At 45.3% G+C, this 113,135-nt stretch overlaps 5 protein-coding genes across 17 annotated transcripts; 2 read left to right on the plus strand and 3 right to left on the minus strand.

Moving 5' to 3' along the window:
- Window positions 1-3,264: 3,264 nt before the first annotated feature.
- NDUFAB1 (NADH:ubiquinone oxidoreductase subunit AB1) lies at window positions 3,265-10,497 on the minus strand. The gene is made up of 5 exons (XM_079945139.1): window positions 10,281-10,497; window positions 8,178-8,300; window positions 7,099-7,186; window positions 6,055-6,154; window positions 3,265-5,270 (listed from the first exon to the last, which is right to left on the minus strand). Exons 1-4 carry the CDS (start codon window positions 10,446-10,448, stop codon window positions 6,063-6,065), a joined length of 471 nt encoding a protein of 156 aa, XP_079801265.1. The 5' UTR covers window positions 10,449-10,497; the 3' UTR covers window positions 3,265-5,270; window positions 6,055-6,062.
- A 3,898-nt stretch (window positions 10,498-14,395) lies between these two features.
- PALB2 (partner and localizer of BRCA2) lies at window positions 14,396-39,109 on the minus strand. 7 transcript variants are annotated; one of them, XM_079946259.1, is made up of 13 exons: window positions 38,970-39,109; window positions 36,876-36,935; window positions 36,636-36,738; window positions 32,778-34,247; window positions 30,051-30,727; window positions 29,620-29,691; window positions 27,737-27,898; window positions 26,517-26,602; window positions 25,880-26,041; window positions 24,341-24,457; window positions 20,259-20,346; window positions 17,692-17,840; window positions 14,396-15,323 (listed from the first exon to the last, which is right to left on the minus strand). In XM_079946259.1, exons 1-13 carry the CDS (start codon window positions 39,042-39,044, stop codon window positions 15,113-15,115), a joined length of 3,432 nt encoding a protein of 1,143 aa, XP_079802385.1. In that variant the 5' UTR covers window positions 39,045-39,109; the 3' UTR covers window positions 14,396-15,112. The 7 variants fall into 7 exon arrangements, with proteins under 7 accessions (XP_079802385.1, XP_079802386.1, XP_079802387.1 ...); XM_079946260.1 differs by lacking the exon at window positions 38,970-39,109 and having other exon boundaries at window positions 32,778-33,557; window positions 34,047-34,247; window positions 36,876-37,421; XM_079946261.1 differs by lacking the exon at window positions 38,970-39,109 and having other exon boundaries at window positions 34,047-34,247; window positions 36,876-37,421.
- Window positions 39,110-39,313: 204 nt separating this feature from the next.
- Window positions 39,314-72,403, plus strand: DCTN5 (dynactin subunit 5). The gene is made up of 6 exons (XM_079946269.1): window positions 39,314-39,448; window positions 40,214-40,282; window positions 48,684-48,802; window positions 52,251-52,362; window positions 56,136-56,238; window positions 59,561-72,403. Exons 1-6 carry the CDS (start codon window positions 39,401-39,403, stop codon window positions 59,656-59,658), a joined length of 549 nt encoding a protein of 182 aa, XP_079802395.1. The 5' UTR covers window positions 39,314-39,400; the 3' UTR covers window positions 59,659-72,403.
- A 108-nt stretch (window positions 72,404-72,511) lies between these two features.
- PLK1 (polo like kinase 1) lies at window positions 72,512-83,606 on the plus strand. Its single transcript, XM_079945188.1, has 10 exons — window positions 72,512-73,668; window positions 74,345-74,513; window positions 75,279-75,423; window positions 76,420-76,513; window positions 77,864-78,083; window positions 81,048-81,203; window positions 82,168-82,245; window positions 82,447-82,601; window positions 82,705-82,887; window positions 83,137-83,606. The coding sequence occupies exons 1-10, from the start codon at window positions 73,261-73,263 to the stop codon at window positions 83,341-83,343; spliced, it is 1,815 nt and encodes a 604-aa protein (XP_079801314.1). The 5' UTR covers window positions 72,512-73,260; the 3' UTR covers window positions 83,344-83,606.
- Window positions 83,607-83,752: 146 nt separating this feature from the next.
- On the minus strand, window positions 83,753-105,470 carry ERN2 (endoplasmic reticulum to nucleus signaling 2; the record flags this gene model as incomplete). Of its 7 annotated transcripts, none has more annotated exons than XM_079945827.1 (22): window positions 83,753-83,965; window positions 84,050-84,117; window positions 84,199-84,322; window positions 84,855-84,982; window positions 85,071-85,218; window positions 86,484-86,683; window positions 86,761-86,860; window positions 86,940-87,129; window positions 87,268-87,352; window positions 93,046-93,187; window positions 93,484-93,639; window positions 94,353-94,474; window positions 94,586-94,733; window positions 94,825-94,903; window positions 96,765-97,029; window positions 98,288-98,389; window positions 98,716-98,823; window positions 98,963-99,035; window positions 102,938-103,010; window positions 103,229-103,262; window positions 103,613-103,718; window positions 105,351-105,470. In XM_079945827.1, 22 exons carry the CDS (start codon window positions 105,441-105,443, stop codon window positions 83,753-83,755), a joined length of 2,757 nt encoding a protein of 918 aa, XP_079801953.1. The 7 variants fall into 7 exon arrangements, with proteins under 7 accessions (XP_079801953.1, XP_079801951.1, XP_079801950.1 ...); XM_079945825.1 differs by having other exon boundaries at window positions 93,046-93,211; window positions 105,351-105,434; XM_079945824.1 differs by having other exon boundaries at window positions 93,046-93,214; window positions 105,351-105,434.
- Window positions 105,471-113,135: the final 7,665 nt, after the last annotated feature.

Raw genomic sequence — 113,135 nt, forward strand, 5'->3', positions numbered from 1 at the left:
ATATCTTCTAGAACTGTTCTTTCCAATCAATAATCCTTATGTTTTTGAGTCCTTCTCCCAAGTCTTGTATTTTTTTTTAAATGGCTTTTTTCTCTCACTTTAAAGTAATCTCCTCCCATACGTTTTTAATCTTAATTTCACAGTGACCCCTACTCTCTTTCGCTTCCCATCATGAGTCTTGTACTGTATGTTACTGCAGCTTCTGGAGCTGGGGTTCAGGAGGAGGTTGTCAGGGAACTCGCGCCCCCGCTGGGTAGAGTCCCCTTGTCTTCTGATCACTCTGGCTTCCCTCCCACATCTAAGTCTGAGATTTAAGGACCCCAGGGGTCCGTGACTGAGGACTCTTGGTTATTGGTGACAAACCCAATTCACATGAATTACGCAAGAGGGTTTGGCTCATGTAGCCAGAAAATCCGCAGTGTCAGACCTAGGCCTGTGCAGGCGCTTCAGTCTCATCAGGCGCCTGACCCTCCACCTCCTGGCTCTGCTTCGTTCTCTCCTGACTTAGCTTCTACCAGACTTGCAGCCCCAGGGGAAAGAGAATTGTTTTCTTCCGCAAGAATTCCAGAGTAGAAATACCACACAGGGCTCTTATTGGCTTGTTACTCTGCCCTCCACAAACACACAAACATAATAACCTTAGTGTCCGAGACGTGTTAGTTGACTTCCATTCATTGTGAGTCTGGGGCTTTCGGGTGAATACTGCGGACTGTAGAAAACGGCAGCTGTGGCAGACCACCCAGCAGGGATTGGACCTCTTGCTGTGTGCCAGGTAAATCACTTGGAAAGGACCTTCTTTAGGGCTCCAGCCTTGGTGAAGAGTGGGTTCCTCTTCTGGACCCTCTCTCCACGGGGGACTTGCTCTTAAATACTCTGCCTGCAAGTCCCGTAACGTCACCTCCTTCACTGAGTCTGTCCATTGGCAGGCAGTGGGTCAGATTACGCACACGCGTTACGTTGTCACCACTCCACCATGTCCCTCTTGTCAGCCCCACTTTACCCATCGGAGGAAACTTAGGCTTAGAGAAGTGACTTAGCCAAGGTCATATGCTTGTCAGTGACCAGGGCTGTGATTCAGAACCCAGATTTGCCTGATGCCAGAGTCTGCAGATGCTCGTGGTATTGAGAACTTAGGAAAGAAGTTGGCTACTTCTTGTTTTGCTTTCATACTTTTTCTTCTTTTCTCTCCCCAGTTTAACGTCTTAAGGGCACTAACTTGTGTTTATGACTTGAGTTTTAAACTTCAACCCTTAACATTTATTGCTTGGCTACCATTTAAAAAACTAAGACAGTAAGTAATATATGCACTTGATAGAGAGATTTCAAGGGGTAAGTCTCACACAGTTCTCCTAGTTTCTCCACCCCGGCTCTTCTGAAGGAAGTAGAATTCACTTTAGGCTTAAGCACTAAGAGGCCATCTCACGAGTGGAGGGTCAGTCATTCCCACGTAAATCCCTTATCAGAGGGAGAGGGCATCCGCAGTGGGAACTTCGCAGTAGCGGGCAACAGGCCCAGGCAAAGCATCTCACAAACACTCTGACTCCAGCCCGGAGTTTTTCTTGAGATCTGGCTCATTATCTGTCATCTGCTTGGGTATCCCACAAAAATCCATCGTCCCAAACTGAAATTATATCCCTCTTCTTTTTTTTTTTTTTTTTTTTTGCGGTACGCAGGACCCTCACTGCCGTGGCCTCTCCCCTTGCGGAGCACAGGCTCCGGACGCACAGGCCCAGCAGCCATGGCTCACAGGCCCAGCCGCTCCGCGGCATGCAGGATCCTCCCGGACCGGGGCACAAACCCGTGTCCCCTGCATCGGCAGGTGGACTCCCAACCACTGCACCACCAGGGAAGCCCCCCTCTTTTTTTTTTTTTTCAACTTTTTGGCTGTGCCACGTGGCATGCAGGATCTTAGTTCCCCGACCAGGGAATCGAACCCACTCCCCTGCAGTGAAAGCATGGAGTCTTAACCGCTGGACCGCCAGGGAAGTCCCTGTCTCCCTCTTCAATCCGACCCTCCTCTATTCCCTGTTTCAGACAGCAACTCCCCCAGCACCAGTAGCCGAAGCCATAAGCTTGAGAGATACCCTAGACTTAACTTCCTCCATCATCTGACCAAGTACTGCTATTTTTATCCCCAGAATATTTTTGCAGTCCATCTCTCTTTATCCCATCCTCCAAATCTGTGTCTTTCTCTTGGGTTCTTCTAGTAACCAGCAGACTCATCCCCTTCAGTCCACCCTCTGCCGCCAACCGCTGAGCTCTAGCTGTGTCTTCCCTGCAGAAAATCCTGCACCCACTGCCAACAAGTTCCTTACCAGACAGTAGGGCCCTACTTCGTGACCTGATCCCGGCCACAGCTTGAACCACAGGTCACCCCACCCATGAGTTCACGCTCCAGCCATATCCCTGCCTGAACAAATGACATCTGTGCACACGGGGCGCTTCCATGTCTCCTGCCCTTGCCATGGGGCTGACCCTGGCAGAGCCTTAGAAACTCTGCTCAGGCTTCACTGCCCAGGAACGCCTTTCCCAAGCCTCACTCCTCAGCTTCTGCTGAACTACTCTCAGTTTTCACAGATTTTTAATACTTCTGTTTTTCGTTTATTACACAAAACATGGTATTTATAATTTAGAAAATACTGATTAGTGAAAATAAGCCAATGTTATTTCTACCACGTGGTGGTAATCTTTAACATTTTGGTATGTGTTTTATGGAAATGGAATCATGCTGTTTATAGTCTCTTTTCACTTAAAACACCAATCTTTCATTGTGTAAAATTATTTCTATTTAACCAATCCCATATCATTGGATATTCAGTTGTATGCCATCAATATACTTTTTGTTACATGTATGTATCATGTTGAATTTTCTCTTTATTTTGACAAATTTCAAACAGGATAGTTGACAGTGGTACAGTGAACGCCCATATACATGCATATACCTGTCAGCTAGTCACCATTTGTTAACAGTTTTGCTACTGTTCTTTTTCCTGAACCATTTGAAAGTCAGCTGCAGACATCTTGATGCTTCAAGATGTAGTAAGTATGCATCTCCTGAGAATAAGGCTAGTTTACTACATAATACTGATTATATCTAAGAAATTTAACACTTGTTTTATCACCTATGTAGAGTTCAATTGTCCTCAAAATGTCTTTTTAAGTTTTTTTTCCCCAAACCTTTCAAGCTTCACATTTCCCATGAAGTTGATGTCTTTGGTCTCCTTTAATTTAGTTACCCTGTCCTTTTTGTCCCATATCATTGGGTTTTTTTTTGAAGTCCCACCTTCTGGATTTGTTTCCTCATCAGTTTTATCAGCACCAGAGGTGACATGTCCTCAGTTTATCACGTCAGGTATTGGTGATGCTGAATGTGAAACATCATGTGGATTTTAACTGTCTCCCTTATTAGATGGCGAGCTACCTGAGAGCAGAGACAATCTTATCCTTGTGTACCGAGGCCCTGCCTCGGGGAGTGTGCCGCACATGGTGAGCACATCGTTGTTTCACTGGGTACATGAGTGCACGGGCTGTTTGGGAGACACAGAAGAGCGACGGGGCCACACACAGGTCATGACAGGCCTCCCAGCCACCCTCTCTCAAAGGGCCCTGCCTACAGCAGACACACTGATCCTCGACGATTGAAAACTATGCACACAATCCCATTTATTCTAATTCACGCACTTTGGAATGCTACGTTTGGCCAGTTTGCTGCCTATGTATAGTGGCACACAGGTCTCTCAAAGAACTTTGCAGCAAGTTTTTAGACGAGAAAGGCCTCTGCTGTTGTCTGAACACCCAGATCTTTAATAGCATCATCAATGAGTGATGTGTGTGATTCAGTGAGCTTTTTTTCCTCATTCTGGCTCCCTCGGGACTTAGAACAGCTATAGAATGATGTGAATGGGCTGTTTCACTGCAGGTGTATGGTTAAGAGGTTAGCAAGCAGTCATTTCGGTGGCAGTACTGCTAGACTGCATGATCTTAGGCAGCAGTAAACACAGATGCAATTTTTGGTAAAATGTGCAGCTGCCATGGAGGTTAAAAAAATAGCGAGAAGGACATTTACCCCAGATGTTAAATTATGGTACATTCCCAGCAAGGGAGTCTTGTGCAGCCTGTTTTGTTGCCTGTTGGACCTCTAGTGCCTAATAAGCACTCAAACTATTTGCTGAATAAATGCAGTTGTGAAAAAGAACAAGGCAGTGCCTTACGCTCCAATTTGGCAGTTTTCCAAGAATACCTTGTTAAGTATCAATATTAAAAAAAATGCAGTATAACAATGAATGCTTCCTATTACTGAAAAAGGCCAGAAATACAGCTGCCTGACCTTGTCTGTAGTAATTCTAGAGTGACACAGAAGGAACTGGCAACATTGGGTACCTCCAGGAAGGAGAAGCAGGTGGGAGTGTGGCCTGAACCCCAGACCAGACTGCAGAATCTTGCCATGTCATCCCTCAGCCATGAAGCTTCTCTGCTGGCTGAGGGTCACTCAGCCAGTCCCTCTACCTCTGTAACGCTACTTCCCACTTAACTACAAGACCTCGGTCTCCTCCCTCCTACAAACTAGAAGTTTCGGGAAAAGTAGAGAAGTATTTTATGATAGGTCTCTCAAGTTAAATCTCATCAAGAGCTAGGCAACTGCCTACATTAATTCCAAAGACCTAACGCAGTGCTAGGAATAAAAGGAGCACAAGTTAATACTGATATATGACAAACAGACACAATGTCAAAGTAATCTTCTAGGAGGAAAGAGAACCTTTTATCCTCCAAAATTACTAAATTCCATTAATTCAGAAATGGATCCTTAGGTCAGGGATGAAAAATTAGTCCCACACGCTGGTGTCAGCTGATATATGGAATAATCAGTAAACTAATGGAGGCATAAATATATTTGAGGCAAAATGTTTTTTATCACTAATTCATTCCTCATGCTGAAGGTGATGTCTCCGGAGAGCAACTTGTTTCAAGTACCCTGCTGGAAAGTCATATTTTTGATATGCACGAATACCAATGACAAATCAGACAAATATCTAAAAATGCCAAGCAACGTCAATATAAAGCAAGCACTTTAGAGACGTAATTAAAAAACTGAAGACAGAAGAACGTTGGTTTTATAGATTTATTTTCAACAGGCAAAAACACTTAAGACAATTTAAGTACAAGTCTAAACAGAATTACTCTGTCAAAGTCAGCAATGATGCAGAGATGCGTTCTCACTTCCAGACAGTCGCCAGCATCTTCTGAGTCTTCTCTCCGTGAAGAAAAGGGGTCTGGCAAAAGATAAGTTCAGTGTTTCTCTCTGGTGCTACTGACTTTAAGTGATAATCTCTGAGGTGCTAAATCCAGGATGACTAAGGTTATAGACTCTAATAAAATGTTTTATTTTAAAAGTCTGATCAGTTGATTATTCTACAGCCTAAAGAACAATAGCCAATATTTATCATGAGGCTTCTTTACATCAAGCGTTGTATTAAGTGATTTACACACACTATTCAATTTTACCTTCACAGAAGCCCCAGGTAGGTCCTATCATCATCCCCATTTTACATATGAGGAAACTGAGGCCTACAGAGGCTACGCAGCCTGCCCAAGAACACAGGCTTACAGAATGTTGCAGAGCTGAGAATAAACTCGGGTGTCTAACGCTAGAGTCCATCCTCTTACTCACAAGGCCTCTCCTGCCTAATTAAGAGCCAGGCCATCTCAGCTTCCTGGACAGTTACCCTTGGGTGGGTAACTGAGGGAGGCAGAGGTCTCTGCTTCTGGGTCACCTTGCTCAGTTTTTTGTACGAGGCTGCTTTTACGAGGAGGGCTGACAGCAAGAGAGTCCTGTCCAGGAGTGAACTGCTGTCAACACCTCTGGAGGAGAAAGATGATCACTAGGGCTGGCCTCCTTGGAGTGGCAGATAACCAGAAGGTGCCAGCATTTTATAACCAGTGAAAATCTGTCAAGCACTTCCATTTTTCCATTTCTTCCCAAGTCTGTCTGTATTGAAGAACCACAGAGGGGTTAATTCTATGGGAGAACATAATTCCATAAATCAAATTATTTACCTGATATTTTATTCATATACGTCCTTCTTATCTGCAATGTAATCTACAATTTCTTGTGGGCACATTAACTTCTCCGCATCTATATCAGGAATTTCAAACCCTGAAAGTAAAATGTGCAACAATGCGTTAGTGTAGGAAATGCCAGTCCTTTAGAACTGAAAGTATCTAGCACTTCAGCAATACCCAGAAGTACATCAAAAATTTCCAGCAACCCTGAATCCCATTTAAGTTGTGAGCCTGTTATGTTTCCAGGCAACATTTTAGATATAATTCACATATTAGAAAATTCCCCCATTTAAAGTGCAAAATTCAATGTTTTTTAGTATATACACAAGGTTGTGCACCATCACCATCATCTAATTCTAGAACATTTTCATTACCCCAAAAGAAACCCTGTAGCCCTAACCAATGCCATCCCTCTAGTTAGCATACTCTCTGAGGAACGGTAAGTTCTGCTCTGTAGGAAGGCACAGAAGTCCCTTGGCTTCCACTCAGGCAACTCACCCCCAAAATGGGCTGTGGAACCTTGTAAAGGTCTCATTTGCACAACTAACCGTCCCAGACAAGGGTAAGTTGGAGTGTGCATGGGAGGCACTGCAGGAAACCAAAGCGTGTGTGAGTCTGTGCACGCACACGCCCTATCCTTGGCACACCCAGCACTTCTCTAGACATTTAGGCCTAGCTCATCGGGGAGGTGGGGAGGAGGGAGATGGTGCACCGAGGTGTCATCAGCTTCTCCACAGGTGAGGCTATGCCCTCATCTTGGAGACCCACCTCAAGAATCTCCGTGCCACACTCCCCCAGGCCTCTTCCGGTCGCTTAGCCCTTGGTATTACACCGGGCACTCTGCGGACCTGCAGTAAGTGCTCTCCAAGTAAGTGCACTGTCCCTAATAATCACTTCCCCCGACAGTAAGCAGGGGTGGGGGAGGGGTGGGCACGACTGTTGCAAACCCCAATCAGGCTCCCAGCACTCCTCTGCATTTAATCCACCGAAATCAAGAGCCACGACAGGCAGGTCCAAGACTCAGCCCGTGTGTGTTACCAAATTCGTCTTCCATGGCCATGATAATCTCCACTTGGTCCAAACTGTCTAAGCCCAGGTCTTTCATAAAATGGGAATTTACTGAGAGCTGCAAGAAAAGAAACACCAAACGCAAAATTCAGTCTGTGAGAGCGTTTGTTTCTCAAGATAACTGAATGGTGAAATATCAGTCATTATACAGAAGATTTTTTAATATAAAAAGGCCATATTTTAAACATAAAGAGCCACAACTAACATTATACATTGAACGTGTGCCAACCCACACTTGGCGTGCTTTATATGTTAACTTACTCTACCTTATTTTGAAATGGTTAGCAATATACATAAAGCTAATGATGAATTCACTTTATATATTTTATGATGATCTCTGATCACTGTTCTGAATGACATCTGAGAGTCTGGTTTTTCTTGCTGCCTTACCACTAAGACACCACACCTTAGAAGTGAATTCTGCTCCCTCAAGAACAGCACACAGTGTCTATTATCACCCTGTCTTTAATTTAGACCTCAAGATCACCAGGAGGAATTCTGCTCCCTCAAGAATAGCACACAGTGTCTATTATCACCCTGTCTTTAATTTAGACCTCAAGATCACCAGGAAGAATTCTTCAAAAACCACATCAAAAACAAACTACCCTACCCACACCACAGATTCTGTTATTAAAGAAGGAATGTTTTAAGGTAGGACTGTGAGAAAAACTCCAAGAAGAGTTAAGTTAAAAAAGCAAGGTGCACAACAGTATTTACAGTGTACTACCGTTTGTGTTTTTTTAAAAGGTTGGGAGATATAGATCACATAGTACATATAATATACATACATGTACTTGTGTGTGTGTGTGTGTGTGTATATATATATATATATATATATATATATATATATATATATATATATATGCCCTTCCATATGCACTGAGAATCTCTGGAAAAATACTCAAGAAGTCAGGTCAACTGGCACCTCCCAGAAGGAGAACTGGGTGCCTGGGGTGACTTTTTACTTAATGTCCTTTAAACCCTTTGGATTTTGTACCATGTGACTAAATACTCATTTAAAGAAAAAACATTTAAACCACATCAATTACCTTTTCTGGGTCAATCTTGTCATAGAGTTTCAAGACGTAAAGAACACGGTCCTTGATGCCCTCTAATGTCAAAGGGGGTGCATCACTATACTGGCGGCACAGCGGTGTAACTCCACCTGGAACCTAGACCAAGGGAGGGAAGCACTGCTGTTGAGCCTGAAATGCTTCTGAGTAAAGGCATTGGCCTACAGATGTCTTTCACAAAGCTTTCATGGGGTTAGCAAACCCATCTCATCTGATTCTGTGGCCATTGGGACACACCGAGGCCTCATGCTGGGTAGTGTCAGAAGCCCTAGCAGTTCAAGAGCATAAAAATGGATCTCCTTTCCCCTCAGAGCCAGGACCGGCCCCCTTCTTTCCTCTGTTCAGCCATCAGGCTTTGGACATTGGTTCCACTCAGTAACACTGCCACTAAAACCATCTAGGGCCTGCAGAAGAGCCTAAGGCTTCCCATGGCATCTTAAGCAGTGCACTGCCTCTGTAAGGCACTGCCACCTTTAATACCCAAGTCAAAATAACTCATGCCAAGAGCTGTCAGGGTGAACTGAAAGGCAGCTCACACTGAAAACCATACACTGGAAGGATCTAATTTGGCCCCAGCAGTAATTACACTAACTTTGGCCAAGACAAGTGAAGCCAGTACCAACCCAAAGAAGAGGATGATGGAGCCTGACAGGCATACACTCCAATCTATTTTCCTTCCAAGTGGGCTTGCCTTGTTGCCACCAACTAAATAATGAGCCATTCTGATCTTTGCCATGATGGAGTAGTATCTCAAATCTCTCTCCCGCTGCGGAGCACAGGCTCCGGACGCGCAGGCTCAGCAGCCATGGCTCACGGGCCCAGCCGCTCCGCGGCACGTGGGATCCTCCCGGACCGGGGCACGAACCCGTGTCTCCTGCATCGGCAGGCGGACTCTCAACCACTGCGCCACCAGGGAAGCCCCACACTGCTCCTTTAACTCAACTTCAAGGTGACACTTTTAACCTTTTGATTCATCGATAAGACAATGCCCCCTGAATGAATCCACTACACTGTCAGTAAATCTTGACACTGGCTGCATAAAAGAATCACTGGCAACTTTCGAAAACCGATGACCAAGCCCCACCTCTAGAGATTCTAACTGATTTGGCCAGGGCATCCTTAGTTTTTATTCTCATATCTTAGTCAAGATTGAAACCACAATTACATGAAGTCCTGGAGTTTGAAAAGGGAATTCTCAACTAAACCTTGGGAGTCTATCCTACTTTAAGACGATAGTTCTTAACCTTGAGGCGCTTCAGAATCACCTGGGGAACTTAAACAAAAAACATGTCAGTGCCTCATCCAAGAGGAGTAAATCAGATGGGGAGGGGGAGAGCCCACGAGGGATTTATTTTTCTTTCTCTTTCATGCTACCCAGGTGACTTGAATGTGCAGCCAGGGTTGAGAATCACTGACCTAAGGAGAGTTTCAGTCTCAAAAAGGTTTCATCAGATTAAAAAAAAAAAAAAACAAAACTAGATACTACTTGTTTCCTATCCTTCCAAGAGACCCAGAAACAGGCAAAAGGAGCCACAGGGAGAAATCCAGGGAGAGAACTGCTGTGAAGAAGGCTGTAGGCCAGGGTGTCTTCCTCTCTGCACCCCGTCATTATTTTTTCCTAGAAAGCTATCACGGTATTTATCATTATCACTACAATTAACGGCAACCAGTATTGTGAGAGCTTACCAAGCACCGCCCTCGGTACTTTACCTGTATGATCTCCTCTAAACCTCGCTGAAACTCCACAAGGTAGAAACTAGTATCCCATTTTTACGGTTCAGACTGAGGCTTAGCGAGGTTACAAGGCTTTTCCAAAGTTCCGGGGTCAGCTTTCGAACCCAAGGGTGTTTGACTGGAAGATCTGTGCTGTTGCCCGTAATCGCTAGGTCACCCGGGTCCCGGCAGGGATCAACCAAGCACCTTTAGGCAGTGGGACGGAGAGCGAGCAGGCGTCCCCGGGTCACCCCCACCAACAGCAGCCACAGTAGCTGCGGCCCAGCTGCCTGGCCCGTCCCCACCACCCCGAGCGGGCCCGACGCCTGACCCCAGCCAAGCCCCCCCAAAGTCACCGCGAATCACCTGCGTGAGCACCGAGGCCGGATGCGGAGCCCAAGACCTCGCTCTGGCCCCCGCAGGGAACAGGGTAGTGCAGAGTGACCGGGCCGCCGCCAGCGTGGGGAGCCGGGGCAGCGGCGCGAAGGCGGCGGGCAGTCGGCGGACACAGACGCAAAGGACACGAGCCGCCATGGCTACGCCGACCCAGGAGGCACTGCGCCGCGCCCTCCGGTCCGCCCTCCTGAGCTCCGCACAGGTGACGCATAGAGAGGCACTGTCGCGAGCCGCCCGCGGTAGCGGCCCCTGGCGGCTCCTGGCTGCACTGCGCCCTCAGGGCGCGCACTGTCCTGCCCTCCAGGTCCGGAGGCGAATGGCTGGCTGCTAGAGCCAGAGCTAAAAGGGCGAAGATGTTCTTTCCCTAAACACTATAATCACTGACGCAAGAAAGGAACTTATTTTTGTTTATTCTCTGAAAGTTCTGAAATACATTTATTTAAAAGTTTTGATGGCGGGAATTCCCTGGCGGTCCAGTGCTTAGGACTCCGCGCTCTCACTGCCGAGGGCCCGGGTTCGATCCCTGGTCGGTAAATTAAATCCCATAAGCCGCGGGACACGGCCAAAAGAAAGAAAAGTTTTGATGCCGCGATTCTTCCATAGAAGAAATAAAATTAATTTAAATTAGAATTATTAAATAATTAAATTTATTTAATAGGTCAAAACTATTAAAATTATTTTTTAAATTATTTAATAGGTCAAAACTCAGTATAAAATAAGAATGTGAAAATATGAGTTGATGTAAATATATAACTAAGACTAATAAATGTGGGAATTACAATAAAAGCAATATACATATTTTAAAACTTGACAATATAAAGAATATAGCTCACAAAAATGGGTAAGTGGGAGAAAGTTTAAGCGTGCTAATTCATTCATATTTCTCGGCAGTGAAATCCAAACATATAGAACAATGGCTCCAAACTCTGAATATTGCCTGGATGAACAATTCAACAATGCCTTCAGTTTCTTTTTACTTTTGTTAAATTCAAGTAAAATAAAAGGTAGTGCCTTTAATTTAAAATAGAATGCATACTATGATCCTACTGTTGTAATTTCTATTTATGTATTCATTAAAATATCCAGAATCTGTTATGTGCTAGTTGTTGAGGCTACAGCAGTGAGGAAGCCAGACTGGCCAGTCTATTTTCAGATTTTACATGCTAGTGGGAAAATGTACAATAAACAAACAAAAAAAATACAACCCCCTACCCCCCCACGGAAAAAAAACCCTCCAGGAAGTAATGATAAGTACAATAATGGACAATAAAACAGGGAAGGGGAAAATGAGAGCTATGGGAGGTGTGTCATTATAGCCAGGGTGGTCTCTGAAGGCCTCTCTTTGGAGGTGATACTTGAGCCAAGACTTTCATCAATCAGGGGGATGGAAAAGAAACCCCCGAGAATCACCCTGCTGTTGGTGATGCCAACCAGAGTCTCTATGGCTGTGCTAGCAGTCCACCCCAGGCTTCTGCTGCAGGCTGATTTAATCACCACCACTTCACTGCTTATTAAGCAATTGGAAGAGCAATTGTATCACCTCTTTGGAATGGTCAGTGAATAAACGGCCAAGCTCCACCTCAAGTAGCAGCCTTCCATTTCTGCAGAAAACTGGTGCCAAAAATCTGACTGGAGTCCAAGGATTAGGGCCGATAAGATCTGCTTAAGTCACCAGTGACACAAAAGCCTCTGATTACACCTTCCTGGCCATGCTCTGTGGCAGACCCATGGGCCAGATCTATGATGGTCTCAGAAGGAGCACTCAGGAAGAGCTTGATAGCCTACCAAGTTCATGTTTGGAACCCTCTCTTCCCATAACCTCTCTGTATTTCTGGATAACATTTAATTCTTTTGGTCAAACATAATAAATCACCTCTTTTGAAATGACATATTTTGGGAGAGCTACTTTTCCCTTCAGCAAACACATAAAGAGAAAATGTCAACCTAGATGGGCTGTAGGGGAAAAGGTTCATTATTAAGGTAGAGATCAAGTCCTTAGCAGCTGGGGAAGATTTACGGGAGAGCGCTGGTGCTTTTCAGTAGCACTGCCATCAAAGGATGTGTAAGCATAAACTATGTCAGCTTCTTGCACACATCACCCCAGCAGCCCACCAGTCATCCCTCCCTCCTCCCAGCGCATTTGCACTACTGTCATATCCCTTCCTGTTCCCCCTGGGACCTTGTACCACCAGTCCTCTCTTCTACCCTACATCTTCAACCTCTCCTTTGCTTCTGGCTCTTTCCCTTTAGCCCATAAACATGCCAAAGTTTCTCCTAGCCTAAAAACAAGGCCAGAAACCTCCTCCAGTAGCCTTTGATGTATCTTTAATATCACCATTCCTCCTTCCTTTCATAGTCAACCTTCTTGAAGGAATAATCTGCTCTTTCAGTCTTCAATTCCCCACTTCCTATTCACTTTTTTTAAATTAATTTTTACTGGAGTATAGTTGGTTTACAATGTTGTATTAGTTTTTGCTGTACAGCAAAGTGAATCAGTTTAGATTCTTTTCCCAAATAGGTCATTACTAGGTATTGAGTAGAGTTCCCTGTGCTATACAGTAGGTCCCCATTAATTATCTATTTAGTATATAGCAGTGTATATAGGTCAATCCTAATCTCCCAATTTATCCCTCCCCACCTCCTTTCCCCCTTGGTAACCGTAAGTTTGTTTTCTACATCTATGACTCTATTTCTGTTTTGTAAGTAATCTGTCCTATTCACCCTTTAATCCACTGAAATCTAGATTTACTTGACCTCTCACCCTCAGCACTAAAACTTTTCATAAACCTCACCAATGTATCTTAATTTAAGTCCAATAGACACAACTTCTCTGGCCATTCCTTTCCTGCCTTCTTCATGGCTTTATTTCCTCCGTTCATCATTTAAACATTGATTCTGGGGGTCTGTCCTTGACCCATTCTTGACTTTAAACATACAAGTTTTCAGAATTGATTCACTCCAGAGGTTTTAATTGCTACCTGCATCCAACCTGGCCTCTTCTCTGAGCTTCATAGTCCTAGATCCAATTGCCTATTGCCAGATGATCTGTAAGCACTCAGATCAGTTCATTCCCCCTTGTGTGTTCCTTATTTCAATTGCTGACACCATCACCCCAGTAAGACAGAAACTGAAGACTCCTTCACCTGCTGCCTAATCATGCATTCACTTAGTCCTCCTGCTTCTTTTCCCCCCTAAATCTCTCTCTGATTCAGCTATTTCATTCCCACTGCCCCTGCCACAGGTCAGGCCCTTCTGGGCGTCTCCCTGCCTCTACTCTTGGCCTCCATAAATCCATTATTCACTGTGGCTACTGTGGGACCTTATCGCCTCACTCCTCAAACCCTTCAACAGCCCCTTCACCTGCAGCATAAAGTCCAGGTTTGTTAACATGCCTCACAAGCTCCCTGGCTACCTTTCTAGCTTCCTGAGTCCATTCCCCATGGCATAATCATCTGGTAATCTGAGTTGTTTGTAGTTCACACCATACTGTCCTTGCTGCCTGGAATATCCTTTGCTTCTGCTCTGACCTCCTCACCTTGCAAGACTCAGCTAAGTTGTCATTCTTCATGAAGCTTTTCTTGAACCCCGTGTTGTGCTTGCCCATTTGAGCTTCCACAGCCGAACTCTGAACACACCCTTTCAATTTAAAACACAGTATTTAAATTAAGTCACTAACCTGTGCACTTCTGAGGGGTGGGGGCCTCACGGCAATCATTTTCACACCTACTATGTCAAGTACGTACTCAGTGTTTGTTCTACTGTTACTAACTTAGATCTACTCAGTTTTCGTACCTCTTAAAATCAAGATAACATGTTTCCCAGGGTTCCTGAGTAAATTAAATCTTTGTGAAAGTCCATCTATTATCTATGATGTGCTTGCAAAGTATTAACTCATTTGAGGTTAGAGACAGTGAGAAAAGAATTAGTATAGGAGAGAAAATTAAATCTTTTATTCAAATGTATTAAAGGGTAGTAATGAAGTTAGCGAAACCCACTACAGTAATAGCATAAAAAGGTATCTTTAAAAGAGAAGTAATGGTGCAAATAGTTACCTTATATAGATCATGAATACATACTCTTAATATACTCAAGAAAGTTAAGCAAATAAATACTTGTAGATTGGGATGAAGTTTCCAATGATACCACAAGATTAGGACTTTAAAAACTGCCGTCTCTCAAACCACTTAGGCAAAGGTGAAGATGATGTACTCAGTAAAGCTGTGTTGTTGACTCCAAGTGACTTGTGAAAATGCAGGCACTGGTATCAAGGGTGCACGTGAGAATGAAAAAGCACAACAGCATTTCTAAATTAGCATTTCAATAGGCAAATATGTGAAAATAAAGTATTGTAAGTAGCATAAAAAGTACTTGCGTATTAGTATACTGAGTTAACTGAAATTTACTTTTACTATGCAAGCATCATTGACTAAATATTCTAGTTGTAAAATAATTAGTTCTTGTTTCTGAAAATGATCTTTATAGGATAGGAAAAAATATGCCAAACAGGATGTATCAAAATAAATATTTATTAACATTTGAAGCTTTATGTAGATACACCTTTAAAAGCAAATGTGCAAATGTGAGGAATTACAAAAATCAACCTAAAATCCGTTTCTCCCAAATAAGCATAAATGAACATTCAAGATTAGTAGGGCCCCTGCCAACGGAGTAAAAAGTCTGTCTGAATGAATACAGGTAATTACTTTAAATGACTTCCAAATAGTCTCCTTTATAGTAACAACTCCAAAAAGTACTAAGAGGCCGAAAATATCCAGAACACGGTGTTTCAACCTTACCCTAACTCAGTAGTAGCGGTATACAAATATATTTCCATCTTTTTGTCCAGCCAGCAAATGAGAATCTGCACCTGACCATTTAACAAAAGACCAGTTCTGGTCAGAGACAGGTGGAAGGAGAGCAGTGCAATGACCTAGGAGTAAGTCCCAAATGGCAATGGTTCCAGAAGTTAATACTGCTGCTGCAAAATGATCTTTCACGTCACCTTCCAGGAACCTAACAGCAAGCAGAGAAAAGACAATTCAGACCACATATCAAAAAAACAGACAAACAGAAAAAAACATGAAAAAAAACAGGCCCAAACCATGCTCTCAGGAAGAACAAAATTACCTGGAAATAGGAATGCCTGTGTTTGCAATCCAGGACTGCTGGCTATAATCACTAGAGACCCTGACTGTCTCTCTGATGCACCTCTGTATCCCCTGCACACCAGCTCACAGGGGCCTGCCTCCCACTCCTCAAACCAGCTGAGCTCCGTCTCACCTAATTGTCTTCGCTTTTGCTCTTCCCTCTCCTTGGCAGCTCTAACCCGAGAGCTTAGCCTGGCTGGGCTTTGGTCATCATTCAGGCCTGTCACCTCCGTAGAAAGGTCATACCTACTCAGAGATCTGAGAGCGCACACACACATACACTCTGCTCCCTCTCTATCGCAGCACCTCTGTTTATCTTCACAGCACTCCTCACTATGGGAGATTCTCCTATTTCCGTGTTTGGTCCCACAAAAATGTAAACATCATAAAACAAATCTGGTTGTCTTTTTAAGACAGGGCTCTGCAGTCAGCTACCGGGGTTTGAATTCTAACAAAGTAAGAGATGTGCAACCCTGGCAAGTCATTCCACTTCATCAGTAAAACAGGGATATGATGATATGAGTACCTACTTCATAGGATTGTTGTGAAGTTTAATGGAACAGTTGATATAAAAAGCTTAGCACAGTACCTAACACACAGGAAGTGCTTAATAAAAATTAATGATTATTCCTTACTGCCATATCACCAGCACCTTGCACAGAGCCTGGTACACAGTCAGCCCTCAGTGAATATTGTGAGTGAACTGAATGATATATTTTATCTCTGGCTCGCACCCAACTTTGTATAGCTGATTCCTAGCCCTTCTTTTGAAAATCCATCAAGTTTTCCTTGACAGTCTCTCCCCAACCCTCCACTGCCAATTAAGGTGCCTTTCCATCCTTTGTGCTCCCCAAAAGTGCAAGCCTCATGGCATTGTGTGCCCTGAAGAGCAGTCACTAGTTGTTTCAGAAAAAGGTTTATTGCAAAGGCCAAGCAAGGAGAACAAGTGGCTTGTGGTCAAAAACTCGAGCTCACTAGGTTTCTCTTCTAACTTCCATGAGATTAGAAATAGTAGTGCTTCCTACAGGATTGGCACCAAATAGGCTTTCAAGATTTACTAAACAAATGGGTTTGAAAAGTGACAAAGGAAATGTTTGACCAGGTAGTTATCTGTATCCTCAATTTCTAGGCCAATGACTATGGTTCTCTCTTCATATCCAAGAAAGCAAGTATTATGCAAGCATATATTGCAGATGAGAGTTCTGAGGTTCTTGTTGACCTAAGAGCATTTGCAGAAATGCCACAGCTGGCTAAGTACATAGGGAGAGAGACTTTTAGAACATGCCATGATCTTGCAAGCTTTGCACAAGATCCAAAGAAACATAGAAATATACATTGTAACTATCAAGGTTCCTTACCCTTGTGAGTTACTAAAGCTAAACTTTGTGATCCTGATTTACCAGGTCTATTTTCAAACATTAATAAAGGCAGTCTTTATAAATGACACCTTCAGATGTTGCTCGGTTCGCCTAATATCAGCACTACTTCAGAGCTTTACATAGCTCAGAAAACTGTTGGGATGACAGTAACTGTGGCATTGGGAAATAGATCTTCTCATCAGTCAACAGACAAATATTTATCAAAAGATAAACATCAACTGCCTCCATGACAGAGATTCAGTCAAGATTTCAAAGTAAAGGTGTCTTTGTACATTTAAAACTTCCTTAATTTAGGTTTCATGAAAAGAACATAAATTATAGTAAGTTTTTTGTAGAGAATATTAATTACTTTGTATTTGAAATGTTTTTGGTATGGGAAAAAACAGGGCTTGAAAACACATAAAATACCTATCCAGTGCCATACAAGTGGGGATCATAGGATGTAGGGAATCTGAGGTTTGACTCAGATCTACTAAACTTCATACTTCATCCCACTTCTTTTTTTTTTTTTTTTTTGGTGGTACGTGGGCCTCTCACTGTTGTGGCCTCTCCCGTTGTGGAGCACAGGCTCCGGATGCACAGGCTCAGCGGCCATGGCTCACAGGCCCAACCGCTCCACGGCATGTGGGATCTTCCCGGACTGGGGCACGAACCCGTGTCCCCTGCATCGGCAGGCGGACTCTCAACCACCGCGCCACCAGGGAAGCCCCCCATCCCACTTGTTAACGTTCTTTACTATGATCTGTAGTATGTCATGTTTCCATTCATGTTAGTGACACAAAAATATCTGGTTTCTGTATTTGCACAAATGCTTCTTAAAATGTCATACTCATTAAACGGCAATAACACACTTGCCTTCCAGCCTGCCCTTGAGGAAGGCAGTAGAGCATCACGCCCACACTCAGGGTCGTCTTTGGGTTAATCACAATCAGCTGAAACACAGGGCTTCCCAACAACTTGCTCTCTTTGGCACAAGGGTGACTCAGAACAACAAACAGGAGCCCCTGATTTAGGAGAAAAATTAATAACCAAGTAAATCATCAAGAGTATGTGGGGAAAAAAGCACTGGCAGAGACAAAACTAAAGAATTACAGGTCAACAGGCTCTTAAATTTCCAGAATTTAATCCCTGGCTCACTCTTTCCCAGGCAGAACTGTGAGGGTATCCCTGAGCTGGACTTCTGGCTTCTCCAGCAGAGGGCTCCCCATGACTTTACAGCCAGTCTTTGCAGGCATGACTAGCTGACTTATCAGCTTCCTCCACTTTACAGCCTACTAACATCTCATGCCATCTCTTTGGGAAAATGCTGGCATAAGAAAAAAGGGCATATAAACACATGGAGGGAGTCCTCAGACTAGAAATGTTCATCTGTAAGTTGGTTTTTGAAACTTCAGAAGACATTTTCTCATAAAAACAACCTTTTAAGTGGTGGCTGCATTTTCAGGCCAGTCTGCAATAGCCTGTTTATTTATAGAGTAAAAACGACCAAGAAAAGACACCATCACCTATAGTTGTTTCTGTGGGAGAATGTGGTACAGACCTCTCCTGGCTTTAAAATTACATGTTCTAATAATAACATTATTGTGTGTGAAAATATATGTCACACATACATGTATATACACATATATATGTACGTTGTACGTTGAAAGTAGTTATTTTGGGGGGTAAAATAGGGAAAATTAATTATAGGGCCATCTTAAGATTAATAACATTCATTTCTAATTCATCCATTTCTATCAATAGAATGACTGAATTCTTATAATGAGAATGAATTACCTTTATAATTAAAAAACAACCAAGAGTCAAAAAATGTTACATGCTATACACTTAACTAGGGGTTGGCAAACCGTGGCCTACAGGTCAAATCTGGCTCAATGCCTATCTTTGCATGGCTCATGAGCTAAGAATGATTTCTGCATTTTGAAATGGTTGGAAAAAAGAGGAAGAACGTTTTGTGCCACATGAAAATTATATGAAATCCAAGTCTCAAAGTTTTATTGTCCAAAACGTTTTATTGGAACAAAGCCACATGATTTGTTTATGTATTACCTCTGCTGACTTGGGGCTGTAGTGGCAGAGCAGAGTAGCTGCAACAGAGACCACATGGCCTGCAAAGCTGAAAATAGTTACCACCTGGGCACTTTACAGAAAACGTTTGCTGATTTCTGTACTGAACTATTAACTATTATTTCTGGAGGTTGGCTTCATGGAGAAATTTTACTTCCTATCTTATACATTTCTGTGTTAAATGTTTTAATATCAAATAGGTATTAATGTTGTAATAACAAAAATGTAAAATTATTTAAATACCTAGTAGGTATATTTAAGCATTCCAGAAATAAATTCAACCCTCTTATTTTAAGATGAAAAAAGTTAGCCCCTGGGCTTCCCTGGTGGCGCAGTGGTTGAGAGTCCACCTGCCGATGCAGGGGACACAGGTTCGTGCCCCGGTCCGGTAAGATCCCACATGCCGCGGAGCGGCTGGGCCCGTGAGCCATGGCCGCTGAGCCTGCGTGTCCAGAGCCTGTGCTCCGCAACGGGAGAGGCCACAGCAGTGAGAGGCCCGCGTACCCCCAAAAAAAAAAAAAGTTAGCCCCAAGATAATGTGATAGATTATCTAAGATCACACAACATTTTCTTTGTGGCATACGGGATCTTAGTTCCCTGACCAGGGATTGAACTCATGCCCCCTGCAGTGGAAGCGTGGAGTTTCAACCAATGGGCCTCTAGGGAAGTCCCTAAGATCACACAACTTTTGAGTTCATTTCCACAGATGCTGCTAGACTAGGGAAAGATGCATCCTTTGTGTTCAGAGCTTCTGGGTGCTGATGCTCACAGAGCTGCCACTGCGGCTGGGCCGGTCAGTCTCCACACAGCTCTGAGCTGGCTGCTTCTGCCTCTGCTCATGGATCAACAGTGGATACTCAGGCAGTTATCCCTGACTCCTGGACAAATACCTTCACCCTGTTCAGATGTTAACACTGGACTGTAAGCCAAGTCTATTAATGCAATGGCTAAGAAGCTGTGTTGAGTTCTATATGAGAATCCTAAAGCCTCAGAGAAAAACATGTCTAGGACCACTTAATCATCCTTCCTAAAGGCATTCATTCACATCATAAATCATTTATGGTAATGTGGTTGGGAGCCAGGTCTGATAATAGGCCTACTATCTCCAGGTACAAATTCACAGCTGGAAATCAAGGTTTGCCCTTAAGTCATACAGCCAGAAATTTTACCCAGTCATATTGTGCCATCACTTATTCTCACTGATAAATTTTAAGAAAGAACAAACACTGCTATCCAATTTTGAAAAAAAAATAGGCACCAGGAAGGGCCAGGTAATTACTACTTACTAAGTTATTGCTCTCACTCAGTGAGGCCAACAGTAACACACAAAGTGGTCCCAGCAGATCATTACTTACCATTTCAGAATAAGCTTTGTGACAGACTGAAGCTTGGTAGGAATCACCAATGTGCATCTTTTTCAGGAGTTGACCAGTTTTTAAATTCCTTGGACACAAAAAAATAAATAAGTTGTAATATTCTTCCAGCAAATTGGTTTTGACATAATGTTCTCTTATTTATCACAGAATCCTTTAGGAGGTGACCAAGGGAAAAACTAAGAGACACGGCACCTTAGTTTTGTTTAGCCACCAATTTAGCTAAAAATAAAACTACAGTTTAACTTTGCCAACAGTGTAATTTAATAGTTTAGCTTTAGATCGAATCTGCTATGCCACGAGGGATAAATCTTTTCACATTCCATGAGAAAAGTTTTCCATTATCTCATTTTACTTGTACTGAAATTAGGCACATGGCATAGCTCTATTATTAGGATTTTATCACTCTTCTTGTTATGCCTATATTTTCCATGGAAGACAATGGTCAGGAAACCAAATTTGGTTGGGGGAGAGACTACACCTAAAATAGACTTAGAATTATGTCTCTATAATATATGTTTATACTAGAGCTACACCAAGATAATGGAGAGAAAAGATAATGTGGCTAGTCCAAGACAATGGAGAGAAAATGGACTGAGATGGGATAAAAAATGGAAAAAGGAAGACAGGAGAGGGTGAATACAAAGAAGAAAAAAATAAAGTTTGTTGGAACCACTCCTTAGCTTTATTGAGGATTTGTGACACTGATTAACTGTTCTACCATGTGACTCTACTGGTGAGAAACTTTCAATTGGCTCCCCATTAGCAACAAGATAAAGTCCGAATTCTTTTTCATGGTATTTATAACCCTCGTGAATCCAGCGCTGCAACACTATATTACTCACTGCTCCCTTACTTGAAAGCTTCTCATTGTCTGGACAAAATATTGTGCATATTCCTGGCTCTATATCCTTGTTCAAGCTATCCCTCCCAACGCGCTCCCCATTACTGACTAATTCTCATCCCTGTTATTGACAATGCCCATCTATTCCTTAAGGCCTAGATTATGTCCCATCCCCTCCCAGCTGTATGAGCTCAATTTAGATTCCATCACTCCTCCCAGTCTGCACCAGTCCACAGAAATCTCCTCTCCTCCAATTCCCTATAGTACTATCCATAGGCCTCATTTTTTATTTAATATATACTGTAATAGGGTATAATATATTCATTCAACAAATACTTCTGAAGTTTCTATGCACCAGGTACTATGTATAAAAACTGAAGAAAGAAAACTAAATTCTCATGTACTTATGCAAGGTTTTCCTCATATAAAGAACACCAGAATGGTTTATTCCTTACAAAGGTTAGTACAAGTTCCGTATTTAGTAACTGCGTTTTCCCCAAATCCCAAAGCACTTTGTTTAAATCTCTATCACTTTGACCTTATGTAAATTGTAAAGGAATTATATACTTTGAATTGCAAAGCAATCTTATTTCCCTACTAGATTTTAGGGGGCTTGGGACCAAAATTCATATCTGATTCATATCTGCATCTCTCACAGAGAATGGTACATAAGTAGAGATTCAAATACCTAGTAAATAATTGAAAGATGGGTGCTCTGTTAATATAGCTTGATCAAGATTAAATATTTAGACCTTCAGCAATAGTTTCAAAAAGGACCACTGAACCTTGATTATAACATGAATCACTTTAGACATCTAACATATCAGGTCAATAGGGAAGGTGAACAACTACTATATGTAAATGTAAAGTTATACAGAGCCCAAAAGGTAAATGATAGATTTTGATAGACATCTATGAGTAACTACTCTAAGCAAGGAGCTAAGACAGACACTGAGAATAGATATAAGATACAGTACCTATCTTCAAGGACTTTCATAATACAAGGTAGTATATGCTAAGTTAAAAATAAGGGCAATATGAACTCAGAGAGGAAAACATCAATGAGGGTTGAGGTGCTACAACAGAACTTAAGGCAACTTAAGGCAACCTTAAACTTAGAATTTAAACTGATACTTACAGGTTAAGTAGAGAGGTCCCTTCCTAGCCTCAAATTCCACTGTCATCCCTTATCTATGAAATGCCAAAGGCTATTATTATTAGAAGGGGGGAACTGAAGGATGGAATGAAAAAAGGGAGTGAAGGAATAGGGAACAGGTGGAGAGGAATTTTTGTGAAGCATAAGGGAAATGAAAGCTGCAAAAAGCAAAATGGGCCCCCATTGAAGGTTTTATTTTTGGCGGCGGGAGGTAGGAGGACTGCGAGGATGAGTATTTATAAAGTAATAGTATAAAAGATGATCTGAGGGCTTCCCTGGTGGCACAGTGGTTGAGAGTCTGCCTGCCGATGCAGGGGACGCGGGTTTGTGCCCCGGTCCGGGAAGATCCCACATGCTGCGGAGCGGCTGGGCCCGTGAGCCATGGCCGCTGAGCCTGCGCGTCCGGAGCCTGTGCTCCGCAACGGGAGAGGCCACACAGTGAGAGGCCCACGTACCGCAAAAAAACAACAACAACAAGAAAAATGATGTGGAGGTTGAATATTGATTGATGGCAAGGAGACCAATTACTAGATTATATAAATAGTATAGGAGCCAAACAATGAAAGTCCAGACTACAGAAAGAGCAAAAAGAATAGAAAAAACAAGTTTTATTAAGAACACTGTTCTCAAACAAGACCTATGTGTGGAAACCCTGAGGAAAGTGCCTAAAGTGGAAACCTGCTCCTTGAAGACAGCAGGACATCTGAAAACAAAGTCTTCTGGCAGATTAGGTCATGGTCAAATTCCAGAGGCTCCCTGGTGGGGAGGGGACAAAGTTTCTCTCAGGGGTCATGCTTTCCTCGTTTATTCCTAGAGGGTTAGGACTGGAAAATGCAGAACAGGCAGGTAGCAGTGACACTAATATCTTAACTTTCTTTCACCAAGACCCATTCTGGCCCCAAGGGAATAGTTAATGGAGAAGCCTTCTGAGAAAAAAAAAAAAATCAACTTCTTCTCCTACTACAAATTAACCTTACAAATGCCTGTGGCCGGGTGTGGTTCTCTTCCACGGTCAGGAAAGAGAGGTGGCTGGGGACTCTTCGACTTCAGTTACCCTACCACAAATGTGTTAATTTGAATCTTGAAATCATGTTTTATACATCTAGTAATTCTGGATAGTATTCTAGACATTATGAATGACACATCACATAAACTCTACATTCTGTTAGGTTCCTCTGAAAAATATTGATTTTTTTCCCCCTAGTAAACAGTGAAATTGGCTAAACTCAAATTCCAAATGCCGAAAACCCGGTTCAGTTCTTTTTGCTTTACCTGGGCTGCTTCAAGTCTGTCCTGCATACATGCAGTTTAAAGGTCAGCCAGATATTTAGGTAGAGAATATAGCCAGAGTTTAGGGCTCCTTCTCTGGTTCTCTACTTTTTGGGATTTTTCTTTCTCGCTTTCTAGCTGCTGTAGTTACCTTGATCTCTATCCTTCAGTCCTTTAAGCCAGCAGGACAGAACATTTTCTATCAGGCTCTTAATAACTGAGTGTGCAGACTGGGGCCTGCCCGCTGAACAGGAGATTCGCCCAGTGACATTTCCTTCTTCTAAGTATTGAACTTCCTCCAGCATATTTCTTTTTTTCTTGCTCTCTAGTGCTTTCAGATAGTTGATTTTTATATTTTGTGCAGAGTTCATAGGTATTTTAAGTAGGAGAATTAGTCTGAGAAAGCTACTCAGCCATTAACTGGAAGCAATTTTTTTTTTTTTTTTTTTTTTTTTTGTATTTTGGCCGTGCGGCGAGGCACGTGGGATAGTTCCCTGACCAGGGATCAAACCCGGGTCTCTGCAGTGAAAGCGCCAAATCCTAATCACTAGGCCACCAGGGAACTCCCAGCAGTAGATTTTTGTCAACAAAAAAAAATTTCATTTATTTTAAAATTGTCTGCTTGGACTGTCTGAATTAATCTTGTTAAGACAAGTATATAGCATTTGATAGTAAACAAACAAAAACACAATCATATTTACAGAGTCTCTTATTTAATCTTAATAACCCTGTGAAATTAGAGGTAAATCCTTATATTACAGATGAGGAAACTGAGGCCCTCGAGGGAAAGCTTACCAAATAACAATGTTGTTCATTACAGTGGTACCAAGCAGAGCTTCCTGCATCCCTTGAACCTCAGCAAAAGTTAGTATAGTCTCTTCAGGGTGCATCAAAAACTGTTTTTCTTTGTTTCTGCATTAAAAACAGTATTAAAAATCAGCACTTTCTACCAAAGCAGTTTCTAAGCAGCCCTTCTACATTATTATTGAACTATGCATAATAAACACTAACCTAATGCCAGAAAAAAAATTTCAGCCAAAAAACACATGTATTCTAAACTTTCTACAATGAACATTTATTACTTTCATATTACCTACCTGGATATATTGCAAGCACCTCAAATTCATCATATCCAAAATTAAACTCACCAGCTCTCTCTTTAAACCTTGTGTTTCTTTCTGCATTGCTATCTCAACTAACCGTTCCACCACCCACCCAAGTGAGCAACCCAGAAACATGGACTTTATCCTTGTGTCCTTCCTCTCTATTTACTCAATCACCAAGTCCTAATGACTTTATCATCTCATCTCTCTCAAATCCATCTGTTTCTCCCCATCTCCACTAATGCTTTCCTAATTTAAGCAAACAATTATTTATCTCTTGCTTATTTTACTGCAACAGGTCATGGATTAAATAAGACAAACAAGGTCCATGCCCTCCGTTATTAGGAAAGACAAATAAATAATTACAATAGGGCTTCCCTGGTGGCGCAGTGGTTAAGAATCTGCCTGCCAATGAAGGGGACACGGGTTTGAGCCCTGGTCCGGAAGATCCCACATGCCTCGGAGCAACTAAACCCGTGTGCCACAACTACTGAGCCTGCGCTCTAGAGCCCGCGAGCCACAACTACTGAGCCTGTGAGCCACAACTACTGAAGCCCGTGTGCCTAGAACCCATGCTCTGCAACAAGAGAAGCCACCGCAATGAGAAGCCCGTGCACCGCAACAAAGGGTAGCCCCCACTCGCCGCCACTAGAGAAAGCCCACGCACAGCAACAAAGACCCAACACAGCTAAAAATAAATAAATAAAATAAATTTTTAAAAAATCACAATAAAGTGTAACGAGTGTATAACAGACATAGAGGATGCTATGAGTTCCATTTTTAGCATGTTGAATTTGAGGTAACCACGAGATGTCTAATAAATAGGCATGCAGGTCTAGAGGTTGAGAAAGAGCTCAGAGTTAGAAATATATGTTTGCAAGTAGCCAGCATCCAGATGGTACCTGAAGCAATGGAAACTGAGTTTGTGAAACCAGAAAAGTGTATAGGATCTTGAGGTATTTGTAATACTTAAAGGATACACAGAGATGTCAAGGGAGACTGAAGAACAAACTACACTTGCTGAGCCTCTCTGCTCCACTGCCTTCTTCCCTGCCATGTCTGGCTCCATTCCTCTGAACTGCTTCTATGTTATAGCCCAGTATTGAGGCAGAACCTGCTATACTACACATATAGCAGAGAAAACAAGATGCTACTGATTCAACTTTCTCTGAAACCCTGTGATAAAATCATTCTTGATCTAATAGTTAAAATCAACCAATGCTTTTCTTACCCTCCATCTTCTGCAAACGTCATGATTTCTACTTGTTGATCACAAAGGGTCCCACTGCTACTGACTAGCCTCCTCTTTGTCAGGCCAAGCACAGCTTTTATATTTCCAGAACTCAGGAGCACTTGCTTTTCACTTTTACCATCAGGAGAACAAAGCAGTGCCCTAAACCAAATATAAGGAAAAATGCAGAGAAGTCAGGAGTAAGTCTTTAATATTAAAGAACTAGGTTCAAACCTCAAAAGGAAACTTCAGTTAGGGATGTCATTGATAGTTTTGTTTGTTTGTTTTTTAACAAATCTCTCTTTAGACTAAATTTAGATTCTTTCAAGACTCAAGACTAGGTTATAACTTGTGCTCAAAACAAGCTGAGGGGCTTCCCTGGTGGCGCAGTGGTTGAGAGTCCGCCTGCCGATGCAGGGGACACGGGTTCGTGCCCCGGTCTGGGAAGATCCCACATGCCACGGAGTGGCTGAGCCCGTGAGCCATGGCCGCTGGGCCTGCGCGTCTGGAGCCTGTGCTCCGCAACAGGAGAGGCCACAACAGTGAGAGGCCCGCGTACCGCAAAAAAAAAAAAAAAAAAAAAACAAGCTGAGAAAGATCAAGGGAAAGAAAAGAATACTCCTTGAGAATTACATACCTGATTTCTCTGATTTCCAAGTTTCCCAAAGCCACACACACAAGATTACAAACATCAGGCACTAGAACTATCTGTAATACTGGGACCTAAATAAAACAAAACAGCCAAAAATTATATTTGGTTGTTTCATCTTTAATTAATCTGAATTTTCCAAAATTTGTCACATTCCTTTCTAGTGTCATTATACCAGGATAGTTTCCAACATCTGAACAAATGGGAAAACGTTCAGCAAACACCCTCTTTTTATAAGCTTAAATCCAGATAAGCTGTGTGCATAATGGTGTTTACTGTGGCATTCAGTTAACACAATCTATGCTCTAGCAATGGGAGAATAATTAAATAAATTCTGGCATGTGGATGAATGGAACAATCTGTAGCCATTTAAAGTACGTTTATTCACTGAATGAATATTTATTGAGCAACACTCTGCAAAGCACAGTGCTAGAAGCCGGGGTATACTGGAGAACAAGAATGAAATCTGCCAAGACAGTAGTAAATCTTAAGCATTCTCGCCAAGAAAAAAAAAAGGAAACTGTGAGGTGATAGATGTGTCGATTAACTTGATTATAGGAATCCTTTCACAGTGTGTATGTATATCAAATCATCACATGTGTACATCACAAATGTACACTTTAAATATATTACAATTTTATTTGTCAACTATACCTCAATAAAGCTGGAAAAATAAAATTCAAAATAAATAAATAATTAAGTATGAAGAATATGTAGAAACCAGGAAACATGTTTATATGGTAAGAAAAGGCAGGCTTAAAAATTTTAGGCACACTAAGATTGCAACCATGTAAGATACGTACAAAGGTAGACAAGGACAGAAGAAAGTATATACAGAAAAAAAAGCAGAAATAACATTTTGGTGAGAGGTAAGGAACAGAGGTATCAGCAAGTTTAGAAGTCAGAATAGATATGAAATTCCAAGCTCCTCCAGCAGATCTAGCATAAAAATGCATCTCTGGATAAATATATGATAAAGCAAATAAAGCACAGTGTTAATTGTTAAGACTAGATGCTGGGTATATGGGTGCCCCCTGCACCACTTTTCTGTATGCTTGAATATTTTCATAATAAAATGTTGGGGAAAAACCGCATCTCTCTGCTCTGTCTTGCATAGTCATAGATCCCATATTTTTGGTAAGCTGCACATCTATATTACCATGCAAATGATTGGAAAGATCTCTTTCAGCTATAATATTCTGACTTACCTCTGTGAAGTGCCAGGAATAAATTTTTTCCCACTGCCAAGTATCCAGAGGTTTCCAAAGAGAAACTACGTATTCACAAGCAGTTATGATACACCGTTCTTTGAAACCAGCTATTTCCCACCACATGGCACTCACATCCACAGAACAGGAACCTGAAGGATTCTAACACAGAATGGCAACAACAGTTATGTTAAAGGGATCCTTGGGGGCTGCTTAATAAAAAGAATAAGTATGAAAAGTAATGGATTACAAGGATTAGATGAAATACCAACTAAATGTAATTAAAATTTTATGCAGGTCAAAAGAAAGAGCTTTGTGGGTCTTACGGAACTACAACAGTTGTCCATACACACTTACAATGATAGATTTAAAAACATGTAGCTCCAGACTGGAAAAGATTCAGATTTAACCACAAAAAAACAGACCATAAGAACTAACTGGAACATTAATTAGCTCCATAAGAACCTTTGGAAATGAAAACATTCTGATGAAGCACCCATGGGTTGAAGAGGGAACAAAACTGAAAGAACATATTATTTCTAAACGAACATGCAGAATCTGGTGGCCAAAGCAGTATGCCCCAACCCCCCGAAACAGAAAAAAACACAAAAACCTATAATTATAAAGGTATTTACAAAGTAAGCAAGCAACTCAAGAAGTTAGTAAAAGAACAATGAAATAAGCACAATGATAAACAGAAGGAAGGACTTACTAAGGATAAAAACAGAAAAAAAAATGAAATAGGAAATCAAAAAACTCAATTAACAATCAACACAACCAAAACCCAGTTTTTTTTGGAAGACCTATAGGATGGACAAACCTCTTAAGTCTGATATAGGAAAAAAATACTTTTATATAGAAATGGGGAGTGAGAAGAGAGAGGCTTAACTGCATATACACAGACCAAAAAGCTATAAGAATAATAAATAACTTTTTACCTACAAATTTGAAAATACGAATGAAATGGTTGATTCCTTTAAGAAACTAAGTTATTAAAACTGATTCATGAATAGCTTTGAAACAACATGGGTATCATTATGTGTTTTTTATAGAAAAGGAATCTGGGGCTCAGAGGCTAAATGATTTGTCCCACGTCACACAGCCAGTGATCCGGAGAAATAGTTTATGTGGATTTAAAGCTCTTTCTTCTACACCAGTTGTTCTCAACTAGAGGCAATTTTGCAACCCTCCCCTGGGGGACAGTTAGCAATATCTGGAGACACTGTTGGTCATCAGTACTGGGAAGGGGGTGTTACTGGTAGATACCAGGGCTGTTGCTAAATACCATACAATGCACAGGCCAGTCCCCTGCAAGAAAGAATTATCCAGCCCCAAATGTCAACAGTACTGAGATTGAAAAACATTGCTCTACACCATCCTACTTCAAGTATAAAAAGTTAACCAGGACAGGGGTCTAATCCACTTCTCTGGATTTACCAAAATATCATTAACAGAATACTATAATTCATATTTCTCAGAACCATATATAACACATAGCATATGAAAATTAACCATTCATTATGTCATAACCTAGAACTGCTACCCATTTTCTTACAAATCACCACAAGTGATTCTTCTAGAAATACTATATCATTTGCGTAGGAGAGTCATGAATGACCCCCCGCCCCCGTCAAAATACCTGATTTAAAATTTAGATACAGAGAGTTAAGTTGTTCTTGGCAATAGCTTGACATATAAACTTCTTCAGAAGATCTCAAAATATATTCACAGGTAAATATTGTGGAAAACAAAGAATTTAAATCTGTTTTTCTGAATCTATCAAGTTTTTCTAATGATCAAATTCTTCCGCCTTTTCCTATCAATTCATCACATTTTTCACATGTTAAGACACAAGACATATTATAAGTTAACAGTCTTCCGACCTTTAACTTTGAAACCAATTGTAGGGTGCCTGGGTTTAAGCTATCACAAGCAGGAACGTCTGCTATTTCAGTCTGTGGAAACAAAAGTCACATAATTAATTTATACTTTATGTATGATATCAGCCTGCATCACTCACTCATCAAACTATTTCCTATGTTTTATTTTCTATGGTAACAGCGGCAAAGTTCCAAATGCAACACTTCGTTGATAACAAAGAGAACAGGATCCCTTATATTTAAAAATATATATTTTTTAATTAATCCTAATTTCCCCAGAATGAACTTAATGTTTATAGTGAAGCCATATCACAGAAACATGTTAAAACATTCTCAAACACTGAGGAACTGATGTGTAAGGTGGTCACGCTGTCCATATTCACTAAGATACTTCATTTCTTCGGAGAAAGTTTCACAAAGGAAGCAGTCTGTACCTGTTCAATGGAATGTTTCCGTAATTCCTGGCACGTGTTTCCACGGAGCTGATTTTCTTTGTAGGTTGATGACTCGATGGGTAGAGCTGTTGCTTGCGGACCAGAGTCACAGTCACGGGAAGGCTGTCCTTCCCTTCCTGCCACATGCAGGCTGCTATCCAATTTTGGTGGGCTGCTCCAAAATTGTTTATGGTCACTAGCAAGGCTGACTGCGGCTTTTAAGTGAGAAAGCTGGGGTGTAGAGCAAGCTTGTCCAACAACCTCTGCAGACACCTTTTCTCCATGGGCTTGGGAGCCAAAAGCTGGAGTAGAGCCTAAGACGGGGAAAGCAGGTGAGCATAGCTCTGCTGTCGGTCTGTCATTATCATCAGATGCAACAGTATTTACAGGAGTGAAAAGTAAAATGGATGAAGAAAGCCCCTTCTCCTGCGGCTGGCTTTTTTGGTTTGGCATTTTAGGATGTGCCTTTCCTGGCAGGATGATCCGTTCCTCTTTCCCATCCTCCTTCTCTATAGTGATTCGTTTAGGGGTCAGTTGCTCCACAGCAACACAATTTCCCCCTTTAAGATGCCCCTCTCCATATATTTTTGATCCAAAAGGCTCCATCAGCTTTTCTGAGCAAGACTTCAGTTTTTCAAGCTTAAGAGGCCCAAAGTCTTCATCAGGTAACTGGAAGTCTGTGATTTTGAGAAAAGGCGACAGATGCTTTAAATTTAGCGTTTCACTCTTATGAACTGGAGAACTGAAAGCATCATCATCCAAAGATAAATACACGTAATTACTGTAAGAAAGGGAGTCCTCTTTTTGACAATGACCTTCCTTCTCTAAAACAGAAAGCAACAGAATACCCAACAAGAGACATTAATTCCCAACGAAGAGTGAGATTCTAAACTCCAATATAGTGCAGAGTTCATCACTTTTCCCACCCATGACTCTGAAATCTCAGCAAACAGTTCAAAAATCAGCCATAGGTTAGTGGTTAACTAGCAGCTCCTCCTGTAGGAGCAAAATCAATGTGGTGCTGACAGCACTAGCTAGAAGGGAGATGGGAGTGGAGTCCCAGCTCTGCCACTGATTCCCTGTGTTACCTTGGGCAAGTCAATTCACTTCATTTTCTTTGTCCCTCCTAGGGGAACTGGACTAAGAATCTCTAAAGTCCTTTCTGATCCAGAACTATGATTCCAACAGGCTACCAGAGTACAGTCTACAAAATGCTGGCCCTTCTCACTGAGGAAAACTTAGTCCCCTTTTCAAGCAAAGAGTAATTTACTAGACTTAAAGCGACAGGAATTCTGTATCACTCAAAGTGTAGCTGCATCCAACACCTAATAAACAGATAAGAAAGCTGTGGTTCATGTATACAATTGAATATTATCCAGCCATAAACTGATACAAGCTACAATGTGGGTATATCTCAAAAACCAGCTAAGTAAAAGCGGCCAGACACAAAACGTCACATATTGTATAATTTCATTAATATGAGATACCCCCAAATAAGTAAGTCCACAGAGATAGAATACAGATTGGTGGTTGCCAGGGACTGACGAGAGGAAATGGGAAGACACTGCTTAATGGGTATGGGGTTTCTCTTTGGGGTGATGAAAGTGTTTTGGAACTAGATAGCGGTCATGGTGACACAACACTGAGAATGTACTAAACATCACTTAACTGTTCACTTAATTTAAAAAGGTTATTAACTTTATGTTATGTGAAGGTCACCACAAGAAAAAAAAATTTTTTAATGTACCTGCAGGTTACTGAAATCACAGCAGATTATTTCAAAGTATACAAAAGAACATTTCAAATTTATTATTAGATTGCCCTATATTCCCATTCCTTTGTTTTCTTGTTGGCCTAAAATATGATGATAAGAAAGTCATGATTATTATTTTTAAATTAATTAATGAATCGTAGCTCATAGACCAAAGCCTGTGTCCAGTGGTATAGAGCAGCTGGCTGCCTGCTGTGTAAATAAAATTTTATTGAGATGACCACATTTACATATTGTCTATTGTTACTTGCACACTATACTCATGTAGCTGTGATGGAGCACAGACTATACTTCGTATCTGGCCCTTTACAGAAAGTTGCTGAGCTCTCACACAGAACTGGAGTGAATGATCTAGATTTTGTGCTCAGCTTATCAGATATAACTCCTGAGTAAATGAATAAAGAAGTTTAAATTATAACATGTCACTTGATATCCTTCAAAATCTGTGTCCTACAAACCTCAGAGAGACTGTATTAGATATTTTACCCCCAAAAGTGGCTCAGAACAACTTCATTTTGCTAGACAATCATCCCTAAGAGTTTGTCAGGGGACTCTTACTCTGACACAGATTTAATTTTATTTCAAAAACATTTCCTATATTAGTTACTTCTCCCCATGGATAAAAGATTGTATGGTACCTGAATAAACACTAATTTTAGGTAAATATCCAATATATTTTCCTCCTAAGTGTCAACTTTTTCACCCGTATTTGTGAACTCTGGCACCATCCAGCTAGGGTTGAATTCTGACTCTGTCATTTTAAAGACAGAGTACTTTGATCTCCTTGCCTTAGCTTCCTCATCTGTAAAGTGAAGATAAAAATAGATTCTACCTCATGTACAGTTGGTGTGATGATTCAGTGAGTGTATGTACAACATTTAGAAAGTGCCAGGTACATAGTGCTAGCTACCACCACCATCAACCACAACTCAATTTACCTTTACCTCTCTTCTTACCATGAATAATTGCTTTTTCATTCTGATCTCTGTGCAAGGCAACTTCTTCCTTGGACCTATTAACACCTGATGTGCCAGAAGTTGGCAAAAGTAGTTCATGGTGATCTAACAGAGGGGTGCAGACTGACTTTCTTCTTCCTTTGCGTTTTCTACCAGATGGCTGGGTAACCGCCTTCCCAGAAAAGTCATTTTTAGTGGGGCCAGCGGGAGAGTTGACCTCAGTTAACGAGAGAAGTTTCTGAGGACTTTTTGAACTTGGTTGTTCTGCGTATGTGTGCGACATCTTAATTTCACTTTGGTTAGTTTCTTCATTGGAAACGTTTAACTTTTTAGCAGATTCCTTATTTTTATTTTTAAAGCCCTTTTTTCTGACATCCAAATGACTTTGTATTACAGCCTCCAGGGCTACTTTCCTCTGGCAATCTGACATGCGTCGTGTTGTTCTAACATAATACTCTGCAGGAAATAGAAGGCCTTCAAGCACTGTGCAAGAATGTGTTTGATTTTCTGTAGAAACGGGAGAAATTACTTCTAGGCTAAGACTCTTAGACTGACTTGGAACTTCTTTTTCCAGACGACTTTCGTTTCTACCACCAAGAGCATTATTGGGAGATTTAAAAGACATCTCTGTGGGATTTTGTTCTTTTAAGTTTTGGTTTTCATTTGCCACTAAGTTATCATAGGTGAGTTCACTTATAGAACATGAATTACCTGCCTCCAAGTTAGGACTTCTAGGCGGCTGGTCACTTGCACTTATACTTTTGTTTACCTCTGGGTTATCTGTAAAGACAGTCATTTTTTTGTTTTGTGTCTCTAAGTTTACAGGCGAAGCAGGGCTAATGTTTTCTAAACTGTGAGTAGTGAGTTCACAGTTACTTTTAGGAGGCTCATGCTCGAGGTGCTGACCACTACTGCTGACTGATGGAACATGCAAAGGAAGAGTAGTCACCCTGGGGAAATTATTTCCTCTTAAGAGTGCATCAACATCTCTCTGCGGTTTGGCGTTTGGCAGAATTAATACACTCCCTACATTAGTTCCTGTAACTGGTGCTGGAGAATCGGGAATGTCAGACTTAGGACTTGACGGGTAAGTTCTTATCTCAGTTACAGGTGTCTTAGGATTTTCTCTATTGATTTCTTCCTGTTCCTTTAGTCTTTTTCCAGAGAGTATGAGCGAATCAATGTCAAAGAAAGACTCTCTCTCCTGTGAAATAAATGTTCTCTCCTGTTTCTTTCTTCTCCCTAGCAGCTTACTCTGCCTTTTCTTACCATCAGGGCCACTGACCCCGTACGGAAAATGTTCTTGGATATCGTCTGATCTTTGTATGCGTGATCCTTCTGCTGGGATTCGTCCAGGGCTAAAGGACTCAGGCTCAAGGTCAAGTGTGATAGGTGTCTTTTCTCCAGTTTCTTTATCGACGTGGGTGTTGATTTGCAACGTGTCACAAGGAGATACTTTATTTTTAGGTTCTGAGGACAAAAAATTACATAGTTAATATTTTCCTTGTAAAATGACATAAAAACTACCCCATATTTATTTTTAAATATTACATATAAATACTACAAAACATTTATTTAAAAGAGAGTCAATGCTATTTCATTCAGACAGATCAAAGTTCAAGGTTTTTTTTGTTTGTTTTTTGTTTTTCTTTCTGCGGTACGCGGGCCTCTCACTGTTGTGGCCTCTCCCATTGAGGAGCACAGGCTCCGGACGCGCAGGCTCAGCGGCCATGGCTCACGGGCCCAGCTGCTCCGCGGCATGTGGGATCTTCCCGGACCGGGGCACGAACCCATGTCCCCTGCATCGGCAGGCAGACTCTCAACCACCGCGCCACCAGGGAAGCCCGAAAAGATTTATTGCAATCATCTTTTCTCTTAGTTTTGTCTTCCAGCTTCATTGAAGTACAACTGACAAATAAATATTGTACATATTTAATGTGATGTTTTGGTATATGTATATATTGTGAAATGTTGCTACAATCAAGCTAACATATCCATCATTTCATATAGTTACAATTTTTTGTGTGTCATGAGAACACTTAAGGTCAGCTCTCTTAGCAAATTTCAAGTATACAATATAGTATTACTCCTTTTTTTTTTTTTTTGGGCCGTGCAGCACACAGGATCCTAGTTCCCTGACCAGTGATCAAACCTGTACCTGCTGCAGTGGAAGCGTGGTGTCTTAACCACTGGACCGTCAGGGGAGTCCCTACAAGGGACCACCAGGGAAGCCCCATGTCTTTTTTTGACTAAAGTAATTTTCACATCACTTTTCTGTTCTTTTTTTTTTGCCGCACTGCACGGCATCTGGTATCTCAGTTCCCTGACCGGGGATTGAACCCATGCTCCCTGCATTGGAAGCAAGGAGTCTTAACCACTAGACCACCAGAGAAGCCCCTCATACCACTTTTCTACTTCATTAGCTTCCAATTTTATGATTATAAATTACCTGACTTCTAACATAAGAAATGATTATTGTTTTTTATTAAAATGTTCCCAGTCAGACTTTTTTCTTTGTGCATATATAATTTAAAAAAATCATCTTTCCGGGCTTCCCTGGTGGTGCAGTGGTTGAGAGTCCACCTGCCGATGCAGGGGACATGGGTTCGTGCCGTGGAGCAGCTGGGCCCGTGGGCCATGGCCACTGAGCCTGCGTGTCCAGAACCTGTGCTCCACAACGGGAGAGGCCACAGCAGTGAGAGGCCCGCGTACCGCAAAAAAAAAAAAAAAAAAAGTCATCTTTCCAATATTTAAGCAATAAATATAATCGCTAAAAGTTAAGAGAGGAACAGAGCAACTAAATATGCAATCCAACTGAAATACAGTTTACTGCTCACAGAATGGGAGAAAATATTTACAAATCATGTATCTGATAAGGGTCTAATAACTAGAATATATGAAGAACCCTTACAACTCACCAATAAAAAGACAAATGCCTAACTAAAATATCGGCAAGGACTTGAAGAGATATTTCTCTGAAGAAGATATACAAATGGTCAACAAGCACACAAAAAGATGTTCAACATCATTAGTCACTAGGAAATGCAAATCAAAACCACAATTAGATACCACTTCATATCTACCAGAATGGTTATAATCTTAAAAATAGAAAATTACACGTATTAGCAAGGATGTGGAGAGACTGGAACCCTTGTGCATTGCAGTGGGAATGTAAAATGGTACAGCCACTGTAGAAAACAGTTTGGCAGCTCCTCAAAAAAGTTAAACATAGAATTATCGTATGACCTAGAAATTCCACGCCTAGGTACATACCTGAAGGAACTGAAAATATATGTCCACATAAACACTTGTACATGAATGTTCATAGCAGCATAATGGCCAAAATTCATAATAGCCAAAAAGTAGCAACAACCCAAATGTCTATTAACTGACAAATGGATATACAAATTATGGTACATCTATATAATGGAATATTATTCAGCTGCAAAAAGGAATGAAGTACTGATGCATGCTTAGATGAATGTATAGATGGATGGATGACAGTTGAAAACTTTATGCTAAGTCAAAGATAGTCACAAAAGGCCACATATTGTATGGTTCCATTTATATGCAATGTCCAGGATAGGAAAACCCACAGGGACAAAAAGTAGGTTAATAGTTGCCCAGGGGTTAACGGTAGGATGGGCACAGGGTTTCTTTTAGGGGTGGTGAAAATGTTCTGTAATTAGATAGTGACTAGATTATACAATTTTTTGAATATACAAAGAACCACTGAATTGTACACTTTAAAGACTCTACTGCTACTGCTTATCTTCTGACCGTGAGAAAAAGAACCACAGCCAAGTTTACCTGGGAAATAAATAATAAAGCAAGTATAAGTGAATGGACTCGCTTTACCTGTGTCAGTTAGCTGCGTTGAAACTTCCTGCTGGAGCGAGGAATCTTGTCCTTCTACTGTTCTCTTAATGGAATTCTTAAACTTCTCAGCTCTCTGGGCACGCTAGAGAAAACAAAAGCAGCTCACGAAACAATTTTACAAAAAAGAAATAAATTTTGGTTAAAAGCTTTATTAAACGAAGAGCTGTTTTTATATTCTTTGTACCACAATACCAATTTGAGAGAATAAGATTCACTTACCTGAAGGCGGGCCAGTGTCTTGCTGTATTCCCTTTTCAAGAATGCTAATTTTTCCTTCAACTGGAAGAAGAAAAACACCAAACAAAACTGAGCAGGTAGAAAGGAGGCATCAGAGAGAAGGGATGCAGTGCCTATCAGACACAAGCATGCGGCGCCCAGCTGGCCCCTCATCTAGAGGCAGTGGAGGAAGCGGCACTGACTCATTCTACTTTCAGTTCTCACAGAACATCAAGCTCTACAACATCTCAGCATCTCTGCATAAGTTGTTCCTATCACCTGGAGCATTTCCTCCCCAACTCACTTTGCTAATTCCTACTGATTTCTCAAGACTCAGCTTAGATTTTTATTTCCCTGGGGTAAACTTCTAGGTCCTTCTCCAAATCCAAGTTAGGCATTCCATCTCTCCTCTGTGCTTGCTTTATCACAGTACTTATTACACAGATTGTCTGTTTGCTTCTGTTTCCTCCCATCTCACTGTGAGATCCCTGAAGGTAGCAGGGGCTGTCATCCTCAGACAGTCATTCGACTAATGAATCAGTCATTGGTCCAGGTATCTCCAGCACCTAGAACCATAACTGCTACCTACCGTGTGTCAGTTCCAGTTCCAGGGGCTAGGTATACAGAGTGGTCAAGACCCCTGCTCCCAGGCAGCTTACACATAGTGAGGGGTACAGATAATAAACAAGGAAACAAATAAACAGGTGAGATGATTTCACACGGTCATCAATACCTAGACAAACAGGGTGATGTGAGAGTGTCTGGGCTACAGAAGAATGGACTACTTTAGAGACAGTGGTGAGGAAGGCATTTCTGAGGACTACCATTTGAGCCCAGACCTGAAGGAGGAAAGAGCTAGCTTTGGGAAGATCATAGGGAAAGCAATTCGTCCAAGATGACACAATTCATAAACGGCATGGTTCACACCTAGACTGCTTCTCACAGCTTCCTACTTATCACCGTTCTTATCAACGTCTGGGAATTAGCTTGTTGACTTGTAAATGACCTCTGTCACCCCCACCGCAAGGCAGAATGGGATAAGAGGACTGATGAGTTATTGTGAATGAAGAGTTTCAGCACGATGCTTGGAAGAGCCAGCCCAAGATGCATTCGAGTTAACATTCGCCGGCCCACGTACAAGGTGTCATGTATAAGGATATTCAGAGCAGCACTGTCGTACAAAGAAAAGCTGCAAACAACCTAAAAGGCTCTCGACAGAGTAATATGTAAAGAAAAGGCGGCACTTCCACGCTGCTGGATACTATAAAAAACTTTTAAAAATAAGGTAGGTGGGCTTCCCTGGTGGCGCAGTGGTTGAGAGTCCGCCTGCCGATGCAGGGGACACGGGTTCGTGCCCCGGTCCGGGAAGATCCCACATGCCGCGGAGCGGCTGGACCCGTGAGCCATGGCCGCTGGGCCTGCGTGTCCGGAGCCTGTGCTCCGCAACGGGAGAGGTCACGGCAGTGAGAGGCCCGCGTACCGCAAAAAAATAAATAAATAATAAGGTAGGTAAACATGGACTAATGTGGATGTTAAACACGAAGAAGGAAAACGGAAGTTGCAGAACCATCCGGATCATACCATTTACGAACATTCACCTTTCCAAAAAAACGTATTACTTTTTGGTGGTTAAAGAACACAACTGCACCCCTCCACACCCCCACCGCCCGTTCAACACGCGCACACGCGCGCGCGCGCGCGCACACACACACACACACACACACACACACACACACAGGTGCACAAAAAGGTCTGAAATCCAGATTCTTAAGAGATTTACTTAAGGGGGTGGGGTGGGAGAAGCCAAGATTGAGAGTGTGCAAGGTGGGCGGGGGAGGGTGTCAAAGCGAACTTTAGCTTTATCTACAGTTTTACATTTTGTACTTTTGCATTTCTGCTGTAAAGAAACTTCGTTCTTCAAACGCCACCACGGGAGCACAGGGCTCTCCCACACTTTCACTTCCTGTGCCCCCTCAGTCCAGGGAAGTGGGTGAGAGGTCACTGCCGCCCTCTGATAGTGGAGGAAACAAAGACAGGCCTCAAATCCTGGGAAAGGGGGTCAAAGTTCTGAGTCAACCCTTCCCGCATCCCCGGCACCTTTTCCTTCTCCTCACAGCTGAGGGGCTTCCCAGGAGGCTCTTCCATCTGGCCGGCGGCCAACAAAAAGAGCATCTGTCGCTGGCCCCGGGCCTGCGGATACGAGGAGCCCGGCTGGCCCTAGGCCCCGAGGCTCCCGGGGAAGGTACGGGGTGCCCGGGATCCAGTCAGACCACGGTCAGCCGGCCCACGCGGGCTGGGTGCACCAATCACCCCTTCCAATTACATCCGCCACTCGGCCTGCGCACGCGCAGCTAGAGACCGCAGAGCAATGGAGCGAGGCCAGCTAGCGGAGAGCCGAGCTATGGATGAGACCGCAGACCGCCCAGAGCGGAAGTGGAGGAGCAGCCGGAAGTGGCCGGAGTCTGAGGCGGAGAGACAGGCGGACAGACTTTGACAGGAGTCGGAGCTGCGCAGGGGGGTTGGTGGCCATGGAGTTGGGCGAGCTTCTCTACAACAAGTCCGAGTACATCGAGACGGTGCGCGTGTCCAGACATCTGCCCTCCCCTCTCCAAGCCTGCATCCCCTGAGGCCGCCGTCTCCATCCTGTCCCTGCCCCACCCCAGGTCCCTTTGGCGTTTAGTCCGAGATTACGCAGTGAGAGTTCATGTATGGTCTGGCTTCGTTATGCATTCCTTGCATGGCCAGTTTAGGCTTTTTAAAATTTATTCCTGATTTCCTCGTAGAGATAAAACGCCTTCCAGAAAGCAGGACAGGTCTCATCCATCCTGATAATTACAGCTCTGGGCTTCAGGCCTTTAAAAAAAATTTTTTTTGTAAACTAACGTGTCAGAATTTATTACTACGTGCTAAAGACTGTTAGGTTCTTTTTTGTTTGTTTGTTAGGTTCTTTATAGTCAATACAAACTATATGTAGATGTGTGTTAATTGCTCGAAACCGGGTTAGTGCTCAGTCAGCATTACCCTTTATTTTTTCATTTAATTCTCACAACTCTATGCTATTGGTAAAGTCATTATCCTGTTTTTAGGGCTGTAAAACCGAAGTGTAGAAATGAGAGTCGCTGCCGCTAGGCTATAGACGTACCACGTCCAATTTCTGGGTCTGTTCCTTGAATCCCTAAGTTCCTAATTCATCCTTGCTTTTTTGATATCCTGACTCATTCCACTGCAGACGACACCCCATTGCAAGTCCTTTTCTCTCCAGTATGAGCTTTCTTGATGGAAACCTGTAGCCCAGAACCCACTCAGTTTGCTCACCTCGTTTTTCTGCTCTTTCCTTTCAGGCATCTGGGAACAAAGTTAGTCGCCAGTCTGTACTGTGTGGAAGTCAGAACATCGTTCTCAATGGCAAGGTAAGGGACGGAGCCAGCTCCGGGATGCGTATTTCTGCTTTCTTTCCACTGATTATCACATTAGCAGGGCAGATGAAATGTTGTCCCCAATTTATTGCTATATATGCTAAAATTCTCTCTCTCTTTTTTAATGCTCCAAATTGGATTTATTGAATACAAAAAATATGCAGTAAAAGGAGGCAACAGAAAGCCTTTTTCCTGTTATTCCAGGCACAAAATACAATGACACCTAGCACTGAAATTATTGGACAGTATTGTAGTGTGTCCTGTATTACTGGACACAAAACATAAATAGACAGCACAGTATTTTAGTGTAGAAACTAAAGTGATACTGATATAATTATCTGTTTACTAATTAATGATTCATTATTAACTGAAACTTAAAATTAATTTGAGAATTGGGAAAGGTAACTAAAATCTGAAATGCATTTGAAAAATGGAATGTGAAAGGCTCAGAATCTTGTAGTCTGAATAAACTGAAATAGCACAGAGATGAGCATAAACCTGGGATAATATTAGAACACTTTAGAACCAGAGAAAGTATCAAGATATATTTGAGCTTGACAAACACTGAAGTCCATAGTTTCTTCCTGCCATTAGGAGCACTCAATTTTCCTTGAAATATTAAATCTGTAACTTCTAGAGGTAAAATAATCTCATTGTAATCAAAAGATCACAGATATTTTCAGTAGAGACACAATTACTGTGTCTGTTACCCCATCATACCATGAGATTTAATAGAAAAGAAATAGAGTTTGGTAGTTAGATATAATTAGTAATTACAGATACACTGTTTTAGTACAAAATTAGAAAATTCAGTTAACTCCACCTGACTCGTTAGCAAATATGTGGAGTTTTCTTTGAAATCCTTCAGCTAATTCCAAACCATTTTCTGTGATTTTGTAGGGAAGATGTGTGTGTGTGTGTGTGTGTGTGTGTGTGTGTGTGTGTGTGTGTATTTATGACAAAATTCGCCACTTTAAGCACTTTTAAGTATACAGTTCATTGACATTAATTATATTCACAGTGTTGTGCAATCATCACCACTATATCTATTTCTAAAACATTTTCACCACTCAGACGGAAGCTCTGAACCCATTAAGGAATAACTCTCATCCCCTTTCCTCCCAGACCCTGGTAACCTCAATCTACTTTCTGTCTCTATGAATGTGCCTATTCTAGATATATGTCATTTAAGCACAGTCATGCAAGATTTGTCCTTTGGGCTGGCTTATTGCACTTAGCATAATGTTTTCAAGGCTCATCCACACGTATCAGAATTTTATTCCTTTTCATGACGAATATTCCATTGTATATATGTATATTTTGTTTATTTATTCATCTGTTGATGGACACTTGGATTGTTTCTACCTCTCCACTATCGTGAGTATTGCTGCAATGAACATTGGCATACAAGGATGTATTTGAGCTCTGTTTTCAGTTATTTATTACATACCTAGGGGTGGGGGTGTCTGGGTCATGTGGCAGTTCTATTTTTCAGCTTTGCGAAGAACTGCCAAATTGCACCATTTTACGTTCCCACCGCAATGCAAGAGAGTACCAATTTCTCATGAACACTTGTAATTTTCTGGGTTCTTTTTTTTTTGGATGTGTATATGAAAGGTATTCAATATTTCATTGTGTGTTTTTTTCTTAATTAGTTACTTTATTTATTTTATTTTTGGCTGCGTTGGGTCTTTGTTGCTGTGCGCGGGCTTTCTCTGGTTGCGGCGAGCGGGGGCTACTCTTCATTGCGGTGCGCGGGCTTCTCGTTGTGGTGGCCTCTCATTGTGGAGCATGGGCTGTAGGTGTGTGGGCTTCAGTAGTTGTGGCACGTGGGCTCAGTAGTTGTGGCTCATGGGCTCTAGAGCTCACGTTCGGTAGTTGTGGCGCACTGGCTTAGTTGCTCCGCGGCATGTGGGATCTTCCCAGACCAGGGCTCAAACCTGTGTCCCCTGCATTGGCAGGCGGATTCTTAACCACTGCACCACCAAGGAAGCCCCTCATTGTGTTTTTTTTTAATTAATGTTTTATTGGAGTATCATTGATTTACAATGTTGTGTTAGTTTCTGCTGTACAGCAAAGTGAATCAGCCATCCATATACATATATCTACTCTCTGCTAGATTCCATTCCCATATAGGTCATTACAGAGCACTGAATAGAGTTTCCTGTGCTATACAATAGGTTCTTATTAGTTATCTTTTATATATATAGTAGTGTAATTTGCATTTCCCTAATGTCTAATGATGATGAACATCTTTTATCTTATTGGCCATTTGCATATCTTTGGAGAAATATCTATTCAGTCCTTTGACCATTTTAAAATCTTGTCTATTTGTTGTTGAATTGTAGGAGTTCTTTATATTCTGGGTGTTAAATCCTTATCAGATTTATGATCGCAAATATTTTCTACCATTCTGTAGGCTGTCTTTTTACTTTCTTGATAATGTTCTTTTTACTTTCTTGATAATGTTCTTTGATGCACAAGAGTTTTTAATTTTGATGAAGTCCAGTTTATCTATTTCTTCTTTTGTTGCTTAAGTTTTTGATGTTGTATATCTAAGAATCCTTGCCAAACCCAAGATCATGAAGATGTACTCCTGTGTTTTCTTCTAAGAGTTTTATGGTTTTAGCACTTGTATTTAAATGGTTGTTGATCCATTTTGAGTTAATTTTTGCATATGATGTGAGGTTGGGGTCCTAATTAATTAATTTTGGGGGGGTGGAATTCTACTTGTCCCAGCACCACTTGTTGAAGAGATTGTTCTTTCCCCATTGACTGGTCTTGTCATCCTTATAGAAAATCATCTGGCCACAGATGTATGGGTTACTTTCTGCACTCTCAATTCTATTCCATAGTTGATATATCTGTCCATATGCTAGTTCTACACTATTTTGGTTACTGTAGACTTCTAGTAAATTTTATAATCAGGAAATATGAGTCTTCCAACTTCTTCTTTTTCAAGATTGTTTTGGTTATTCGGGGCCCTCTTTCTTTTTTGAAAGGTGTTTTATTTGGCAATATTTGGTGCACACAGAAGACTGATATGTGATATATATGTTATGAAGCATAAAAATTAAATCAACACCATGAACCCACCACCCAACTGAAGAACTGGAACATAATCAATGCATAATAATACAGTACAGCCTGAAGTTCCTCTCCCATTTCTTTCTTCTACCTCCTTCCAAGAGGATACCACTATTCTGAACTTTTTCTTATAAATTCTTTATTTTTCAAAACAAAATTTTTACCACATATGTGTGTATTTCTAAATAATATATATTGTTTAGCTTTACTTGGTTTTCTGTGACTTACTATTTTTACTCTCAGTTATTGTAATAATGACAATAGAAAACATATATTACATTTAGTAAGTAACATCTTTCTCAGCTTAGTTTCTAAGATTCATTGTGGTTTATGCATTTTCACTGCTGTGTACAATTCGGTTTATCCCGTCTTTTATAGGTGGATAGTTATTTTGTTTCCAGCTTTTTGTTATTATGAACAATCCATTTTTGTTTCCAGCCCCTGCCCCTTTCAGAACTTTGGCATTTCTGTTTTCCATCGGGTGTCACAGTGCCTGCAGGAAGAGACAGGGATCAGATGAGCAAAGAGGACTGGGTGTAAACCAGAATGGTGGGGCCTAGTGAATTGGAGAATACAGGACCTAGCTAAGCTTGGGCTGATTGTTGCCATTGGGAGTGCAGACCTGTACTTGCAGAGCTTCTGATTTTCTCAAAAGAAACTGGAAATCTGGATTTTTTTTAAATGTAAAATGTCCTACTATTCACATAATAGCATCTAATTTAAATGATAAAAATGGCTGCAGAGGCCAGAGAAAACCATTTCTAGGTACAGCCCTCAGACCCCCAACTTGCCACCTCTGCCTTGTCCTTGTTGAGTTCGGTGAAGTCTGCTTTAATACTGTTTTTCTCCCTGAGAGGTCTTTTTAGGCACCTCCTTTCATTTTAACACCCTGTTGCCTCTTTTGTTTTGTTTTGTTTTAAATACAGTACACGGCCTCTCCCGTTGCGGAGCACAGGCTCTGGACACGCAGGCTCAGCGGCCATGGCTCACGGGCCCAGCCGCTCTGCAGCATGTGAGATCTTCCCGGACCGGGGCACGAACCCGTGTCCCCTGCATCAGCAGGCGGACTCTGAACCACTGCGCCACCAGGGAAGCCCATGTTGCCTCTATTTTTAATCTGACTTCTCTTCTTTAGCTCCATTCTTTATGAGATAGGAAACCAGGGTTTGAATACCACTTGCTAAATTTCTTTGACCATCTGTGATATCGTTTCTTTCTTATGTTTTTTGTGTGTTTGCTTCCTCAGTGGGAATGTAATTTAGGCTGACTGAGGGACTTATATGGATTTTCTTTATTTCTAGATTAAGATTGTTATCTTTACTTAAAACACAATAAAACAATAACAGCCATTATCAAATACTCAGAACTCTTGGTATTCTGTTTTCTTCCAAAAGAAAAATAAGTCATTTTCTCTGATTGTAGATGGAAACACAAGCTGAAAAACAATGATTGAAGTAAATTAAGGATCTCAGATGAAAGAATTATGTACTAGAAATAGACATCTCTCTAAGCTTGAAGAAGATAGCTTTTAAAAACCAAGAGAGGAATTCCCTGGCAGTCCAGTAGTTAGGACTCGGCACTTTCACTGCTGGGGCCTGGGTTCGATCTCTGGTCAGGGAGCTAAGATCCCGCAAGCTGCATGGCACAGCCAAAAAAACAAAAACAAAACAAAACAAAACAAAAAAACCAAGAGGACCTGTAATACTTTACAATCAGCAACAGATGTGAAAATTTCTTTTTACCCATAGAGGTTTTATAGACTGAACATATGTGGGTCAGATTGGTAAACTCTTCCAGGTGTGAGCCCATTTCTTTTTCAGTATCTTCTCAGAGCCTCATGTTCTGGCTAGTGATTTGTCTAAATTCACCTATATTTGAGGTGTTCCCATCTACTTCTCTAGCCTGACCTTCTATCTTGGGCCCCAGACCTTTATTTACAACTGCCTGTTGATCATCCCACAGATTCCACAAACTCAGAATTTCAAAATTGAATTTATCATCTAATCCCCAGAATTGCTTACCCTGTCCTAGATTCTTTTTCTCTTACCCAACATCTAAACAATGACCGAGTCATATAAAATCTCTTCTTTTTTTTCTTTTTAAATATTTTATAATGGAACATTAAAAAAAATCATTTTTAGGACTTCCCTGGTGGCGCAGTGTTAAGAATCTGCCTGCCAGTGCAGGGGACATGGGTTCAAGCCCTGGTCCGGGAAGATCCCACAGGCCGTGGAGCAACTAAGCCCGTGCGCCGCAACTACTGAGCCTGTGCTTCTAGAGCCCACGAGCCACAACTACTGAAGCCCACGTGCCTAGAGCCGAGCCCGTGCTCCGCAACGGGAGAAGCCACCGCAATGAGAAGCCCGCACACTGCAACGAAGAGTAGGCCCCGCTCACCGCAACTAGAGAAAAGCACACACACAGCAACAAAGACCCAACGCAGCCAAAAATAAAATAAATAAATTTATTTTTTAAAAAATCATTTTTATTTAGGTATATTACATACAATAAAGTGTACCCATTTTATTTTATTATTATTTTTTTTTTGTGGTACGCGGGCCTCTCACTGTTGTGGCCTCTCCCGTTGCGGAGCACAGGCTCCAGACATGCAGGCTCAGTGGCCGTGGCTCACGGGCCCAGCCACTCCGCGGCATGTGGGATCTTCCCAGACCGAGGCACGAACCCATGTCCCCTGCATCGGCAGGTGGACTCTCAACCACTGTGCCACCAGGGAAGCCCAAGTATACCCATTTTAAATATGCAGTTTGAAAAGGTTTGGCTGATGGGGACATCTATGCAACTAGTACCACAGTCAAGATATAAAATATTTACATCACCCTAGTTTCCTTGTGTCCCTCTGCAGTCAAGCCTTCTTCTAGCTTTGCCCAGGTAACCTATGTAAAATGAATAGAGGTTAGTTTTGCATTTTCTCAAGTTTCCTGTAATTGGAATCATGTACTTTTTGGGGTGGGGGGGGTCAGCTTTTTTCCCTCAGCATAATGTTTTTGAGATTTATCCATGTTGTTGGATATATTCATGGATTAGTAGTTCATTACTTTCTATAGATGAGCAGTATTGTTATGGAACTTTTAGGACACATTTAAGAGTAGAGAGAACAGGGCTTCCCTGGCGGCGCAGTGGTTGAGAGTCCGCCTGCCGATGCAGGGGACATAGGTTTGTGTCCCGGTCCGGGAAGATCCCACATGCCGCAGAGCGGCTGGGCCCGTGAGCCATGGCCGCTGAGCCTGCGAGTCCGGAGCCTGTGCTCCGCAATGGGAGAGGCCACAACAGTGAGAGGCCCGCGTACCGCAAAAAAAAATAGAGTAGAGAGAACATATGAGTCCCTATATACTCATTCACCAGCTTCTACAATTAGCAATATTCTGACATTCTTGCTTCATCTCTATACTCACCTGCCAAGTTCAAACCAATTTTGGAGTGGAATATTTTAAAGCAAATTGCAAGCATAATATTATTTTACCCATAAATATTTCAATGTATATCACTGATATTTAAAGGCTTTAAAAAATGTATAGAAGACCGTTATTATATTTTTTAAAAAGCCAGTCATTCCCTAATATCATCTAATCTAATCCTCAGTCCATGTTCAGTCTTTCCATTATCTTTTTCTTTTGGCTGCGTTGGGTGTTCGTTGCTGTGCCCGGAATTTCTCTAGTTGCGGCGAGTGGGGGCTACTCTTCATTGCGGGGTGCAGGCTTCTCTTTGCGGTGGCTTCTCTTGTTGCGGAGCACAGTCTCTAGGCATGTGGGCTTCAGTGGTTGCAGCACGCAGGCTCAGCAGTTGCAGCACACGAGCCCTAGAGCGCGCGGGCTTCAGTAGTTGCAGCGCGCAGGCTCTAGGGCTTGCGGGCTTCAGTAGTTGTGGCACATGGGCTCAGTAGTTGTGGCACACAGGCTCTAGAGCGCAGGCTCAATAGTTGGGATGCATGGGCTTAGTTGCTCCATGTGGAATGTTAGTTGCGGCATGTGGAATGTTCCCGCACCAGGGATTGAACCATGTTCTCTGCATTGGCAGGCGGATTCTTAACCACTGCGTCACAAGGGAAGTCCCTCCATTATCTTAAGATGTCTTTTTACAGTTGGCTTGTTCAAATCAGGATCCAGACAAGGTCAGGTACACATTACTGTTTGGTTGATGTGTTTCTTAAGTCTCTTTGAATCTGTAACAGTTCTCATTCCCTGCCTCGTTTTTCTCCGCATGCCATTTATATGTTGAGGAAACTGGCTCACTGTCCTGCAGTATTTTCAAATTTCTGAATTTGGCTGATTCTGTTTACACAGTGTTGCTTAATGTGATCTCTGTCCCCCTCTCCTTCCTCTAAATTGGTAGCTAGATCTAAAGGATTGCTCAGATTCCTCTACCTCTGATTTATTTCTCTTTCCCTGATGCACAGCTTTTGCCTTAGGTAAGGCCCACCATCTCGTTTCGCCTTGATCCATCTGAAGGGTCACATCCCCTCCAGTCTTGCCTGCCTCCATTCAGGCTCCAGACTGCTTCCAGAGTAATATTTCTAAAATGAAGCTTCGCTTGTGTTAATCCTGTGCTTAGAATCTTTCATTGATTCGTTATACCCGCTAGGGAAAAACATCTGAACTTCTGTACTCAGCACAGGTAATTCTTCATGATCTGGTCCCTTGCTTACTTTCCCAGCCGCAACCTCAGCCACGTGCACTTTTTTTTTTTAAACCTCATTTATTCAGCAGACATTTCAAGAATGCCTACTCTTTACCAAGTATGGGGCATTAGTTCCCCCCAGTTTCTGGGTTGTGTTATTCAGCCCCTCCTGGCAACCTCTGGGGAAGCCAGATATCACACCTTGCAGTGTAGCACATAATCTAGGTCCAGAAATTGGGAGAGGAAGCAGAACCTCAGTGGGTCCACCTCTGGAGCATGAAGTTGTAGATAGTACTGTTAGGAGATTAGACAAAGGTGGGAACAGCCAGGACTCTCACTGAGCAAGCAGCCAAGGCTTGGGGGCAGGTGGAACCAAGTGCATCTGAGGAGATACACAGACCAGGTCTGCCACAGGTATTCTCAATAAATGTTTGTCCATCCATTGAGTCCTATTCATGGGATAATAAGGGCAAAGCCTGTGATGTACTGGGAACATCTTGAACTGCAATCAGTATTATGAGGGCAATTCTCTTTACCTTAAAAGTTATCCCTTTTGACAGAACAGGTGATTCAGTAGAATATAGCATAACTCTCAAACTGTCTGGTTTCCTACTCTTTTTCATTATGTTTTAGGCTATGTTAGTAGCTTTTTAAAATATGCTTTGTTTTATAGACCATTGTGATGAATGACTGTATTATTCGAGGGGATCTGGCAAATGTAAGAGTTGGACGTCATTGTGTTGTGAAAAGTCGGAGTGTCATAAGGCCACCATTCAAGAAATTCAGCAAAGGGTATGTAATTTAATGACCTGATTCAGTCTTGGGCAAGATGCTGCTACTGGTGGTACTATCCATGCGTTGAGTTGTGGGGGAAGGAGCAGGTCTACGCTATTGTTTGGGACACTAAGTAAGAATTCACCATAATGAACACAACTCTGGTGTTGGTTGTCTTAGTCTAGTTGGTGGTTAGTTGCCAGAAACAATCCACTTAAGCTGGCAAAAGCAAAGGGGGTTCTGATTAAACAGCCACAGGCATATTTGATGGAATTTAAGGGTAGAAAAAGGGGTCAGGCTTCACAAGGGACTAGAACCTGGAACTGGACAGCTAGCCAGAGTCAAGACCACTATTCTGTCTGACTGCCGCTCTGTTACCAAGGTTATACTGTTTCTTAACTGTTCTTCTCTCTGCACTTCTGCTTCCCTCTTTTTTCTTTCAGCTATATCTTCCGGCTTTTCTAATGGAGCCAACCTTGCTGCCTCAGCCCGTTTTTTTACATCACTTCTCCATTTAGGCTTCCAACGGATACCAACCAGAGATTTTAGGTCCTATCAACAAAATGTTGGGAGAGAGAACACCCCCAGTCTAAAAACAGCCCACCCCCAGTCTAAAAACACCCAGTCTAAAAACAGCTTTGACCCAGAGAGCAGGGTCAAGTCAGGCCCCCTGATCTCTCAGTGGGCATAAGGATTGTCTAAGAAAGGGCATGGACAGGGCAGGAAAACCGACCGCTATGCTTGATATGATGGTATTCTCTTTGCCTCTCTCTCGCTTTGCCCTCCTCGTTCCTACCTATGGCACCATCTGCTTTTCATCCAAGAATTCAGCAAGCATTGATTGAGTGCTTTCCTTATGCCAGTCACTAGGTTATAAGCTGGGCATATACAGATGGATCAAATAGGGTCTCATAACCCAGTGTTAGAAGTAAAACAAACTAGTGAATGTAAAAAAAAGAGACAGACTCACAGATATACCGAACTAGTGGTTACCAGTGGGAAGGAGGAGGGGCAAGACAGGGGTAGGGGATTAAGAAGTACAAATTACTACATATAAAATAAATAAGCTACAAGGATATGTTTTACAGCACAGGGAATAATAGCTAATATTTTATAATAACTATAAGTGGAGTATAACCTTTAAAAATTGTGGATCACTGTGTTGTACACTGAAACTTATATATTGGAAATAAACTATACCTCAATTAAAAATACAACAACAGGGCTTCCCTGGTGGCGCAGTGGTTGGGAGTCCGCCTGCCGATGGAGGGGACACGGGTTCGTGCCCCGGTCTGGGAAGATCCCACATGCCGCAGAGCAGCTGGGCCCGTGAGCCATGGCCACTGAGCCTGCGCATCCGGAACCTGTGCTCTGCAATGGGAGAGGCCACAACAGTGAGAGGCCTGCGTACCGCAGAAAAATAAAATAAAAATAAAAAAACAACAACAATAACCTAGTGATAGAAAGAATTACGTAAACAGAAAGCTACTATAGAATGTGATGCTGTAACGTGATAGCCACTATAGAATGGGATACTCCTGTCAATGGGGCATGAACATGGTTAGGGAGGAACAGAGAAGAGGGCAGCTAACTCAGACTACCATACCTGGGTGTATATCATGCAGGAATCGTCCTGCATTTCCCATAGTGATGTTGGGCTCCAGGCTTTTATTATGTACAGGAATTGGAGCAGGGAGTCATTGTAAATCATATGAAATTTAGATGAAAGCATTTGCTCATTAGCTCAGAAGGCTATTTTTTTTTTTTTTTTGGCCGTGCTGTGTGGCATGTGGGATCTTAATTCCCTGACCAGAGATCGAACCCGGGCCCCCTTCAGTGGAAGCGCAGAGTCTTAACCACTGGACCACCAGGGAAGTCCCTCAGAAGACTGTTGAGGGGAGGGGACTTCCTTGGTGGTCCAGTGGGTTAAGATTCTGTGCTCCCAATGCAGGGGCCCCGGGTTCGATCCCTGGTCAGGGAACTAGATCCTGCATGCATGCTGCAACTAAGAAGTCCACATGCTGCAACTAAAGATCCCATGTGCCACAACTAAGACCCAGTGCAGCCAAAATATTAATAAATATTTTTTTAAATTAAAAAAAAGGACTATTGAGTGGAAATCAGAAAACCCTGTGACACCTTTTCATGGTTTCATACAGTGACTGATGCTCTGCTAGAGTTGTTGACTCCACCTCCTGATAAAGGCATTATTGGGCTGGATATGGTCCAGGAAGAGGACTGAGAATGAATAAGAAGCTTATTGGTGAATGGAGGGAAGTGTAAATTAGAATAGTCCACATGAGAAATATAGAAATATGAAAGTGTAAATAGCAACACGTGAATAGAAGGTGAATGTCGATTTCCTCCCCTGTATATCTCAATACCAGGACCAGCTGATAGTATAAAGTTTGGAGTTTTTAATTTAAAATTAAGGAGTTGATAGTACTGTTGTAGACTATGATAAGATCAAGGAATCCATTGCCACACAAGGGGTCCAGACCAAAAATGCAAATGAATTAAGGAAGATTTAAATAAAGTATAGGTCTGTGGAGGACAGGTATCATCTCTGACAAAATATTCCTGATAAAATAGAACACAGGACTGGAAAGAGCCAGTGAGCATCCAGCTGCTTTATATTAGTTCTAGTCCAAATATTTTACATCCCAAGGTACCGAAATTTCTTGTAAATATGATCACAGACCACAGTCAATGACATTTGAGGAGTCCTGGAGAATGGGAATGATGTCACAAGTCTGGAGAAAGCCGACTGACTCCTTAAGTCCTGGCTTAAATGTCACTTTCAATTACTTAACCTCCAGTCTGAGTAAAGTCTCTGTTATATGCGCTCATAATGTGTTATTTTTCCTCTGTAGCACTTATCACAGTTGTAACTAATTACTTATTTAATCATTTATTTAGTCTCTCTTTTCTTCTCTTGTTTGTAAGCTCCATGGGCATGATTGCATCCCTTTTGCTCACCATTGTATTCCCCAGTTCCTAGCACAGAGTCTGGCATATAGTAGACTCTCAATAAAACCAGTCAGTATATAAATTTTTAGCATGTTGAGAATTATATCCCATGAACCTCACATCAGTCCCCTGAAGGATTATAGAGCAGATTAATGAAAATGTGATCTGTGGGCATTTTCAAAGGAGGCAAGAATGAGCAAAACATTCATTTGTTTTTATTTGGTGCCAGATTTTTTAGCTTTGAAGGTTTTGCTCTCACTGTTCTGCTATTTCCTTTCAAATTTCCTTGGTCTAATATTTCTGATTTCGATTTAGTAGTCACATGCATCTTCTTCAACATTATAGAATTCGTTAAGCCTGAGGATTCTTTCCTTGCTAGGAACAGTCTTATTAAGAAAAGACGATGGAGTTGAGATTACGATCTTTAGTTCTATAAACCTTGACCAAAAGTATATCACCTTGACCTTTCTTTGTTCATCTTCTTTTTATTCTATAGCGTTGCATTTTTTCCTCTACATATTGGGGACCATGTCTTTATTGAGGAAGATTGTGTGGTCAACGCAGCTCAGATTGGCTCTTACGTTCACGTTGGCAAGAACTGTGTGATTGTGAGTATGGTGACTTGGCTGGCTGAGCAGCCTCACTCTCTCTCTAGCTCGTGTCCCTCACATCAGTGGGCTTCTGCTTCTGTCATCAAGCAGGGTAGAAGTCCTTTCTGGTCTACTGGTCTATCAGAATTATTACTGAATTTGGAGTTTTTCCTAGGCATTAATAATCATGGCTAACCTTTATGGAACCTCTTCCATATGACGTTAAACTCTTATCTTTGATTATTTCATTTAATTCTCACAACCATCCAAGGATACTAGGTACTGTTATTATCCCTGTTTTCAGGTGAGGAGACTGAAGACCTTCGATATTAGGGGATTTGACAAGGCTAGTAAATGGTAGTGCTGGGATTTGAACCCTAGTGGTATGAATAGCCATGCCACTATGTGACCTACCTGTTGCTTCACCTCAAGAATCTTACAGTCTGGTGGGGGTGAGGGGATCTTGAAGGGTGCATCAAAATTGGCTCCTAGACCAGAGGAGAATGAGTGTTTCAGGGAAGACATTGGCATGTGTAAGGGTCAAAGTCACCAATGGGCATGACGTTAAGGGAGCTGCACGTAGTTCAGGGTGCTGGGTTTGCCAGGTGCGAGGGGGCCCCTCCCTCAGCAGAACCTGTAGGACCCTGGTCCACAGGTGCCTCGATATCAATTTGTTTAACCCAACCAAGGCTTTCCAAGGCTGAATTTCTTGGTATTTCATAGATGAAGAGGTTGATTTCAGTTAGGATTTCTGAGACCATCCTGAGTAAGAATGTTAATGATCAGAGCCAAACTGCCTAAATTTTCAGGGAAAATGTCTCCTACATTTTATGTTTGTCCCTCAGATTCTGGGAAAAGCCAAGACCCCTTTCATACATTTAAATGGCCACTCCCCTTAATTTAGAGTCAGTTCTCTGCTCTGGATAAGACTAGGACCCTAAAGTATCAGAAAACCTGCAGAAGCCATGCAGTCACATTCCAGGAGCCATGAGGGCACAGCAAAGGTGGACAGTGCAATGGAGAACCCCACTGCTGAGAAAAACATTCCAGTCTGACTTGTTACTCAGAATTAAGGGGAGTAGTTGTTTTGCCAAATATTCTTCTCCAGGGGAGTCCCTTAGTATGTATTAGAGACAGAATGTCTGTGGTTCGGGCTGACATTGAGAAAAGGGAGAAGAAATCCATCCTCTCCCCTCACTCTGACTGTTTGACCAAAGCTGGCTTTCCAAGCCACAGCTGGGTTTTCCTGATATTTTCCTCAGCAATGTGAAGACATCACCATAGTAGCCTAGTCCTTTAGCCCCAGAGCCAAATGTCTGAACGGTTAAAATCCAAATGCTATTCCCACAGCTTAGGGAATTCTAGTCCTATTGTTAGGTGCTCTGCTTTTTGTATCACTTTTCAATACATCAATTCATGGTATTGTCATTGTTCAGTATTGACAGGGCTTATTTGCTGAGCCTTTAAAAATTCCCAAGTAATCTGAGGAGAATGATCCTTTGAGAATCTCAGAGCTAGCAGGAACTCATTTAGAGTCCAACTGTCTTCATGACACACGGATCCTTCCTGTAGCATCTCATGTGGTAGTCTAACTTATGCTTGGATATGTGAAGGTGTGGGTGTTAATCAGAATTGCCCAAATGTCTGCAGGAAAAGCCTAACAGGCAATATTAATAGGCACTGTTAACCATGCCATGAGTTTTACTTTTGTCTCTAGTCTTGACAGCATCCCTACGGGCTTGGTTTTATATCCTATTTCACAGGATTTAAGTAACTTGCTAAATAACTTGCATAAGGAGATATGGGTAGCTATAATACTAGCAACATGTAGTTCTTAACTCCTTCTTGGAAAGTTCTCCAGGAAAGAATAAAGAAGTAGTTTCAGCTTTTTATCTCCTCAGCTATTGCCAAGCCATTCATGCCTAAGAAGTACCTGCATTTTTTATTCTGCTGCCATGTAATTGATCAGTTTACCCAGAATTCTCTGAAACCCAATTGAGCACATTTCTCTGAGTGGGCAGAATGGCCAACTCTAGAAAGCAGGTGCCCTCAGGCTGTGTGGTGGCTGGTAGTATGCAGTGAGAAGGTTCATTTCCACTGTCCCTCTCTTCCAGGGCCCTGTGTCTGCAGGTCCCTGTCTGTGAATGTGCCCTGCCATATGCAGCACACTCCTCTTACTCAGTGCCCCATGTGCTTAGTCTGAGTTATTAGGAGCTTAGGCGTCACAGGACATCTTTGAGTTAATTTGGGAGTCACCAGGGGAGCTGGCCATCTGCCCGATTTTTGATGTTGCCAATATAATAGGTAATTTGTGGAAGAAAACTTTCCAAGGAGAAATGAGCTGCAGTCATAACTTGCTTCTGACCTAAAGATGTTGCCCAACTTGGCTGTTACCACCCAACTGGAGACAACTTAGTTAGCCACTAAAGAAATTCAGACCTTAGAGGTATAAGCTTTTTAAAAAATTCATTTGGCAATCTACCCAGGAGTTCCTGGACTTACATAAGAGTTAGGTATTTAATACGGGGGGAAAATTTGAACACAACCAAATCAAAGTATCTTTCATATTCTTTGGTAAAATCTAAGATCTAGATGGGTTAGCATTATCCTGGTATTTGTTAGGTGTTCCGCATCTTCAGCCACCTGGGGATGTTTTATCAGATCATCTGACCAGAACACAAGTAAACTTATAGACCCGGATGATGTAAATGCAATCTTTCATTTACTCAGCGAGTTGTCTGAGACATAACTTTAACTGTATACAGAAGGCTCTCCTTTCCCTTAAGCCATGAAAGAGATGAAGTTCCCAGACCTTATTTCTTGCCCCCAAAATGCCGTGGGTGATGGCAGAATTGAAAAGTGATGACAGTGGATAAAGTCAAGCATTATGTCCAGCCTAAACCTTCTAATAACTACCACTTACCCATGGGGGAACAAATGAACTAGTAACTTCATATCCAGAAGAATTTGCCAAGACTTTTCCAGTTGGAATTGGCAAAAGAACAAACAGACCTTAAATTGGTAGGTTCAAAGCGAATGTACTGGCTAATATGAAGCAAGGGTACAGAAGTAGATCCTAATTTCATACATAAGTGACTCTGGGGGTTCAGTTGATGTCATGAGAATTAATCCCCTTCCCTTTTTTGTTTTCCTCTGGGAGGCTCTCAGGCAGGTCCTTTCCTCATGGAAACCAGTGGCTGGTCCAGGATTCTGTCCTGTCCTCTAAAATCCCCATTGGAGAGAGCTTTTCCCCGTAGTCCCAGCAGAAGCCCTGACATTGAGATTCATCATCAGCTCATACGCCGATTGCCTAAACCAGTGGCTGTGGCCAGGCTTGGGGTTCATAGTTTGGGATGGGAGGTGAAGCACATGGACTGAGATGGGGATGGGGCAGTATCCAAGGAAAATATAGCTTCTGTTACCAGAAGAAAGGGAAGTGGATGTTGGACAAGCGAAACAACAGATATCCACTAAATTATTAAAAAAAGGAAGAAAGAAAAGTAAACAGAATTCTTGAAGATTGAATTTCATGTAGTATGAAATGCCTAAGGTAACTTGAACTGTCCCTAGTGTATGACCCCCACCTCAAATTTGTACACACTCACATTTTTACCTCCTGCTTGTCATGTACCACCTGCAATAGGGAATAGTAGCCAAGCCTCTTGTCACTGTCCATGACTATTGTATGATATCATGAATAGAGAAAATATAAATATATTCCACACAGCAGACAAGACAACTTTTACTCCCATTTCCTGGTCTATCTCCTATTAACAAGATTTTAATTTCAGGGGCGCCGGTGTGTGTTGAAAGACTGTTGCAAAATTCTTGACAACACAGTATTACCCCCAGAAACTGTGGTCCCACCATTCACCGTCTTCTCAGGCTGCCCAGGTAACCTTGGGTGTTGATTATTAAAACTCAAGTTTATTTTCTTTCACAAAAGTAATGCATGCGATTTCTATCTCTAACAGTATGTTGATCTAGCTAACTTAAACATTCTCCTGGTACAGAGTACTCAGAAATACTATCTAAAATATAACTAGATAAATCTGTCACCAGCACAGGAAAAGTATGAGGAAGCATGTCTCTCTTGCCTTGGGCTCTGGGTGGAAAAATAAAAAGTGTGTCCAAAGAATTCTATGGCCTTACCTTCACATTGGGTGGGGTTTGAACTTGTACTTCCCGCCCTGCCCAGGAATGCCCTAACTGAAAAGTTACCATAAAACATGCTCTAAGACCAGTGAGAGCTCTAGGACACCTGAGAGAAGCAAATACATTATCTTTTGACCTTTGCCCGTAGGCAAAGCCCTCATGAGCTCAGAGTTCCAAATTACAAACATGTGACGAGACAAAAGCAATCCATGCTCATGCTAGAGAGCTTGGAAAACACCGAAAAGCAAGAAGAAGAAAACCTCACATTTCCCAACCCCCACCTCAAGACAGTCTCTTTTCTTCTACATGTTGTTTTATGCAGTGGAAATCACGTAGCTCATGTAAAGGCACATCACAGATTCACAGATGGAAGATGATATGAAGAGAGAGATTTGACAATATATGATCTCTAACCACTGGGTGGTTTATTTGTTATTCCAATTTTTAAAAATCTCATTATTCAGATCACTGAATGCAAATTTCAAAGATGTACAGAATCATCCACTAGGATTCTTTGGGGAGGAAATGGGCCATTCTGCTCTTCCATGCACCTCTGTTTGCAAAGGAGGAAGAGACTTTTATTTAGTAATTCTCCCCATAATGAGTTCCCACTGTGAGAAAGTTTAATAGTTCTTAGCAAGTGCTATATCAGCACGGTCTTGGCGATTGTTTTAGGAGTTGTGAGACAAGCATCTGAGCTGAGATGAGAAGTGTATTGCTGACGAAATATCTTAATCTCTTTTAACTTATTCAAAGCCCTTAGAACCAATTTATGGTCTTTGAGCACTGATGGCGTATGGCAGGGAAGCACTGCTAGATACTTGAAATCCAGATAAACACTGTGTGTGGAAGTTCTGCCTGGGACCTTAGAGATCATTGTATAGGTGAGGAAACTGAGGCCTAGGGAGGTTGAGTTGTACGACGTATCGGAGCTAGCTGGGGGAAAGCTTTGACAAGCACTAAAGACTCCTTATTTATTTATTTAAAAAAAAAATTTTTTTTTTTGGCCCCTCGGCTTTTGGGATCTCAGTTCCCCAGCCAGGGATTGAAACGGGGCCACGGCAGTGAGAGCACTGAATCCTAACCACTAGACCACCAGGGAACTCCCAGAGCTCCTTATTTAGAGTTCAGTACTTTTTGCACTGATAGGGTACTTCCCATGTTTATTTTATGTGACTTCACAAACAAATGCTAACCATCTAGATACTGCTGTTGGCAATCTCCCCCTTTAATGAAGAGGCATAGGGTTGCAGGAAAACTAGCATATTTTTGGAAGGCTCCACAGCATGAAACTGAGTCAAAATGAAAGGCAAACCGTACAGAAAGGATCTGGGTTAGGGACCAAAAACTCAGATGTCCACAGGAGCCTGGCAGATCATGTAAATGATTGAAGTAATAGCCTATCATAGCTGTTTAAGAATACAGGCATGATATCATGAGAACTTCTGGTGTTTCATGAGGAGCTCAAAATCTGAATTTTTGTATGGTATTTCTGAATTTTTAATTGTTGAGTACTAATTTTTTTTAGGAGATTAAATACTGTACAGACTAAACATATATTTGGAAATCTGACATGGGCTGCTAGTTTGTAAAAGGTGCCTGTGAGAATTGTGTATCTTTTAAGACCATTTTTTCTATCCTCCTTTCTCTTTGTATATATACAAGAGCATATGTGTGTGTTTTTATATGCGTATGAGTGTATAGGTATGTGTGTTTATATATATATTTGTGTATATAATATGAAACTGTTTTTACATGTATAAACAGAATCATACTCTGTTCTGTTAGGAAACTTGCTTCCTTAACAGTATATCTTGGGCATCTTTTCTTGTCAGTATGATGAGATTCACCTCATGCCTTTTAATAGTTTCATGGTTTTCATTGCATAAATATCCCACAGTATAACTAATCATCCTCTGGCATAATGGATCAAAAGAAGTTGCACCTGGTTTTTCATGATTAGAAACTTTGCTGCATTGATGCTTTCGTACATATATTGTGCAATTGGGCAAGATTATCTGTAGAATAAATTCTTAAAAGTTGGATTATCAGGTCACAGGGTATGAACTTTTAAAAGTTTTGCTAGATACTCCTAAATTGCTCTTCAAACGGTTGTATGAGTTTACACGTCCACCCAGAGTGTGTGAGAGTGCCTCTTTCCTAGAAATTCTTAAATAGGATTCCTGCATCTTTTGTCTTTCTATAGGGTGTTTCTGTTCTACTTCCATTTGTGATTTGAATATATCTAGCATGTCCGGGCGTTGGATTCAGTTTCATTGTATGAATAGCAGGGCAGTTTCTTCCCTCAAGAGCTCTTACCTTGGCTTGCCCAGCAGGCGTCACCCCAGAATCCAGGGGATGGACGAATCCTTGCCTGGAACAACGTCTGATGTAGTCAGATTTGCCTTAACTTTTCAGGTTATGCCATGATGTACTAACCTCTTTTACCTGGAATATATTTCTCTCTTTTTTTTAATTTTTTTTTTTTTTTTACTTTTTTATTTTTGGCTGCATTGGGTCTTCGTGGCTGTGCGCGGGCTTTCTCTAGCTGCAGCAAGTGGTGGCCACTCTTTGTTGCGGTGCGCAGGCTTCTCATTGCGGTGGTTTCTCTTGTGGAGCACAGGCTCTAGGCATGTGGGCTTCAGCAGTTGTGGCTCGTGGGTTCAGTAGTTGTGGTTCGCGGGCTCTAGAGCACAGGCTCAGCAGTTGTGGCGCACAGGCTTAGTTGCTCCGTGGCATGTGGGATCTTCCCGGACCAGGGCTTGAACCCGTGTCCCTGCATTGGCAGGAGGATTCTTAACCACTGTGCCACCAGGGAAGTCCCTGGGATATATTTCTGCATTTTGGGAAAGTATTAGTTGTTTCTCTCACACACACACAAATTCACATCATCTTGAAGATGTGGTCAGTGGAAATATTCTGTTAGCACCAAAGATGGAAAACGTAGTATTTAGACATTCATGACTAAAGAAAGGAGACTTCTAGAGGTTTCAACAGAAGTCAGAGCTGCATGTGGGCCTCCTCCGGCTCCTCGTGGTTGACCAGGTCTTTCTTTCCTCAGGACTCTTCTCAGGGGAGCTCCCAGAATGTACCCAGGAGCTGATGATTGACGTCACGAAGAGCTACTACCAGAAGTTTTTGCCCTTGACACAGGTCTAATGTCTCTGCCTTGTGTCTCAAATTCGCTTGAGCTCTAAGATGAACTTGGGGACAAAGTGAGCCGGTCAGCATCTACAAAGAGCTCTTGTGTCTTTGACACCTGCCGCCCTCTTTCTTTCTTTTTTTTTTGGTTTAATTCTTTAGAGTTTCTCAATCCTCCCAGGCTCTAAGCTCTTAAGACTTAATAACAGAACGTCTAGAGGAGTTGTCTCCAAATGCTGTGCTTAAACCGTATCTATTAACAGTCACTCCGTACCGTTATGTGTGGAACATGGACTCATCTGTTTCCAGCACTGCCACCCCTTGGTCCTGTGGGTGGCTGGATGGAGCAGTGCATTCTGTCCCAGTGGGGAGGTTGTGATGCTCTTGAGCTGCCCATGGCCATGAGCTACCACAGTGAGCTCTGCTCACAGGGATCATTCAGCTTCCCTGCTGCTCACACATTTGACCAGTTGCCACAGCTGCTGATAATCTGGAAAAGTGTTTTGCGACTTTTCAGAGCCCAGATTCCTGTTGGCTACTAAAACTTGAAGGGAGGGTAGTTAGTATTTCTCTTCTTTCCAGAGTGACCTGAACTGTCATTTTAATTCAGGGTGACTAATAAAAGACTTTCTAGCATCTATTCTAGGGCCTTGGCTTTCACTAAAAGGGGGGCCCTTAGTGTCCAGATTTTATTTTTGCAAGGTCCCAGGTTTGAGTCTCCCACGTGGGTGGACTAGTCTGGCAGCCACTCCTTGCCTCATGGTGTTTGGGGACAGCAGTATATGCCTTATTTCACTGGAGATGTAGCATTTGTGACACTTGCTCCCTGGCCTAAAACCATTCAACCCACCCTTTCTTTGCCATAACCTCACAGTTCAGACCAAAATATCTGTACTTGGGCCCAATCTCATATGTACATGGGGGCCTCTTAAAATCATTCTGGGGGCACAGAGCCCCAAGGAGTAAACGAAGTTGGCAGGGCCGTTCTTATCTTCTGGATAATAGCACAACCCTTCCTGTTCCTCTCTGGCCTCTTGGCTTAGTAGGAAGATATAGGAGTGAAGACCTGAGAAGGCTGGTCTTGCTTGAAGCCCTGATGCTGCTGTGAATGGGGTAGGACAGTTTAGCCTTGAAGGTTAGTATCTAGCAGCAGCTGTCTTGACTTAATATCTGGTTATGGGGGTTGCAAAAAGAGCTGTATGTAGTCATCTCTGCTAGTTCAATGTAAAACTGCTTTCTGGTTTGTCACTTTTTATGTTTGTACATTAGAAGATTGACACATGAAACAAGTCACTTGAAGGTGATCACTGTCCACCTCCAGCGATGGCAGCCTCTCGTGGGCACTTCACTGTGTGCCTGGTGCCCTTCTGCGGGCTTTATATTCACTTGCCTACCTAGGACTCACACCAACCCTGTAAGCTGGACGTTATCCCCACTTTACTGATGAGGAAAAAATTCAAAGATATTAGATAACTTGTTCCAGTCTTCGTGGTGAAGAAGTGGCTGACCCAGAAGTCACATACATGTGTGCATGTCTGCCTGGCTCTGCAGCCCACGCTCTTCAGGTCTGCCCTGGTACGATGGGACAGTCTGCTGTGTCCTGATACCAGCAGTCTGTGATGGTTGCAGGTTTTTGGGGAGCCATATCCGCCAGCTCCCTTCCCCTTTTGTGCCACCAAAAAGGTGGATCTTGTAGTTGGCAGAGTTTAGATGTGCCCTAGGCTAACCTCTTGCTTCCTAGAGAAATCTTCCAGGGCGTGTCTGACAGATTCCCTTCCAGCCTGTGTTTGAATACCTGCAAAAGGAAGCTTGCCACTTTATACGACTAACTGTTCGTTTTCTTTTTAAATTTATTTATTGAGATATAACTGACATATAAGCTTTTGACTGTCCATTTTGTTGGTGAACAACCAAAATTAAGAGAAAATGGGGTGTTTTTTTTCTGAGTATTTTAAAAATCTTTAAGTAATTTGAGTACATGATTCCAAAAATCCAGTCCAGTTAGTAAAGAAGGGACCTACAATGAAGTAGATTTTCCCAACCCAGAATCCAGTCCCATGTTCTACTTCCCAGGGACAACTACTCAGAACAGTTTTGTGGGTTTTTTTGCGGTACGCAGGCCTCTCACTGTTGTGGCCTCTCCCGTTGCGGAGCACAGGCTCCAGATGCACAGGCTCAGCGGCCATGGCTCACGGGCCCAGCCGCTCCGCGGCATGTGGGATCCTCCTGGACCGGGGCACAAACCCGTGTCCCCTGCATCGGCAGGTGGACCCCCAACCACTGCACCACCAGGGAAGCCCTCAGAACAGTTTTTTTCTTTTCTTTTCTTTTTTTTTTTTCAGAACAGTTTTTGGTCTGTCCTACCAGTGGTTAGTCTGCGCTTGGCACAAGCAGATATACACATACACACCAACCTCCGTATTCATACAGATGCGAGCACATGCTAGATGTGCTGTCCTGCACCTTGCTGCTTTTACTTAACAGTACCTTAGAGATTGTTCCATTTTGACACAGACAGGTGATAAAAATAACAACTGTTAACGTTTATGGTGTTTACCATGTACCAGGTACTCTTCTGAGTTCTTACCTTTGTTAGTTCCTTTAATCCTCACAATAACCGTGAGGTAGGTCCAGTTTTCCTCCCGAAGGAACAGAGGTAAAGTAAATTGCCCACACTTCTACAGCTAAGGTGATGGTGAATCCAGGCATTCTGGCCCTAGAGCCCATACTTTTAATCATTATGCAGGAATCCCTCCATGTTCTAATACCTTTCATTGCCCAAATTGGATCATTTGACCAGCCCTTGCTGTACAGAAAGCATTTTCAGGCAGGCAAGGAAAAGGGGGTTGGGGATGGGTATTGTTGACCCATCCGGCAATGTCTGCCACAGGCAGGAAACCTAATGCTCCCTCTGAGAAGACTGTCTTCTTGCTGTGGGCCCTGTTGTCTTGCAGCTACAATTGTGATCTGACTAGTTAAATGGGAGCCAGTTTCTTGGGAGAATTATCCTGCTTGCAGTCATTAAATTGCATCATACAGTTCTATACCACATGGTTGCACTCTATAAAGGAACACAGAAACTAGATTAGACAAAAATCCAATTAGAACGCTTGTTGCAAGTGGCAGAAATCCAGCTTGAACCAATTTAAGCAAAATAAGGGGCTTTATTGGCTTACACAACAAATCACGGAAAAGACTAGCTTGAGAAGCAATGTAATGTGAACCCTGGGCAAGTTAATTAATCTGTCTATGCCCTCCCATTGTAAGCTGTACAGTAGGAGTGACAGTAGCACCCCATAGAATTGGAATGGATTAAATGAGGTACTGCATGTAAACATTGTGGGCAGTTCCTGGCACTTAGAAGCACCCCATAAGTGATAACTTATCATTGCAGGGACAACTATATGCAAGGATTTAAACCCCATCAGGGCTCTTTGCTTTTATATCTTTTTCACCTTCACATTAGTAGTGGTATAGATTGGGCTGCGAACCATCAAAATACAGAAGATTATTTGAATATGAAAGAGAAGGTTATTTTTCACTCACCTAACAGTGCAGCAATAGGCAGGTGGTCCAGGGAAATGTCATCAGGCACCCAAGTTTCTACTGTCTTGTCATGTGGCCACATTTAGCTGCCAGAGAGGCTGTAAATTTAGTGTCTAGCTGAGCAGCCAAAACTCTGAGGAGGGAGGTTCTGGTAGTAGAAGGAGAGGGAGAGAGTGGACGTGGGGAGACAGCAAGCCGGCCCCCCCAGGCCTGTGTGTTGGCTTCCTTTTCTGCTGCTGCAAGTGGGCTTTCTCCATGCATCAGGGCATGTGGCAGCTTACAGCTCCAGATTTGCATCCTTCCAGCTTGGTGACCCTGAAAGAAAGGTTTCCTCCCTCCAGTTCTAATTTGGAAAATTCCAGAGAAAGGTTCTTACTGGTTTGTCGTGAGCCCACTGTGGCCAATAGTGTGTGGCCCTATGATTAACCTGATCTGGGTCATGACCTTTCTTCCATCCCTGCATTGTAGAGAAACAGCAGAGCTCATTTCCAAAACAAGGTGCTGGGAAGACAAAAACAATGGCTACTACGAATAGCCAAGGAGTCTATAATTATGGACTGATACTGTGTGAAAGTGTGTTGACAGTTGTGTGTATCCTAGGAAAAGCCAGCTGGACTCTGTCTCCATGGTGGCTCTCACCCCAGGGACAATCTCTCACCAGACAATTACTTTATAACCCCAGAGAAGAGAGTCGCTTTGTCCTCAGAATACTCCTAGAAGAGTGGAGATGGAAGAGACCTTGGTTGGGACTCTTTCCAGTTGGCTTAGGGCAGAGAGGGGATTATTGGCTCATGTAGCTGATAAGGCCAAGTCTAGAGCTGCCCTTGTGCTGGATCCCAGCACTCACAAAAGCGTCGTCAGGGACCTGTCTCTCTTCAGCTCTTGACTTCGCTTTTCTCTGAGTTGGCTTCATTCTCAAGCCTTCACAATGTGATGCTGCAGCTCCAGTTATTGGTAGAAAGAGCTCCCCTTCTCTGACAGAACCCCTGGACCTGGCTCTCACTGGTCCAGATTGGAGGTATCCAGCCTCAAGTAACCACTGTGGCCAGGAAGATGGAATACACTGATCGGCTGGGCCTGGGGCACATACCCACATGGACTGAGAGTTGGTGCTTGGTGGCTGTGGTGGGGGTGATTTTACCAGAAGAGGAGATGAATGGGTGCCAGGCAGTAAAAATCATCAGGTGTCTAGTTCAGACCTTTTCCCCTTCTCCAGATGTCTTCTTTGCCCAGCCTTATCCCCTGCCCAATCTCTCACTACTCTTGGTCTTAGGGAGTACCTCCTGAGGGGTACCTGGGCCTGGACTGGGGGCACAGAGAGGATGTTGCTTAGCCAAAGTGGAGTGTTCAATAAAGAGCCATTTGGAGGATGCTCCTCTGCCTGGAGCTGCTTCCTCATGGGCCCCATAGCACCTTATGGAAGGGCCCTTGTCAAGGTCTCGGTAGAATTCTAGCTACGTACCTGTGCTCTTGTCTGAGTGCATGCTATCTGTGAGCTCCTGAGGAGGCAGGCGTGAGCCTGTGTGTATCCGGCACATACTTCATGGTTGATTACCTGGATGTGAGTCCCCCTACCTCTGGTCCCCACCCTACCCCAGATAAGTCTCACATTGCAGGATCCTGGGTGCAGGGAACAGGTTGAACAATTGACTTGTGAGCCTCCTGTTGACCGATTCTGTTTCACGTGGCTGCACAGGGCCCTTGTGGTTGGTTGGGATCTGTGGTGGCTTCTGAATTAGTCACTTCTGCATGAGCCAGTTCACTTAGAGCCGAGGCCACAGTGCCTTTCTTAGTGACTCTGGCCCATCTGGGTGATGACAGACTTGAAAGGAATCAGACAAACATTGCTCCTATTAACACATCCTGGGAAGTTTCTCAGCTATAAAGCAGCGATCCTGATGGCTAGGGAAGCCTCCCTTGGTGTCTTGGTCTGGCTGGTGTGAGCCCACAGTGTGTCCAGAACGTGGAGCTCCAGCCACGTTCTGACTCACCCTAAGCCATTTGCCAGGAGAGATTGCATCTAACAAAACTAGGGGGTCATATCTAGCTGACTGATATCCTGTAGGTAGCTGCTGTGGAGCTGCAAGACCCTTGAAATGGCACTGGCAATATTGGAGCAATGTGTTCAGAGGCCTGGTTATTTCAGAACAGGTGTCAGCAAAATGTCCTGCCAGCTTGGACCAGTCCCCATAAGTCCATGATCACTGAAACACTTCTAGAGCCCCAGTGATGGGACTGTGTTTTTGTAGAATGTGTACTTGCTGCCCCTTGGGGCTAGGAGGGGGGCGCCCTGACCACAGGCTACATCACTCATTTATTCATTTAACAAATACTGAGTGTCAGGCACTGCCCTAGTGGAGAATGAGACAGAGCCAGTCCCTGCCCATAGGGATCTTACAGCTTAGCCCAGAAAACAAAACAGAGTTCTCTGATGGAGGCCTGAGGGGCCCTTCTTGAGGGTCACCATAGTGGTGAAGAGTGTGGATGCTGGGGGCAGCAGATCAAATCCCACCCTGCTGTTTTCTAGCCTTGTGACTTTGGGCAAGTTATCTCACCTTGTGGAACCTCAGATTTCTCATCCTTAAAATGGGGAAGATGTGTAGGGGTCATTATGATGCTTAAATGCATTCGTACATGAGACGCATGAGTACGGGCTCCGGGTAAGCACTCAGTAAATGGTAGTTATGACTACTATTATTAGGAATGATACACCTTATAGTATACTGGGTGTACTATACTATTAGGTATACCTTATACTATTGATATTATTAGAAAGTGAAACTATTGTATAAGGTGCAGCATTCCTATATATATATTTTTTTTTTAATTAAAAGTGAAATTAAGACCATCTTTCCCTTTATAATCAGTTCACCAGAAAGAGGAGTTGGGAAAAAGAATTGACCCTTCCTTGCTTTGCATCTATGGGGTGCCAGGCACTTATTAGAAAACATTTACTCCTCCCAACTGTCAAAAAAGTAGGGATTTTTACAGCCCATTATACAGACAAGGGAGCCGATCTTCAGAGAGGTTAAGTAAATTTGCCCAATGTCACACAGCTAATAAATGGCTGAGCTGGAATCAAAGCCAAGTCTTTTTTTTTTTTTTTTTTTTTTTTTTGCGGCATGCGATCCTCTCACTGTTGTGGCCTCTCCCATTGCGGAGCACAGGCTCCAGACGCGCAGGCTCAGCGGCCATGGCTCACGGGCCTAGGCGCTCCGCGGTATGTGGGGTCTTCCCGGACCGGGGCATGAACCCGTGTCCCCTGCATCGGCAGGCGGACTCTCAACCACTGCGCCACCAGGGAAGCCCCAAAGCCAAGTCTTATCTGACTGCAAAGTCCATGTTTTAAGCAGCAAAGCACTTGGCCCTGAGGACTGCACTTTCTGCTCTGTCAGTGTTAGTCCTTTGCTTTCCTGAAGTTTTTGCTGGCGGGTTGGCCACACCTGCTTTCATTATGCACTCTGACTTGGACCCTGAAGTACGAAGAGGTAGCACAGGACATCCTGCTTCCCCGAGGAGACTAAATAGCTTGTTCTGTATCTCCAAGGCCATTGGGCATCAGGCACATGGTTCATGCATATGAAAATCATTCAAGAAAGAGAGACACAGGAATGGAGTCCACACCTCTGACTTTCAAACCTTAGGTCTGAAGCCCGTGGGTTTTCTTGGCCCTGCCAACTTGTCTCTTCAGCTGCATTCATCTCAGCCTTTGGTGTCTGATGGGTGCACTTTCTGATTTTTGGTGGAAGTAGCAAGAGCCTGAGGTAGCAGTATGGCCAGAGGAGAGGGGAGAACAAGAAACCCAGGAACTGAAAAGTCCTGTTGAAGACTCTTTTTTTTTTTTTTTTTTCTGTTGAAGACTCTTGAGCTTCCTGGGAATAGGTACAGGTTCTTTTTATTTCAGTAGTAATAATAATAATAACAACAACAACAACAGCCATGTGCTTGGTATTGTTTGAAGTACTGTCCTCATAGACTCTCTTCACAAAAACCCTAGGAGATAGGCATGTCATCTCCTAGTTGGAATCCTAGGAGATGGGCACAGTAATTATCCCCATTTTATAGACCTGAAAATTGAGGCACAGAGAGGTTAAGTCACTTGCCTGAAGTCACACAGCGTTTGAACCCAGGGTTTCTTAAGTTCATGAGCTTAACCAACACATCGTATTTGCTTTTTGGTAGGAGTGAATGAGCAAGTGAGTGAGTGAACCAAATGAGTTTGGGATTTGGTTCTTGCCAGAACAACAAGGCCCTGAGAGGCAGTGTACAGACAGGTATGCTTTGGAGTCAGCAGAGTTGGGTTGTAATTCAAGCTCTGCTATCTCCTGGCTACATGACCTTGGGCAGGTAACCTAATGTACAAGTGCTCATTTCCTCATCTTCAAATGGGAGTAGTAATCCTTTTCTTCTAGGGTCTTTGTATGGCTTAAATTAGATCATCTCTGTAAAGCTCTTAGCCCCGTGCCTGATGTATAGTAAGTCCATAGGGCTCACTGTTAGTAGTAGTATTACTGGTACCATGCAAATAGATTGTATTAACATGGCACACTTGCAGCTATATAAAATTGAAAGTCCATGTTGACAAGGACTAGAAGGGAATATGAAAACAGCTGTTAAAGGATGAAAGGGAATTAAAGTTTCTTCAATGCTTCATCATTTTTTTAGTAAATGTTCCTAAATGGAATAAATAAAACATACATGCAGTGGGTACTCAACAGGCCTTTGAATGTATGTATGAAAAACAGTCTAACTTTAAAAAATTTTTAAATTTTGTTCGGCTGCGCTGCATGGCTTGCGGGACCCTAGTTCCCCGACCAGGGAGCGAACCCACATCCTCAGCAGTGAAAGTACAGTCCCAACCACTGGACCACCAGGGAGTTCCCTGACTTTTTTTTAATTGGTTGAATCCATTCCTTATAAATCATACCTTATGATAGTGGATACCCTTGAGGCGTTGTAATTGAAAGGGGGCCTGTGCAGAAAAGAGTTAACACTGCAGGCCTGTAATGATAGCCCTATAAATGCTGAATTTCCTACTAGGGGTTTGTGTAAATTTGCAATGAGAGAAAAAGGGAAGTTTTTAAAAAATGGCTTTGTATTTTGTGGTTCTTGTATCTGGATATATGATAAAATTGATTTAAAATGTTACATGCTTATAATTTCATAAATGCTAGAGGAACCATCTCAAACATGCAAAAATGAAGAAGGTATTGGTGGAGTACAGCTTCCTTGCTTTTACCATCAAGGGGTGGGTTGGAATTTAAATTCTTTGGGTGTTAGAACTAGGACAAGTCTCTGTAACTAATGATTTTTCCTATGATTTGTGTCTGTTCGAGCCTCTGGAAAGAGGGTGACAACATGAAAGGAGAGGCAGTCTCTGGATGGAAATACACATTTGGATTTTGAAAAAGCAGTTAAATTGATAATAAGCCGTGTTGAAATCAAATATCTGACCCTTAGAGCCTGATGGCTGTCCAGTTTGATGTGCATGTTTTTGAGTGGGTCAGTTTGGACTCTGAGACTGACAAGATAAAAAGGAAGCCTTGCTTGTCACTTGGACTTGGACCGTGGCTGTTCGGCACTGCAGCACGCCTTTGCTGGTCCTGAAAGCACCTGGCTTGATTGGAATCCCAAATTCACTGATCCTAATTGCTTGGACCTGACTCTAAGCTGAAACCTGACCCTGGCTGTCATGCAGTTTCAGCCGCAGCAGGAGGTGTGCTGCGCTGAAAGCAGACCCAGGCTCCGTGAACAGGACTCAGACCCTGGGACCACTGGAGATTACGACCCCTTCTGTGGAGCTCTAAACGATGAAAATATACATCGTGGATGCTGGCTGCACCAGCTGGGTCACATACAATACCCGTAAGAAGGGGCCTGTTCTCTGATGGGACCATCTAAAATCAAACTGCTGATCAGCTCTTTACATCTAATGCAGAGGCTAATTGCATCCTAACTTGTGATCCCTACCACAGTCTGCAAGTTGGAGGAGGGCACGTCACAGGGACTTCCACCCCTCTGCCTGCTTTTGACAGATCAGACTCTGGGCCTTCTCTGGGGGGCAGCTCACTGCTGTTGATTTGTGTGTTTGGCGTTCTGGATTAGCTGCAACTTACTGCGATGGGCTGATAGCCTTACTCTACCTCCTCACGTTTCCTTCTCTACACACACCTTAGTAAGGTAGATGGATTATTCAGATGTATCCGTCTCTGGAAAGGGATTGATCTTTTCTAGGCTTTCTCTGGATAAAAGGGGTGGGAGGTTATATAAACCCACTTTGAAATGTTTTAAATTCAGGATTTCACCCTCTGTTAGTTTGCTAGGGCTGCCATAACAAAGTAGCACAGACTGGATGGCTTAAACAATAGAAATGTATTTTCTCTGAGTTCTAGAGGCTAGACATCCAGGAGCAGGAGTTGGCACGTTTCTCCTAAGGCCCCTCTCCTTGGCTTGCAGCTGGCAGCCTTTTCACTGTGTCTTCACATGGTTGCCCCTCTGTGAGTGTCTGTGTCTTAATCTCTTCTTATAAGAACACCAGTCATATTGGATTAGGGCCCACCCAGATGACCTTATTTTACTTTAATCACCTCTTGAAAGGCCATATCTCCAAATACAGTCACATTCTATACTGGACATTAGGGTTTCAACATATAAATTTGGGGAAAACACAATTCAGTCCGTCACATATCCTGATCAATTCCTGAATATCTTTCTGGTTAAACTGTATTAAAATATTTATCTGCAAAAATATTCTGTACCTCTTGCATACAGGTCTCTGGATGAAAGGCCTGGATGAGAATAAGAGATGATTGAAAAAATGTAAAGTTAGGATTGCTGATCTGCGGGGCATGCTGATTTTGAAACAATGAGAAAAAACAGAACCTGGCAGCTAGGGAGCTTTGGGGAAGTGGCGGGGTGGTGGGGGAGTGGGTGGCGGGGGGGGCATTTATGATCTTTGTTTCTCAGAAACAAAGGAAAAGGAAAGCTCCCAGTGCTGCCTTTCCATGAACGAAAGGCATAACTGAGATCCATATTGCAGGTTGGTCTCACCCTTTTGTATGGGGTCCTACTGATAATAATTTTGCTCTAAAGTGGATTTGGCCCTTAAGGGCCAAGGAGGTGGACTGTGCAGAAGAGAGCTAATCAAGCAGGCCTGAGACTGCTCTCCTTAGAAAGACCTGCTCACAATGTTGGCCCTGGCTGGCATCTGGGTTCTTGGATTTCAGGAGGGTTCTCACCATTCCCTAAATGATAAGAGTTGCTCACAGGGCCTAAACTGTGCAAACAATGTGGTTGATGCTGCATACCTGCTTTCCTTCCAGGAATGTGGAATTTTGGTGTGTGCTAGGCAGAGGGTGCCTACGTGACCAGCCCCTAGAAAAGTCCTGGGCATTGAGTCTCTAATGAGCTTCCCTGGTAGATAACATTTCACACATGTTGTCACAGTCATTGCTGGAGGAATTAATTGTGTCTTGTGTGACTCCACTGAAAAAAGACTTTGGGAAACTTGTGCCTGGTTTCCCCAGGATCTTGCCCTATACACATTTTCCCTTTGCTGATTTTGCTTCATAGCCTTTTGCTGTAATAAATCATAGCCATCTGTGAGTAGGACTATATGCTGAGTCCTGTGGGTCTTCTAGTGAATCATTGAACTGGGGGTAGGTAATCTTGGGGTACCCCAACACAGGGCACACGGGGGACTTCTGGCGTGTTGGTCGTGTTCTCTTTCTCAGTCTGGGTGCTGTTTACATGGGGTGTGTTCAGTTTATGAAAATTCACTGAGCTGTCCCGTTAAGATATGTATAGGGACTTCCCTGGTGGTCCAGTGGTTAAGACTGCACGCTTCCAATGCAGGGGGCCCGGGTTCGACCCCTGGCCAGGGAACTAGATCCCGCATGCCCAACTGAGCTGACATGCCGCAACTAAAGTCCCCCCATGCCGCGACTAAAGATCCCTCTTGCCGCAACTAAAGAGATCCTGCATGCTGCAGCGAAGATCCCTCGTGCTGCAACTAAGACGTGGTGCAGCCAAATAAATAAATTTTTTTTTTTTTTTGCGGTACACGGGCCTCTCACTGTTGTGGCCTCTCCCGTTACAGAGCACAGGCTCCAGACGCGCAGGCTCAGCGGCCATGGCTCACGGGCCCAGCTGCTCCGCGGCATGTGGGATCCTCCCGGACTGGAGCACAAACCCACGTCCCCTGCATAGGCAGGTGGACACTCAACCACTGCGCCACCAGGGAAGCCCTAGTGTACTTTTTTTGTACATAGATTCAACTTTATAAAAAGATAAAAGAGAATATTACACACTACAGGGATAAAAAAATCATAATTTTATTTATTTATTTTTTTGGCAGCACTGCAGAGCATGTGGAACTTCCCCAACCAGGGATCAAACACATATGCTCCCTGTAGTGGAAGTGTGGAGCCTTAACCACTGGACCACAGGGGAAGTCCAATAACTTAGTTTTAAAAAACAACTTGCTTTTATTTAGAAAACATTTTAATCACCCCTTTTTACCAGGCATTGTCCTGAGAGCTTAGGACATGGGGTAGGAAAGAGGTCTTCATTGCCTCTCAGTTTATTGGGAGTCAGATAAAGAGATACTTGTAATATGGTTGACTTTTGCTGAGTCCTAGCAAAGACACCATTGGACGCTACAGAGCTGCTAACCTGGGTAATTCTCAGGGTTACCATTCCAGTATCTACGGAAGCCAGACAGACAAATGGGCAAAGGGGGTAACAGGGAACTGTGACAAATTGAGAAGGTAAGTAGGCATAGAGTTGCCACAGCTAATGGTTTTTCTTAAGGAAAAACCACAAATCTTAATTTTTATGTGAGCTCTCTTGATTTTTTTTTTTTTTTTTTTTTTTTCCTGCGGTACTTGGGCCTCTCAGTGTTGTGGCCTCTCCCGTTGCGGAGCACAGGCTCCGGATGCGCAGGCTCAGCGGCCATGGCTCACGGGCCCAGCCCCTCCGTGGCACGTGGGATCTTCCCAGACCGGGGCACGAACCTGTGTCCCCTGCATCGGCAGGCGGACTCTCAACCACTGCGCCACCAGGGGAGCCCAGCTCTCTTGATTTTTAAGTCCTGTAAATGAATCCAAATTTTAAAAAGTGGGAGGCCAAACAAAACACCTCTGCAGGCCAAATTTGGCCTTGGCCTACCAGTTTGCCAGGGATTCTGCCAACCAACCATCCTTCCCCTCTTACCGAACAATTGAGGGTCCACTGTTTTAGGCACTGGGAAATAGAGCAGTGAGCCAGCCAGACAACTGTCTTGCAGAATGGCCTGGGGGCAGGGGTGGGGGAGGGTGGTGTCTGGTACTGTGCCCTTCAAACTTCAGTATGTGTGGGAATCACTGGGTAGATTCTGAATTGGGAGGTCTGCGTTGAGGCCTGAATCTTGGCCTTTCTAACAACAAGCTCCCAGGTGATGGTGATGCTAGTCTTCCCTGCTGTTATTTGAAGGAGGGGAGTAGGGAATTTGTCTTGAAGGTGCATTTGCCTGGCAAGCATCCTCTTTTTACTTAGATTTTAGTTTATTGGGGTGACTTGGAAGAGAGTTGATGACCTCGGAGGTGGGTACTCGGGCTCTGCCAGCTATCTCTTGGCGCTGCCAGGTCTCTGTTCTCAGTTTATAATCTAGAAGGTGGCGTGAGGGGTGGAGGAAGGTGCTAGGAAAAGCTTCCTGGAGGAGGTGCTTGTGAACTGCAGGAGCTCCCCGGCCGCCAAGAAAGGGAAAAACCTTTAACTCCCCCCCTCCTGGGGCTGGGTCTCGGCGTCCCCGCACCGGGTTTGGTTTCCCAGGCATCCCACGTGTCTTCGGTCCGCGAGTCCCTGTCAATCAAGCTTCTCCCCCAGGGGCTGGGTACGGGTTTAAAGGCGGCTGCAGTGCAGAGAGCTCCCAGAATGCCGCGCGGCGGGCGGGTTTGGATTTTAAATCCCCGCGGCCAATCAGTAGCGCGTAGGCTTTTGTAACGTTCCCGGCGCCGCGTTTGAATTCGAGGAGGAGCAGAGCCCTGCCAAGCCTCTGCCCAGACCTTGCTAGGTCCGCTGAGCAATTCCGGGAACATGAGTGCGGCGGCAACTGCAGGGAAGCTGGCGCGGGCACCAGCCGATCCAGGGAAAGTCGGGGTCCCTGGAGTTGCAGCTCCCGGAGCCCCGGCGGCTGCCCCGCCGGCGAAAGAGATCCCGGAGGTCCTAGTAGACCCGCGCAGCCGGCGGCGCTATCTGCGGGGCCGCTTTCTGGGAAAGGGTGGCTTTGCCAAGTGCTTCGAGATCTCGGACGCGGACACTAAGGAGGTGTTTGCGGGCAAGATCGTGCCTAAGTCGCTGTTGCTCAAACCGCACCAGAAGGAGAAGATGTCCATGGAGATATCCATTCACCGTAGCCTCGCTCACCAGCACGTCGTCGGCTTCCACGGCTTTTTCGAGGACAACGACTTTGTGTTCGTGGTGTTGGAGCTCTGCCGCCGGAGGGTGAGTGTCGCTGCTGGGGGACTGGAGCTGCCTGGGGACCGGGGTTGGGGCGCCCGCACCCGGAGCTGCTGGGGAGGAGGTGCTGGGAACCTCGAGCTGGGGATGGAGAAGGTCTCGGGGAAAGAGGTGCTTAGCATTTGGGGCCTCTAGGAGGGGGTGCCGGTTAAGTGGAGCCCGGGTCAGGTTGGCTCTAGGGAAGGCGGCTCCCGGACGCTGGGAGTTGGGCTGAGTGGGGGAGGTGCGGGTCGCGGGAGAACCCTGCTAATGGACGCCAGGGCTTCCGGAGTTGCTAGGTAAGGGGTGCTGTGGACCCGAACCTCCGGAGTGGGGTTGGGTCAGGCAGAAAGTAGTTGGAGCCAGACTTAGTAGCTTCGGGGAGGAGAGGGGTCAGGAAAGGGATCTGCTGCTGCGAAGAGGCCCGGGGCAGGGATACAGGGGACTCTGAGCTTCCGGAGTGGGCTGAGAGAGGGGTCCCAGGTAAGGGACTTGGGAGGGAGCTGGTGGGAGAGGGGGTGCTATGAACGGTTGTGGCCTGGCTTAGGGGAGAGTCTACATCGTAGTTGTCCTGGAGAAGGAATGGGCGGTAGGGTCCTGGGCTGCCTTCACCTAATGACACCCCCTCCCTGCCTTGGGCCTGAGTACCCACTCCCCACTCCTCCTTCCCTCCCCCGCCCAGTCTCTCCTGGAGCTGCACAAGCGGAGGAAAGCACTCACCGAGCCCGAGGCCCGCTACTATCTGCGTCAGATTGTCCTTGGCTGCCAGTACCTGCATCGAAACCGCGTTATTCACAGAGATCTCAAGTTGGGCAACCTCTTCCTGAACGAGGATCTGGAGGTGAAAATAGGTGAGGAGCTGGGCCTGCAGAGACACTTGACACTACGCTCTATGGGAATGAGGAGGAGCTGGGAGAGAGGGAGGGAGAGAGGAAGTCGGAAGGAGACAAGGGAGGGAGGAAGAGGATGGTAGGAAGTCTGGGCTGTTGATTGCCTCTAGAAGCCTCTCTTTAGTACAGAAATTCAGAACAAAGAGCCAAAAGCCAGTGGCTTGCCTGCAGATGCAGTTTTGGTTGTGTGTGCTCTCCTATACAGTATTATTTAAAAAAAAAAAAAAGGATTTGAATTTGTTTTCATTTTTTTAAATCGGGAGACATGATTTTGAATTTGGGGCTCCTTTTAAACAGTTGGGTGCTCCAGCAGTACAGGGGCAGCTCTTTGTCGGACTGAAAAGCAGCTGTTCCCTTTAGGTGACCTCTGCTTTGTCACAATCCCCACCCCTCCCTATCACTTCCTCACAAACTTGCCAAGTAGCCATCTTGACATTTACCTGCTTAATCCCTGAAGGCATGTGACTTTTGCTATCCCTACCAGTTCCCTTTTAGAAGCAAAGCCCTCCTTTCTAAGGGAGGGGGTGAGGAGGGTCTCTGGGAGGCCCCTCCCTGGGGCTAGCATGGTGGGAGGATTCCTGAGCACGCCTTGCTGCACACAAGAACTAGAGGCTTGAGGGATCAAACTTCCCTGGTTCTTGATGGTTACACCTGAACCAGCTGTCCGCATTGACAGATGACAGAGGCTAGCATCTGAGTCCCCCCCTCTTCCTCCCTCTGTCCCAGGGGATTTTGGACTGGCAACCAAAGTCGAGTATGACGGGGAACGGAAGAAGACCCTGTGCGGGACTCCTAATTACATAGCTCCTGAGGTGCTGAGCAAGAAAGGGCACAGTTTCGAGGTGGACGTGTGGTCCATTGGGTGTATCATGTAAGTTGGGAGTTGTCTCAGGACCCACCCAGCCTCAGCAGAGGCCTTTTTGGATGTCTCACCTGGCAGACCTTATCCTGTAGACCTTTCTGCCTTTGGGAAGGCTGCTCCAGAGGACAGACTGATCCAAAAGGAAGCCTCATTTCCATATCTTTTCTTCTCACTGGTATATCCTTTAGGATTCCTGCAGCCTGGGCCATGGGTCTGGGGAATGGGGGAGGGAAGGTCTCCACAAACTTGCTCTAGTCCCTTGCTATTCAAAATATGGCAGACCAGCATCATCATCACCTAGGAACTTGTTAGAAACACAGAATCTCAGGACCCAGGCTGACTGGGTCAGAATCTGGATTTTAAGACCCTTGAGCTTTTCCATGCACAATAAAGTAGTAGCACCACTGATCTAGGAAGCAGCAGTGGGTGGGAGGAGTTAGGCCAGGAGTTATAGCTGGCAGGAGGAGGTCCTGTGGTCTGTCTGGATCAAGGCCATCAGAGGTGGGTGGGTGGTAGGCAGAGAGTTGGGCCTGTTCAGGTGTCGCCCCTTTCATAGTCGCCCTGGGTACTGGAGAGTTAGAAATGAGTTGTCGCAGTGGCTTTCCTACTTCACTGCAGTGGAACTTTTTCAAATGAAAACTTGCAGCCTTAAGTACAGAGCTATTAACCGTGGAGCTGCCTCTGTAGGAGCAGGTAGCCCACTTGCTTTGACCTGTTTTGTGTTGGCTGGCAGTCTCTGGAGCCGTGCTGTAGTGTAGGCTATAGCAGAAAAGTCACTGGCCCATGAGAACCGAGTCTCATCACCTGTATTCTACTGAGGACTCCTCCCTGCCAGTGTCTTGGCTCCTGGGGCTGTTCAGTGGACTTGCGGACTGTCCTCCGGGACCCGAGAGTCATAGTGAATGTCCAGAAGGTGTCTGACTTCCTTTCTGGCCCTGAGAGGATTCCCCCAGCGTCTGGGTTTTGGTTAGGAGCCTTGAGCCAAATCCCTCCTTGTGCTTACAGGTATACCTTGTTAGTGGGCAAACCACCTTTCGAGACCTCCTGCCTAAAAGAGACCTACCTCCGGATCAAGAAGAATGAGTACAGTATTCCCAAGGTGACTAAAAACACTTTAAGTTTACATTTATTTTATTTAATTTTCTCCCCACAAAGCTATTTACTGAGCCCAGCCATATCCTGGGGACAGAGGTGGGTCAGTCCTACCCCTAGGGTAGCCATAAGAGCTTTAGAGGGTCCTTGTCTGAAATTGCATACAAAACCTGACGTATGTGCACAAAAGCATTTTTTCTTGGGGAAGAGAGTTTGTAGGTTCTCAAAAGGTTGGGCAGATAAACCAAAAGGTGTGTAAAACAGAGAGCATAAAGGAAGTAGAAGGCAGACAGAGACATGCTGCTTAAGCCTTGGAAGTGGACTGTCTTGATTCAGATGGGCCCTGCCACTTAGCACCCAGATCGCAATAGACAGATGGCCTGAATCTTCTGAGCTGCAGTTTCCCATCTATAAAATGGAGTCCTTACCCCAGAGCACCTTGCACACAATAAGCGCTCACAGAATTGCGAACTGCTGTGCTTCGTGACCACCAGCATGAGTGCATTGAGAGGGATAGCCTGCAGCAACCTGGCGTACGGCTGCTTTCCAGTTTGGTGTCTTTGCCTTGTGTGAAGCCAAGAGCCCTGTCTCCATAAGGACAGATGGACTGAATCTGTCATAAAGGGTCACTTATTGGACAGAGCAGAGTGGTTCCGAGTGTGGGTGTTGGCAGCTGACTATGCCCCCGTGTGGGTGCTGGCTCTACCATTCATAAGGGTGTGTTCTCAGGCACTTAACCTCTCTGTGCCTCAGTTTCCCCATCTGCAAAAGAGGGATGGTGATAGAGATCTTCACCCCCTGGGTGTTTCTGTGAGGGTTAAATGAGCTAATAGATATGAAGTGCTTAGAATATTTTGCTGGCACATAGTAAGTGCATAGTTGATGCTAGAATATTAGTGTGCATTTGACCTGCACTGGGTTTGACCTCCTCACCAGGGCAGCAAGCTTGGTGCTGTGTCCCCATTTTATAGATGAATTTACAAAGGCCCAGAAAGTTGGGTTAGTTGTCACAGCCAGTATTAAGGGACAGAAGTGGGACTTAAAACAGGTCATTATGACTTCGAAGCCTGTGTTCTCAAGCGCTGCTCTAATGGTGAGCAACTTGAATTATGCAAGAGCAAATTTTGGGAAAAAGTGACCTCAAGAGGAAGGAGAAATTGTCATTCTCACAACTTAGGTTGACACTTGTGAACTCAGTAAAGCTGCTAGTGGAAATTTGGCACCCCACATCCCCACCAGACTCAACTGCTGAACATGGCATATTTGAGGCCGGGGCCGGGGCTGCAGCTTCTTTGTGGCAGTGCTGCATTCGGGTCCCCCACCACATCCTACTTACGTCTCTCCCTCTCTGCTCCAGCACATCAACCCCGTGGCCGCCTCCCTCATCCAGAAGATGCTTCAGACAGATCCCACTGCCCGTCCAACCATTCAGGAGCTGCTCGATGACGAGTTTTTCACTTCTGGCTATATCCCTGCCCGCCTCCCCATCACCTGCCTCACCATTCCGCCCAGGTTTTCAATTGCTCCCAGTAGCCTGGACCCCAACAGCCGGAAGCCTCTCACTATTCTCAATAAAGGTAAACCGGGGTCTGGGTAGACCCCAAGAGAGCCTAGGCCTCAGGTGTGTGAATGGATGGTCCCCATAGCTCAGGTGTGTGGTAAGACAGGCCCCAGTCCTTGAATACGTGGTCCCCATCCTCATGTGGCAAAATGCCCTTCCCCACAGCCCTGTCAGGAAAGACAGACCTTACCATGGTGGAATCAGACCCGTCATGCCCCAAAAGAAGAGAGTGGCTGAACGCCATGCCTGAAAAATTTGTATTTTAAAAAAAATTGCTAATATCACCTTGCATGGTTCTTTGGGAAAAAATGTTGAAATTTTTCAGGTGTACACATAGAGCATAATGCAGTAGACCCCACATCCCCACCAGACTCAACACTTACCAAGATTTGTCATGTTTGCTCCATCACTCCTTTTTTGTTCCTTTGAAGTATTTTTGAAGTTAATCCCAGACATCTTGTCATTTTACCCCATAAACTTCAGTATGCATGTCTTTAAAAGGATGGACATTTTCTTACAAAACCACATCCCATTGTTTGGGTTGTTATTGTTTCTAGATCTCTTCAGAGAACAGAATTAGGAAATACATAATTGGGAAGGGGGCGGGGACCTTGAATTTACGCTGCTATTTCTGATTCACACTTTTTGAACATTTTATTTTGATATTGTTTCAAATTATGAAAAGTGAGAATAGATAAAAACTTCCTGTATCTTGTTCCCCCTTTTCTCCACCAATTAACATTTTTCTACATTTACTTTATCTCTCTCATATATATATCTAAATTTCTTTTCCCAAACCATCTGATAGTAAGTTGTACACATTCTGGCCTTTACTACTTAATACTTCAGTGTATATTTTCTAAAAACAATTCTTTTACATAACCACAGCACAGGACACAGTTATCAAGTTCAGGAAATTTAACATTGATGAAACTTCTCTTACAGCAATCTTTTTCTTCACTGTGAAGTTACTACTTTAATTTTCTTTTGGTAATTTATAAGTCTCTGATTTAAATATAATATTATAGGATTTTTACTTCTTTAATTTTATACTTGTTTTTTTTTTGTGGTACGCGGGCTTCTCACTGTTGTGGCCTCCCCCGTTGCGGAGCACAGGCTCCGCAGGCTCAGCAGCCATGGCTCACGGGCCCAGCCACTCCGCGGCATGTGGGATCTTCCCAGACCGGGGCATGAACCCGTGTCCCCTGCATCGGCAGGCGGACTCTCAACCACTGTGCCACCAGGGAAGCCCCTATACTTGTATTTTTTTCCCTTACATTATATACATGAATTTTCAACATCTATAAAGTATGTTATGAAATGATGTTTATTTTCTTGCAGTTCTATTTGTCTTTGGAATATATTTCACTTGAAAAAAAAAGTGCCACTTGAAAAACTTTATTTCTCTGTGTGGATATAGCACCAATTTAATATATGAGTTCATTTGTTTCAGTTATAATACTGCTATTTTAAGGATTACTTTTTTCTTTAGGCTTTAATTTTTGATATTTTCACTGGTTATATTACTATTCCCTTTGATTGGTGATCACTTGGTTAAGGTGGTACCTCCAGTGCAGAGTTACTGTTTTTCCTTTTGTGATTAATTAATACCTTGTGAGGAGTTAATTTGAAAGGATTCTATCTCTTCTCAGACTTTAGCCTACTGATTTTAGCATCCATGGTGGATCTTGCCTGCAGCAGTTATTACTGTGGTATTCTAATGGTGACTTTTCTCCTTTTCTTGTTCCTTCTACATCCATTAATTGGAGTTCTCCTGTAAGGAAGAGCTGTCACTTCTCTCCCATTTATTTATTTGGTTATTTGTGTCAGTATGGACTCATGGATATTTAATCTTGGAGCTATAATGTAATATTGTTATTTTAAGGATTGCTTTTCTTTTCTTTTGGTTTTAATTTTTGAACATAAAGTATTCTTCAAAACGTAGCCAAAATAAGGGTGAAATTTTTTTGGAATACATAAATCCCCATTTATTCATCATCTGTTTTCAATAATTACCAACATTTGCCCATACTTGTTTTTATCTTTTCCACCTTCCCCTTTTTTTGGCTAGAGGTTTCTTTGTTTGTTTGTTTTTTGTGTTTTTTTTTTTTTGGCGGTGCTGTATGGCTTGCGGGATCTTACTTCCCCAACCAGGGATTGAACCCGGGCCCCGGCAGTGAAAGCACTGAGTCCTAACCACTGGACCTCCAGGGAGCTCCCTTGCTAGAGTTTTTAAAGCAAGTCCCAAATATGTTATTATTCCACACTTAAGTCCTTATCACAGCATAGAGTTTTTCAATTGAAAATTCATATCTTTAAATATCTTAAGAATTTCATATTACACAAGGAAAACTAGCACATGTTGGTGGGGAAAGAAACATTTAAGCCTAAAGACAATAAAAATCATCCATGCTTCTACCACCCAAATATAACTGATGTTAAAATTTCAGTGTGTATCTGTCTTTTCAGATTTCAGTCACATGTAAGTACATAAAGCAAATTTTAGGGTGGAAAAAATCTCTTACGTTTTCATTAAATGCCTGCTAAATCCATCTTGCTGACGGGTTGTGATTTACTGAGCCCTTCCGTTTTCCTGGATGCAAAAGATGCTTTTAATTCTTGGATTGAAGCCAGGCAGCTCCAAGCTGCTCGTGCCTTCTAGCTGTCTCCCTGAGTGACCAGAGGTGCCCTGCAGGGCCCAGCATTGGGTTAGAGGTCTGAGTGTCCGAAGCTCTATGGCTCTGTGTGGCCATGAGCCTTCCTACAGGGCTTGGCCTGGCCCTGGAGGTACCAATGAGTGGGTACCAGGTGCTGTCACATGAGCAGGGCAGCTGCTGCTCTAATAACCTGGCACCTACCTAAAGCAGTGGCAGCGCAAAGAGCTTTTCTCTGGGGGCAGTACCAGCTGTGGCCGGGGATCCTGGGCCCTCCCAACCTGCGGCCTTTTTGCCCAGCTAATGACGGTTTCATCTCCTTCCAGGCATAGAGAACCCCATGCCGGAGCGTCCCCGGGAAAAAGAGGAGCCAGTGGTGCGGGAGGCCAGCGAGGCGGTCGACTGCCACCTCGGCGACATGCTGCAGCAGCTGCACAGCGTCAACGCCTCCAAGCCCTCAGAGCGGGGGCTGGTGAGGCAAGGTGGGCACTGCGGGCCAGGGCGTCTGGAGAGGGCAGGGAAGTCAGCCCCGGAGTGCCGGTGGCTTGTCCAGGCCCCTGGCTCCGTAATACCTTTACTTCCCCCATTTCCTGTACGTTACAGTGCAAACAAGTTAGCTTACTGGCCCAGGCCCTCCATGGTCAGGCCCCTTCCTTCTTTTTCTGACTCATCTGTTCTGTCTCCACAAGCGCCCCACCTTCCAACACCCCCATGTGCTGCCTGTGTACATTGGCACGCACTGTCTCCTCTGCTCAGAGAATCCCTCTGTAGCCTTCAAGACAGTGGAAATAACAGACCCAGATGTGCTCCAGCCTCGGGGCCTTTGCTCTCCCGGCAAGCACTTCCTCCAGATCACTGCAAGGCTCACACTCCCTGCCTTCACGTGTCTGCGCCAGAGTCACCTCCATGATCATCTCCCTGCCCCCACTCCTCTTACTTGCCTCGTTTCTCCACAACACTTCTCATCTAACACATTCTAAAGTTTCCGTATTTGTTTATTGTATTTAAAAGAAGGGATCGTCACATGCACAGAACATAACATTTTCACGTATCTGGGTTGTCTATCTTCTCACAATTTTTTAATCATTTAAAACTCACTGATTTGCACCATGATAGAAGTAACTTACATATTCTGTGAACATTTATTTTGATTGGTCTCTATCCCTAGAGCCAGAATGCAAGCTCAGGGAGGGCTGGGTTTTGTCATTGCTCGCTGCCTGTAACGGTGTCTGGCACACAGCAGGCCTTTGTTAAATGGGTCAGCTGAATGCATGAGTGGACTCGGCGCTCTGCACTGTAACTTTCTGCTTCGGTGCTGCCTGTCTAAGCTTGTTGCTGGCAGAGGCCTCCAGGCCTCTTGACCGAGCTCCCTGGTGTGGGCCGCCTGAGTGGACCAGAGGAGAAGAGGCTGGTGCTGATCGATCTTCTTGTCTGTTTCTGTCCCAGAGGAGGCTGAGGATCCCGCCTGCATCCCCATCTTCTGGGTCAGCAAGTGGGTGGACTATTCGGACAAGTATGGCCTTGGTACGTTTCTCCCAGCTGTGGCGGTGGCTCAGGTGCCACCTAGCAACCCTTCGAGTTGTTACAGGCTCTTGCCTTTCTTGGCTCCCACGTCCTCTTCTCTCGACACTCTCCTATCTCCATCCCAGGCTCACTAGTCCCAGCCCCTAACGGCCCCCTGCCCCCCATGGCCCCTTTCTGAGGCCTCCCTCCACCTACCGCTAGGGTACCAGCTGTGTGACAACAGCGTGGGAGTGCTCTTCAACGACTCAACACGCCTCATCCTCTACAACGACGGCGACAGCCTGCAGTACATCGAACGTGATGGCACGGAGTCCTACCTCACCGTGAGTTCCCATCCCAACTCCCTGATAAAGAAGGTGAGTGCTGGCTGGCCCGCGTGGGCTGCTGTTGGCCGGGAGTGAGGGCTTTGCCAGGGGACAGGCTCTTAACTCCGGACGCCCTCCCTCACTTTCCAACCAGATCACCCTCCTCAAGTATTTCCGAAACTACATGAGCGAACACTTGCTGAAGGCGGGTGCCAACATCACGCCCCGGGAAGGTGACGAGCTAGCCCGGCTACCCTACCTGCGTACCTGGTTTCGCACCCGCAGCGCCATCATTCTGCACCTCAGTAACGGCTGCGTGCAGATCAACTTCTTCCAGGTGAGCTGCAGCCCTGGAGGGTTGGGGCCGGGTATCTGTGCCTCTTAGTGGCCCACGGCATTGGGTGGGGAGTGGGAGGCACAGGACCTGTCCTTGGCAGCATCAGCAGAAGGGAGTGAAATGCCCCCCACCCCCCCACCATCGACTGGGATATCTTCCCTCTACTCCCGCCAAGGCACACAGGCAGCTGGGAGCTTCAATCACCAGTAACCCCCTGTCCGTCCACCTGCTCCCCTCCTGCCCTCACAGGACCACACCAAACTCATCCTGTGCCCGCTGATGGCTGCCGTGACCTACATCGACGAGAAGCGGGACTTCCGCACGTACCGCCTGAGCCTCCTGGAGGAGTACGGCTGCTCCAAGGAGCTGGCCAGCCGGCTGCGCTACGCTCGCACCATGGTGGACAAGCTGCTGAGTTCACGCTCGGCCACCAACCGCCTCAAGGCCTCCTCGTAGCCCCCCCCACCCCCCTGGACTGGCACCCTCCTCCCCCCCACCAGCACCTCGGCCCACGCTGGTTAGATCCCTATTTTATGGGGTGTCCCCCAGCCCTGGGGGCTGGGGTGGAAGCTCCATCATCCCTGCAGGTGGGGCTGCTGTGTAAGTTATTTTTGTACATGTCCCGGTGTGGGTTCTGAGGCCGCTTCCCCTTCCCTCTCAACCTCACCATATGAATTGTACAGAATATTGCTATTGAATTCGGGACTGTCTTTTCCTTGCCTTTATATTACATTAAACATATATGAATCTTCCTTTTTCTTCTTGTGTTCCCCGAGGGGTGCCTGGCACCCGGGTTCCGGCCACACTGTTGCTCTGGTGTCCCTGGCGGCCCAGCCTCTGCTGGTCTTTTCGACGCCAGGCCATCTCAGCTCCCAGCAGCTCCCAGGCTCAGCGCCTGGGCCCCTGAGGCCGGCAGATAGTAGGGCAGGAAGAGGCTCTCAGAGGCGCAGCTCCTCAGGGCATGGTACGTGTGGAGCAGCAGCCGTGGGAAGCGGTTTGTGAAGTACTGGACGAAGCTGTCAGGGACAGGGCCCAGCGCCTGCCGTACCTCGGCCGGGAGCTCCCTGTAGTGATGCTTCTGGAGGGGTCAGAGCAGAGAGCCCGGGCTTAGCTGGACCAGGCCTCCCCACCTTCCAGGCCCCTCCCAAGCCCTGGAACACACCTTGTTTCTCACAGCACGGAGCAGGTCTCGCACCGACGTCCCCTTATACGACCGGAACCTCTTCAGATCTGTGGACGGGGAGGTCGTTGGCACAGCCGTCCCCACTGGGCTCCCCTCGGCCTCCTGGGCCACCCGAGTCTGGCCTCTACCTGTGTGCAGCGGCACCGAGATGTGCTTGTGCCAGTCACTCCGGACCACCTCGGCGCCACCCGCCTCCAGCGCCGTCACCAGCGGCCCCTGCTCAGGCTCCTTCTCCAGCCAGTCGCTGGCGTCCTAGGACCCACAGCTCCTGAGCCTCCTGAGCGGGCTCGGAGGCCACAGGCCAGGAGTGTCCTATGGCTGGGGCAGTGCAGCCGCCGAAGCTGCTCGGGTTAGGGTAAGTATTATTGCCTCCTATGGAGTGTGGCTTCTCTGTGCTATGCGGGGTCTAATCCAACCGGTGATAGAGGTGCTGTCGTCCCCGTTTTACAGATGAGCAAACAGGCTCAAGAGGCTCAAGGTCACACAAGTGGAATGGGCTGTCTGGGCACGAGTATAGCAGGAGGGACGACTAGGGCTGAAAGGAACGGGGTCTAGCCTCACATGAGGGGCAGCTGGGCTGGGGAAGCGGTGCTGAGGAGACCGTGCAGTGCCAAGATGGCAGCGTTCGGGAGTCTGGGCTCTGCCTTGATTGAGATAAGGATCTGGGCTGCCTGGAACAGGTAGACGAGTCTCTCTTCCCCCAACCAATCTGGCTTCCCCTCTCTTGTTGCTCAGGACCCAAACTTGGGACTTTCTGGGGCCGCTCCCCAGATTTCCTCCTGACCTGGAAGAACTGGAGCTGCTTGGCTCTGCTCCAAAAGAAGGGGTGGGCCAGCACCTGGTGAGCAGAGGGACGAGCCTGTGGCAGGGGGCTCAGCATGGCCTCCACCAGGTTCCAGGCAACGACCTTGTCTGTAGGGGCAAGAGGGAGGGACGGCTTCAGGCCCGCGCAGGCTCTGCCCTGCTTCCTCCCTCCTCTGCCAGCCCAGGTCCCCCTCACCGTGGGCCTCTTCCTCCAGGTGAGCCAGGCAGGGAGAGCCTGCAAGGATGTTTGCCTGGCGATAAAGACTCTCTCCGAAGGGGTGGCTGCCACTGGAAAGCACATAGTAGAACACGCAGCCTGCAGAGAATATGTCCACTGCGCTGGTCTGGGGGCCAGAGGGACAAGCATAAGGAGGAAGTCTCTGCTCCAGGAGGTCTGCCGGGCTACATTCTCCCCAGGGCTGATATGGCAGCTGGGGATCTGGCTCGGACTAGGACACAAGGACACTTCCCAAGAGGCATCCTCTTGGCCCTAGATCCCCTCCCCTCTGCACTGTTGAAAGGGACCCACGGTTTTCATCCAAAACCTTTGCCCCTACTGAGCCTCTAGTTTAGGTTTCCAAGTGTCATTCCTCCAAGTCTGGTGGGCAACACAACCAAGTGAAGCTGGGCACGCATGAGGCGATCAGGCAGCGGTGAGGACTGTATGATCTGTTGCTGGCCCTGTCCACACATGGCCACTGGCACTTAGCTCCAGCTGGTTGCCTCCAGGGGACTTTCTCGGTGGCAGAGCTTTTGATTTTCCAAGTGAATCCAGAAATCTAGACTTTTATGTGCAATTTCCCAGAAGTTAAAATATTGGCTGCTAATTTAAAAAATCAAAACCTGCACAGGCTCCTAACATCAGTGCTTTGGTCCTTGGGCCTCCAGGTTGCCAATCCTAGCTTTCTCTAAACTTCAGGGGTGGGGTGGCTTTGCCTGGTGACTGTCCTTGCGTGTTACTCTCATCCATGCCTGTGACTTTCCCCTACACACCAACTCAAAAATCTGTAATCCTGGGGTCTCCAACTCAAGTGTCTCTGGAGGTCAGACACTGCTCTGTGCTCCAGTTATATCAGCTCATGTGATGCTCCCCCGAACCCTCCGCATCTGGGTGGCTCTCCACGCTGGCTACACGTTACAGTCACTGGGGGTCAGTTACTGGGTGTGGGACCCGGGCACCTGAATTTTTTTCAAGTTCCCCAGTGATTGTGCATCACAGTAGAGATGAAAACTATTTTCTAGTTCAGAGTTTCTCAACCTCAGTACTACTGACATTTTGGACCAGATAATTCTTCGTCCTGGGGGACTGTCCTGTGCGTTGTAGGATGTTTCGCAAGCGTCCCTGGCCTCTGCCCATTAGATGGCAGTAACAAGCCTCCCTTCCCCTGCCAAGTGTGACATCCAAAAATGTCTCCAGACATTGCCCAAAGGTGGCAAAAATCATCCCTGGTTAAGAACCATACCCTGGGTAAGAAGGGAGGAATTATCCCCACTTTACAGATGAAGAAACAGGCTTGGAGGAGTGACTGAAGGTCACACAGCGGGCCCGGACAGGAGAGGCACTGGGCAGGGAATGATTACTGCGGCCTGGGGCAGCGGGAGGACTCACGGGGCTGTCTGGGGGCAGGAGCTGCAGGAGCTCGGGCGCCATCCAGCCTTCTGTACCGGGGACGCCTGAATGGAGGCTGAAGCTGCAGCGGCCAGCGGGCAGCTTCTTGCAGAGGCCAAAGTCTGAGAGGACCACTCTGCCTCGGCCCTGGCTGTCGGGCCCCGTAATGAGGACGTTGCTGGGCTTCAGGTCCCGGTGCACTGTGAGAGCGGAGCAGAGTTGAGAGCTGAGGGGGGAGTCGGGAGCTTGGATGGAGGGCGGAAGGGGCTGCTGGTACCTATGTGTAAGGAATGCAGGTGGGCCAGGCCCGCCATCAGCTGCTGCAGCGCCATCCCGGGCTCCAGGCCCCAGCGGTCCGTCTCCGGGTGTTCCACGTACTGGGGAGCGGCGAGGGGCAGAGGTCACCCCGCGGCCCAGGACCCTGCCCCCCCGCCCATCCCTGAGCACAGGTTTCACCTCCCGCAGCGAGGCCCGGCAGAGCTCCAGGGCGATGTAGTGGAACTGCGGTCCCCGCTCGGTGCAGAAGTAGCGGAGCACGTTGGGGTGCCTGTCAGACTCCTGCAGCATCTGCACCTCCCGCCGGACCAGGCCGAAGCACTCACGGAGGAGCCGCTTGACCGCCACGGCCCGCCCCTCGAACTGTCCCCTGGGAGGTGGCGAGCGGAGGTCCAGAGGGCAGAAGAAGGCAAAGGTTAGGAACTGTGCCCACCTCGGGGGTTCTCGGAGAGAATGGCTCTCCAAGGGACAGTGGCCATCCCCAGCCTGGCTCCTGGCTGCCGCTCACCGGAAAACGAAAGTCCCGCCTGCCCCGCGGCCCAGCACGTCCTTGGGATTGAAGGAAATCTTCCCCACCACGGTGAGCTGCTCGGCTGGGGGGAGGGGAGGGGGGGGGTCTCAGGGAGACCTGCCCAGTCCCAGCTCCCCCACCTCGGCCCTTCTCCGGCCTCCCCCTTCCACGCCCCGCCTGGTGCCAGACTGCTTGGGTCCAGTGTCTCGTGCTGCCGCTCAATCCGTGTGAACTTGGGCGAGTGACTTAACCGCTGTGCCCTGGTCCTCTCATCTGTAAAGTGGGACCTATGTCAAGGATCCTGCACAATGTTATCGTGAGGATTAATGGAAGAAACGGTGGGGGAGAGGTTCACTCTACTGTCCTCTTTTATCCTTCTCCCTGTTTTGGCATCTTCTGCGCAGGTTTCTTTCCTTTACCCACCTCCACCAGTTATAAACCCTTTTAACTAAGGAATTCGCTTCCAACAGGAAGGTGAGTTTTGGCAGCCGTAAGCGTGAGGAGGGTGAATGCTGTTGCAGAAAAGACTGTCCTGGAAGAGGGCGGGGCGGGGTCAGTGGGCGTTTGGATGCTGAGCTGTCCCAGAGTTAGTTCTAGGGCAGCAGGGATTCCCCAGAAGGCCTTGGTTTCCTGTTAAGAAGGATGAGGTTGGACTGTTACTGCTCTTCCTTTTGGGTTGCTTGCAAGAGACCCCTCACAATGCACCAGGCTGCACCTTGCTCAGATCCAAGGGGCCCCATGCTCGCAGCTAAGTGTATCTGGCGCCCCTAGAGCTGTGTGCCCCTCCGTGGCCCTGAGAACACTCTCCTTAGGAAGAGCTGCCAGCTTCAGTCTCTCTAATCAGCTCTTGGAAAAGCAAATGAAAATCAGCATCAGGGATCAGTGAGAAAAGTATTAAGCTGTCCCTCAGCACTGCTCTGGATTATTGGCTTAAACAGTCACTCTCATCTCCTGACGAGATGCAAGCAGTAACCGAAATTTGTATACCATGGACACTCAGGCGTGTGGGCCCAGGGCCTTGCTGGAAGCACATCGCCCACAAGTAAGATGGGCCTGTCTCTCCGGCAGCTCAGGAAGCAGGGACAGAGCTGCGGGAAAGCCTGTTTGAACCAGCCATGATCAGCTGGCTCCAGGTGAGGGTCCCTGAGCACTTCCGACCCCTCTTCTGTACCTACTTGCTTCGTTCTGCTGCGTTTCCTGTCTCTTATGTGTCTGCCTTCCCTGCTCTGGATGCCCTTGGCATGAGGTGAAGACTTGCTATGTGCTTTCTGGGTTAGATTCAAAACTAACTCTAGTTTCAGGAGCACCCTCAATGCTGGGATGGAGGCCAGACTTCTGGCCTTGAATGCAGAAATAATGAGCCAGGGGGCTTCCCTGGTGGCGCAGTGATTAAGAATCTGCCTGCCAATGCAGCGGACACAGGTTCGAGCCCTGGTCCGGGAAGATCCCACATGCCATGGAGCAACTAAGCCCGTGCGCCACAACTACTGAAGCCCACGCACCTAGAGCCCGTGCTCCACAACAAGGGAGGCCACCACAATGAGAAGCCCGCGAAGCCTGTGCACCGCAACGAAGAGTAGCCCCCACTCGCTGCAACTAGAGAAAGTATGGGCGCAGCAGCGAAGACCCAATGCAGCTAAAAATAAATAAGTTTTTAAAAAGCTTTTGCACAGCAAAGGAAACCATAAACAAGACCAAAAGACAACCCTCAGAATGGGAGAAAATATTTGCAAATGAAGCAACCGACAAAGGATTAATCTCTAAAATTTACAAGCAGCTCATGCAGCTCAATAACAAGAAAACAAACAACCCAATCCAAAAATGGGCAGAAGACCTAAATAGACATTTCTCCAAAGAAGATATACAGACTGCCAACAAACACATGAAAGAATGCTCAACATCATTAATCATTAGAGAAATGCAAATCAAAACTACAATGAGATATCATCTCACACCAGTCAGAATGGCCATCATCAAAAAATAAATGCTGGAGAGGGTGTGGAGAAAAGGGAACCCTCTTGCACTGTTGGTGGTAATGTAAATTGATACGGCCACTATGGAGAACAGTATGGAGTTTCCTTAAAAAACTAAAAATAGAACTACCGTATGACCCAGCAATCAATCCCACTACTGGGCATATACCCTGAGAAAACCATAATTCAAATAGACACATGCACCCCAATGTTCATTGCAGCTCTATTTACAATAGCCAGGTCATGGAAGCAACCTAAGTGCCCATCATCGGATGAATGGATAAAGAAGATGTGGCACATATATACAATGGAATATTACTCAGCCATAAAAAGAAACGAAATTGAGCTATTTGTAATGAGGTGGATAGACCTAGAGTCTGTCATACAGAGTGAAGTAAGTCAGAAAGAAAAAGACAAATACCGTATGCTAACACATATATATGGAATTTAAGAAAAAAAATGTCATGAAGAACCTAGGGGTAAGGCAGGAATAAAGACGCAGACCTCCTAGAGAACGGACTTGAGGTTATGGGGAGGGGGAAGGGTGAGCTGTGACAGGGCGAGAGAGAGTCATGGACATATACACACTAACAAACGTGGTAAGGTAGATAGCTAGTTGGAAGCAGCCGCATGGCACAGGGAGATTGGGTTGGTGCTTTGTGACAGCCTGGAGGGGTGGGATAGGGAGGGTGGGAGGGAGGGAGACGCAAGAGGGAAGAGATATGGGAACATATGTATATGTATAACTGATTCACTTTGTTATAAAGCAGAAACTAACACACCCTTGTAAAGCAATTATACCCCAATAAAGATGTTTAAAAAAAAAAAAACAATAATAATGAGCCGGGAGGCTCAGTCTGCACAAAGATATTCACCATTTGCTCAGCCTTCCATATCATGGTAATGGAGAAGCAGCAAAGGCAGGAGAGAAGTTCTAAAGTAATCAAAAGTTGTCACACGATGGGGAAGCAGTGTACAGTCAGAATTCCCTCTGAAAACCTCAAGAACATGTGATGTATTGTGTTGCTTCTTGTACACGGGTTGGGAAACCATTAAAGTGGTCACCTGTCTTCATGGGTATTGCCAAAATGCAAACAGAGGCAACATCCCAGAGTTGACCTGCTTTTGAGTTCCTGAGCTGCTCCTTACTGGCTTTGTGAGTCTGGGGTGGGGTGCCGTGAACCTTTCATTTTCTCTTCCATAAAATCAGCGTTATGATAGTATCCGCCTCACAGAAATGTTGTGACTATCATACGAGTTCATGCACGCACAGCATTTAGGAAAGTGCCCGGTACACAGTAAGCGCCATATAAATGTGAGCTCTCAGTGTTAACTCTGGTTCAGGCTTGAGTGCGCCCACTTGCCGCTGAATGTACCATGTAGCCGGTGGTCCTGGAGGACACCCAACCAGGCACGTGTAGATGGATTTGTGGAGGTTAAATGAGAGTGGGACAGGACCCCGCTGTAGATTTTGTGAACCATAAAAAGGTCCCGAGGAACGTTGTTCTCCCCGCACCAAAAGGAGAAGCAAGATTTCCAAAGTCAGAGTTCCTGACATAGAGGTCCTAAGAATAAGAATAGGTTGCCACACGGTGCCAGTGTGGCAGGGGCTTTTTTGGAGAGTGGTTCTTGAAGCTTTTCTGCCATCTGCCACATTCGTTTATTTGACTCTCCCTGCACTAAAGATTTTTGATACACTGGACTCCATATTGTTGCCTATTGGATGGGCAAGTCCCAGCCTATTAACTCTGCCTGTTCCTCACACCTGCTCGGCACATATTCACTCCATATATATTTATTGAGTTGAGAAGGGCTGTTTAAGAACCTGCAGTGGCCAGTCAGCCACTGCCTCAACAGATATTCCCTGAGCCATGCTCTGGGTCGAGATTGCAGCAGTAAGCAAGGCAGGCTGAGCCCAAGCACCTGTTCTCCAGTTTACCACAGTCCCATCATGCCCTATTCTCTCTCCTATGTGGCTGCTTCACTTGTTTACTTTATCCACCTGACCTACCCATGAGCATGAGATTGCCACCTTCCTTTCAGCTTCCGGAATGTGTACCCTGCTTCCTCTCATCTCTGAACCTTCACCTGTGCTACTGGTGCCACCTGGACTGCTGCTGTCCCCCGCCTCCCTGTTCACCTGGGTAATTCCTTCTTATCCTTGGGATCACAGCTTAGACTTGCCTTTCAGGACAATTCCCATGTCCCCATGTCTGAGCTACATGCCCCTCCTTTGTGTTCCTATAGCTCCCTGTAGCCTCCCCAACCGCATCACAGCATTTATCAGAGCCTAGTAACAGCCTGTCCTTTCCTGGCTTTGCCTAGAGGTCATGAAAACACCAAAGTAAAGTTTATGAAAACTTTAAACGAAGAAAGTGAAAGAAATAGAAAGGTTTCTTTTCAATTCCAGAGGGAATCCAGTATTATAAAGAGATTGTTACCACTGAGTTTTGTAACAAAGGTACCAAGCTCTAGCTGGGATTCTTGTCCTGAAGCACTGATATCACTTTGATTATTTTCTTATAGTGAGTAAAGAAGTTTAAGTGTTTTATATATCAAGGATGAGCCAGGGCTGGGATTCAACATCTTTTTTTCTCCTCCTCTGAGGATTATCGGTATCTGCGGACTCACAAGGGGACTGAGACGTCTGGGGAAGGAATTCCATCCTGTCAATGACTGGGACCGTGGACCGGGGTCGTGAGGGACACCTGAACGATGATGGCAGGAGGAACAGCAAGGTCATTTGACGAGAACCACCTGGGACAAGTGGAGTCTGGGTCATCTGGGGAAAGACTTGGCTCGAGTCAGAAGGTCCAAGGAGATGAGTGTTTCAGGGTGCAGTGGGGTGAGTATTACTTGGACCCACCCAGAGCCAGTAAAGTGATCGGAACTGCAACTCTCAGGGCTCAGGCAACTCGGCAGTGGGGGGTTTTCTACAAGAGCTGAGCCCTGAGGAAGAGAGCTGCTTCCCTCTCAGCACAAGGAGGCGAACGCAAGGGGGAACTTTGGGAGCCGCACGGGAGCCGCACGCCAAGCATGGGGCGGACTTCACGCTGAGTTAAGGGCACAGCAGAGTGGCTCCAAGGCTCCAAGGCAGTGGTTTGAGCAGTGACAGGAGGGTCCAGCAGCAGTTCACACAAAGGACCGAGGCCAGCCCAGCCCGGAGCCAAAGAAACAGGAGAGAAGTAGCCTGGACTGACCACTAAAAGCATGTGGAAGTTCCCCTGGGGCATCCCACAGATTCCAGAGGAAGCTTGAAAGGGCTTGTTTATAGGATGAAATTGAGAAAAGAGAAGAGAAACGTTTAAAAAATAAAAAGCCCTAAAGAGAAAAGGAACCAAATGGTACCTAGGTGATTTACTATTATTGTTACCAAATATGATGTTATTTTAACACAAATATTAATAACATCACATAGTCTGATTTGATAGTAATGGTGATGTAACCTCTCATCATGAAGTGATGTCATGGGGTGGGTGTTATTATTCCCATTTGACAGATGAGAGAACTGAAGCTCAGAGGAGTTAAGCAATTCATCAAAGTTAACAGTTAGTAGAGTTAGATCTATACCCAGTTCTATCTGCATCCAGGGTCCTTGAACATAACGACAACAGTAAAAATGATGGAAAACATTTTCAGAGGGCTGAACTACATAGCAGGCACTATTTGACGTTCTCTCCTGTTAACTCATTTAGGCCTGGCTACCCCACTATAGTGGCTTCTAATACACCGACTTCGAAGCTAAACCTTCCCCTCTCTTTTCTGTCCCTGACTTTGTCCTTTCCTGTTCATGTAAGCTCACCTTCAGGGTCTTCGAGTGGCTGGTCTTGCTCTGGGGGGTTTTGAAACCTCTTGCGGCTCCGTGGGGTGGCCCCGGAGGGCTGAGACTGAGCATCCTGTGAGATGTGAGACGGGCCTGCAGGTGCCAGGGAGGCCTGCTGCCACTGCTTCTCTGCCAGCTGCTGTTGCTGCTGCTGAAACATGGGGGCCTAAGAGGGCCCAGCCTTGGCCAGCCCCTGACCCATGATGGGCCCAGAAGCTGTGCCTGAGATGGCCTGTCCCTGGAGCACTGGCATAAAGAGCACAGTATCAAGGGCTCTGGGAGCTGCCAAGAGGACAGCAGGGGGCAGAATTGGATCTGGGTGAGGGAGAAAGTTGCCAAGTGGTCTTGGAGAAGAGAACCAGAGTTCCCCCTAGGAAGACCATGAGAGGGGCCTGAGGCCAGGGATGATGGGCTTACCTGCCTCATCAGGAAGAGAAGCCATCCTCCCAGGAGGAGAGCAGTGAGGCTGGCTGCCAGCAGGTCTTGGGGTCCCAGTCCTGGATGCAGGTCTGGGGTTTTCTCTTCAGGATGCAGCTCCAGGTTCGAAGGTTCCTCCCGGCTCAGGCTCAGGAGCTGGGGACAAAGAACCTTTCACTCTTAGCAGCCCCTCCCACTGTGGAACCCCTAACCCTTCTTCATGACCCAGTATAGGGCTGGGCTTAGCTGAAGGGGTGATGAGTGAGTGGTGGGAAACCTGGCACTCTCCATGCTGCTGAAACACCATGGTGCCCCAGTGGACTGGTCTTTCAGATCTAGCTGAGGACAAGCAATCTCCTGGGGTATCACTAAAACTTCAGATACTCTTGGGGCATCACCAAAAAATTCAGATATCCACCTCCAGAGATTCTGAATTCAGCGGGGGCGGGTGGAGTGGGCTCCTAGGTGATTCTGATAAGCAACCAGATTTGAGAATTACGTCTCCAGGTCATGCCTGTTCCTTCTGAACTTGAACTATTGGCAACTCTTGTCCAGTCCTCTCCCAGGAGGACATGCTTTTATAGTTTTTCCATTTTCATTTTCTCACTTGATAAATATTTTGTAAACTTTAAACTGAAGAAGAATAAAGAAAACTGTGACCCATGTTTCACAATTTAGATAGCCAATATCTTTTTAACAATTCTAACACTCTTCTGGCAATAACAACAAATGAAAGTTTTCCTTCCGAGAAATTGTGAGGTCAGTTGACCCACCCCGAATGTTATTCCTAGAAGCCTGAGGAAAAGGTCCAAGGGCTGCACCCCCGCTGCCGCACCTCCCCCCATGCCCTCTACCCCTCTAGCACTGACCTCCAAGAAGAGAGCTGGGGCCTGGGTGCCCCCTGAGGGTCTGGTCCCAGAAGTCCCACTCCCTGGGGTGGGATGGAATCTCAGCATGGTCGTGTGCAGGACTGGGGGTGGCTCATGGTGTCCTAAGGGGCAGGGAAAATGTCAATGGGTTGGAGGTGATCTCAGCCTTCCAGCTCATAAACTGAGCTCACAGGTCCTTTATCCACTCTAAATTTGGGTAGAGGGGGTCTCACCAATGAGAAGCCACTGGCTAGGGAGGGCCGTACTGCCTGAGGGGTATCTGACAGCAGTGCTAGGTGAGCCCTCTCGCTCTCCTGAGACTTGGAGTGTCACATCATCTGTGGTAGGGCCATCCGTGGGGGCCAGGGTCAGTCCACGAGGCTATGGAAGAAGGTGGAGAGTCAGGAGTGGTGGGGGGAGACTTCTCTCCTTCTCTATCCCCTCTTTCCAGCCCCTCAGAGAACCTTCTCACCACTAGGGCCACCCCTGTGTGAACCAGTGCTTTAGACACATAGAAGCCAGCTTCATCCTTCCCCACATACAGCGTCATCCTAGTGGGGGAGAGGAAAAGGGGGAGGAGAATGAGTGATGGTGGTGGGTAGTTTCAGTCACCGTAGTACCCGTTTCCTTGTATTATCCCCGCCCACACTGACTCTGGGCTGGGCCAAGTGACTTGCTTTGGCCAGTGAGACAATAGCAGATGTGACACAAACACAGTCTTGAGAAATGCTTGTGCACTGGCGTTTGCCCTCTCATGGGGTTCTTTGGAACCCCGGGACCACCAAAGAAGGAAACCCAGGCTAGTCTGCAGGGGCATGAGAGACCTCATGTGACATCCCATAGGCTAAATAGTCCACCAACTACGAGAGAGCTGAGTGAAGCTATTCTAGATTGTCCAGGCCCAGCCAAGCCACCATCTGGCTGCTCAAACCAGAAAACCACCCAGCTGACCCACAGAATCTTGAAAAATAATGAATGTTTGTTTGTTTTGAAGCTCTAAATTTTGGGGCTGATTTGTTATATAGCAAAAGCTAACTGATACAAGCTCTGTAGTCATTGTTTCTAAATCTATTTCTAGCCCAGACCTCTTCCATGAGCTCAATCTTCTAAATCTGAACTCATCTCCTCATTCCTTAGCTCCCCCTTCTTCCCCCACTTCCTCCCCCCTTCTTCCCCCACTTCCTCCTCACCCCCACCACTTCCTCCTCCAGTGCTCCCTACCTTTGAAAACGACCGCACTCATGCGCCTCTAGAAACCTGAGCAAAATGGTTGACTCCTTGTTCTAATCACCAAATTTGTACTGGTTTTTCCTCTTAATATCTGTTACCCTCCACTTATTTCCATCTCTAGCGTTTCTGCCCTGGTCCAAAGTGTCTTCATCTCCTGCCTGAACTAATGCAATATTCTGTGAACACTTCCTCCCCACAATTCTAAGATACTCTTCACACTGCAGCCAGTTATCTTTCTGAAATGAAAATACGATCAAATCACTTCTTTGCCTAAAACCCTCTAGTGGCTTCTCCTTAGCCTTGTCCCAAACCCTTTAAATGATCCTACAAGATCCCTGTTTAACAGCCTCAGACTTTATTCTCTGCTCAGAGCCGTGCTCCAGCCTTAATTTATTTTGTTAACTTAATCTGTTCCCTGATTGCCATGGTCTCTCTCTCTCTCTCTCTCTCTCTCTCTCTCTCTCTCGTTTCCTCTTCATCCTTTAGGTTTCAACTTATAGGTCCCTTCCTCTAGGAAGCTTTCTATGATTACCTTCTGCCCCCAGTCTTGATTTCAGTGCCCTTCCTATACATTCCCATGACACCCTATACTTCTCTTATCTCATCCTTTATCATACCATATTATGATTACGTCTTTACGTACCTGTCTCCCCTACTAGACTCTGAGATTTTTGTAGGTAGGAACACTGGCTGTATTACTGTACTCCCAGAGCCTAGCAAGCAATTGCTACATAGCAAGTGCTCAATTAATATTTGTGGGATGAACTGAAAGAACCGATAATCCCCAATTTTCCCAGTCTGTCTCCCGGCTCCCCAAGATGGGGACACTAATGTATTTGGTGTTGCAAGGAAGGTTCATATTTAAAGTTTTCAACAATCAGTAAACACATAGTACCTACCAAGCATAACACGTGCCCGCTGTAGCACTGGGGTGGAGACATGGAGGCCCCTCCTAGGCCAGACTTTACCCTATCAGTTGCTGAACAGTGGGGCCAACCAGGGGGTCCTGGGAGCACATGGGGGGTGGTGCAGGGCACTGGTTATTTACCAAACTGCTTGAAATATTTTGACCCCTGGTTCAGCTGCACTGGCGTGTCATGGTCGGACATCACACCTGCCCACTGGACCTGGGCTACAACACTTGCAGAAGCTCCTCCCCAGTCCCCAGGCGTGGGCACTTACAGCAGCTGGGTGTCTAAGGCAGAGAAGTGAGTGGCAGTGTCCTGGGGGCCTGAGGCGGGCAGTTGGATGTGGCCCCAGCGGAGGGCAAGGAAGTGCAGGGTGTCCCGAGCCAGTGTGAGATGGGGCAGCTGCCGCAGGCTGTCCTGGTGCCATGTGTAGACGCCCACCACAGGTACGCCTAAGTCCTGGGTCCACAGCACCGCCCCGCTTCCTGGGTCCACCGTTAGCAGCAGGCCCATCCCACAGGATGCCAGGTAGCTCGTGTCTGCCAAGAAAGGTGGCTGAGGAGATGTGGTCAGGGAGCCCTGACCTGAGGCACCTCGGAGCATCTTGAGGTGGGGAAGCTGCTCGGAGGGTGGGCCATCAGGAGGGCCGCTCAGGTACGTGGAGGTCAGGTGAGATCACCTGGAGGGTAATCAGGACATAGGAAGTTCACTGGGTCACTTTGATCAGGGTCAGCTGGCAGCTGTGTAAGACGTAGGGGGTCAGTCATGGTCATCCAAAGGCGACTCAGGTGTGTGAACCAGTCCTTGTCGCTTAGGATGTGGGGTAGTCAGTCATGGTCTGGCTGCTGGTCAGTCAGGGAGGTCTGGAGACATGTGGGTAGCGTGGAAGTCATTTAGAAGGTGAAGGGTGTCAGCCAGGGGCCCTCTGGGTGTCACCTGTGATGTGTCAAGGTCGCCTGCATGAGTTCTCACGTGGAATGGTGGAGTCAGGGTCTGAGAGGTGGCTTGGGGCACCTTTGGGGTCACTCAGGCATTTGGGAAGGAGAGTTATTATTTTTTTAAAAACACATGATTATATTTTAATACACAACTAAAATACAAAACACCATAGTAAATTGATGGCAATAAAATATGGCGTTTCATTTGCATTGCCTGACAAATGGTTAGCATCCTTAGTCATAAATGAGTTCTTAGGAACCAGTAACAAAGACACTGATATACCAAGGGAAATGAAACAAACAAACAAAAAAAAGAAGAAGATGAAATAACCCAAGTAACTAGAAGGATTAAGCATATATGAAGATGACTGAGCTGAACAATAACAGAAGAAAAGCAATTTCTTTGTAATATCATATTACCAAAGGTTAAAAATCTAACATTTGTAGTTTTAGGAAACATAGGGAAGGACAGTTATAATATCAAGGGGGTGGTGAGTCTGGGGGAGGTCACTTAGGGTCATCTGTCAGGGGTCGTTCAACATTTGGGGGACTGCTCAGGGTGTGCAGGGGTTGTTTGGGGTCACTCAGGAGGTGGGGAGCACCCAGGGTGACCTGGCTGGGCTTATTGGGAGTGCAAAGGAATTAGGATGTTAAGAGCTGCTCAGGGTACAGGAGGGTCAGGCTGGGTGTCGAGAGGGGTCACTTAGGGCTGTCTATCAAGGGTGTGTCATTCAGTACGTGGGGTCCCTCAGGAGTTCAGGTGGGTCAGAATGTGGTGGGGTTGGTCGTGGATACCACTCAGGGTTCCCTGAGTTGGGGACCTTGCTCCAAGGTGGAGCCAGAGAAGGGAGGCACTCACATTTCCCAGGTGAGCCGTCCACGGGGGCTGCTGCGTAGCGGCGGTAGGTGGTGTTCCAGCGCAGGGCTGGGGCCCTGGGGTCATGCATGGTGACCGTGTACTCTGGGGACACCCAGAAGCAGGGTTACCAGGAGCGCCCACGTGGTGCTCCTCTATTCCCATCCAGGGGACATCATCTCATGGGGGCGGGGGCTTCCCGAGCACCCAGCCTGGAGGCCAGAGTCTTCAAACAGCATCAGGATAGCAGAAACTAGGTCTGTTTTGCTCACTGCTGTGTCCCCCGCTCCTTGTTCAGTGCTCAGGGAAGTGTTTGTTGACTGACAGAGTGATTGACTGGCCTGGACCCAGCGTGGATAGCAATTGCCAGGCCTGGGCAGAGCAAAAGGGGGGCTTCCCAGAGCTCGAGGAGCAGCTGGGGCCTGACTCACGCGTCCGGCCGATGTAGAGGCGGGGGGTAGAGGGTCGCTCTGTGGTCAGGGTCATCTGCGTCTTCCCTGATTCAGGGTCCACCACAAACCAGGCATCCTGCTTCCGGCCTGTGGAGGTGGGAAATGTGCTCACTCTCAAGATGGCCTGGAGAGGGTGTGCAGCCTCTCCGTGCTGTGCCTAGCTGGCCTGTCCTGACCTAGGTCCAGTCCCTGCTGGACCAGGACTCCAGGCTGGAGAGATGCTTACCTGTATAGAAGACGCCGTCAGAGCTGCGACAGGGGGAGGCATGAACCAGCTCAGGGATGGTGAACGGCAGTCTCTGGGGAGTGGAAATAGCAGAGAAGCACATACAACCTATTCATTAGGTACAATTATTATCATATCCATTCCCAGAGGGGCTAAGTAATGTGGCTAATATCACACAGCTGCTAAGTAGCAGAGCCAGGCCTTGAGCATAGCCAGTTAGTTTCCAGACCCCTCACACTTAACCACTCTGCTACACAACCTCTTGAGGAGCTGCAGAAAATCCCACTCCCAGTGCCAAGATGCCACCTGATCACATGATGCTGGCCTGACCACCTCAAAAACACTTGCTGAGACTTGAAAACTTCAGTGGCCATGACAACCTTGGAGAGGCTGGGGAACTGTTCCACCCAAGAGACATGAGGACCAAATGCAAGGGGTGATCTTGGTTTGGGTTCTGGACTGGAAACAATAAAGCACACCATTAGGAACTTGACAAAATTAATATGGATTGTGGATTAGATAACACTATTGTATCAACGTTAAATCTGCTGATTTTGATAATTTACTCTCAGGCTATGTAGGAGAAAATCCTTGTTTTAGGAATGCACAATGACGCTTTAGGAGTAAAGGAGCATAACGTCTGCAACTCATTCTCAGATAGTTCAGAAAAAGAAATTTTATACACACATGTGTAATATTATCCATCTGTTAAGAGAGAATGATAAAGTGAAAGTGATAAGATGTTAAAAATTGACGCATCTGGGTAGAGGGAATAAACAATTGCTCTGAACTATCTTTGCATTTTTTCCTTACATTTGAAATTATATCAAAGTGAAAAAGATCCCCAAACTCCACATACAGAGCTCTTGCCAGACAGCACCCCAGGCACAAGCAAGTACTGAGGGAAAGAGAGTCAGGGCTTCCCGGGGGCTCAGTCAGGATGGACAACAAAAGAAGTCCATACAACCTATGGTTGGTACGGTTAGTGCATGACAGGGGAGCACATGAAGTTGAGAGTACCTGATGCAGATGTGGGGGACTGAAGATGGACTGATGGAAGAAGTTCAGTTGTTTATTCATTCATTCAACAACCGTTTAATGAGCACCTATTACTAGCCAGGTGCTAGGACTCTGTTGTAACCAAGACTGACCAAGTGCCCTTCTGCACAGAGTTACATTTCTGGTGTGTGTGTGTGTGTGTGTGTGTGTGTGTGTGTGTGATAATAAACAAACAAAAACACATAAAGCATAATGCCAGGTAGTGGTAAATATTATCAAAACAAACTCAGAGAACTAGGATAGACACTGATTTGAGATGTTATATCACATAGCCCAGCTAGGGAGTAAGTACCCAAGCCAAGGGAGGAGTGAGCCACAGGGTCATGTGGAGGGAGAGTGCTCTGGGCAGAGGGACAGAATGCTGAGGCCAACGGCAGGGCCACCTACCAACTGGCATGTTTAAGGAACAGCAAGGAGGCCAGTGCACCAGGAGTGGGGATGGAGAGGGGCAGAGTGGCCGAAAGTGAGGTCAGCTGGAGGCAAGATCACGGACTGGGAAGGAGTTTGGCTGTTACATTGGGACTTGAGGGATGAGTAGGAAACAGCCAGGGGAAGGGGAGCACTTCTCACAAATATTCTGCTTCTTCTTCTGGGCTCCCGGTGGATTATATTTCTTTTCCTGCTTAAAGTGGGCACAGCCATGAGACTTGCTTTAGCCAGAGGGAGGGAGCAGAAGAGACCAGGTCCACATGGATACTACAAGAGCCAGGGTGTGCTTCACCTCGTTCTCCTTTTCTGCTTTGGTGACTGAGAAGCCTCGGTTGCGATGGAGTGTCTAACAGCTTGGGTCTCCAGTAGACCACAGTGTACAGAGCCCCCGGGGGACCAACGCTGGGCACACGCTGTAAGCAGGAAGCAAGCTCTCTGGAGCCACGGGGCTTTGTGTGCTGTTGTCGCAGCGTGCTGCGGCTCATCCTGACTGAGTTGGGGAAACAGAGGCAGAATGGAAGAGGGTTCCAGACTCTTGGGGACAAGCTGGGTGAAGCCCCAGAGCTGGCACATTCAATAAGTTGATCGGTGTGTGTGCAGGTGTGTGCATGCATGGGTGCCTGTAGGTGAGCGAAGAGACGGCACGAGTGAGCTGGCCCTGGTGTGCTTTGTCAGGGCGACTGGACTCTATCCCAGATGCCCGGAGAGTGATGAGACTCACAACCACACCTGCCCATAAGACCCAGTGATGACCCCCAGAGCTGGATGGGACTGGAGGTCCACTCTCCACCCGGCCCTCCCCATGGGAGACATACTTGTTTAGATTCCACCAGTGGGCGCCCTGTGCTCTGGCTTCCAGTCGGGGGCTGGGATACGGGGAGGGGGCAGAATCAAGGCGAGTGTTCCTGGGTCTCCTCTCCACAGAGTCATGGAGGGCTGGCTGTGTCCCTCCCCCAAAGGCCTCAGCTCCTTCCCGGTGGTCCTCTCCTCAAGCCCCCTCTGGATCCTTCCCCTCCTCTGAGCTTAGGGCTGATACGTGGCACCCCACGGTATGGGCCATAGGACACAGCACCCTGCCCTGCGGTTTCCTACCTCGGCCCACACCTTTGTAAGGAATCCCGTTAATAAAACCGCCTCAAACTCTCCCGTTGTAGTGTGCCACCTGCTTGCTGGGACCTTGCCTGCTCACGTGCTAACATTTCTTACCAATTCGGTTTCCTAAATCACATGCGTAAGACCATCCCGGTAGGCATCCCATGGCACAGTCAGAATTCTGACACTGCCTGACTCTGCGCTTGGCCACATGACCAGCTTTGGCTGATGAGACTTTAGCGAATGCGGTACCGTCGGCCCTCCCTATCCGCTGGCTCCGAACCCACAGATTCAGTCAAATTCAGATTGAAAATATTTGGGAAAAAAAGTTCCAGAAAGTTTCAAAGAGCAAAACTTGTATTTGCCGCACACTTGCCAACTATTTACATACCATTTACATTGTATTAGATATTATAAGTAATCTAGAGATGGTTTAACGTATATGGGAGGGGGACTTCCCTGGTGGTCCAGTGGGTGAGACTCCGCGTTGCCAGTACAGGGGGCCCAGGTTCGATCTCTGGTCGGGGAACTAGATCCCGCATGCATGCCGCAGCTAAAAGATCCCACATGCTGCAACTAAATAAAGATCCCGCATGCCACAACTAAGACCAGGCACAGCCAAAATAAATAAATAAATGTGAAAAAAAATAAAGTATATGGGAGGATGCGTGTAGGTTATATGCAAATACTGTGCCATTCTAAATAAGGGACTTGAGCATCCTTGGATTTTGGTGGTGGGGGACGATTGACCTGTGGATACCAAGGGACGACTGTATAAGCAAAGCTTGAAAAATGCTCATGCACTGGCCTCGCCCTCTCTTGCTGCTTCTGGCTCCCTTGTTGATACCATGTGAACAAGCCCAGGCTTGCCTGTTAAAAGATGAGAGACCCCTGGCCCAGTTGCCCCCATCAAAAGCCAGCCAACTACCAACGAGTTTTCAGAAAGAGAGCCAGCTGACCGGAAGCGGACCACAGATGCTTGGGCAAACTCAGTCAAGGCCACCCAGCTGAGTCCAGCCTAAACTGTCATCTCACAAAATGATGAGTTAAATAAATGGTTTGTATTTTTAGTTTGAGTTTGGGGGCAATTTGTTATTTAGCACAAGCTAACTGATACATAGGTTTCCCCTTAAAACCCTCAGAGTCCCCTGGAGAACCCCCCGTGACGCCCTCAGAGGCCTGACAGTCATCCGGTCAACCTGCTCTGCAGACACAGCCAGAGTCACCCTACCACCCCCTTTCAACAGACCCCTCCAGACAGCCTTCCCCCAGTGCTCTCAGACTTCACCCTCTGCAGGACACTTGGATTCTGACCATACAGCCCTGCACCCTTTCAGTGCTCTGGCTAACAGAAGCCCTGACCCTCACCCATCCCAAGCACTGTAGGAAACACACCATTAATCCCTGTTGTTTCTGCGTCCCCAAGATGTACAGGCTGCCATCAGCTGGGTCTGAGAGAAAGGCTGTCCTGTGGGGCAGAGAGGAACGGGAGAAGGTTGGGTGCACGCCCCCTGGTTCCAAGAGGGCTCCTCCCCTCCAACTTCCCTGCCAGTAGGGGCCCACCCTCAAAGGAGGCACCACAGAGCTCCGGACCCAAATCTTCTCCCTTGCTTCCAGCCCACCCGCCCCTCCAGGCAACTATGGCTTCCCCATCTCTCAGTTGCCCGCTCCTTGGGGTCCACTTACTCTGTGACGTACATGGGCCCCTGGATGATGGGATCTGTAGGGACAGGGACAGGGGCATGAGTAGACTCCCCGTTGAAAGGCATACCTCACATTGGTGCTTACTGGGTGCCAGACACCAAGCCAAGCATTTGTCACGAGTGTAATGTAATCCTCCCGAGAACTCTGTGAGGTAGGGTTGTTACCCTTGGCCCCCTTTTACAGGTGAGGACATTGAGGCTCAGAGAGGTGAAGTGACTTTCCCAAAGTCACACAGCTGGTAAGTGGTAAAGCTGCCCGCGGACACCTGCTTCTTGGATTCTAGACCCCATGTTCTTATCGTCCACGCCAAGGTGACCTCCCCCCAACGCGAGATCCAAGGAGGGAGGAGTGACTGCCCTTGCTTACCGTCTTTCAGCGTCCACTTCAAGTCCCCTGTCTGCTTGATCAGTGCGTGGAGACTTCCATCCAGGGTGGACACAAACAGGAGGTTCTCTGGCGTGAAGGTCTGAACCTGCAGTGGAAACAAAGTCACCTCTTCTGAGAGGCCTGGGACCGCCCTAGTGCTTGCTCCAGGCAGGGCTGGCTGTGACTCCCCTTCCCCTAGAGGGAAACAGAGAAAGAAGGAAGGAGGACTGGGGAAGCTGCTGGCTCCTCCCACTGACCTCCACGACCCTAGAGAGGGGTTATGGTGGGAGCCGGGGGGCCTGGCTCCTTTACAAAAGGACTTCAGTGACCCTCACAGCCTCCCTAAGAGATTGGTGCTATTATTCTCACCATTGCACAGGTGAAGGAGACTAAGGCTCAGGAAGGTTAGGTAATTAGCCTCCAGCCACACAGATAAGTGGCAGAACTGGGACTTGAACACCATCTCTCTGGTTCCAGTGCCCGGTCCCTTTCTCCTTTGCCTCCCCCAACCCATTCCGTCTCCCCAAACCGGCCCAGCTGCTTTTGGTGCCAGGCTCCAGCAGGCCCCCTGGACCAAGTGGGGGGGTGGCCAAGGGAGGGAGGGCTGGTGCTGCCCTGCGTCTGGCCCCTGCTGGGCTAACTCACCTGCTCCAGCCCTTCCTTGAGCAAACAGGGTGGGGCTGAGCTCCTAGCAGGAACCCTAACATCCGGGTGGCCTAGCCGCACCCCTGCAAAGGCCACATCCTGCTCCAGGACCCTCAGGCTTGGGGCCAAGCCAATGGTTTCGGAGTAGAGTCAGGAAACTACCTTCGGGTCCTCTCTTCTCCGGGCCTGTTTTGTGATCTGCAGCGTGGCAGGAGGGAGAAGTGATCTGGAGAAGAAGCTGCGGACTGATTGCCCACTGTTGAGTTTCGTTTGACCATCATCGTTTTTAAAATTTCGTTTATAATTAGCTACCAAGTTTTTAAAAATTGGAAAGATTTCACTTTAAAAAAAATCAAGATTTCTCATTTTTCTCATTTCTAGTTTTTTTTCTCATTTTTTCTGGAAACACCCGATCTGGCCACACTGTGCTCACATTCTTACTTGGCAACCGTCATCTGGGTCCTGAGCTGGAAGTGGGCACGGGGTGGCATGAGCAGTTGCCTCTATGATCCCAATAACTGCTCTGGGGGCTCCAGGCTGGACACGTGGGTTCTAGTCCTGGCTTTGCCTTCTCACTGCATTTCTGTAAGACTGGATTTTTCCGCTGTTGGCAGGGCTGCACCAGATACCCATACCTCCGGCTTATTGATCCCAGAGGTTGTGAATCAGGGGTCCAGTCACGGGTAAGGGGGGAGCGTTGTGATCCGCCTGAATTTGTCTGTAAAGCTGGGTGTATGGGCGCATTTCTCGACAGAGGACCTTCAAGTGGATCCTGAGTTCCAAGGAAGCCGGGGTTCCAGAAGTTTTAGGACGCCTGGCAGGAAAGCGAGGGTCCCCTCCCTCCACCCCCACCCCCATGCTGCAGGACGCGCGGGGTGTTGGGTCTACCTGCGCTCTTCCGCGCGGGCAAGTCTCTCCAGCTCGTGGGGCAACCGGCAACTCCCCAAAGCTAGGAATTTTTCTCAGGCCAGGGGCCGACTTGGGGCGACCCGGACCCGGGGGAGGGAGAGGAGCCCGCTGTGCTCCCGCCGCGCCCCAGCCGTCTGCGCCCCCGGCCCCGACCTTGGAGGCTCCGTGTCCGCCCGCTTCTCACCTGTGGTTCGAGCGTCCCGAGCAGCGCCGCGAGCTGCAGCAGGAACGGGGACCAAGGGCCGGATCCCCGGGCCGCGCTCGCCATAGCCCGCATAGACGGCGTCCACACAGCTGTCCTGGTCCCCGGGGCCACCAGGGGACCGCTGGGCTCCCGCCCGGCAGGAAGAGACTCCGCCCCGGGCTGGGCCAGTTGGACGCGCAGGGGCCGGGGCGCAACCTCAGCCCGTAATTCTGCTCTTTCCCCCGCCCTTCCCATCGCACTCACACCTGCATCCCTCGGTCACCCCGCAAGGGATGGCTCTGAGCTTTCCTGGAAAAGGGATGTTACCAACGGCGGCCCTTATGGAGAATGTACCACCTGCCAAGTATTGTACCAAGTGCTTTACATCCATCATTAACTCATTTAATCTTCACAGCATTTCCCATGTAACAGCTGGGGCTCAGAACTGGGATTCAGATTCAGATGTCTGACTTCAGAGCTTGTGCTCTTTGTTACTATGCCAGTGGCCTCTATTGAGAAATGATAAACGACAGATTAATTGGTTGGTTCAGTTATTCATTCAATAGATATTTATCTATTACCACAGGCTGGGAAGCAGGAGAGATAAGGTCTCTGTTTTCATAGAACTTGCAGATTCCTAAGCATTAGATATCAAATGCACACATGAAAGGCTGCCTGGCTATGGCCGTTACAGTCCTAGCTGCAGGCAGACTTGGTTCAGGGAGGGCCTGCAGGGGTCCAGCTGGTTTTCAAGGTTTGACTCATTCATTTCTCCTTCTTTGTGTAAAAATCCCTGCTGATTTGAGGGTCGTGCAGCCTGGCTCTGCCACCATCTCCCCCTCCTTCTCTCTGTCATCCTTGGCCCTCCGGTCACACCGCCCACAGTCAATGAAGACTTTGCTGGCTGGCCCATAGCTTTCATCCCCACCCCCAATTCTGCTGTCATCTCTGGTGTCTTCAGTGTCACCTGCTCCTGCACGCTGACCCTGACCCACACTGTAATCAGCTCATGGTCACCCAGGCTTGCCCAAGTAACCCCAAGTCAGTCTTTCGTGGCTGGCATCTGCATTCCCCAGCTGCTGGGCACGGGGGAGTGCTAGGGGCTCACGGGTGCCTACTTCTCTACAGAATTGCCCTTGGCCACTGGAGCAGCCCAGTGCCCCCTGCCCATGACTGACGGACACGGGGTACAAAAGACCGGCCCTTTTGCCTCAAGGTGGGACGAACTCTGTGGTGCAGTTTGTGCTCGAGAGGTCCCCGTGAGATGCAGCTGAAGCCGGTCTCCAGCTGAGACCCCTCCTTCCTTGGCTCTTCCCCCTGCCCCATCCTGCTTCCCTCACTCCCCTTCTCTTAAAGAGTTCTTCCCAACATGTCACTTGAGCAAGAATCCCTGTCTCAGGCTCTGTTTACAAGAACCTGCCAAACCTAAGGCATCCTCTCACCACATTGTCATCAGCTGTAGCCTTGGAAAGCCCGACTCCCTCATGGCGCAGAAACCTCTCTTAGAAATATGTACATCATGAAGTCTTTGGTTCACTCGGTTACTCCTTCATGCTTAGCTCATCCAATACCGTCAAACCTAACTTCATAACCAAAGTGGTTGCTTGCCACTCTAGAGACCAACCCAAGCTACTGAACTTGTGGATGAGCCCTTCTTTAGGCTTTATATTTTGTGCACTGTACACTTGTTTCGGAATGTGCATTGCGTTTGTTAATTATGCTTGGATTCACAAGAATTTCTCATGCGATAAATTTGATTTGCATAGACTACAAACTACAAGTGAACTGGTTTAGATAATTTGTGTGTGTGTGATGATATAAGTAATACCCATTTTAGAAACTTTGCAAAGTTCAAAAAAAATATATAAATAAGAAAAGAACACTCATTCATTGTTCCACCTCTTGGAAACACAGCATCTCTGTTAACATTCTGTCGTATTTCCCCCAGTGTTGTTTTTTTCCTGCGCCTATACGTCTGGTGGGTACTATGTTGAAATATTAACAATGTTTTCCCTTCCAGAGCTTCTTTTTCCCCTGACAGCCCTTCTCCTATTTGAGTGAGGCTGCTCTGAATTTATTGCCTCAGAGAAGGGATGAGGAAGCAGAAAGAGAGGGAGAGGGAGAGGGAGAGAGAGAGAGGGAGAGGGAGAGAGAGAGAGAGAGAGGGAAAGGCTCTACAAAAAGAAAAAGGGACAATGCAGTAGAGACCAGTAAGGACAAGAGATAGGACACAATGAGACCATGGGCATCTCAGGGGATGGCGGCTGGGACAGATCATGACAAGGACTCAGTGCCGTCTTGCTTCCTGGCACTATGTAAACTCTATGGAATTTAAACCCACCCTGGAGAAAAGCTGGGAGAAGCCAGATGGGAATGAATTTCTTCCACCTGGCACAAGGGAGCTTAAAATAAAAAGTTAAATTGAGTTATAAAGATAAAAAGTTACATTTATTCGCCACACCTCGGTTTGTGCTCTGCTTCTGGACACATACATAAACCAATAACGTTTCTCCATTCTAGCAAAAGAATGTGAAAAACAGAAATGGTAAGGGGAAAAATATTCCAATCATGATAGATAGCAATAAAAAGAAAGTCCTTAGGAATAAATTTAACTAGAAAGGCACAGGACCTATATGAAAACTATAAAGTCTTATGAAGGCTGTAAAACAAAATGTGAACAAATAAAAAGATATGACTATGTGGGAACACTTAATATGATTAAAATATTAATTCTCTCTACATTAAATTGTAAGTATAATGAAATTCTATTATTGCTGTAATACTAAATCTACTCCACGGTCTTTAAAACTTGGTTAAAATTGGGACTTCCCTGGTGGTGCAGCTGTTAAGAATCTGCCTGCCAATGCAGGGGACACTGGTTCGAGCCCTGGTCCAGGAAGATCCCACATGCCATGGAGCAAATAAGCCCGTGCGTTGCAACTACTGAGCCTACACTCTAGAGACCACGTGCCACTACTACTGAAGCCCATGTGCCTAGATCCCGTGAGCTACAACTAGTGAAGCCTGCGTGCTACAATTACTGAAGTCCACGTGCCTAGAGCCCGTGCTGCGCAGCAAGAGAAGCCACCATAATGAGAAGCCCGTGCACCGCAACGAAGAGTAGCCCCCAATCGTCGCAACTAGAGAAAGCCCACGCGCAGCAACGAAGACCCAACGCAGCTATAAATAAATAAATGTATGGAAAAAAATATTTGGCTAAAATAAAGGTCATATATAAGAATAATGCCTGAGAATAGCCAAGAAAAGTGTGAAAATTAAGAATAATGAGAAGGGGGCTTGTCTTTCAGGGTATAAGCACATACTGTAAAAACTACAATATCAATATAATTTCAGCACAGGAGTTGACAAATAGAAAAATATGTCAGTGGGATCAAATAGAGAATCCAGAAATGTATATCCACACATTTGAGAATTTAATAAATAATAAAGATAGTATTTTAATTCATTGGAAAATTCAATAAATGCCATGGCATAATTATCCACCAGGAAGAAAGTAAATCTTTCTCACTCTTTTTTTAAAAATAGATTTTATTTTTTAGAGCAGTTTTAGGTTCATAGCAAAATTGAATGGAAGGTCCAGAGATCTCCCATATACTTCTTGCCCTTAAAATTGCAGAGCTGGCTCCATTATTTACATCCCCCACTAGAATGGTGACTTTGTTACAAGTGATGAACCTACGTTGACACATCACTATCACCCAAAGTCCACAGTTTAGGGTTCACGCTTGGGTTGTACATTCTCTTGGACAAATGTACAGTGACAGGTATACATCGTTATAGTGTAATACACCACTGTATTTTCATTGCCCTAAAAACGCTCTGTGCTCTGCCTGTTCATCCCTCTTTCCCCTTCAATCTCTGGTAACCACTGATCTTTTTACTGTCGCCGTAGTTTTGCCTTTTCCAGAATGTCATGTAGTTGGAATCATACAGTATGTAGCCTTTTCATAATGACATTTTTCACTTAGTAATATGCGTTTAAGTTTCCTTAAGTCTTCTCATGGTTTGATAGGTCATTTCTTTTTAGTGCTGGATAACATTCCTTGGTCTACATGTACCACAGTTTATTTGTCCATTCACCCGGTGAAGGACAAGTTGCTTCCAAGTCTTGGCAATTATGAATAAAGCTGCTATAAACATCTGTTTGCAGATTTTCAAGTGGATCTTGTCAACTTTCTATTGAAATATATCATACAGAAAAGTGAACAAATCATAGGTCATACAGTGAACACATTTGTTTAACCTGTACATAGATCAAGAAACAGAATATGACCAGCAACCCCACAAGGTCCCTTATACCCCATTCTAAGAGCAACCTCTACCCTGACTTCTAACACCATAAATTAATTTTGCTTATTTTTGATATTTATGTAAATAGAATCAGACCATATATTCTCTTCTGTGTCTGGTTTCTTTTTCAATAATATTTTTGTGAGATTGTCCATGTCATCAAGTGTAGTTGTAGTTCACTCTCATTGCTGTATTACGTTGTATGAATATACCACAATTTATCCATCCTAGTGTTGATGGGAATTAGGATTTTTTTCCCCTACCAGTTTTTGGATATGATGGAGTGCTATGAATATTCTTGCACATGTCTTTTGGTGAACATATCTATGCATTTCTGTTGCGTACATACTTAGGAGCAGAACTTCTAGGTCATAGGATATATATATGTTCATCTCCTGTAGATTTTGCCAAACAACTTTCCAGAGTGGTTGTACCAGCTTACATTTGGTGGTGGTGGTGGGTAATTTCTTTTGTGATACAGAAAATATAGAAGCTGTAAAAGAAAAAAGAAAAAAATGTATACTTAAAATATATAAAAAATTTTAAAAACTTAGAAGGGCAAAATATACCATAAACAAACATCAGAAGTATTGGCAACACAGAATATAAAGATTAACATGTATAATAACAAACTGCTCCTATAAATTGACAAGAAAAAGACAAACAACCAAAAAATATACAAAGGCTATGAATAGGCTCTTACATAAGATGAACTCCAAACGTGTGAAAATGTGCTCAAAAACACTACCAGTCAGAGAAATGCAAAAACAAGATTTTTAAAAAGTAACAAGTATATTGCTTTATGTCCATAAATTTGCAAAAATTAAAAAGAAGGCCATGGTAATGACAGAATGTTGGTAATTGCTGAAGCTGAGTTGTGAGTATTTGGGGGCTCATTATACTATTGTGTTTGGTTTCAAGATGTTTGAAAATGTCCATGATAAAAAGAAAATCCTCAAACAAACAAAAATAAGAAGGCAAAACCCACTGCTGCCAGGGATTTGGGGAAGAGCATACTCTCACATGGGGTTGGCAGAAATGTAAATTGTTACAGACTTTTTTGGATGCAATCTGGAAACATTTGTTTAAAATAAAAATTGCATAATCCCTTTGACCTGAAAAACCCATTCTCAGGATCTTTCCTGTAAAAATAAAAGATCTTTATATAAAATTATTTTTTGAATATATTTTTAAAAGTTTATAATGGTAGAGATATAAGAGTGCTTATTGGAACATTGTTCTTAGTACAAACCAGTAGAAACAAAGCAAGTAGCCTTCAACTGAAGTACAGCTGACCTAGTTACAGAACATTTGTACTTTGGAGTATTATGCAGCCACTAAAAACAATAGAGTGTATTTATTAACTCAGAAAGATTTTTAAGAATAGCAAGATGCAGAAAGATCATTATAGGAACCTATTATTTTTGTAAAACCATGTGTATGTATATATATGTAAGTTATTTTATATGAATATGGATAAAAATACAGAATGCAATATATTAGTTTGTTAACAAGGATTTGTGGTATGCTAGAGATGGTATGTTATGCTAAGAAAGGGGTAAAACCAGCAAAAAATAAAAAAATTAAAGCTGCTTGAAGAATATCACTATGTATCTACCCCATTTACATAAAAGCAGATGTATATATGTGCGGTGTGTGTATGCATGAATGTGCATTTAAGTCCTTGCTCAAATGAAATAGCTGTTTATATATTACGCAGAGCCATTTTAATCCCCATGTTTCCACACTTTGTCAGTACTGTACATAACTCAGCACTAGAATGCCTTCACAAACAAAATAGGAGTCTCCTTTTCATCTTGATGATGAAAATACTACTTTTGAAAAAATATATGACCCTCTCCTTGCTTCACATATAGGATCTTACCTACTCTGTCAACTAACTAGCAAGGAAGGTTTTGTTCCCATTCTACAGATGAGCAAACTAAGTTTCAGAGAGGTTAAGTAAAATTTGCCCAAGTTCACAAAGCTAGTGAGTGAAGAGGCAGTGATTCAAACCCAGCTTTGTCCCTGAGTCTCCGAACTTAACTCTCTTATACTTCCTTTCCCTTGTCCTTCTCTCGACGTGTTTTTCTGTGGATTCGTCTGGTCTAGGTAAAGGAGCCACCAAGGCATATGGGCCTGTGATGACCCAGGCAGAAGCAATCCTCGTTGTTCATTTGCCCGCTGGCTCACTGGCAGACCCCATGAGGGTTTGAGGCTAAGGCCCCAGTTGGGACTCCTGCGCCAGAACTTGGTCCCTACATCTCCCCCGGGAAACTTGTGGCTCCACAACTCCTCCGGGGACTCACCCACGCTCAGATTTAGCGCTCAGTTATTTCTCTATTTCCTCCCACCCTGGGTTGTGAGTAACCAACCGCCCCCTAGACGGAGAGAGGTGGGTAAGCGCCCTAGACTGGGTATGGGAGCAGCGTTCCAAGTCCTGTAGGAGGAGCGTTCTGTCTGTGCCTCACGAGAGGCCTCTAGTGGTAATACTTCAAACTGCAGGCTTACTATTCCATAGGTGTAATCTACTATGCAGGCAAACCGGTTCAGCTGTTGGAAGTCGGGGTGTAGGTTATCCACCGAGGGTTCTGAGGGAAGGAGGCCAGTGAGCGCGAGGACGCACGAGGGAGTCGTCTCGGGATCTGGTCATGTTGTGTTTTTCCTTCTTACGGGTGCTGGTTGCATACTTCTTTGTGTGTATTTCATTGATGTGCTGGAGTCAGTTCATGAGAGCCGACTGTTACATTTTCTGGAATCTTGAGAGCTGTCAGTTAATCACAACCATTGTAAAAAAAAATTAAATGATTTAAATTTACAATGAACTATATTTTATTTAAGACAAACGTAATAAATACTCAAGACTCATCACTTCTTAATTGTCTTCCTGTTCTCTCTGCCCTTGAGATCATCGACATCTACGGTATCTCTATGGTGGAACTACCACACATGGTTGCTACCAGCATCGAAGCATCCCAACTCCATGCTCAGCGACATCACTTTAGCAATTTGTAATCAGCCACAGCAGGAGTATTTACACCATGGAAATAAGCCGACGCTACAAACCAGGCTTGATTTATTGTTTTGTTGATTGCCTAGACTTAAGAAAGTGAGAAAGGAAATGTACATAGTGCACATTGTTTGAAAGCGTTCTGTGTCTGTGAATGGCATAAAAGAAATCAAGGAAATATTCTTCTTCCTATTTGGAATGTATTATCTGATTCAGCCAAGAAATCGCTCACATCACTGAAGAATGAGTGGAGTTTCGATTTCTCTCCTGGGACTCGTTTATAGTGCAGAATCTGGAAACGTGTTAGAATGACAAGTTCTTGGCCTTGGCCCCAGACCTATTGTGTCAGAAATTCTGTGGGTGAGGCCCAGCAACTTGTGTTCTAGCAAACCCTCCAGATGATTTTGAGGCACACTAGGGTTCGAGAACCACTGGTCTAAGTGTGTAAGATGTCACTTGCTCAG

This window comes from Stenella coeruleoalba (genome assembly GCF_951394435.1).
Source record: "Stenella coeruleoalba genome assembly, chromosome: 15".
NCBI lineage: Eukaryota > Metazoa > Chordata > Mammalia > Artiodactyla > Delphinidae > Stenella > Stenella coeruleoalba.

What these genes read in the sequence shown, in the direction of transcription:
- NDUFAB1 (XM_079945139.1), bottom strand. Translation starts at nt 10,448, where the DNA reads ATGGCGGCTCGTGTCCTTTGCGTCTGTGTCCGCCGACTGCCCGCCGCC. An exon ending in CGGCCTCGGTGCTCACGCAG is followed by an intron (nt 8,301 to 10,280) that starts GTGATTCGCGGT and finishes CCCTTGGTCTAG; the next exon opens with GTTCCAGGTGGAGTTACACC. An exon ending in ACAAGATTGACCCAGAAAAG is followed by an intron (nt 7,187 to 8,177) that starts GTAATTGATGTG and finishes CTTTTCTTGCAG; the next exon opens with CTCTCAGTAAATTCCCATTT.
- PALB2 (XM_079946258.1), bottom strand. Translation starts at nt 37,046, where the DNA reads ATGAGGGGCCAGCTGGGCGCCGCATGCTTGTGTCTGATAGGCACTGCA. An exon ending in AACGCAGCTAACTGACACAG is followed by an intron (nt 34,248 to 36,635) that starts GTAAAGCGAGTC and finishes TTTTGTCCTCAG; the next exon opens with AACCTAAAAATAAAGTATCT. An exon ending in AATTGGTTTCAAAGTTAAAG is followed by an intron (nt 27,899 to 29,619) that starts GTCGGAAGACTG and finishes ATTCTGTGTTAG; the next exon opens with AATCCTTCAGGTTCCTGTTC.
- DCTN5 (XM_079946269.1), top strand. Translation starts at nt 39,401, where the DNA reads ATGGAGTTGGGCGAGCTTCTCTACAACAAGTCCGAGTACATCGAGACG. An exon ending in TTCAAGAAATTCAGCAAAGG is followed by an intron (nt 48,803 to 52,250) that starts GTATGTAATTTA and finishes TTTATTCTATAG; the next exon opens with CGTTGCATTTTTTCCTCTAC. An exon ending in TTGGCAAGAACTGTGTGATT is followed by an intron (nt 52,363 to 56,135) that starts GTGAGTATGGTG and finishes TTTTAATTTCAG; the next exon opens with GGGCGCCGGTGTGTGTTGAA.
- PLK1 (XM_079945188.1), top strand. Translation starts at nt 73,261, where the DNA reads ATGAGTGCGGCGGCAACTGCAGGGAAGCTGGCGCGGGCACCAGCCGAT. An exon ending in GCGGGGGCTGGTGAGGCAAG is followed by an intron (nt 81,204 to 82,167) that starts GTGGGCACTGCG and finishes TTTCTGTCCCAG; the next exon opens with AGGAGGCTGAGGATCCCGCC. An exon ending in CCAACTCCCTGATAAAGAAG is followed by an intron (nt 82,602 to 82,704) that starts GTGAGTGCTGGC and finishes CTTTCCAACCAG; the next exon opens with ATCACCCTCCTCAAGTATTT.